Consider the following 144,179-nt stretch of genomic DNA (forward strand, 5'->3'; position numbering starts at 1 on the left):
AAGTTTAACATCAAGACATGACAGCAAGTGCTGCCACGTAAAGCGACAAACACCGCTTCCAAAGACAGATACTCTTCAGAGGAAAAAAGTTGTAACATTTTCATATGGACAAAAATCTAACTCCAAGACTGGAAGAAATATATTAGTGCCTGCCTTTTTTAAAAGTTTGTTTTTTTGTCTTTACATTAAATACATTTCTTTCTTTAAAAGCAAAGTACTTTCTAAATTCATGTTTATATACTGTATGTACACAAGAGCAGAACATTGTACAGTGTTTTGGATAAAGCAGCACTAACTAGCTACAAGCTGGTACGGTGTTGCTGAACCAAACGCAAGATGACAAGTTAAACACTCTAGGAGAAGTATCTCCATGGTTGGTATGAGTAAAGTAAAATATCATGTATGTACAAAGCCATTATTCTAACAAACCCCCCAAACTCAACGCCATTGGCTGTGGAACTGTACATGCTGCAGCTAAGCAATGGAAATCTGACTGCAGAAACTGATCCGACGGACCCTAAGTAACCCACTCCTTTTGGTAGCAAAGTGCACTGCTGATGCAGAGAGCACTCCCACAAGACATCATTGTAACACATCAGCACTTGGGCGCAAGGCTCCAAGGAGAGTGGATATTTATCACACTCTCAAACAGCCACCTGTATTTTTGGGCTACACAGAACAAGAAACGCCCTCACCAAGCCATTCAAACTGTATGAGACAGATGAAAGCTACATTGTTACGTGCCTGTATGTGATCCTGGCCTTCTGCAGACAGTTACAGACTAAAGCAGAAAGTCTGCACCAAAGCACGGCCAGCTCAGATTCCAATGGACTGGCAGTGATTTCCATAATCACTGCAACACTAATCTCTATGCTTCAAAGTGACTTACTGCTCTTCAGATGCACAACATGCTTATTCAGGTTTTGCAAAGAAAACAAACCAAAGAGTTGTGCAGATTTTTTTTTTTTTTTTGAAGTCTACTCCATGAAAAACCCAAACTTATAGTTTGTGCCCTATGTCAAAGCCAGTTGCCTCCAAAAATGTTCTCAGGTTAACAGCAGGGCAGAGATTAAGGTTCTACTTGTAAGTATACTTACAACTGTCCTGCAGTTTGTGCCTTCAGAAGAGGTTACCTGCTGTATTTTCAAGATGTTGATCACCCGTGCCTAAAGCTTACACTGGTTTAAAGAACTGAATGTTTCTTCTTTGATGAGGACAGACTCGAGACAACTTGTTTCTAAACTTGCATCAACTGAAATTTTAAGTTTTAATGGTGTAAAAATCTGACATTTGATTACAGTTAAGAGAAACTTGCTACACAGCAAACTGCATCCAAATCTACCGGTTACTGATGGGACCTTTAAGTTAACCGTTAACAAGTTATTGAAAGCATCCAGACCTGGAAACCTCAGATCACCCAGCCAGTGAACTAGTGATCCCCTCCCCCTTTTCACACAAGGCTTTAACAAATACAGCTGATGTGACCTTAAGCACTGGAGCCAATGATTGCCATTGGTTAACTCCATTACCCCAGTGGGCTAGGGAGATCCTGTGTTAAGCCCAATGCAATATGCATTAGTGTCATGGAGCAGGAAGATCCCAGTGTTTACTTGTTAAAGTTCACACAAACCATACAGATACAGACAGGATAAGACAGACTCAAAAGGATCCATTATGCTTGAAGAAATTCCAAATAAAACGACATCTTCTGCACAGCCCAGCCTCAAACACAGCCATACTTATCTAGTATAATAAACTCTGTAGTAAACTGTTTTTGACCTCCATAGAGAGTAGGAGTTGTCAAATTTCAGGAGGTAAACTCCTCTCCCTGGGTACTGGTGGCTGCCAGCATACACTTCTTCATGACAGTCTCGTCTGTACACAGGCACTATTTCATCTAGCTGAGGCTTGTTGGCATTCTTTTTGGCTTTTTCTTCACTGCCAGCATTTTCTGTAAGCAAAAAATAAAAGAAGCATCAGTTAACAAGGGTGACTAACTTTTAAAACCAAGGTCTGACTCTCCCTTGCATTTGTGTGTAGCAGACACAGTATTCTATTTTGTTAGCTGAAGGAGTTCATACCAAGCTTGCAGCTAAAGCACTGAAAGAGAAAAGCAAAAAGCATGGGTTTGTGTGGTGTGCTCCTTCACTGCAGAAGTATCAGTTTAAGATACTTCTTCACCCATTTAAGAAAGCAAATCAATTTACCACTGCAGAACTGCACTAGAGGAAAGGGAAGTTCGTCTTTGGTTCAGGCTAGACATTGCTTGCTTTAAAGACAAATTTTACACTTCAATATTAAAACATTCCATGTCCAATATAGCTGTAACAGTTTGCAAAGGTGCTAAACTATTTCTGATCAAGGCATTACCCACACTGCTATTAACTGATCAGCTAATAGAAATATGCAGAAGATCTTCCTACATCAGAGCAGTTCCATCTAGGCAAGTTGCACGACTGTTTCAGAACACTGCTTTTTTCTGATGGTACGCAGGGCTCCCCTATAGATATAGGCTGTAACTTGGGTCTTGGCCACTATAAAGAACTGTTCTTTAAAGTATTATAAATTGCAAACAGCATATTGGAAAAAAAGACTTTCCCATCCTCAACTATTACAACCAATCAATGAGTCAAGTGAGACATCTGAAGTTACGGTCAGAATTTTACTTCTTATTTGAAGATGAGATGCCAGCTAGATGGAAGCCATGAACTGCAGAGCTGTAAGAACTAGGAGATGACAAGACAGAGTGGTTTTCCTGCACAGCAATCCCTGCAAGACTAGGATTTCATAAAAATAAGCATGCTTACCTTCTTCTTCATCCTCATCATCACTGGATTCGCTGACATGCACACTCACTGCAGTATTAGGGGAGTCTGTCCATTCAAAATACACCCCAAAACCAATGTCATAATTGTCTGTAGCAAACTCCCAAAAGAGGTAAGACCCCTCTTCATGAGTTGGTACTCTAACTGTAACCACTTCCCCTCGGCCCACTGTGATCACAGAGTCTGCATCCTGCCGGATTTTCTCTTTGAAGTCTTTTATCTGGGGTCGTGTCCACATTGATGGAGCAGCTATCACTGGAACAGAATCTAGAGGGGGGGAATAAGCCAGTTAAGCTTTTGTTTCAGTTATTTATGTTGAACACTAAAGTGTGTTTGAGGTGCACTTGAGGACAATAAACATCACAGTGCTTCCACTCAGGGACTGTGGTCGTGAAGATTTCTTACTGGGATCCAATCAAGTCTTTTGAGGACTGCTGACTGTGGATGAATCTGGAGAACAACATCCAGAAACACCAGTGGGTGATGGGAGAGCTGCTGGGAGGCTACAATTCCTGCTCCACTTCTGCAGCTTCCTAGAAGCAGTCAGAGGAAGGTGGGAGAAGCAAGAGAACAGTAGTCTGGACTGTGCACAGGACAGGCTATGCCACAGGAAGGGCAGTAGACACAGAATAAGATTTGGCCTTCCTTTAATCCCCAAGACTAAATCAATGCTCAGTTTTGGTCAACATTTGAACGTATTTTTGCACAGAACAGCTTTCTGCAGGAACTGTTACGTTCCTTTCCAACACTGCTGCAATGAAGCTATTTCAGTCAAGAGTGAGAAGAGCTTCTGTATCCCATCCACACTGCTTGAAGTGCTTTCACTTCTCTCCCTGCTCTCAAAAACTGTTTTGCCAACATGACATGTTCTCCTTTAGAAGAAAAAACCCAGAAATCACACCTAGCTCTTTCTCAGATTAATGAAGCCAGGTATGATCAACAGTGGTTTTTAAGACACCTGGATCCTAGTAAAGGCTTCCTGGATCCTAGTAAAGGCTTCCGTGGTTCATCTTTATCTAGCTAATCCTACCTTTTGGTCCATTCTCCAATGCTTCTTCCAAAGCCTCTGGATCCAGCTCTTTTTCAGGGCTGTCTGTGTGCGCACTGGCTTGCCCATTAATAGATGGCATATCCCCTTGGGCAGGTACATTCATCTTGGATGCAGTAGTCAGAGATGTCCCTGCTGCTGCTACAACTGCCTCCTGCTGTTTCTGCAAGGCTGCCTAAAATGAAAGGAAGTAAATCAAGTAAAACAACAACAACAAAAACAAACCCTGAGCTGCCTCCCTTTTCCAGTAGAAGGTGTAAAGGCAGTTACAAAATCCCCTCTCCTCCCTACGAGGAGGCTCACCATGAAGGACCTGAAGCTGTACTCATTAACTAGTGAGAATTGCATGTACTTCACATCATGGGAAGTCTTTCCAGGCTGGTGGATACAATCAGAACAAGAAGATTCATCTCTCAAATAATTACGGCATGTACAATAAACTTAGGCCTAGCTACAAAAGTACTGCATTTCAGTAACCTCTATAACATATCATTAAAAAAAGAAAATAATTACTTAAAAAAAAAAAAAAAAAAAAAAGGAGTTCCAGCCTGAGCTAACTCAGCTTCTATAGAGATATGTGAACTATGTAAAGCTTATTAAACCCTTGTCAATTTGTGAGTTAACATGGCAAAAGAGTTCTCCAGCAAACGTGCAAGAAAGGGAGTTAGTTAATTTGTGAGAAATAAGAGCCAGAAGGACTGTGAGCGCTCTGGGAGAAGAGTTATCAAACCTCAGAGGTGCAGCTTTTAGAACATGACTTACATGTTCTACACTAAATTCTTTAGTTTAAATTTATTATGCTGTCTCCTGTGCAAAGAAGTAAATAAATATGAGATTATGAGAAGTAACCACCATCCTTTTGGATTCAGGCTGGATGTGTTATCCCTTTAGTTTCAAGGCTTATTCTGCCCCCCACCCTCCATGCCCCTTCCTTTCCCACCAGTTATCAGTCAGATTACATGCACTCTACTGTTGAGACAGGGAAAAGGTAGAATTCATAAAATCATCCTTTAAAGAATAACTTAATAAGCGTATGATTTTGATGAATTAATAGAATATAGGTATTTTAAAGGGCTAAGAAGACAACACAGTTAAATATTTGTTAGATTCCACACTTGTGCAATTACAGAGATGCTATCCAGATCCACCTTCTACTACTGAAGTCCCATTTCAGTGTGAAGCAGCAAGGAACTTCTCTACAAAACTTCTGTATACAACCTTTCCAAAATTAATGCCATCAGAATCATCTACAAACAGCCATGACACAGCAGGGTTTTTAAATTGCATTAACAGATTCCAAGTTGACTGAGTTATAGAAATCCAAAAGGCAAATACTCCCCAGAAGTGTTACTATGTAAGCTACCTGAATCCTCAGGAACAAGTAAGTATAACTAGACAATATTAGCTCTGTTACCACTTTTTTCATCCTTTCCTGTAAAAGAATTGTCCAAGTATTGATCTGAAAAAAACCTCATTGCCTGGCAGGTGTATTATTTCATAAGCTGCTGTAAAGGAAAGGATGTTGTTTCTGCCCAGGGTCTCAGAGGGCATTAGTCTTCCATATGCAGAAATCAGACAGCTATGATTGAGAGGAGGAGTGCTGAAAACACAGAAGAAAACTGGCAGCAGTGCCTCAGACACCTCAGCCTCCAGGGAGTGGTATCAATTACAGAAGGCACTGAAGACAAGACTGATAAGACTGCAGCTTTCACTTACTACTATGACACCAAAGCATTGGTACCAAGGCAGCATTAAACTTTAAGAGCAACTGCAGCAGGGCAGGAAGCCTCTGATTTCCCTGTACTATCTCAACTCTGCTCCTTTTTTGGACACCTCTTTGCTGAAGGCATTATCCTCTTCAAAACATGAATAACTCCACAGGAAATTAGTTAATAAATTTTAAGTCTTTAGCTCAAAAACAACAGACCTCAGGCTGACAGACACTGGCCACTTAAGATGTGGGTCCTGCCCATAGAGGTCAGACATGCCAGGATCTGAAGTCTGACTTACATCTGTTTAGGATGCTCACAAATGGACATCTCTGAACTTAAAAATAACTTCAGAGAATACAGCATATTTGACAGAGATGCAAGATTCCTCTGAAAACAGGAGTACCCTTTCAAGCCCACACACAAAATCCCTCCTATTACTCCCATCCTTTGCTACCAGAAATAAGAAGGTGTCTTTTCATCCAGAACACAAGCAGTCTATCACAGACAAGCAAACAACATGCTAGATACTGATGTCAGAGGAGATGCAAGAGGGGAAGAGAAGTCAGTACTGCTAGAAGCTGACAGAGCAGCAACCTCAAACCCAGTAGCAACACAAGGCCAGCTAAAGCCTGCTGCTCTTCAATCCTCACATATGATATGTGAAGAATCATTTGAACCCATCAGTTTGTTCATGCTCAGCTGCACTGATACATACTCCCATAGAACTGGGCGTGCAATAGACACTGCAGCACAGCACTTAACGTTCTGCTTTCAGGAATTGTATCCAAGTGATTAGTAAAAGTTGTTTAGAATTTTCTTAACTAAAGGCTGCTTCAGAAAGCTACTCAGAAAGATTAAATAAAAGAGCTTTGGTGTTTGAAAAAGCAGCAGCTTTAATTACTAGAACTCCTTTTTTCCCCTTCTTCTAGCAATTAGCTTTTCAAGGAGATAAAAGTAGGTAAGTTAGCATCTTCCAAAGAGCTCAGAAAAAAAAGACAAGTTTCTCAGCTGGTCCATCTTACCTGCTGCTGTGCTAGCTGGACTTGATACAACTGCTGCATGTACTGTTGATAGTGCTGCTCCTGGAGCTGCCGAATGAGGATCTGCTGCTGTTCATAGTTGCCGGGATACTGCTGAGCAGCATACTGCTGGAACTGCATGGCAGTCTGGGAGTTCAGTGCTGCCATGATCTGTTGCCTACATTAGTGGGAGAAGAGCACGAAGATTACCAGCAGCTGAGGTTACCAGGGAAATCCCTGTACTTAAGTGACAGTTAATTTAATTTCTGCAAAAATAACAAAAAAAACAAACCAAAACAAAAAACCACACCAAAAAAAGCCAACAAAAAAACTCAAGTCTACATAACAGAACAGAGCCTAAAGGTACATGCAAATGTGAATTTTGTCTACCTCATGTTTTGAAAACATCAGGTGTTAAAAAAAAGAATATCAAAAGCTCTGATATTTTTTTCAATCTATAATCCAGGAAAGAGGCAGTGGTATAATCACATCACAGCATTTCTCAAACAGACAAGGGAAAAAATTCCATGTTTGGGTCCTCCAGAAAACATGCAGAAACCATCCCAGCAGCCCTTCTGCAGCTGCAAATAGGAACAAGCTTGCTATGGTACCACATGCCAAAGGTTTTTGTTGTCTAAACCCACTGTGTTACTACCTTAACTTCCCAGGATAGCATGCAACCATAGGAAAAGCATGACTGATTGTGGCCTAATTCACAAACATAAACTGCAAAACAGGGCAACTGCATCTCCAACAAACAGAAACGCAGAAGCTTCAGGAGGAATGTACTGGTTCATCAAGCACAGGCTCCATTCTCCTTCCCTCTCCAACAGGCCAACAGAAACCATACAGTAAATCATCCCCACTGACCTAGGGCTCATTTTTTTTTAACTCATGTTACGTTCATTAGCGATGAGCTACTGATATTTCAGAGGATTCAAGAATCACGCAAAAGGAAGAGTAGTTCTTCCTCACCCTTCTTCCTTTCCCTCCTCTAACAAGCTTCAAGATTAAACTGCTTTTTATTTTAACGGGCAAGATTCACCACCTTTCAACAAACTGTGACCACTTTGGATATGCTTGGCATCTATAATACTCACCACACTGCTTTTCTGTCCAAACTCTTCATCTCTGTAACCTCCTACAACCCTTGATACACAATTATTATTTCCATAAAACCTTTTTCTTTTGCTTCTTCATCACCTCCTTAGCATCATCGCATCCTCTGCTCATTTACATCTGTGTATTTCATGCTCTCACCATATTCAACAGTCCAACTAAAACTTGTGAATTATTTGCTCCCTTTCCAAAACTACTACTTCAGAGATATACCAAATGAACAGGCATTACTGTTAAAGAAAATTATTGCTGAGAGATGTGATGCTATTCCTATACAATGTGTGCAATGCTGGATCCATGTTTTCAGCATCTGGATACAGAACAGTGAAATAGAACGTACAGCTCAAGTTCTATGTAAGCTACTGAATGGGGGTGCAAACAGGTTAGGCCCATTTGAACATGAATTCTGAGCTCCTCTGAGAAATGTGCTAAGATCCAGTGACTGCCAGCACAAAACTAAGATCTGCAAACATTTCACAACTTCTAGAAAAAGAATGCCTTCAAGGAGGTAGCTTTAGACTTCCAAATTAGAAAACCTCAACCATGCATTTGAAAAAAACCAACACAATGAAGTGCAGTTATCCTTTTTTAAGGCACTGTCCTCTATGAAAGGATAGAAACTTTCAATCAACAGTTTAAATAGTTCAGTTGAGTGCAGCAGAACCCATTTAAGAAGCAGAGCCACAAGTTTTGATGAGGTGCAGTGCTTGGAGTCACAATCCCCAAACAGAGATTCTCTTCAAATAAGACTTCTCTAGCAATTTTAGCTGTGAAGGCTGCACACAACAGCACGTTGGGATACTCATTCTCTGCAAACCGTCTCTCTTAACTAAGGACAGCAAATGTCACTGTCAGACCAGAGTGCTCTCATTTCAGATATTCAGTTCTAGCAGAACTATTTAAACAGCCAATACAATTGTCTCAAGTGCAAGACAGTTACTTCTTCCCAGTGTCAGTTCTTTCAGCTACTCACTTTTGCTGTTCCATCCGAAGCCGCTCCTCCTCTATTCTCCTCCTCTCCTCTTCTTCTCTTCTCAGCCTCTCTTCCTCCTCTCGCCTGCGTTTTTCTTCTTCTTTCTGTAAGCGCTCAAGCTCCTCTTCTTCACGGCGCCTTCGCTCTTCCTCCTCTCTTCTGCAACATCACTCAATAAGCTATTGCAGCATTTCTACAACCCTAGGATAAGTTATTTTCAACAAGCTGTAACCTGCCTTTTGCCTACCGAAGGAATCTTTTCATTTGGCATCACCTCTTCCCACTTCAACTCGGAGAAATATCTTATTATTATTACACACTAGAAGAAAACCCATCACCTGGTGTTACTGCACTTTGCAGTATGACAGATGCAAACTCTATTTTAATTCCACACTCATTCTAAACTACTATACTTGTAGCAGAGAATGGTGGGAAAAAGCATCAAGAAGCCTTAAATACATATTCCGTGCTTCAATATATGTTCAATAATCACAGACTACTGTTTAATAACCACATGATGAATAAAGGATGTGGGATAGCCTTTACCAGGTCACTAACCCTTACTAAAAGAGGAATTTCAAGTATCTGACAATTTTGTGTTTTATACAGCTTTAGTAAACTAAATGATGAGGGCAGATATCTTGTGAATTGCATCTCTTTTAAAAAGATGACAGTAAGAGCCACATTTTTAGAAGTCCCTGCATTCTAGGTATATGCACCTCAGAAATGATTTTCCATTACAAGTAAAGTGAAAAGCTTTAAAGAGAGCAAGTGGTACCACAGCTATCTGAACTTCAAGCCTCTCTCCTCCAAAGTAACTTTGTCAGCTTAAGCTATCCGTGACACTGTCCATAGATCAAGAATTACTTATTCAGTATACTGAGAAATCAAACATTACCTTTTCTTTTCTTGTTCTTCTTTTTCTATTTTGTGAGAAGTAACATATGTTGAGAACAAGTGGCAACACCTATTTAGGAGCTTAACAAACTCTGTCATAGCTTCTTGCTTTGACATGTTTCCAAGGGCAGCCCATTCCTTCCTAAGAGAGAGAGAAGACGACTTAACTCTCTGCAAGCCAGTAGGGAGCTCAGAAAACCCAGAAAAGGAGTAACACTGGGAGACAAGCAACCAAATGCCAGCATGCAGCACTTCAGAGAAAACCTGACCCATTCAAAGACAGAACTTAAACCCGTAGATTTCAGCGTTCTCTTCTACCAAATAACCATTTCATACAAGAGCACCAAGTGCTTATATGAAATTTTACACATACCACAAACCCTACTTAGAACTCTAAACTGTGTCCAAAAACTTCCCAGATACAAATCAGTTGGCAAATTAACTTGTATTATTACTTGTTTAATCATTCTTCCACTCCAGTTTGTGGGAAAAAAAAAGCATACATTCTCCCAGATGAACAAATGCAGTAACTAACCTGATCAAATCAAACACAACAGCTTGGTTCTTCCTAAACAATCCATTTGAGCAGAAACAGTGCACTGAGTACAGGTTTGAGAAGCAAAGAACAACACAGCACTGACCTTCATAACTAGAAATAGCAACAGTCAACAAGAGAACTGCAAGCAACAGAGATCATACTGATCTCATCAAAATCTACTCAGTGTCTGAATGCAACAGACAGAGGATTTCAGAGGTTCTCCTTAATCTACTAACAGGAAGGCTCTGCCAAGTGCTATTAGCACTGGCAAGGGACTTGGTCTGCTGCAACTCTGGTGTAAAATAAGGAGAAAGATGCTTAGGCCTGCATGTTAACCAAGTCTTTAAACTGCTATAAAAAAAACCTGGGCTGTTGGCAGAGCAGCTTCTCCTAAAGTAGTTTAAAAAAAAAAAAACACTCCATAATTGCCTCATGGCTCCTTTACTGAATTGTGACTCAGATTTCAGTGATGTTTTTGAAGAGGCTGCTCTCACTTTCTACTACCACACACACCCAAACTGAGGCAATCCACGCACTTTTCTTACTGTTGAAATTGGACGGCATTTACTTCAGACGGGAAAAACAGAGTTAAGATCAACAAAGGCCTTTACCTTCTATCATTCCCCAGCACATCAAAGAACCCAACTTCAGGGCAAGTATCAGGATTGTAAGGTCCCAGCAGAACCTGCTTGTGCAGTGCCACAAGTCGGAGTTTTTCTTCATATGTTGGATGAAAGGCTTTGCCATCTTTTTCTGTAGAGGAAAAGAACGTTTCACTGTTATGATTAACTGGTTAAACATAGGACAGCAAAGAGCATTTCATATCATCACAATCTCCTCTCTGAAAAAGAAGAGAGGACACCAAAAGTTAAGTCACAAACTAAGTCAGCTCTATTCAAATAAAACAGTTCGTCCAGAAGAAACACACCTAACTTCAGCTGAGCTGTCGAGAGGAAAACAGAATGAAAGGAAAATGTTCCCAGAGGCAACTGGATGGCTGCACACTGTCATGGCTGCTGGAATAAGTCCTCACAATGAGAAATCTTAGAGGTGACTCAATCAGCATTAGGGCCTACAGAGAATTCTGGCCTTAAGAACTCAATCAGAATTCCAGGAGTTCCATACCACCACCTTCTAAAGCAAACCTGGTTAGATGCCATCACACATTATCTATTGAGGAAAATGTGCCCTGATTTAAAGTATTTGAATTTCCCAGCTAGGACTTACCTCAACCCATTTACCAAACTGTCGAAACAGATCTAAAAAACAGGCATCACTACATGCAATCACGCTGCTTGTTAAAAAAAAATAAAAAAAAAATAAAAAGAAAACCATTTCCTCAAACAGAAAAACAAGCAAATAAGCATCACCTCTTTCTGAAAGGACTGAAATGAGGAAACTGCTACCAGAGGAACACAACAGACATTTCACACGGCTGTACCAACGGCTTTCCGTTCAGTTGTGAATCAGAGCAGAGCTGCCAGCAGCCCCCTGCTCTCCTTTATCATGAAGGTCACTCTGGAGCAAGCTGTTCAGAGCCCCAAACCGGACACTTCAATTCATACTCGGACTTTAGAGCTGACACAAATTGCAGAATTGCTCAGCTTGTGATTGTAAACAGAGTTATTACTGGGAAATCAGAACAGAAGGGGGGTGAAGGGGAGGGGGATCTCCCTTGAGTCCTGCTGAGAAGTTCTGAGCAAATATTTCTGAAAGCTGCAAACTGGAAACAACCCCACAGGAAAGTGTTTGCAGGGCACAGTGAGAAGTGATGTTTTTGACACAGTGAGTCTGGTACATCACTGGACTTTCTCAGGCAAAAACTAACAAGGAACAACTGCATGCATGCCATGAGTACGTAAGCTAGGATCACGTTAGGAAGGCAAACAATCAAACTCTTATTATTCACTCCTAGAAGCCCATTTCACTCTTCCAGAAACTCAAGTGCTTGCACTTTGCCCAGCATCACATGGCCTTACAGCAAATAGCTATTTCAGCTTCAAAAGACCAGAAGCCTTGACAAGTCCCAGAGGCTCCTTCCCACCCCTGCCATCCTTCAAAGATGCAGGCCATCACATCCTGCAACTTCACCTGAGGATATGACACTTTTGGCAACAAAGCCAGCACAGGTAAAAACTCTCTCCCTAGGTCTCAGATCTCGCTCTTCAGCTATCCCAAGGGTGCTTCAGCTTTTCCCTCACTTCTTCCTACTTCACAATTAACTCAGAACTTAACTAGCAAGTATTTTCTTTAACCTCAATAAATAGCAAGCACTCTGAAAGCACACTTCATGTGCTGGGGCAGCATGCTTAAAACCAAGCTGCTTCATAAAGGAACTCATCTGAAGTTTTGCTGGGCTTCTGTGGCCACCACAGCATCACTGACTTTGTGCAACCTGTGTGCACACAGATGTCTGTCTGCCAGGAAGCACTGTTACATGCTCTGCAGGGCTGCTGCCTCAGCCATCAAACATAAGGGTTTGGGCTCACTTTTGAACAGGGTTAAAGCCAAAGAAAAAGACCATTTCACTCTACAGCTAAAGGCAGCATGTCTATATTTTCACAGAAGTCAGACCTCAAGGCTTAACAAGGGAAACTCTGCATGTGCAGCAGTGGCCCAAGGGAAGACGAAAAGCAAGCTAAACAAGGGAGGACAAAAATAAGAGACAGATATCCAGTGACTTGGAGATAATGCAGATCAGAAGCAAGCTCTAAGCAAAGCATTTGGGGTCAGCCAAGGGAATCAAGTCACATCCTAGTCATTTTTCAGTTGAATTCTTCAGCAGAAACCACGCTGCACAATTACCCCAAAGACTTGGATGCGTTGAGAGTTAAAAATGAACCAGAGGAGCTGGAGCCATCTGCAGAGCTAAATACACCAAAAGAGAGCCTTAGTCAGCCCAGATAAGCAGAAGTGCCAAATCCATTCAAGCATCTGTGGAAGCACTAATCAAGTAGGTATCACTCTTGTACCCTATACAGCTGATAGGAAGCTGAAGAATATCAGACAGCTTCAAGTAACACACTGAGAAATCCATGTGTTTTGCAAAGGAATAATACAGCAACTGTACAACCTTCTGTATGCCATTGGTATTCCTCCTGCTACAAGGCCAGAGAAAGGCTCAGCTTTCCTACAGACAGTTCAGAGTCCTTACTGACAATATCTCAAAACGTCACTCACAGAAAAGGCAATGCTCATCACCTGAACGTCATACCAACAACAGCCACAAAGAGATTAGACAAGCCTAAGTAGTAATTAAGGTATGCTTTTATGAACAAGGCTTTCAGCATGCTGCAGTAATGGCCCATATATACTTGTGGCATGAAGCAGCTTACCCAAAACGCTGCAAGGACCAGCTCTCACCTACTGCAAGCTCAGGCCTCAGGGATGCGTGCCGTGAAGACACAGCACTGTGTTCCTGTATTGTCAGGCCTGACAGGAAGGTCCCTGCACACCTACCATCAGCTATTCAGGCCAGAGCCCTCCTGACAGTGACTCCGTCCAGATGCCCACCAGAGATTCCTCAGCAGGGACTCAGCATACAAAAAGATGAAGCCAGTCCAATAGTGAGTAATGAAAAGGAGATAATGGGAATGGATGTCACTGTGTGGCACTGCACTACTGGCATCACCACAAATTCAGGCTCCAGGGAGTTTAACAAATATGCTTCAATGTGGTTCGATGTGCTGTTATTCATCTGTAACAGGGAAGAAGTATATCTCAAGAAAGATACACTGCACAACTCACTGCAACTTCTGCTCCAGCTCATCTACTGCACTCCCTCTAAATGTCCAATTCCCACAGGATGGCATTCAGTCTCAGCTGTCTACAAGAAGCCAGAAAACAGTTTCAAACGTGATTTGTTGCCTCACAGCTTTTAAAAGCAGGTATCACGGATATTAATGCTGCTCATTCGCAGAGCTCTGATGAGTGAGATCAAGACTGAGAAACATGAGAGGTGAATCACTGCCTGCAGACCCTACTGAATGTTCTCACACTCAGTTCTTTCCTCCCAACGATGTTCTGCTGATCAATAGAAGGGTAATCAACTAGCCCTTTCTGTCAGATCTGATAGAAGCTTAACTTAGCAATAAATGCAGATACATTATAGAGTTTTTCCATGTTCTTTAAAGCAAGTGCCTTTGTAACTAATGTAACTATGTAACTAATGAATTACAATCGTGCCATCAAATTAAAACACAAAAAACAAGGTCAAACAATTCACTTTGGATGATATACTGCTGAGGTTGAAGTCGCATTCTTGTTAGGATGAGAGGAAATAACTTGGAGCAGTCAAACAATATTAGAATACTTAAGATAGCACGAGAGCTTTCAGATAACAGAATGATACAGTTCGTACACTGCCCCCCCAGACACAAGGCACCACAAACCACTGCAGGCAGCACATGAACACTCCAGGGGGTACGATGGTATTTCAAACACATGATATGGAAAACTGCACAGCTAGGCTGATACTGGAAGAGATTCGCTGGCACAGCCAGAGGGCTGCCCCCTCTGACTGCAGGACACAGCCTACACTTCACCAAGCCATCTTCACCAACAGAGCTTGTACCAGTTCCACGGGCAAAATTAGCTGTCAAAGGCACTTCTGTCAGCTGCCTCTGTCTTTCTCAGAGCTGGAATAAAGCAGCTTTGAAGGCTCTTTAATACTGCAGCTCAGCTTCCGTTGTGCTTTTCACATTGTGTTTACATGCACTCCCACCTCATCCTGTCTCTAAGCAGTTCTGCAAGATACCACCTCAGACAAGCATCAGCAGTCACCGTAATATGTCTGAAGTATTTTGTTCTAAATCAACTTTCCAGGAAGAGCATGCATTATGAATGCATTATGAGCAGAGCTCAGTTTACACACTGATACAGAAAAGCAGCTGCTGAACTGGTGATCACTGCTCACCCTTCAACATCCAGTGACTTCTTCAGCCTCCCTGCCCCAGATCCCTCCACACCAACAGCAGCACTTTGTGCAAATACAAAAAAATCTCCTCAAGTGCCATTCTTAACTAATAGCTTCTGTTTTTTCTGCTTGCTTCACGGAAGTGGCACAGGCAGTTAATATCATACATAAAAGCTCTGATATCAACCAGCATTAAGAAGATCAAGTCTGTCAAACATCATCCCACCTCTGGACCAGTACAGTCTTAAGAATAACAATCAGAAATGAGACCTCAGCACTAATCTGTGTCGACAAGAATCAACCTTCAGATCCTCAAGATGTTACTCCTTCAAGTAAAGTAGGAATCTGTGTTTTTCAGCATCCACATGGCTGCCCACCTCCACAGTTGTTTTCACAATGCATAAATCACAACAATTTGGAAACAAGACAACTTATTTTCAGTGCAGATGTATAACAAGCTAGATAAATCAGTAATCTGAATACTGCAAGCTCCTCACTGTCATATCTACAAATAGGAATCCTTGTCTTATAATGCTTTCATCAAGAAACTACATATGAAGATACATGCAACCCCTTCACATGACTTATAGTAGTCATAAGGATAAAAGAGCAAGGCTTTTGTTGGAAAGTCTGACATCGTCATGTAATGTGGAAAGTTCTCCTCTTATGATAAGAATTGTGCATTACAGCAAATGATGTACAGCTAAAGAGCAGCAGTGAACTGCAACTGAGCCTACAATAAAAAGGCAACAAGAAAGAGACACTTGAGACAAAACAGATACACCGCAGTATCTGTAACCTAGATACAAGTAACACCTCACTGACTTCTCACTCTTTAAAAGGAGATGAATATAAAGCATAATTATCACTACAGGATGAGAAGTAATAGAAGTACACTACACACACTATGACTGCGTTGCTTCATTTTTACACCACCAATGCTTGTTTCAGCACAACATTAAACCTAAGACGTAATGAGATGACACTTGGCTGAGATAAGGAATTTCCTACCGTGGAGATGTTTCTTTCTACATTGTGACTTACAAACAAATGCTCATTAGGAAACAAGCTCCCTCAAGCTTCTCACTCTACAGAGAGCGGCAAGTCGGGAGTTGCAGTGCCTCCAGCCCAACACATGGCTGCAGCAGCTTGTGGCACAGAAGATCCAGAGCGTTATTGTTCAGAGGAAAGTACAACTTAAAAATAAAAATTAAAAAAAAAAAAAAATCAAAAAAGCAAACATAGAAACTATGCCAGAATTGAACTTAAAGGAAAAAAAAAAGATGATTTGCAAAAGTGTATCAGTAGAGGGCCAGGGCACAACAACACTGCTTATACCTTCACACACTGCTAACAAGCAAGCCAAGCACAATGAGGAAAGCAGGCAGTGACCGTCCCTCGGGCGTGCTTCCCACCTGTGGTGCACTCAGCTCCGAAGGGACAGCTCACCCGGTGCCACCAAACAGCAAAGAACCACCAGCCTACCACAGCACAGCCTCATGTCCCTAACGCAGGCACGGTGCCGCTGTGCCCTTACTGAAGCTGCTGCAGATTCAGACGGTGCCGCACAAGTAAGGTTACAATAGACGTCCCTCCTCGCAGAACGCACCGCACAGCTGACGCGGTCCCGAAGGAGCGGAGCGCTGCGGCACCTCCCGCTTCCTGCGGCCGCACCTGGCGAAGGATCCCGGCGCAGACACACAGCTCTGCCCACGCAGCCGTGCCAGCGCTCCTTCCCCACAGCCACAACGGCACAAGGCGCAGCCCCAACGAGAGTTAAAGCAAAAGCTCTTCCCCCACATTTCCACGGTTTTTCCCTCGCACGCCAAAAGGAAGGATGATTTTTTTTTTTTTGTCCCGTTTTTTTCAGGCCGGGTGCTGCGCAGCCCCTCGCCCCCCGCGAGCCCCAAAGGAATTACCCTTGAAGAAGCGCAGCGCCAGGCCGTACAGCTCCTCCAGCGCGAAGCCCCAGCGCCGCTCCGGGCTCAGCGCCGCTGCCGCCTCCTCCCCGCCGGCCTCCGCCTGGCTCGGGCAGCCGGGGCCCGCTCGGTTCCGCCCCGCAGCCGAATCCCCGTGGCCGGGCCGCGCTTCGCAGGGCGGCGCCTCGGCGTTGGGACTGAGCGTCAGACCGTCCACCGACACCTCCAACCGCTCGGCGCTCAGAGCCGCCGCCATCCTCCGGCTCCGCTGCGGCGGCCACGTCCCGACTTCCCGTTCCCTCCGACCCGGAACTTCCGGTCCCGCCCCGCCAGGGCCTGCCTCAGGCCGCGCCCCCTCCTGGACGGCCGCTCTAAGCCCCGCCCACTCGCACCGGGAGCGTCGAGGAGCGCGGGCTTGGGAGTCTGCTGACGGGCGGCGGGAGGGCGGCTCCCGGCTTCTCCCTCTGTTCCCTCGGGAAACGCGGCTCAGAGCCGGCACGAGAAGTGTGCCGGGCCGTTGTTTCTCCGGAGCTGTAGCTGCAGTGAGCTGGTGACCGCCAGGCAGTGTTCGCAGTAACGCACTGAGGCGTCCGTCCCCAGCGCTGCCCAGGAGCTGCCCTTCCCTTCGGCGCGCCTCCACTCTGCTCGCTGATCTCGGCAGAGCTGGTTATTAAGTCACTGTTACAGCGTGCTTTGAAGCCTTCGGATGAAAGGCAGAAGAGATGTGAAAGCTGTATTTAAAGCATTTCCAGTCAGTATTTCTTGAAAGCGCCGATGTCACTCGCGGCCCTGTTCAGTACAAACGTGCCCGGATAGAGGCAAAGTCTCGCTCAGACGATAGTTAACCTAAGCTTCAAAAGACGTTTCACAGCCACTTATAAATCCTTTGTAGCTTCTTCACTCGCTTCTGCTTGTTTTGGTTTTGGCTGAGGATCACAAACATCACGCTACTCCTTCCTTTTCCCCAAGACTACAAAACAGGGGTGCATCGCCCCCTTTGGAGCGTTTTGCTTCCTAGGGCGTGCAGCTCTGTCTGTCTGGCACCATCTCATGCACGGAGCCGAGGGCAGCACAGATAACGCTATCTCCTCCTGCATGCACGCCTGCACCCTGCTTTGCAAGCACTATTTCAACATCAGATCTGGCTTTGCATCAAGATGTGTTAGTTCATCTACAAGATTACTTTCAATCTATTCTCAAAGTTTTCATCTGGCACGTTTCCTGCTTGGTTTGCAGAGGCCATCCTTCATAGATACATACATACATGCACATATATATTTTTGCATTAATTCTGTGGTTTAATACACAGTGAGCTTAATATTAAACTTTCCACTTTAAGAAATGTTGAAGTCTTTATCCTAAAATACATCCTTAAAGAAACCGACATTTTGATCCCCACAAGGTTTGCTAATTTTCTCTCAAATGGAAGGAAATATTTTCATTTTATATACCAGCAAACCCAGAGGCGTTTCTGCTTCGTGGCAGAAGCCGCCTGCAATCAGACAGCCCTTCGTTTCCCCATGTCTGGAGACCAAGCTAAATGCAAGATGCTCCGTGAGCATCCCACTTGACAAGCTGATTTGGAGAATGAAGACAGAAAATTGATTTGTCTCATAACAGGATCTCTTTTGCAGCAAATGTTTGACACTTCTAGTAAACGTGTGACTATTCATCTCTTCTTCTGCCAGCCCTGCTATGCCAGCCCTGCTATGCCCTACAACAGGCGTGCCAGCAGAGCGGGTTTCTCCACAACACACAGTATAGTCTGCTGGAGAGGTTGCAGCTGGAGGGCAAGACACCTGTCAGTGTAGCATCCAGCTGAGGCATGGCTATGGACAGCATGCTCTGCTGCAGCTCTGCAGCCTGGTGTGCGGCTGTTCAGAGCCAGCAGGCTCAGCAGATTTACCCTCAGCACCTCTCTGCACAGCTATCTGGTGAGCATGGAATTGCTCACTACACCCACTCTCCTCTGCTCCGTGCTGCTTTGGGGTCCTGTTTATAAAGACAGATATGGTGTCAGTACAAAATACTAGAAAAAAAAAAAGGCAGGTTCAGATTTTGAGTCTGGAAATCCTAGTCTGGAATAATGTAATAAAAAATGAAGAAATACATTTTCAGAAGAAAATTTTGAATTTGCACTGATGCAGTGATGGCTGTGTAGCTATCACTGTGCAGTGATAGCTGGCACGTGCTGTTTGCTAGAGCAAGGGCTGCTAAATATTTGGTTATCTCAAATGAGCATCTCAGAGCAGCTAGGTCTGCCACTGCGCTATGGGCTCACCTGCTGTGAAAATAGGGTTAGCAGCTTTGCAGGAATGGCTACGTTGAATAAAACAGGTATGAACACTGTTGCCAGGCATACTGTTGTCATACCAGCCCAGAGCTCCTGTAGCTCAGGACTGCACCTTTTGGCTTATACTGGCGAACGAGGAAAGTGGACTGCCTGGTTGGTAGGGAGAGCTATGTGCACCTTTCAGAAGGTGCTCAGATTAATGGAAGTGTTTCTGCCAGCGTTGCCCACTTCAGTGATCACTCAACCTCTTCCATCACCGAGCTGCTCTTCATAGGGGCTTCTAGCTTTTCCTGGAGAAGAGAAGCCCAGTGTAACCCTACTGCAAGTGCACAAACCAGTGAATCTTCTCAGGAACCCTTAAGATGTTCCAAACACATTTAACTCAAAGATTACACTTCAGGCATTCATACATGTGCAGTAAATTGGCTTTGGACATACTGCGATCAGCAGAGCTGGCACAATAACGTGTAATGGCACCACAGGACTAATTGAGTGAAAATCCTAGTGAGTCATTTCAATCTGTCCTTTCTCATTAGTTCTTGTTTGCCCAAATGTTGAATAAACTCTATGGAGAAAAATAAGCCCACTCAAGGTTTTATGCTTCTATTTTTCAGTTAAGCAAGAGAGCATTCTGTTTCTTCAAGACCTCCACCACAATCAACTTAATCAACACAGTCAACAAGACTTCAGTTTCAGTTTTTCTAAGAAATAATGAAATCAGCAGGAACGAAGAGAAAGAAAAAAATATATGGAAGTTTTTTACTAGAAAGCAGTGGATTGTTTTTGTTGATGCCTGAGAATAACCATAGCACTGTTCTATTTTTTCTTCCAGTAAAGCACAGTGTAATCTCGCCTTGCACGCAAGAACAAACACTGCTGTGTGTTTCACATCCTGTTGGACGACTGAATGACTGCAGTACAGCAGCAACCTTTAAAACACATTGGATCCCTTCTGGGACCTCTACACGGCAGGGTGAACAATATCCATCTTTACTTCAAAGGTAACACAGCTCACTGTGCTGCTTGCTGCCTTGTATTTATAGAGTAATTTATGGTGACGTTCACGCTGACTTCTTTAAATTATGACATGAGCTGCGGGATAACGGTTAATCAGATGTAGAGTCTGGCAATACCTTTTTCACAGTGTCAGCAAACACTGCTGAAAAACAGCTTTATTGACAGAGTGCTGGAGAGACTCATAAGGAAAAATACACGTGTGGAAGGCTATCTTCCCATTGTATTCTCATTCTGACAGAGAGCAAATGTTCCTTAGGATGGATGCAGTTATAACAGATACAGATGATCATAAAAGAACAATTCAGACTAATAAAATAATTATACCAGTTTAATATATCTTAGCTGATGCAATTGCATCCGCAACTGTACAGCTCTGTAACCAATCATGCTCTTTACAGGCACATGAGCTGAGAGCAGTACAGCACTGTTATCAATAAGTTCTTGCTAAGCAAGATATGGTTAGGAATTTAAGCACTTCCTGAATTTAACCAACTCCTCTAATAAACTGATTTTACAGAAGAGAGGACATGGAAATCAGTGCAATTAGTGATTGCATTGTTGGCTATCTGCCCAGAGAAAAACTGAATCAACCACAACAATGACTTACATTCACGTAAGGTCAGAGCACTTTTTGGTGCTCTTTTGAAACACCTCCAGAAGGGCACTGCCCTCTGGTTCAGGGTCTAAACCCCACTAGCACGTGTTCCCAAGGGGCCCTGCAGGGCCAGCATGACCCTGCCCTGAGTTCTGCTGGTATTTCAGAAAACATCAGCATCCTCCTCCATGCTTTGCTGTTACACAGCTTCTGCCCTCTTGTATTTTTTCCTTTTGCCTTGATTTTTAAATGAGCTATATCTGCCTTTGGGTCTTCCAGGCACCCAATAGCACAGGGACTAATAGGCAGAAAGGTGCTTACTTTTCAAAACCGTTTTCTGAGCCTCCTGCCTGTGATCTGGGGAGAGCAGAGCTATGCAGGCACTAAGTGGTGCTATTCACATCGCTCCCTTCCATCCAGCAACCAGACAGGTAACACACCTTTCAAAACTGTGCATTAAGCCTGTCCTTCTTCACCTAATGATGAGGTGAATGCTTTTCAACGGAGAGTTGTACAGTTGGTTCCCATTTGCTCAGCTGTGGCTCTCTTTTTTTCATGCTGTTTATTTTCCTTCTTTGGGTTGAATTGAAAATGAGCTGTTGTGAAATGGCTGCTGTCAGAAGGAGCCACCCTGGCCTCCTCCCAGTCACAGACACCACACAAGCTCATCAGCATCCTTGCGCCAGGACTTACACTCATCCCACCTCCATCCTTCACCTAATTAAGCAGGCAGAATACTCTGTTTCTCAGGTGCTGGGTTAGTTTGCTGCTGACTTAGAGGCCTAGTTCCCTGAGGTCAAGCAAGCACTGGAAGTGGCAGGAGCGTGCTGCTCGGAGCAGGGAAGGGAGGATAGAGGCAGGTCATCCTTGCAGTTAGAGCTGCAAGCTAATGCCAAATAGTGGTGATCTCACTCCATTACTGCTTCCAGCTGTGTTCTCCATCCTTCTCCCTTGAGCTGAATCCAGTGATGGAGTGACTTCTGGGTGAGTTGATTCAGCTGGCCCATCTGGCTGAAAACTATTCATTTTCATGGTTAGTTTTCTGCTGCTCTGATGAGCAGATTTTGCCCTGTGGCCACACAGCACTAGATGCAATTTAAGGAAAGCAGTGTAAATGGGAAACAAGGACAGCAACTAGCTTGTAGACAAACTCAGCCGTAATACCAGACTGCACCTAAGAAGCAGCTAGATCAATCCAGCTCCCCTGCTGTCACTGAAATAACCAGATCTCTAGGCAGCTTGCTTTCCTACCTGTGTTCTTCTGTTCTAACAGACATATTCTCAGTGCAGAAAGAGTATTTTTATCTCCCTTAATCTGTGCTCAGAGAATTGCATTAGAGCAGGCAATTTCAATTTCTTCTGATACGTGGACTGCTAGTGGACAGGCAGATCATGCACAGCAGAACTGAATCTATTCTCTTCCATCCCTTTATGGTTTTTGTGTTCACAGTGGCAACAAACACAGACTGAAGTCTAGTGCACAGCTCAGAACCCCTGAGAATCACGAAAGTCCCACCAAAATGGTGATAGTTATCAGGTATCATTTTCTTATTTTTTTGTTTTTCATCCAGGATAATAAGTAAGGGCAGATTATGGGGAGCAAAGTGCCTAAACAAAGATGGAAACAACCTGCTCACTCCTGTTTCTTATTGGGCATCAATGGACAAATTACTGAGACAGGACTTTCATTTTCTCTCAATTGTGTATGAGTAGGATATCCTCAAAGGAGATAAGCAATAATATAATTTCATAACATGAGAGCATTTGTTACAAAGTGGAGTAACAAGTCTAGGTTTGTTTCCAGGCTGCACTTGAAATTGTGCCTTTCCTTGGCCTGCAGAAGTCCCTCTTTGAGAGTCTGTGACACCTCTCCCCATCAATCACTCCAGAAGGCTGTTTTGGTGCAGTGGGGTTATAATGGCAGTGCTGGCTCTCAGGGAAATAGAGCCTCTCTCCCTCCTTTTTTTTCCGTCTCCACCATACTGTGTTGTTATTGTTGTTGTTGTTTTTAAGTGGCTTTATTCCCAGGTCTGGCACGTAGTCCAGTCACATAAAAAACTGAATCAGTACAACTGCCAGGGCAAAGGGCTGCAAAGAGATAAGTGTGAACGAGTTAAATGACAGACAGGATTTCCTTAACCTGCCAAATCCTCATTTTTCATCACATCTTGAGTTCAGGACTGGCACATCTGGCACATCTGTCACCTGAGCTAGCACCTTTGGCTTAAAGTGCCTGAAGTTTATTTACATACCTTCTCACCCCTATGTTGCTGATACTTGAGAGCTGCCGAACAGCTCGTGTATTTCTCCTCTTGAATACAGAGAGATATGAATCCTCTTCCTTTTGTATGCTTTCCTACAAGATAATGAAATCTTTGGGTATGGAAGGAAAGGACATAATAACAAATAATTGGATGTGGTCATGGAGTCATCAGCTGGGGACCTCACGTATCTCATACAAAACAGGGTCTGGTGTGGCTGGCATAACAGGCAGTTTTGGGAGGGAAACACAAAGCAAGAGGTAGAAAACAAGCTTATAAAGGAAAATCTTAACCGAGTTGATTACATCCCACTGGCTGGATTTCTGAGCCCAGGAAGGAGAGTCTGAATGCTTCGTTCAGTGGTGCTGTGCCCCTGCACAGCAGTCCTAGAACAGCAGAAGTTAATGCTCAAAATGCCAGCACTAGGCCCCCGAGATAATATGCTATCATAATGAAAGGAGCAATTCTCTTACTTCTGTCTCCAAAAACTGCCTGACACTTGAAGAGCCTTACTAGTGCAAGTATGTGAGTTAAGAGCTGCATCCTTTGCTGACACAGTCACACTGATAAGAGCCTTCATTTAGATGCAGCTCTACAGACACAGGCAGGAAGACCAGATCTTTAACCTCACGGAGACACTCACAGCAACAAAGTCTTTCTAGTAGAGACAGGCTCTTAGGCTCAAAAGGATGTGAATGTGAATCTCCTGTGTGTTGCTTTTGTTACAGGACTCCATGGAGTGCTTATCATTGTAATCGTTGTATAGTCTTTATATAACAGCAAAACACAGAGAACAAAACACACTCACATATATATAAGACATGTAATGAAATACTGTTACATTTTCCAGTTGAAGGACAGGCTCTGAAATTCCCAGCAGATACTGAAATGTCTTTCTAGATCAAACCTGGATGAGAAAATCCTTTGCCAGATGGATTGCTAAGCATCAGCAGCAATGTGTCCAGCACCTCCCAGCACCCTGCTACCAAGGACAGGCAGCCAGTTCTTGCTAAGTTTCTCTATTCAAAAAGAGGGCAGTAGCAATCTTAGCTGGTTGAACCTGTGGTGTGAAATGTCCAATCCAGGTCCTCAGGCATTCATTATGACCCCTCACGTCATTTTGCGTGTGAAATGTAATTATCTCACTGTTGATCACCTAAACAGAATAATCACAGAGTCACAGAATATCCCGAGTTGCAAGGAAACCATGAGAACCATCATTCCAGCCCCAGTCCCCAGACTGCTCTGATCATGAAAGTGAGGTTCTGGCCCTGATTAGGACTCCCAAGTTTCACAAAACCAAATAAGTGTTGAACATGACCGGTTTGACAAAAATAATACTCTCTATGTAAAGGCAAATAACTTAATGCACTACAAAAAATCCAATCATTTTGATCTTCTTAACAGTAACTTTATAGATGGGAGAAAAATATCCATCAGGGTGACTGGAATGTCCTAAAGGTCCAAAAGGAAAATCTCTCTAGCTGCAAGAAAACAGGTCAGTTTTAGCAACGCATTAATTGCAAAATTATCCAAGTTATTAATTTTTATTTTAAACATGTATACTTTTTCTTTTTGAAGGAGCTTTTTTTTCCTTGGAATTTGTAAAATGCACTATTAGGAGAACACCTGCTTTCAGATAACACTTATTTTTCCCAGTGGCCCTCTGCAAGATCTTGCCTTCTATCATGTTGGCAAGAGTTAGTTCAGCAATTGCCTTTGACACTGTGAAGCTCCAAGTCTCTGCAAAGAAGTAGTGAAAGGATTACTTGAACTAGTCACTGTGGAAAACCATAGCCATAGGACCAGGATAGCAGCAGCCTGTGGCTACTGCATGAGACAGGCAGCTTCATCCTGTCACCAGTGTGGGACTGCACAGCATTTTTCCTTTCAACAGATGAGCTCACTGCCAGCGACTTACTGATTTCAATTCTGGAGATGCGGGAGCCACTTACCTATTGCACAGCCTCAGAAAAAGGTAGACAAGAGCTTTACAGAAGGTCTCAGGCATCCCTATTCCGACTGGAGACTGCTCAGTTTCTAACAAAACGAATTGTCAGCTATCAATAGATATATGAAAGCCTTAACCTGTGGAGTGTTACAGGATAAATGAAGGCTGTGGTTGGGGAGTTACTGAATGCTTGAGGATTTCCAGTATCTTGATTTCTAGATGCCATTAAAAATCCACAACCTCAAATTTCACAGCAACTCAGCTCCCCCTGTGAGACCATTATGCATCCATGACTGGACACAAGGATGTGCCACTTCTTAACCTGACAGCATATTGCTACATGCTGCAGCATGTAAATTCAGCTCTGCTGACATGTCAGCCTCCTTCAGTGTAAGTTTATTCAAGCAACCGTGCAGTATATGTTTGCATGGGTATTTTCACATACAAGAAGCAAATTCTCTCTGCTCCTTATTCTGCTAATTTTGCACTCACAGCTGTTTCTTGAAGGAATTCATCTTCTGAACTGTGAGGTTGGGTGCTGAGCCCCACTGGGTTCACTGCTGCGCTTCGTGCTTTCAGTTCAGACCTAGAGGTCTCTAGGAACTTACCTCTGTTCTGATTCTTGCATGAGCTTGTAACATGAACTGTTGATTAAAAATATACAACCTTCTACCATCTCTGTACTTGTATGAGAAGCAGTTTCCACAGCAAAGTAATCAAGTGATTGCAGTGCCTCGCTGCGCTGCCTGCTGCTTGTGCCTCTGGAATCACGAAGTAGAAGCAAACCCTAAATGACAAGACCCTGCTCCCAGCAACCTCTGCTGAGCTCATTAATCCACGGGGTCATGATGTGGCACTGCTGCCGGAAAACAGCTGGGGTGGGTCTGTTTTTCTCCAGCCTGCACGTAAGTGAGACCAGAGCTGCCAGACACTGCTCACACCTGCAAACAGTGGGAAGTGAGTGAAAGCAGGGGAGCCTCCCCGAGGATTTTCAACAGAGCCAGGAAGCTGACATTGAGGCTGCTCCTTGGCTTGCTCACAAGCTTTCTGTGTGTCTTCAGGCCACTTGCTCTCATTTCTGGGTACCTCTGCAATGTCCCTGTATGAGTGCTGGGTGCCAGGGCTCAGTGAGCTCAGGCAGGACTCAGACACAGGCAGGCCTGTGCCATGGTGGGCTTGATTCCAGCCCAGAGGCTTTGTCTGATGCAAAATCACTCCTCACATTGCCTAACTGTCTTGTCACCTTTGGTAACAGCCGTGTTGGAAGCCGACCATTTCCTCTCAGACAAGTGAGCTCACTGCCACTTCAGACCTGTGTCAAAGGACTTTGCGTGTCACTTACAAACAGGCCATTCTCCATCCCCACTACAAAGGCCCTATCTGCACTACAAAACAAACACAACTGACCCACATACAACAGAGCAGCCTTTTTGCATTGGTTTGTCCCACCAAGGAAGGGACCTGGAGCTGAGGAGGTTTGGAACTTTGCTTTCCATCAGCCTGAAGGCGACACTTTGCTGTCTGTGCTAATGCACACCCAGCTGCCACAGCTGACCAAGCCACTTGGCAATGCTCCACTTCTCATATTGCTTCAGCACACGTCTTGAACATCATTTATCAGAACATCATTTACAAGTTGTCTCCAGGAGTGAAGCTTACTCCAGGAGACAACTTTTTTTTCCTATTCTCCAGGAGTAGGAAAATATATCTTGGTAGAGTCCTTATTCAGAGGCCCAGCCAAGACCCCATTTCCAGTACTGCCACAGTGTATTTTGCTAACACAATTCCACATTTATTACTTGCTGTCTGCTCACTCTGGATAAACAGAATTTATTTTCTGACTCTAGGGGAACCCTGAATGTGGTTTTGAACATGTGGTCACACCCAGCTAAGGACAAAGATGTGCTTCATATGCCAGGTAATATACTGCTGGACTCACTCCATGCAGTCCAGACGAGCTCAGTTTACAACTGTATGTGAGTAACATCTAGCCTGCCCAAAGCAAAGCTTTGCGGGTCTGCTGTCATTGTGTTGGAATTGCTAATGGCATGCAGTCAAGTGCTAAGGAAAAAGCATGCTACATTGCAAGCCCAGATAAAATAACTTTTTTGATAACAAACTGTGTAAAATTACCCAGATTGGCTTACCTCAAGTTCCTCCTTGCTTCTAGAGAGTTTATCCCACATTCCTTGAGCTATATAATGAGATGATTGCTACAATATTTTATGTTGGCTGTGTGGCACATGAAATAGGGCAGAGTGATAATACAGCAGAGAGGGTGTAGAGCAGCAGCTGTTACACTTTCAAAGAGCATTACTGATCTTTTTATAGTTTGCTGCAGTTGACATCACAGCTAAATAGAGTCTCACTCTAAAATATAATTCACCCAGCCTATGCAGCCTTAAAGCCATGCATCGCTGGGAGGAGAGAGGGTCACAGGAAGCGGTGCAATGCCAGAAAGGCAGTAAAAGCATGGGGATATGGCTGCTTCTTTTCCCTGCATGCATTACAAAAGGCTTCCCCAGGAAGGCCAACCACCTCTGGAAAACAGCAAGAGAGCATAACCTCTAAAATTACAGTTGCTGCTTTTATATTGGTGTCACTGTGATGCTGCTAGAAGTGGGTAAAAGCAACTGTGCAGTACAATTCATCGGTGAGAAGTATCCCACAGCAGACCTCCCTCATGAGCCTGAGTGCATGAGCTTTCAGAGCTTTCAGGAGCGTGCTTTCCACCAGCAGGCTACTCACTAATAAGAAAATAATGAAGCTGGGCTTAGGGGAGACCCAGACAGTACTCAAGGGCAATGGAAATAATGTCACAGTGGTGGCTGAAACTCAGCCAAATAGTTTTAGCACAGCAGATTCACCAGTGCCCATTGTGTGAGGTTTGGCCGTCAGAAGTCCTAAATCCATGCCATGCGTGCACGTGTCTGAAGTTTAATATACAGTTGTGGTGATTCCTTGACAGTTGGCACTTGACAATTGGGCTTGATGATTTTATAATCACTGAGGTTGGAAAAGATTTCTACCTTATTGTACATACTCCATATGAATGGGTTGGGTTTCTGAAGTAGCTTTCATGGTTTGACACATACTGCACCTCTCCTTGGGTTCTGTGACCAAAGAATGTTTGGTTTCCATCTGTTTTCTTCTGAGATTTCTCTCATGGGAAACATATCCCCCTGAACTGCCCTGTTTCATCCTGTAGGGATTTGCCATTGCAACAAGAAGTTACCTTCACCAGGAAAGGCTGCAAAACCGAGGAGACAGTGCATCATCACAGTCTGAAAACCTTTCCTTAGCACTGGTTATATGGCATGCCAAAAATGTCCTATGTAAATTATGAGTACAGCATCTTTCACAGTCCAGCACTGTTTACTGTCTGAGGGGTGTTACGGCACACTCTGACCTTAAGAGAAAGCTGCATGCACACAAGCCTTCTCTGTGCTAGGAAACTCATTGTCACCTTCACCAAGTGAACTAGCACATATTCAGCACATATTCACTGGCCAAGAATGATCAGCACTGCCTTCTTCCTTCCAAAAAAGGTCAAGTGAATTTCTGCCTAAAGCATATGACACTGCAACAAAAAAGTCCACTGCAGCCTCACACCAATGTCGTTGCCGCCCTGCTTATGCTGTGCTCCCACCTAGTGCTACAGGAGGGGATCTGGCCCAGTGTGTCACACCACCTCCTTGCCAAGGCATGCACTGCCTGCTCTCCTGGCCTGGCTTTATGTTATGCAGGGTAGCTGAGAGTGCTGCCCTACAGTGACCCCACGATGCCAGCAGCATTGCCCTCCAGGCATGCCTTCACCGTGCTTCACAGGAGGCATTCTCTTCCTTTACAAAACAAGGAGAAAGGACAGTTTAACTGAGTGAAACTTCTCTCTTTATTCTCTCCCCTTTCAATTTCCCAGCTTTTTCCATCCTGGCAAGATTTGTAAGGATGACAGCACTTTCAAAGTGCCAGAAAACCATTAATACTGCCATACTGTCACTGGCCAAGACACATATGACATTTCAGACATCCAGGTGATGCTGTGACTAATGTGATATTGTGTTCAGTTTTGCAGTTTCCAGTCACTGTCATAAGGACTTGGTGTTCACATTTCAGGAATGGATGGCCAGGCCAAAGGGTGGTGATAGTCATGGAGGAACTCCAAACAGAATCACAGACAGTGATGCTGCTGCACCCTTTGTTGATCAGTCAGCCCTGCAGAAAATTCTTATTACTCCCTTATGTCTTCTATTACCTCAAAGACGTAAGGGCAACTTCCCAGATGTGAAAAATATGACTGTAGAAGAAGACAAATGCTCTCTCCTAAGGATACAGGGCATGGATGCAGTTATCTCATTTTGAATAACAAATGCATTTGCTCTTTGGCCTGCGACCGATGGCATAGAGAAACTTCCAGGCAGTGGGGAAGAAAAGCTGTCAAAGAGAAAAGTCTTAAATCCCCTAATACTGATAAGACAAGCTTGGTTAAATGCAAAAGAGAGGGGAAAGAGTCTACAAGACTAGAAGATAACGGAGAAAGAGATAAAGCTACCAATAAAAAGAGGAAGACCTCTTGACAACAAAGGAGAGGGTCAGACTAAAGAAGTGACAACAGCATGCCTTTGACAAACAGGGCCAAAGTCAAATTTGCAAAAATGCCTGGGGCACTGGGCAGGACGAGGGCAGGAACAGGGCCTAGGAGGAGGCAATCTGTTTGCAGTGAGGAGCAAGGCAGTCTTTAGGGTTGTATTGGGCTGCTGACATGGGGCAGAAGAGCAGCTGGAGAGGATAAAAGAGATACTTTCCTATGCAAGCACATGGAGCTTCAGCATCAGATGCCAGAAAATCATGCCTATAATCATGCTTATAAAAATCAGGATAACCCACAGAAATAATGCCTACTGAATTTGTTACATAGAATTATCTTTCTTTTGCTTTTCTTCAGTGCAATTTTAAATAGCAAGGTAATATGAGTCAATTAATGCATGGAAGAGAATTACCTCATCAAATGACATAGTAACTGCTGCACACCTCAGCTTTGAACATCAGAAATTGCTGATTTAATTAATCATCAGCCACAAATCCTCAGCTCGGGTGGAACTTCCCTCACTCCACCTACATCTTAAAACCGAAAATCTTCCCAGCTGTACAGGGGCCTGAAATAAAACACCCCAGAAAGGAAAAAATGCCAAAGAAAAGCAAAACTACTTTTTTGCAAGTGCCAAAAAAAGAGACCAACAGTTACTTGTCTCTAAAACCAACCAGAAAAGAAGAACAGAAACATGTAGACTGAATGATAAGAACAAAACCTGAGCATCAACCTTGGCATGCAGCAAGTACACACACTCCAGCAGCAGAAGGGAAGAACAGGGCTGAAGAAATTTGCAGTTAATACCACTCAGAAAAGAAAGATTTGTGTGGTGTAACAGAACAGAGCAGCCAAGGGAAAGATGGTGGCTCTGTGTCAACCTTGTAATGGGCATCCAACCTTACCAGGAGAGTGCTGGTGCTTCCCATTGCTTTCTGATGTGAACGATTAGAAGAGAGTTTGCTTCGTATTTGGGTTCTTCTCTTCATAACCACAAGACATTAGCTTTAAAACAACAACAACAACAAGATAAAATCGAGATTCTCATAAAATCTATTGATTTTAGAAGCTGAAGGCACTAAGACAGATACCCAACACTGCAAGACAAAACCAGAAAATCTCGTGATTGCCATTTGTCAAGCTGGGATAGATAGAAGAAAGACTTCATCACATGTGGAATGAGGAGGGCTTAGGAGCCTGCCAAACAGTGGTAGAAAACAATGCCTTAACACTGCTTGCTAAGACCAGGAAGTCTAAAAGCAGTAGATAGTGGACTCTTCAGAGCCTGTTAATTATTCAATGCTGTTAAAGAAGATGTAGCCCCTGTGCTACATATCACCCTGCCATTTCCTGCCAGCCTTGCTGGGTTTGCACATTCTGACTGCACCCTGCAGAGTGGCTCCAGGTAAAGAGCTGAGTTGCAGCACAAGGAGAAAAACAGGGCTCTGTTTTTTTAACTTAACACTCCCCTTCTCATCTTCCTTTCTTCTTGTTATTCATCTGCAGAGACAGAGATTCTCCTTTGTTTGTGCTGTGAATTAACTAAAGGTCACTGGAAGTTCAGGCAACATCATAATTTTATATGTACAAATGCACACATCAACAAATGTTAAAAAAAATACCTGTAAGAACAGAGCATGACTGTTCTACAGACCTCATTCAGAGGATGTGAATGAGCAGGCAACAGGAAGAAGTCAGTTAAATAAATGCTATAAGTTCTCCCACAGCATCACACTATAAAACCAGAGAGGGCACAGAGAAAACAAGCGTCAACAGGACTTGCTTCAGCCTAAGGTTTGCTGCTAAAAAAAAAATCTCTCTCACTTCTGAAGCACCGTGACTGATTGCCAGGTGTGTGCATCTGGCCGTTCTCAGGACATCTCCAAACTCAAGGACAGGCTCAGGTTTCACAGTGTTTTAATTCACTCCTAAATACCCAGGTGCCTTCCAACCAGGCTGCGTGCCTCCAGGTGGCATGCTCCCTTCTGCCTTCTCCTTTTCACATTCCTGACACTATCTCTGCTGTTTGCTTTTATCTCCTTCCCTCTCCCAAATCCTCTACCTTCCTCACTCGTAAGGTAGGGAGCCAGCTGCCAGCAGTCAGACATACTCTGCTTTTGCCCCTTTGCTGTGTATGAGTTCACTCTGAAGCCGGACATCTCACCCCAAATCTGTTCCTGTTGGGATTTAACACACGCAGACCCTTGATCCTTTCATATGTATTTGCGAGGTCTTTGTGCCTTTCCTACCGCTTTCTTCCAGGCCTGCTGTATGTCTGCAGCTCTTATCGACTCCCCGGGATGGAATACACGAATGCACCATGAGGTCCTGAAGCCACGTCTCACACCTTATAGGAAATGGTTCACCCAACCAGGTCACACCTCCCTCCCAAAAACAGGGAGTGAGTCACAGGGTGCTACCGGTGCCTGGATGTTGAAAGCAGAAAGGCAGCATTCCAATTCTCAAAGAAAACCACATGTATACATAGATGTGATTAATAATAGCAAAGCATGATAGAATCATCCTTCAAAAAAGTCAGATCCCATTTATTTTAACCCCAAAAATGTGGTATGCAGCCACTGAGCAGGACTGGACCTTTACCTGGTGACCTGAAATCCTTATGGCAATGCACAGCTGTATGAACACGTCCTACACAGGTCTGGTATCAACGGGGTCTGACTGCTCTGGAACACATTTAGAGCAGAGGATGATGTGTGAGGATGATGTGTGGAGTCCCACAGTGACCAGAAGACCTCAGCTTTCAGAGCCACAGCTGAAGACCCATGACTGAGGTCTCAGTGGTCTCAGAAACACAGTTCTACACATCTGCGAACAGTCTCAGAGTGAGGACAAGGTGCAGCTCAATCCGTCAAGCTCTTCCTCTTTGCAGCCTGAGAGCTGGCAACACCAACACTGCCAAAGGACAGCTGTAAATGATCAACATGAGATCATGGTGAGATCAACTTAATGGCACAGATGTGTCTAAAAATACATAGATGTTGGTACATATGCATTAGGAAAACCTGAAAAACCTCTAAAAGCTTTTGGAGGTTGTAAGGAGCTTTGTCAGAGGAGTTACATGGTAACTAGGAGCAATTAGAGAGAAACTAAGTATTCATTCTAAAGATTTCCTCTTAGGCAGAAAGCAAAAGCCATCAAAACCCGAGCCTAGTTTACATTAGCGGCTGTTGGTATCGGGGTCTGATGGGGAAGCTGGAAATTACATGACATTGTCATGCCAGAAGAAACTCTGGAGCAAACACACTTACACACCCATAAAAATGTCTCTGGTCTACAACTAATTTCTTTTTTTTTTTTTTCCCCACAAACTAGTATCAGTTATACAGGCACTGCTGCTGCTTCTTCTTCAGAAGAATTTTAATTAAATTTTAGCTTTTACAGCAAAAATGTGTTTTCATCTTTTTCTTAACATTTCTCTAAGGAGATGAAACTGGGTGCACGACCATTGCTACTTCTTATGTCAGGCTTCTCTCATCATCTTCTGAACCTGCTGGCTACCTTCCATTAAAGATAACACATACATTGGGATCTCCAAGACATCAAGATTTGTAAAAACACTCAAGTAGATGAGAGACCTAAATTTGTGCTCTTAAAAAGTTCAACATTGTTTTTAGAAATGAGAACATTCCCATTAAGAACATCCCCCTCCCGTATTGTACACTTGGTAGAACAAAAAATGATCATACCAGAGTGCCCTGCCTGCAGAATCCTAGCACAAAGCAAATGAAGGAGTAAAAAGCAAGAGAGGTTCACACACAGGACGTGTATCCTCGTGACTGACAAACCACTGCATGGCAATGCCTCATCCCCTCCAGGCAGAGCAGCAACACTGCTACAAGCACTAGGTATCCCAAGGAGAGCATTTAAGATATGACCAAATGCCATGCTGCTGCTTGTATCTGCAGGCATTCCAGGACTCTACCCAAAACTCAGCTCCAACAATCAGTAAGGAGAGATGTCAGTGCACATGGTTAAAGTCGACTCTATGACCCACAGCAATTGGAGAGAGTCCAAGCAGCCTGGAAGTGGAGCAGGCCAGCAAATGCCTCTTTAAAGCTGCAGCGTTTCAGAGCCCTCCTTACCGTGCTAGGTGCCTGCTGATGGCAGCAGTGACATGGCAGCATGCTCTCCACCTGCTTTTGTTGCTGCGTTCCATATTTAGAAATGGCTATCTCAATTTCAGATGTATTAATTCAAAAAAGCCATTCACTTCTGGACTGATGGTAGATTCTGCTTTTCAAGGCGAGAGGTAGGATCCTTCTTTGTGCCCAGCCAGGATAGAAGTAATGACAGGGTGCAGAACTAGAGAGGGAAAGAGTCTCAATATCCTCCTCAGGACTTTGAATTCCTAGCCAGCACAGCACGGGGCAGATGCAAGCACCACGTGATGCTCACTGGGGTGAAGCTCTGTGGGAGCTGGTGGGAGGTTGCTGGCATTATGGGGAGAGATGGTGGGAGAAAGCCTACATTACTGAAAGTACCTGATCATCATGTGTGCGTGCAAAAGCACGAAGGTACAAACGCCTTATGAATAAAAGCTCTTTCAGAGCTGATGCTCAGCACGCCGTCCCTTCAGAGGGAGCAGCATCTAACACAGTTCGCTGAGGACAACCTGTACATCTCACGTTCCGATGGTGGCCGTGCTGCAGCCGGACATGGCTCCTCGCAGGCACAGGGGTAGGAAGGGTGGTGGCAAGACTCGGCTCTGCCCGCTGCAAGCTGAACTCTGGGGCTCTCCAGGTGCGTTCACCTGCAGCTTGCACAGCTGACAGCACGCACGTTTGCAGGATGCAAACCCCACAGCAGCGCCGCCCAGACTCGGTACCACACACGACCCAGCGGTGCGACACCAACCCCGTGGCACCGAGGGAGCTGCGGTCCCGGCTCCGCGCCGGACCCCCCGGGCCGGGGCCGCCTCCCTTCGGCACCCCCGCCCCCGCCGGTCTCCTCCCGGCTATAAAGCCCTGCGGGCGCCCGGACCCCTCCTGGCCCGCCGCCATGGCCGCGCTGCGCTTCGGGCCGCCCCCGGCGGAGCTGCCCACGGTGCCGCCCTCCTGCCCGCCGGGCCGGTGGCTGTGCGGGACGGTCGGGGGCAGCGGGGGAGGGCCCGGGGCGGCCCCGGCGCCCCTCGCGGCGCCGCCCCCGGCGGCGGAGGGAGCTCCATCGGCGCAACGTCGGAAACGGACGAGCTTCACGGCGGCGCAGCTGGAGACGCTGGAGCTGGTGTTCCAGGACACCATGTACCCCGACATCTACCTGCGGGAGCGGCTGGCCGACGCCACGCAGATCCCCGAGTCTCGCATCCAGGTGAGGGGCGGCGGGTGCCCGCCCTCCTCGCCGCCCGCCCTCGCCGCGCCCTCACGGCCGCCCTCTCTCCCCAGGTCTGGTTCCAGAACCGCCGCGCCAAGTCTCGCCGGCAGCGGGGGCCGCCCCGGCCGGGTCCCCCCGCCCCGCCGCCCCAGCGCCCGCCGTGCGGCGCGGCCCCAATGCTCCGCGCCCAAGAGGAGCGCCGAGAGTGGCCGCCCCGCGCCGCCGGCCCGCCCGGCCCAGTGCCGCGTCCGCACGGGGGGAGCGGAGGCGCCCCGGCAGGGTCCTACCCGCCCCGCCCCGCGTTCCCCCTCCCGGCCGGCGGCGGCTTCTCGGAGCCGGGAATGGAGTGGGAGGAGAACGCCCTCGGCGCCTTCCGAGCCCTCTGACGGCCGCCCGGCCCTGCCCTGCCCGCGCCTCTTGCACTTTATCCCGGAGGGACTGCGCCTATTTATGACCGGGAGATGGGGGCGGCTGCGCCGGTTGCCGGCACCGTGTTACATTGTTTACAGCTTCTATTTAACCTTTTTAAGCCATCAAGCCGACCGAATGCACTGTTCTAGGGAGGATGGGGGTGGGGAGGGGACTGCTGTTACTTTTTGAGAGAGAAAAATAAATAAAAGTTCCCATTTCTGCTCTGCGCTGCTATGGAGCCGAGAGTTGTTTTCGTGATGCAGACAGGGATGGGCTGCTGACCTCGGAGGGGCCATAGCCCCTGAGAGCCACGGGTGCAGCGAGGGGAACTAGAGAGCACTAAACCAGCAGCCTTTTCCCACATGGGACAGCGTGAAGTTAGCACATAAGAAATACTAAAAAAAAAAAGCCCCTCAAAGGGGGGCATTTTTTAACGACCATATTAGTGTATGCGTATCTTAAGGCAGCTCTTCCTGCTTATGAGCAGAGCAAGCTGTCAGACTCCAGATAATAGAATCAGAAGACCAGTAATATCATCCAGTCCAACTGTCAGCCTATCCTCACCGTGCCTGCTAAGCCATGTTCCTTAGTACCACATCAGCCCAGCTCTTGAACACTTCCAGGGACAGTGCATCCACCCGGACAACTTGTGCCAATGCATCACCACTCTTTCTGAGAACAAATGTTTCCTAATATCCAACTTCAACCTCCCCATGTGCAACTTAAGGCCGTGACCTCTTGTCCTATCACTGTTACCTGGGAGAAGAGGCCACTGGCCTTCTTGGCCACCTGGGCACACTCCTAGCTCATTTTCAGCCAGCTGCCAGCTGCCAGCCCCAGATCCTTTTCCTCCATGTCTTTCCTGCCACTCTGCCCCAAGCCTGTACCAATACATGGGGTTTTTGTAACTGAAGTACAGGACCCAACCCTCGGTCTTGTTGCAGCTCATACAATTGCTCTCAGCTCATTGATCCAACCTGCTCAGATCCCCCTGCAGGACCTTCCTGCCCTCAGGCAGATTGGCACTTCCTTGCAACTTGGTGTCATCTGCAAACTTAGCAAGGGTGCACGCAATCCCCTCATCCAGATCAGTAAATATACTATGTAGGGCTGCCCCAGTACTGACCTGATGAATACCAGTCAGGAGACAACTCCTGAACATCACAAGGCTCTTTTGGAGACAAAAACAGAAGCAAGGGGTGTGTGTACTGTCGGGGAAAATAACCTGTGTCAGAAATCACACCCTATAGGACAAGGTAACCAATACCCCAAATCTTTTGATGTAACCCATCACATACCTGTGCTTGCTGGATCTGAGACAGCCAAATTCCTGTACAGCTGCAAGCTTGCAATGCTGAGTGGTGCAGCAGGAACGCTGACTGAGGAACTCTCTCCACAAACAAAATAACAGAGCTGTCCTTGGCCAAACTGTAGAGCAAACAAATAAAAATGAAAATCTGACACCATCCATCCCAAGTGGACTTGGGTGCCCAAGGAGCTGTTGGGGATGGAGTACTCACAGTATTCACATGCGTGCTCAGCTTCCAGGTACACAACAGTGGCTTGCACACTGAGCCTGCAAGCTGCTGCTGGGAATGGCAGCCCCTGCTGCTCCTTTTCCATTGCACTCTGCAGTGACTGAATTCATTGAGCTACGTGAGGAGCAAACAAGGAGACAAAGATGAGCTGCTTCTCATCAGCACAGCTCCCTGCACTGTGCACCAGGTGTTCAGTGAGCACCCAGAAAGAAGGGGAGGGGTGGAAGTAAACTGCAAGAGGATTTTTTCCCTTCATGCCAGCAGTGGATCACATTAGTTATTGTCAGATCGAACCTTTGTGCCCTAAGTGAGGCTCTGGCATTTCTCTGTTTAAATGAAAACTGCGAGTGTGGGGAACCTTTCCATCTACTTTACCAAACAACACAAAATAAAGGCACTGGAAGGGCCACAGCCATGTTCTATTACATGATGAGCGGAGCAGCCCTGTAGCTAACTGGAGCAAAAGCAGTGTCTGGTGTTTTGTAACACTCCTTGTACATTTTCTAGATACTTCAAAACAGCCACTCACCTTGTTACCCAGCCATCACGTTTCGTTTTCACCAATTAACTTCTTTTAAAAAAATGACTTGAAACCACGTGCCAGAAGTTTGCATTTTTGTGAAATATATCAACTCTTATAGTTCAATTTATTCAGTTACAAATTTCACCGAGAATAAAAGATTTATGCATTTCTCTTAATTAACAGAACAAGTTTAGCTAAATATAAACTCTGCACTAAAGTTTTGCAGTGGCACAATACCAACACAGAATACAGAAGCATCTTTAAACTATACAAAATTTTAAAATTGAAAATAATCCTGTTTACATATTCTTTATACATTAACATATAAAAGACCTCATTTAATGAGGCATCTAAAGGAATCCAAAACAACTCTACAGCTATCTCTGAAAATCCATATCTGGAAATGATTCATTACACAGAAGCTTTACAAGACTATTTAAACAAACCAATACACACTTTTTACAAGGTTAACATTCCAAAAATGTACTCATAGGCAGGTTGTCACTTTTAATTTTTGCAGTTTACCTCACTGGTTATATTTTATTATAAAAACCTTTGTATTTATATATGTAGGGTATGTCAGATAACCAGGAATTTAATTTAAAAGTTGTGCAAAACAAACCAAAAGTTGGAAAAACAGTATGTTTTATCACTCATTTATATAAAATACCAACTAAAACACTTCTTTTTGCCCCACATAGAGGGAAAAAGCCGTAACGACTGTTTCTGGAAAGGTATCACTTCCATTTTTATATTCCTTCATTAGACTTCTTATATAAGTTACGATAAATTAAATGTTCCAACGAAACACTGGCTGATCTACAGACCTGCCCAACATCTTCTGCAACTTTAGTTCTCTGTCCACATCCCACCGCTGCTTCTTTAGACCTGGAACCCTCAGCCCATGCTATTACCATGCTAGCTGGTGGTATCTCAGGTACCTACGGAAGTGCAGCTTGAAGGAACAAAGACTGCCACATAGTTACTGATGTGAGCCATTTCCTCTTCATCACTTCATCTAACGTACCAGGAGAGCCAACAACAAGAGGTGGGCAGAATTAATCTGAACTTTTAAAAACTAAGTTCAAATTACATGAAAGTATGTTTTCAGGTGTATTATAATAAATGCAATTACTAAGAGATTACCAGTTAGCAAAACTACTGCATGTGAATAACAAATGGAGAAATTTAATGTAATGCTTGCCAGTAATGCTGGTTTCCTTAAGAAGCAAATATAATATATTTTAAAGGGTCCGAGAGGTTTTCTTTTCCCTTATCTTCTGGCAGTTAGGGCATTTGTTGAAGCATATATAAATGAAGAGGATTTTCCAGAACTACTTGCTATACACTTGAAAGAAAGTTTTCAGTCTCTGTTGGTGTTATTAGCTGCAAAGGCATGTAAATTTCCCATCTGGCTCAGACCACTCTGAATATGTGCAACATGGATCTCAACATTATTCTGAAAACAACTACAAGGGAGAGAGGAAAGAAAGAAAAGGATTAAACCTCTTACTTAAGGGTTGCATATGAATACTTCTACAAGGTCAAATAAATCATAGTAGTGCATTCATATCAGTTATCAGGTTGCATCAGCAAATAGCATTTACAAAAGCAGTTGCAAGAAGTCAAAATTACTGACTTGGGTTCTTTAAAGACCAACTGTAAAGAACCACTGTAAAGTGGTTGGAGCTAATGAAAGAAAAACATTGTGAAGAGATGCTAAAGTACCCAGACTGAGTACAGTGAAATGCAAAGATCATCACCTTCTTAGCAGTGTTTATCAGCCCTTAGTTGAATCCATTCCCACATTTACTTGCAACATTGATGACAGGAAGTTTCTTTTTCTTTTTCTTTTTTTTTTTTTTTTAAATCAAAATGGAAAAGTGCTACAAAAAAACCATTTATCAATCCTTCAAAAAATCAATAAAATCAAAAAGCTGCCTTACTATCTTGGCAAAAAAAAAAACAACACAAAAAACCCCAAAAAAACCCAAACATGCACATAGCAATACCAGTGTGGAGGGCATAAGAAAATGCTTAGCATTTCAGTATTCTTTTTTTAATTATGTAATTCAGTGACTATGCAAATCTTTAAAAAAGTCATGGTCACAAACTGTTAGAGTTCACAGTATACTCAGGAAGAATATCATCATGTTCTTGCTATTTTTATAATGCCTCCTCAGGCACCTGCTTGTGACAACTGTTGAAAAATGGACACTGGACTAGAGGAGCCTTTGATCTGGCACAATATGGCTGTTCTTTTGTGGTTGGTTTGTTTGTGGGGTTGTTTTGTTTTGGTTTTTTTCCCATTTAAAGTATTGTTAATAGAAGCCAGGCAGAAACTCTAATTGTCTCAGTTACTAATGTCTGATATTTACAGACAAGAGATTGAGTAACACTAAAAAAAAGAATACGGAAATTGTACAGAAAATACTCTGAAGTAACAGTTGTCAATGAATTTCTCGCTCCTCAGTCATTTTAGTTGTTGCTGTATCAATTTATCACTTTTTTAATTTTTTTTTTTTAAATCAGGTTACTGCACTGGTAGGTTCAAACAGAAAACTGCTAATTCTGTACTACTTTAAGAAGATCCCTTTAAATAGGACCACTTCCACAAACAGTTACCAGATTAAAATCCTTACTTATACTTACTTATATTCACCTCTAAAAGACATTAACAATTGCTTGCTGACACAAAACGTGTAATTAGGAATTAAATACTCAAAGTAGTGGTACCTGATATTTGAGGAGTCTATTGAATTCTTAATGTCATTTAATGAATCTGTTAGTGATTTAAATTCAAAGGAATTCAGGTCACCTCCTTCTGCTAGACACTGCAGGAGAAGAAAACAAAAAATGTTCTAACAGTTCAGCACAAAGAACCTGTCAGAGGCTTAATATTATGTACTTAATTGGGAGATACTATTTTTGCAATTATTTTACCTTAATCTGCAGTAATATTGCTGTAAGTCTAGAGATAAGGTCAGTTAAATTTTCACTTTCGACACAAAGCTGTCCTGTTGTGGAGGAATTTGCTTGCCTAACAATTTCCTGAGCCTCCTCTTCACACCTCCGCCTCAGATCTGTTGGCTGGTCTGCGGGCTGGAGGCCTTGGTCTGGAGCAAGCTGCACAGACAGAAAGAAAGATCAATGAAGATTAAATAGCTCCTTTGCATTTGGTGCATGTATGAACTGAGAAACGATTGCAAAAAAGTCCACAGGTATATAGCCTGCTTTGTTTTTTTCTTCATTTATATACATGCATGCCTATTCCAAAACTGGCCACTGGCATCATCAGAAGTGCCTGCATTCAGGTAAAAGAAACAGAGAGAAATAGAGACAACAAAACAGACACAGCTGCTAGCAATTTCAGTTCCACATGAGCCCTGCTTACGCACTATTCCCAGAAAATTCTGATTTATTTTTTAACTCAGGTTAAGCAGAAACAAATGCAGGTTCCAGCAAAATCTTACCTCATAACAATACTGCTGAACTTTATGCAACACTTTATTTAAGTCTTTGTTTAGTTGTTCTAGATCTAGAACAATAGTTGCATATCTCCTCTGAAACTCAATGCTTATTGGCATAGAATAGGATTTCTGTGGAAAAGACAAAGCATGTTAAAGTTAATGCAATATAAGTGGAACTCATCCAAAGGAATTTTCACTTTCAAATAATATTGGGGTATTTGAAATCCCAGTGCCTAATAGAAATGTTAACACGAAAAAACTTAAAGCCTAGTATCACTGCTTAGAACTCCAAGTGACAATTGGTGCAGTAACTACCATGCTTTTATTCTCTTCAGAAAGCGCTATGATAATCTGTGGCACTAAACACTACAGATGACAACTGCAGTCTGACCTGCTTATTTCACCCACAGGGGGGCACGACTTCTTTGTACAGTATGAACAGAAGATTATTCTGTCAGTAGAAGAACAGTACAGGACAACACGTCCAGCAGCTCCAGAACATAAGACTCCAGACACTGACAAACAGTTCAGCTCACAGACAAAAGATGGTTGGCTTTTAGTAGATGGAAACAGATAGCATCTCTGTCACAGGGCATCTATGCTTATCTTGAATGACCAGCATCACCTTTACCTCATCTCCGTTGCAGGTCAAGTGAAAAAAAAGAACCAGCTATCCTTCTTATTTGCATTTGTTTATGCAACAATGTTTAGTCATCAGAAAAGTGGATACTGTTCTGTGTACATGGCAACTAAAAAGAGTACGGTGATGTTAAGATGCTTCATTGTTAGGAAGCAGTCCTTTCCCTGCTTCGTGTGTATTTGAATTTATTACTATTGCCAGATAAAAATGGGTTATAACCAATATCTCTTCTGATTTTGGTCAGTTCTTTTTACTTCTATGCTGGATTATTTAAAAAAAAGAAAAAAAAAAGCAAATAACTTTATTTCAACAATTTTATCAATGATTATTAAAGTCTGACAAACTCTACCTGAATGAATGAAGTCAAAGGATTCTATTTTACTCATGTTTAAGTTTGATACTGGTATTTAAGTGGGCAATTGTTATGTTCAAAGAAAGAGTCATGTTCAAAGAAAATGCATTCTAAAGGAGAAGCAACACATACTAAGAGGCACAAATGTAAATGGGATTACCAAGGGGACAAAAGAGCATTACAGACAGGCTAAGAACATGACCCAATATATGTCTTCTATTTTTATCAGGACATAAATAGTGACACGAGTTGCTTTATGATTGCTGACTGAAAAAGCAAATAGCAGAAGAAGTGTTTAACAGCTATCTCCAAGTCCTTGTCTAGGCTACAACTGAGTTAAGATTTATTTTTCCTGGACCATCATCTTCTCTATTGTTTCTTTGCTCTCTCAGTGTTGTTATGTTCCTTGGTATTCTACAAAAAAGTTAAATCTATGACGCAGCAGACAACTGACATGCTAATATCTGGATTTTTGTTTAGAGGAAAGCTAGTGAAAAACTCAGCCCTTCCTATAGATTTCTTTACCCCTACAAAGGTAAAGACAACTCAGTTGGAACAGATAGCTTTATCGTTTCTAATAAGGAGAGCTGGTAATTTTTCTGCATCAGAATTACAGATTGCAGTAGCATGTCTTAATCTTGCCTCTTTTTGCATCTACTTTATTAGTTTTATTAAGCACAATTAAAAGACAAAGCATTTGACATACAGGAGAAATAATATAACAACTGAACTGATAACAAGGTTTTGAAGAGCAGCCTTTGGGCAATAGGTAGCACGATAACAACGTGCACATTGCCACCAAAGGGATAAAGAAGAAAACCACACCACAATAAAGTCTTCAACATTCAAATATTTTACACTAAAAAAAATAAAAATCAACATTTTTGGTTTAAAGAAATAAAAGGGATTCTTTTTCCTCTCCGGACTTCAACATTCTGTTTGTACACGGTAGGTAGAGACCACTGTCTGAATGGACATTAGCAGAAGGTTGAGACTGATAGCTTTCCACTTTCAAGATGATTGATAGCCATGGGTGGTAGAAGAGGCATTCTTGTAATTTTGACTCACAGACTGATGACTAGATAAAGCCTAGCAAGAAAACTGTCCTGCTCCTGATAATTATGCTGTAGCTGGTCATATATTGTAATTTTAAATGCAGGTCAAGGGCACTCAGAGATTCATGCAGAAAAAATCTGAACTGAGTTATCACTTTGTCCAAAAGCACACCTACCATCTTCAAAATAAGACAAATGCTTTACTGACTCCCCAAATCCTTAAAGTGCATAGCATATATCAACTGACAAAACAAGGAAACATCATCGTCAATTGACACGTAAAACAAGGAAATATTATACCAACACTAACGTTAACCTGTTCCCAAAGCACAATGCTTTTAAAGCAACTGACCTCTCTGACTTACCTTAAAAAACTAATTTAAAAACTCAAACATTATACAAAGCAATAAGGAGCTTTTTATCTAGACTTTGTTTTAATTGTATCAATTTGCACTAGCTATTAAAGGATATCCTTAAGATCTGAGAACAATCTTACCAGCTTTTCTGCTTCCGTATTCATCTCTCTTAACTGTTTGATGTGTTCCTTCTTGATCATAAGGATTTTCGATAACCTGGTCTAAAACAAAGGAGCTCTTTTTAGAATGAGCAGGTCCTTATGTAGTTCTGAAATTGCATACAGATTCAAGATAATAAAGTGGATGTATTTTTTACCATTTAAAAATACATTTCTCAGTTGTTTATAGCATCAAAATGTAGAAATAAAAATTGAGACTAAACGATGGATATTTCAGAGGCTTTTAAAAGCATTTTCAAATACCTTAGATTGGAGAAAGCTGAAATCCATCAGCTGGAATTCCCTCCAGGAAGACTAACACAGTTTATATTGTTAGAGGCAGAAGAATCAAGAACCTAATTTTTCTTCTAGCCTGAAGGAAAACTGTATCATCATGGTGATAACATGTACTGCAATTAACAGCACTTGTCCTTCCATAGCTTTTGCTCAGAATTCTAGCCTGTTCTCAGCTGTGCCCTGGACTGATCACTAGCTCTTTGGGTACATTCTTGCAGTAAAGCCTGGTATACAGATTGGATCTACTTCCTACAGTCCTGCTCTGGGCATTCCATTTTTCCTGTTTCTTTCAGAACACGTATATCCTGTTCTTCTGCCCTGAGGATCTAACAGGCTGAAGAGGAAATCACTGGGACTGCTCTCAGCACATACATCGCTTCTAAAACTGTTCATACTCTCTCAAGCCCATAGAGAGAAATTTTAGCTTCATTTCAATCAACAACGGTTTTGTTACTGTTATTAACAGAGCCAACATGTCAGGTTTTAAAAAATTTCAAAGGGTTTAACTGCATCCTAGAAGGGGAACAGAAGACTGGCAGAGATAGGAACTCCTGGTTCAACATACGCCATGTGATGCAACACAGCATAGGTACTTTTCCCATTCATTCTGCTTGCTTCTAGCCTTGTACCATCCCTCAACACTCACGGTGAACCAGCACAAGCAGTTTTGCAGCTACATGGAAAACCACATAAGGAAAATGAAAATGATAAACAATACATTCAGGAAAGACAGGAAAAATGTTTTTAAATCGTTACTTTTGAGATGGATTATTTCCTTGATCTAGTTCACTGCCACACAAATGCACATGATGGCATTACATTTTCTCATGGGAAAAAAAGCAGCTTTTAAAATTAATAGCACCTGAATATAGAGCAAGGAAATGAAAGCTGCAGAATTAAACCCTAAGGGCATCCCAGCAATAATACAGCTGATCCAGATGTACCTCTCTACCTGGATAGGAGGCATTGCCTGGATAATGATAATTTGATTGTTACTGACACGAGTACAGCAAAGTCCATCCTTGGCATGCTATGCAAATAAGGAAAAAGGATTCTTTCAGTTTAAGACTTCCATGGAAGCACAACTTAATATGCTCTGTTCAAAACAGAGAGAAAGTAGTTATATTCAAGTAGTTCTAGGAATATTTGGTATATATTCTTTTTACAGAAAAGGTAAGGAAAGGAAAGCATTGGGAAACTACAGTACTGTATTTTACAGCCCACAGAGGCCAATACAGCTGGACATTCAAGTTTTTGTGCTGATTAGGTATCTAACAAACATCAGCATTATCTTTAAATTAAATGGAACTGGCTTTTAGTTCTCAAAATTAATCTTATCATAACAGGGGCGCGATACTGTGAGTCAACAGGAAGATTAACATACAGTTTTTCTGCACTGCTTTCCAAGCAAATCTCTCAAAGCCTATACATAAACATTTAATAAGCCTCACGGTGCCCACGTGAAGTAAATAGATGTAATTAAACCAATGCAAACACCTATACTTAAACTCAGAGGTGTTGGCAAATGGCATCTGGGAGGAGGGAAAGTACTGAATACTCTCTGACAGTGCTGCCAAAAAGTTCTTTGCCAAGCTATGCTGTCATCACCACCCGGCAACTAATATATTTAAGCCCCTCTGATGAAGCTGGTGTGTTCCCAGCTTAGCGCAGGCTATTTTATCTTGCAAGTTTTGGGAACGATTACTTGGTGATAAGCTTCTATGATGATGTTCATATATATTCAAGGATGTGATCCAGTCCATGACCTTCGTTGTTACATTATATTCACCCTACTTCTAGAAGTACTCCAGTGGTCAAGGTAATTTAATTTTCCCTACAAGAAACTCTGATCTTCTGCTGTCTTAAGATGTTGACCAACTTTCTTCCAGTGCTACATTTTATTAAACAGAACGCACTTTTCATTTGCCAGTATCAGCAGTGAATACCTTAGTTCAGGTCAGTCTTCTCCTCCTTGAGGAACTCTAGCCTAGCAGCTTCATTTTCAGCATAACTCTTCCTGCTTACTGTTAAATAGTTCTTACTAAACTGGAAAAGATGTTTTAGTAGAATACTCCTCCCAGTGTGAAAATTAAAAGACATGAAGGCACAATCCTTACAGCATGCTTAGTATTTTGTATATTTTTTGAGTTAAAAAATAAACAACATGAATACAAGCATTTCAGTGTATGCAATAACTTGATGGGGAACATATTTCAAAAACTCTCTCACACACAAAACCAGACAAAAATCTAGCATTCATAGCTCTTTCTTCCTGTCTTCAAGATGAGAAGATACTTCTTTTTCCACAGTCATCAGACTGATACACTTCTCTGACTGTACTGCATTAACATTCTCCCTCTACTGGACACGCAGTTACACTGCAAACATTTTTTTGGTTTTGGATTGCTTCCCTCCCAGTCTAAATTTAATCTTTTCCCAAACCAAAACCCAAAGAAACAAACAAAGAGAAAAGCATATCTTTGTCCACAGTAAAGATCAGAAAGAAGCCCGAAGGCAAAGTATAAATATGCAGAAATTAAAATAATATTAATTAAAAAAAAAAAAAAAAATCAACAGTGCTGTTGAAAAGTGGTTGCTACAAGACTGAGTGTTTGCATACAACTCCAAGTTGTACTTAAGGACAATGTTCTCATTACTTAATCACTGCACATATTTCTGGCCACATTTCCTTTTGCTGTGAATTAGTTTTGGAACCCATAAAAGAGAACTAAAAGGCTTGGCTGAAACCTTTTTAAAGGTACACAATTATTTTTTTCTTTAAATCTTTTGTCCCCAATACAGCTTTTCCATGAAATTGTTAATTTTATGATATCATAAGCTATGTCCTAATCATAATTGCTCTGAAGTTTTCCTTCACAGAAAGATTTTCTGACCATTTAACTGCTGAGTCGTCATTAAATCAAATGAGGGCTTTGACATTTTTACTGCAGCAGAGCACAAAAAAAAAGACAGAACTGTTTAACAGTGGTCTTTAACATAAAACTACTTCTGCATTAGTGAATGCAGAGTGATCGAAATTCATTGATCACTGTATATTTTGCAACACTGGTTTCAGAATCATTCTTCACTTTTAACAAGTATGTCAATGCTCTAGGCTTAAAAATAATGTAAACTCCCACAATAAAATTTGTTTTAAGCCTCTTGACACCTGTATCAGAAACCTCAATCAAGTATAATCACAAACCAATGCAAAAAATCTACAGCTTCACTTCTTTCAAAAAACTTGACAATCTTCATGCAAAAAATATCTTAATACAGTACCTCTCGAGTGCCTTCACTTCAAAACCTCAGATTAAAAATTTCAGGTTTCCTGATAATGAGTAATGGTGTACCACTAAACATGACAGAAATTATACAGTTTCCAGATTTGAAATACAGAAACACTTTCACAAATGGAGCAGTTTAGTACCAAAGTCATAAAGCTTCACTGATGATATTCAGTGACTCAAGGAGGATGATAGCTGCAGATCCAGCTTAGTAGCATAAGCAAAGACTGTATCTTTTGTTTATTTCATTTCTTAACGTAACCAATCTTAGGATGACTGTATCTAATTCAAGTTTTTTTGGCTAAGCCAGATGCCAGAGCACTTTTTCCAAGACTGGCTTCACACAGTATTACTGCAAAAAACTGAATAAATCATTCTGTTAAGTAAAATTAATTATGCTGAAAGGTCAACATGTACTGTATCAGTGGGAACCACAGACAACTGGATTCTTTGAGCCAATTGTAAACTTTTATCAGATTTTCAATGTATACAAGAACACATCTCAATTCTAAATAATTTTAACACTGAGTATTCTGATTTCTTGTAGCACATTTCAAACTACTTTTCATCATTAAATAATTCAACCATAGATTATAAACCAAGCTCACACGATCAATTACGTTATCTCATCATCCTGAAGAATAAATTGCTTAGATTATATTTGATATTCAATAAATCTCATCTTCTTAACATCATTTGCCTATAATTTTCTGAACTGCTGTACAAAAATCACTGAAGAATTAATTCATGAAGATGAATCATAAAACAATTTGGATTTGGAGGTAAAAATTATATCTTTTTAGACACTGGTAGAACTAGGAAAGATAAGAGAGACTTCTGGAGACATAAGGCCTTTCTGAGGTCTGAGAAAAGAGCAACAAATTTTAAAGTTTATTAATAAATGAGAAAAAAACTTAAAAATGTACTACTAATTTCTTCTGATAATTTAATCATTTTGATATTACTGTCTTTCATATATCACCAGAATTTCATTTAACTGCAGAAGAATAGGCAGAATAAGCACAGAAAGGGCAATACACAACAAAATTAAGAGCAGAAGTTAACACTTACCACTTGAATGAGGAACTCTACTGGAAAGCCACCTAGCGTTTCACTGTCTGTGCCTGAAATTTTGTTTTTCCACGACGACTGTCCTAATAAAGGATCGCTGTCCTATACAAGAAAGAGTATTTCATTTATTAGCTTCTTTTTTTTTTAGAGGGATTTGCTAAAATTACCTTATTGAGGAACCTGAGAAAACTTACGTCAAAGGCCTTGAAGCTAACAGCTTCAACATTTGTCATAAAATATTTCTCTGAACAATATTATAAATTACAGGAAATAAACAACTTACTGTAATTGGAGACTGGAGTGAAGGTGTATAATGCAGCCGGGGAGGGGTCATAAAGAACCTAGAAGGCCGTTGTTTCTGCCCAAAGGCAGCGATTGGCATGGTTTCATGAGGTTCATTACTCTGCAATGACAAGAAAAATAAGGATATTCTTCAGGTGCCCGGCTAATTTAAAAGCTTAGCATACCTTCTCAAACACATATTTTATTTCTGGAATCTGGATTAGCCATGCCCACCCATGCTCCAGGCCCAAGCAACAAAAAGGAAAAGCATTTTGCTTTCGGGCTAGTGGCAGCTTCAAAACTATATTCCACTGTTGGAGTTTGAAAAGTGTTATAGCACTGCATTAAAACAAACAAAAAACCCCACCAACCCAAATCCTGCAAGAGAGTAGACCTCAGACAATTTTATCTTCCTTTAGTAGACCGAATGATATACAAGATACAAAAGAACATGCTGCCCTCTAAAAATCGTGCAGTCTAGGCCAGACTATTTAACAGAAACAATTCCCTGAAGTTCATAAATCAATACAAAAGCATGAGAGCTGGGAAATAATTCAATTTTTTCTGGCTGAAGTAGCATTTTCACAATTAGTTTCATTACCATAAATGTTTCAAAATTATTCAATCAACATATAATACTTGCTTCCAACTATCTCAAGCCTTTCCTGACTTTGGCAAATTACAAAGAGTCAGGTTTCCTTGAACAACTCTAGAAATTCTGCCTAGATCCCACAGCAGAATTTTCTTTGAAAACTTACATTACTCATTATACTTCTTCATACTCAGTCTAAAACAGTAACTCTATTTTGTTATTTCAGCTTAAGTTATTACATTTGTATTAGAAAAAGTGATTCTATATAACAATCATCAGCAGAAACTCATTCTCCCAGAAATTCCCATACATCCGTTATGCTTGTTTCTGGTTTATGACAACACTACCCTGGATGTAATCAGTCCTTTGAATTTTCTTCTTCTAGATTAAAGGATACAACTGTAGATTTAAAAAAAAAAAAAAAAAAAAAAAAAAGGATTTGCATTACAGCTGTTTTGAGAATGTATCATTACTACTTACAAGAACTTCATAATCTGGGATTGTCTGTGTTCCAAGACCTGCCCTGTCAAAAGTGACTCTGTACGTAGCGTTAAGGGTGTCTACTGCTTCTATCTGTCCTGTGAATAGCCCATCATGGACACCTCGTAATCGTGCTAAAAACAAACAAAAAAAAAACACAAATGAAAGAAAAAATATATCAATAACAAAAACCTCCACAAAATCGCAAATATTATAATGCTCTGATGTCACAGAGAAGAACAGACATAGCAAATCTTCTGCATGTAACCTCGGCACCATCCAGTACATATATAAAAACAAACAAACAAAACTGACTAGATTAGATGAAAAAATTGTAAGCCCAGGAAAAAAAAAAAACCTGTATCTGCTAGCAACACTACCCAATTTTTGTCAAATTTAGTTTTGCAAGTCAAACATTTCCCACATCCAATCTTCAGCACTACATTTACGTCTAGACAAAATACTATTTAACACCCAATACCTTCTGACAATTAGCAGGCAAAAATCAATTTTGGAATGATTTTGCATACTATTTCTCTATGACCACTTGCACTGATGATGGCATACTCAGAAGATTTAGAGCAAAATTCAAGGATGTAGCTCTAGGAGAGTGAGAAGATACAGGGTGCTTTGCATGCCTGCTTTTCAGCAAGAATTAAGGACAGTGATGCTGAAGAACTCAGAAAGCAATGAACAGAAGAGACTAGAGTGGGAGATATTTTGCTCAAGTGAAAAGTATCCTGCTTCACAGACAGGAAGGAGGAATTTAAGAGTTTTTACAAAATAAAGCAAAGCTGAATTTCCTTTACAAAGGAGCTTTTTTAACAAGATTCCTTCCTCGGGTATTAGTATTTTTTTCTATAAGACTATATTCTGTTTAGCATACGTATTTAACTACTCTGCAGTATGAATTGTAGGTTTGTTTTGAGACGTCATTTTATATTTATGGAAAATAAAGCTTAAGTTTTATATTAGCTCATATTTTAAACTTTCAGGCAGCACTATGCTCTTGGCATTGAAGCCTCTCTAGGATTTGTTGGATATGCTTTACTTCAAACAAAACAAACCCAAACAATACCAACAATAAAAATAAACAACTACAGTTTCAACACCAGACATAATAAACCACAAGATCATATCTCAAAACCACGTCACTGTTTTACAAATACTAGGTAATCATTATAAGCACTTTCTCAATGAGCCAGCAACAAAAGCAATGAATTTTTAATGTTTTAAGTTTATTTTATCTATGCACACTATATGCACTACGGTTTACCAAAATCTTTGCAAAAATCTTGGGTATTGTTTATTAGTTTTTTTTAAGAAATTACCTGTAACTTTTGTTCCTATTACAAGGGGCAATGGAATTTCATCTGGAAGATCTTTGAACTGTGAAATATCTGCAACTTTACGCTGCTGCAAAAGTCTTATTTTCTGCCGCTTCTGTTTTAATGCTGATCTTTCTTCCTCAAAGAACGCAGAGGAGCACCTACAATACCATAAGGTAAAAAAACTATACTTAGATTCGACACTGAAGACATACATATACAAAGACAAAGCAAACAAATAAGCACAGTTTACAACTCAGTGAGAGTAATTGAAAAAGCCTGGAGAGAAGTGCTCAAGAGAGAAAGATTTTGGTGAACAGATTTTAGACTGTCTGAGTCTCTGGAATTATTGCTTCTACAGTAACAGTTTACTTAAAACAAAATTACAACAACAGAAAAAACAGCAACAAATAAACCTAAACAAACACTGGACCATCCACAGAACAACCAGAAGGACTCAGATATGCCGTTTGCATTAATATTTCAAAAGAGTACAACTTTTGAGGACTTTTTCTGCTTACAGTGGTCCATCTGGCTTCACAACAAAGCTGAAGCAAGCCTCACATCCAGCCTATCCTCAACGCTTGTACTCGGGATTTACCGCGAGGTACCTGCCTGCCATCACCTACCGTACACAGTACAACTGTTTGAAGGTTAAACTTAGCATGAAAGGGCAGCAGACTCAACATAAAAGGGCATTTCCCTGTCTCTTCTACTTGCATTCATGCCGAGTACCTCTTAGACGCAAATCTCTATTACGTAGATTAATTGTTCTGACACTGATCACAGTACCAGTATAAATTTGTTTGAACAGGGGTTCTTGTGTAAAATCAGATCATCTCTAACATTCATCTCTCCCTTTGCTTTGGTCTTAGACTGTAATTTAAGAGACTGCAGACTCACAAGGTCCTTCTTTGGTTTTATTCATTTTCACTTTTAATCTCCTGAATAGGAATGATACATGAGAATAATACTGAAAGAATAAAGATATTGCTCCTATCTCTATTCCTTATTAATTAAGGAATCATTCCTGTGTGGACAACAGAAACCATTTAAAGGAGTACGGATGCTATCACAGGTCTGCATAATTGCAGAAGCAGTTATTTATGAAATAATTTACTACAACTTTCTTAATTTTACTGTAGTCAAATGCAATTTGAACATCCTCTGTAGAACTTATTAGTTAAATGTTGATCAGTGATCAGTAAGAAGTGCTATTTTACGAGGTTATTTTAGACAACACTGAAAGTTTCTCCACTGGTTCCCCATTCCATACCACCAACTATTTTCCTTTTAAAAACTCATAAAGATCTTGCTTAGTTATTTTTCCCTCATGTAGTATTGAGCAGCCAGCTCCTCTATTTCCAAGTCTCCTAATTGCTCTTATTATATGCTGAAATAAACATTCATGTTTTCTTCTGTATATCCCTCAAACTGTTTCACAAAGCCACTTTGCTAATCTCCAAAATTTCTCTTTCTTGCAATATGTATGATCACAGGAATTGAGCTGTCAATGTGCTGAGTCCTTTTGCACTGACTTGTGGTTTTACACTTGCTTGTCCATGTGCATGCATCATGGCCTTTTGTCTTAGACATGGTTTCAAAGTTACATGGGGAATGGAGTGTTTGTGTTGCTCAGCATGCCCACTGAGATCTTAGTCCTACAAAAGACATATAAAAATGCAGGAAGAGGAACAAATTGAATCAATGAAGTACTTCCCTCAGACCTGCACAGCAATGCACTGCAGAGAAAGTTCCTTTTCTAGGTTTTCAAATCACTATCACCACAGAAGTCATCACTCAGGGAAGTGGCAGAATCATGGTGCCTGGAGGTGTTTAAGGAAAAGGCAGACAAAGTACTTAGGGACATGGTTTAGTAGGCAATACAAGTGGTAAGTGGACAGTTAGACTAGATGATTTTGAAATCTTTTCTTACCTTAATGATTCTGTGATTCTATTCTTTGTGTAGTCTAGAAACTGTACTCTGTGTAGACTGAGCAACAGTGGGCATGTGTCCATTCACCAGTTTACTACTGAAGAGCAAAACGTATTTACCTGGAGTTGAGTATTACCTAATGATCCCATAAGAAATTCAAAATATCTGGAAAGGGATGTGGCAAAGATAGATGGTGGCTGAGGATTTATGCAAAGCTTACTTCAATATTCTTAAAGATATTATTTTCTTCATACTTATTTTTGGAGAGGAAAAAGTGTGAAATAATCCTTGCCATAGGCTATGAATATGAACTAGCAAAATATAGGTCAGAGCTTTCAGCTCCATTGAGGAGAACAAAATATCATAGCAAGACAAAAAATGAGAGAAACAAAAAGGCAAGAATGGAATTTAGTATTAGACCTTGTAATGCACAAGATCTTACTTCAGGAACAGCAGATACTGTCTGATGTTCTTTGACTCATGCCCTTAGAAATTCAAAGCCTGAAATACTAACCACCAATTCTTAAGGCCCTACAACAGAAGCATCGGGAATTTTTCACTGCTAGCTCAGATGCCTTTAAAAAGACTGTCCCAGATACTGTGGGTCATGGGAAGGGAAAAGTATTTCTACCTTCTGTTATGGGAAATCTCCTAAATGTTCTCTTCAAAATGTTCATTCATTTTTGTACCATTACTATGAAGAAAAGTTAAGGCAAAAACTATGTAGAGATCACACTGCAACTTCCTTATTTTTCCATCTAAGTGTTCAATCTCTTAAGAAGCCTCTCAGTTTCTACCTTGGACACCACCATTTGAATAAACACGGGGGGGATCATCATCATCATATAATGTCAGGACAAGCATACCTATACTTAATTTATGTTCATTCCTATTTCACAACCTCAGTGAAATTTATATAGAGTAGACAAGACTAACAACTTCCTCTTCTTTTTCTTGTAGCACATATTCTCACAGCCTTCTGGAATCTTACAAGCTTTGTGGGTTCCCAGGAACAATACTGCTGTGCTATCCAACCACATTGTTGCTGGTGTGATGGGATGTTTAACATAGCAGCAGACATAAGAAAATACTACAATATATTTAATTTATATTTAATAACATAAAATGGAAGAAGAAAGAAAAAAAAAAGACAATAACCTTGTGCACAGCTATCACACAGAGACACTGTTATTTTCTCCATCAACACTATGAATGTGAAATATTATTTCTTCTCCCTCCTGAGGAAATATCAGTATTACCATGGTATTTATCTTACTTGCACCTGACTGTGGACAGATATCAGAAATTTCCAACAGAGAAATAATAAAAAACTATACTCCAGAAGTAGATTAAAATTATTTCATAAAGCACTTGAATGATTTAGAATCATTCAAAATCTTTTAAAACTGAGACAAAAGAACTCTATTGAGATCTTGAAAAATATTGACAATATTTTCTTGTTTTAAATTATTAAAAAAAAAAAAAAAAAAAAGGCAGAAATGCCTAATTGACATAAGGCAGGATCACATAATCTTTTGGTTAACAAACAAAATCAGATTATATCCAGTCACATGGTTCTAACTTCAGAATTTATGTGAAAGAACTTTTTGCCCACTTAGAACTGTGGGTCCTCCTCCTCTTCAAAACAACCCTTTCTATGTGACAGCTTAAAAAAAAAAAGAAAAAAGATGTAACAATTAAATGGTCCAATGCATCGTAGAATGAAGCAAGTTGACCTTATATAGCGATACGTACCTTTGGCAGAAGTCGAATGAATGAAAGATTATAACCTTCAACTATACTAATTTCCTTTTCGAGAGAAGCATAGCGAAGAGAAACTAAAAGCTATATCACAGTTAAGCTTAAACTAGTTTAATTATTTTAATAATTAATTTTTATATTCTTTAGACTCCATTAATAAGCCAGTCTTTTCTTACCTCAACATCATTTACCATTTTTCTCCTGATCTTATAGAATTTACGGAATCACAAAATGGCTGAGGCTGGAAGGGACCTCTGAAGACATCTGGTCCAACTGCCCTGCTCAAACAGGGACACTGAGAGCAGGTTGCCCATGACCATGTCCAGATGGCCTTTGAGCATCTCCAAGGCAGGAACTTCTCCTGGCAACCTGCTCCAATCCTCAGTCACTCTCACAGTGAAAAAAAAATAAAACAATTCCTTATGTTCAGAAGGCACCCTCCTGTGTTTGAGTTTGTGCCCACCGCATTTTACCCTTTCTCTAGACACCACTGAAAAAAGTCTGTCTCTCTCTTTTTTATATCCTCCCTTCGCGTATTTGTACATATAGATCAGATCACCCCCTGAACCTTTTCTTCTCCAAGCTGTAATGGTTCTGACAGTGGGTTTAAAAGTTAAGAATTCTTAAATAGAGAAAAAACTATGCTCTTCATTCAATACTGGATTCTTGTCCACAATGTCTGATATTGTATGACTGAGTTTTCCCCTCTTTGTTTTGGCAGCCAGGCCAGGAGAAGCTGAAAATCTAGAAAATAGTTTAAAGAAATAATACAATAAATGAGATGAAAATGTGCACTTGTTTTCCCTATGAAGAGCTACTTATTTCTAGAAAATACATAGTGGAAAACTGCCCTGCTTTCCATTCCAGGAAGCACTGCAACGTAGAAGATGCAGTAATAATTTCAACATACTTTAGCTTATCACATATCTAGAGAGGGTAGAGAACATTTCAAGTACAAGCTTTTGAGAACGGAGGGGTGAGAAGTGATGTATATGCTCAGAGAACATTACTTTAAAAAAAAGTTATTCCACACACATTTGTTACTTACTATCCACATGCAAAATGATTCCAAATGATTCCAGAAAAAAAACAATTCAGGTAACATGAAACCACATGCAGTTATTAAATGAAAAGAAAAAAAAAGAATTACCTCCGTGGTTTTCCCATTAATCGTCTGATTTTTCCCCATTCAACTCTTGTCAATTTTCTGGTTTTCAAATTTGGAAAAGATTCCTTCAGGCATACACAGAAATCATTATCTCCTTCAAATAGGGGTCTGTTAAAATATAATTGGCTCTCTATTAACTACACTCAATAAACTTTTGTCAGAAGATTCTTAAAAAAGCCCATTCATAATAAGAAATACATTGAAAATGAGAAGTACAAATACATATAAATAAAAAGTCCCTAATTCTATTTCAAGGATAAATTTAATCTGAAATCAAGTCAGTTGAAAACAAAAGACAGAAAGCTTCCAGGACTATTGTTCTGCTTGAGCCTTACTATGAATGATGTTTAAAAGTGTTCATCTATCTTGCTACTATGGGGAAACATAGACAGTCATTCTGCTTTGTAATGTGTATAAGAGCATCAAAAGAAACTTCAGCAAAGCCAACAAAGTGTCACGGAGTCACTGCAGCCCACTGAAGGAAACCATTAAGATACAGCAAGGTATTAAGAATAAAGGAAGGGACAGTAGTAATGTGCAAGAGGATACTGAGGAATAGAAAAATGGTTCCTTTTTCATAAATTCATTCAATAATAAATCAGATTCTCAGAAGGTTCCCAAAATACAAGAAATTGAGCCAACCTGTCTCTGTAGCTCTCCAGATATACATCCTACCATGACTCCACGACAAAGCAGAGGATTACTACAATAGAAGTGAAAGTTCAGAGAACCTACCCACTTACAAACTTCTCTGAGGTGTTATGATCTGTCATAACACAAAGATACACCTTATGTTTTATGACTGTGTTTTACTTTGTACTACATTCTTCTTGGGCTGAGAAAACATGGGAGTTGCAATGGATATGCCTAGCTAATAGCAGGTTAATCATTACAGACCATGTGCAACCGGAATAGATCTCACCTGGTGAAAACAAAAGTAGTGCATCCTAGATAAAGCCACTTTCCTCCATTCTCTACAGGGCATTGGGATTTAAGAGGGGAAAGAAAAACTGCTACGGGTCATCAATCATGTTCAAAAAACAGATCAGGGAGTGCAGAAAAAGTTTTATTTTAATCAGATTTACTTTCAGTAACATAAGACGTCCATGTAAAGGAAAGCTTTTTAAAAGAAAGAGAAAGAAAGAGAAAGAATCTGTATTTGATTTTTACTGTCACTTAATTTTAAGCAGGCAAACTGTAAGCCCACAGCATTTACAAGTCTGGAAGCTCTGGGAAACGGTGTAAGCAAACTGGGGCCCTCTGATCCTTGTAAGATGCTCTCTAGAAGTTTCCAACCATAACAAAGTCAATGGGATTTTACAGAAAAATGGTTCTACGTACAGCACCGTAGATAGAACTCAACTAAAACAGTTTAAATCACCCAATAATCTCATAGATGACATTTGCCAAGATTAAAGTATTTTACAAACTTTCAGCAAGTAATTGGCCCTTAAATTGATGATGTCAATTTAGGATAAGATTTGGTTAAAATATTGTAAGATGTGTAGAGAGCGCCATATTTCATCAGTTGACAGCTCTATGCTTTAAACTTTACTGCGGTTCACCTTGCCTAGATCTTATCACCCACAACAACATAAAGTTCTTCTTCCATAGAAATGTAGTTTCTTAATAAATTAAACTATGATAATATCTTCACAGGATTGTAACTTAGTAGCATTACAAGCATACACTGATAATTATGAAAGAGATTTTTGGATTTACCTGCTAAAACAAATTTTTGTTTATTGATAGACCTAAAGCTTCACAGACATTTGGGAATAAAAAGTTCTTGGACTGTTGTATAATTAAAAAAAAAGAAAAAGAACAAAAAAGATTGTATATGTCACATACTAAAATTACTACTAAGAATAAGTAGACTTTCCACTCCCTCCCTCCTGGGGAAAAGAAAAAAAAAGAAGGAAAAAAAAAACATGTAAAAACTACTTCTTTCAAAAGATCTAACTCCCACAGAAGATGAATTTAGAACAAACTGAAATGAACATGTAATTTTTCTGGTTGTGGTGAACAGATTCAAAAATGTTTCTCTGCTGCTATGATTGCATGCTAAAGTTAACAAAAAGAGCTGCAGCAATTCTTATTAAATTTGGAAACAAAAACAGTAATTATGAATAAATTCTGGAAAAGAATGCTTGTTAACTCTGAAGCCACCCTTTAATTTATTAAACATTAGTGATTCACACAACAGTTAATCCGTAACAATTTTTGCATTTTATTCCTTGATTAGGACTAAGTTAAAATGGTTCTTGTAAACAATTTATACCACCTTACTAGGTGGTGTTAAGCAATAAAGGCTGAAGCATAGACTTTGGAAACAACTTGGGAGATTAGGAGATCTAAGAAGATGCTGACATCTAGGGAAGAGCTGAACAGTCACAACCCAGTAGTCTGTTTGCAATCACAATAAAAATAACAGGGACAATAGGGAAGAAATATAAGTAATAAAAGTTTACAACTTGTAGGGAATGGGTATCTTCTGAAGAGGCAGTCTCCTTTCCATCTTCATTGTACACCACTGACCCAAGGGTTCAAAAACCATAAGTGTTCTGCTAACCTCATGCTTAAGAAGCTAAAAACAAATGAACAAAATCTTGCAACTGCTAGAGGCAGAGGCCATAAAAAATTAATTATTTCCATGAGGAGACATTCCAAGAACTAAAAGACCTACCCAAGTAGGTTGCTCATTATAAAAAAGAAAGAGAAAATCATTTTCAAGAATAAACTCTGGAGTGTCTAAACAGTGTATAGAAATGTACGGTTCAATTTCAGAAAACAACTTGTTTCTATACTAATAGAATATTTATATGCTTATATGAAGGACACATACTTATCTATATTAGAATAGAACCATTCATATATGCACCACTTGTGAGCTTTGGGAAGTTTGAGCAGGTTACGAAGCCGTAAACCAATCTTCTGTGAAGCTTTCTTGTCTGGTGTTGACATCGTTGTATTAAACTTCTATATAGTAAAACAAAGGAAACGGTTAAACAGTCTGCTGTCCTTCAATACTCAAATCATTAAACTAGATTTTCTTGATACAAATTCATATATTAACTATTGCTACATTTTAATTCCACATATTATTACATGAAAATTTGTTGTTGTTGCTGCAAATCTGTAATAAACCTTACTGCACTTTATCAGCAATGCAATCAAACAAAACAGATGGCAAACTTTAGCAGGATCAGCACAACATATTATCTTCGCACAAAGCTCTTCCAAGGAAAGCTTTTTCCTACACTGAAACTACATTGCTGATAACAGTACACAAGTACTGAAGCACACACAGGCCTCAAATGTTCGAGGCACTACAGAATAGTTTCAAGTTGGCATACATGATGTGGTAGCTGAAATGCCAGCAGCATCAGTCACCTCATCTGCCCTACTGCTTCTACTCTTGATAACTCTTAAACTTCAGATGAAACTAGCACAATAACGTCAAAGCCCCGAGCAGAGCATCTACTTTTTGATAAACTGGAAGAGTATCTAGCATGGACATAAGCAATCAAGTTTAAACTAAGTTTGACAGCTATTTTATAAATTGCAGAAAGGCACTGTCTTAGATCACATGCATAATCTAAGAACTGTTTAAAGAAGACTAGAAAACTAGCTCTGTAATTTCCTTACAGGGATGGCAATCTTGACTAACAGAAAGAAAAGCTTACTGAAAACATAACAGTTTTCAAGAACATTAGTTTAACTGGGTCCCTATGCCATAATTAGTTGTTATCCATTCCCAAACGCTCACAAATGACCTTCAGCAGCAGTAACAGAATAAAGCACAAGGTAGGCACCTTGAAAGGAAAAAACTGGGAGGAGACAACCTGTTATGCTTAACCACTACTTGGTATATACAGCCCCCCTTTTTTCCACTGGAACTCCAGGAAACAAAGGCTAGCACAATGTTAAGATCCACGTGTTAAAGCAGCTGTAGGCTCTCATAAAGGTTTTTCTAGCAATTGTGGGACCTCCTAAGCCAACATTTAAGTACAGATGAACTAGGCATAGGACATTATCCAGGCCTTTTGACTGTTAAGAAATCATAGTAACAAAAGAGAGAAACATCTTTGACAAAACAAATCCAGCAAAACAGCAGTTACTAAGTCTTCCCCATTCTACACAGCACAGTATGGTTCATAAGGTGCATATTCAAGTACTACTTGTTCAGCGTGGCAAATCTAGACTCACAAGGTGATGGTACACAGAGAAGTGATTTGGATGACAAGGAGTGTCAGAGAGCCAATTCTTTGAAACAGATGATGCCTGGTTTAACACAGCAAATAAAGGGCAAGAAAAATAACTGCTACTCTTTTGTGCTATACCAAGAAGCAGACAGTCAAGCAATGGAGCAGATAAACAAGCTATCTGAACTGGAGGATGGCATCATTTCAGGACAACGGTAGAGATGGCTGTGAATATATTGAAGGTTATAACTCTACAGCAAGTTTCTAACTACTGAAATATATTAATTTATATAGAAGTCTTATAAATGATGTAGTCTGGGGAAGAACCCTCGCCAATTTTTAACTGAAGTGGAATAAATTTGTGCAGGAGTAAGATATGCTGTAACTCTGGACTGCTTTCTAGCTCTGTATTCTTATGTCCAGCATCAAAAAGAACAAGTGCTCTCATAAACAATCGTAGGAACACAGTTATGATGAAGAAAATACAAATCTGGTTTGAATTGAGGCTTACTCCTAGCAACATCTTTCCTCACAGGCATATTCATAGACAGATACTGCAACTTGAAAAGCAAATATATTCTATTCTTCAACTAAAACATATGGGCTTGTTCTTGTTTTTGGTAAAAATATCTGCATACATGTAGGTACCTGTGGAACCATCACAACCTTCTGATTTCTTTTGGGTGACCTTGTGTTTATTTGTCTGTCATCTTCTTCACAGAAGAGTCGACTCCGTTTTGAATTTCTGAAGGGCTGCACATATCAAAATTGAGAATGAATTACAAGAAAAAAATAAAAACAGATTTCTCTGTTCATGCACGGTATTCACAGTGAGAGAAATGGAATGCCTTTCTCTTGCCACCTACTAGTTTTAAGGCACAAGGAATTTAAGGATCAAGGTTTTCCAGTGCTAACCATTATCCATTACCCTGCTGATGGCCCAGTCCCAGGCAAGAATTTAGAACCTAACTCCCACTTGTATCCAGATGAGTTAGATGTCTGAACGCTTGTATATCTAAGCTTAATACATTACTTATGTTGGCTATAAACACCTCTCTTAAACAGTTTGTTCTAAATTTTTGGTAAAACAAATTGTCTAAACTGTGTTTCGGTATGCTCTCATCAAAAATATTAGCTGTATATATTTTTTTTGCACGGATTATACGAGTATATTATTTTACTATTATTACTTTTAATTTACTGGAAGTACCTACACTAGAGAATTCTAAGTTCACATCTGAAGAACGTAAAGCTTGTATAAGTTATCAAGCTATCAGATAAGAGAAGAAATTAGAATTTATGTTGACAAAAATTTACTCATGCTAAGAGGTTATAACCCAAAAAGAATGAGAAGGCTGACTAAAAAATGAGAAATTATATTGTAAATGTGTGCCAAGAAGCTTGTCCCTCCTTTCTAACACTTCTGTTTAGTTATTCCTCAACATTTTACTCTATAACAAAAATTTTGAGTTTTCAATGAGGTCAAAACAGTAATCTCTGACTGGCTGTCAACACTAAAAGCAAGAAGCTTTCCCTTCCATGAAAACTGCAGCAGAAGCCAATCATAATTGAAGTGTCTCTCCTTTGCAGAATTTCAGGGCTGCACCATTGTAATTCAAACTATTAACAAAGGTGATGAGTGAAGGTCAAACAAATGCAGAAATCATTTCTGCCAGTAGAAGTGGTGGAATGATGCAAATTGGTATTGATATGAAATCTGTAGCTTCCACAACATGAAGAATATTAACAGCAACAATAAGTCCCAAGTAGCAATCATAAAATAAATCAAGAAAGAAAAATAAAACTTCACTAACAAGCATTTATATATGAGAAATTTATTTAATAAGCTTGTAACTGATTAAAATATCTGAAAGGACACGTTTCTAATTGAATACATTAGTAGTAGCAAAAAATTGGCTTGTCCCATGCCATGAGAATAGCTGGTGCTTTCCCAGGGAAGTATGTTTTCCCCCTTGCAGTTGGATAATAGTTCTGTATATGTGCTGGACTAAGCACATGGAAGAAGGAAACTCCCATTTCTTACACACTTTATGAACCAGGAGAGAGACACACGCTGAACAGAGAAGCTATATATTAGCATGGTAACTGAATAATGCCCACATCATATTATCAGTGATTAGTTTACCATGTTAATTTTTCTGGATGTTGTACATGAAGACAGAGAAACACGTGTTGATTTTATTTCTTCAAATCTGACAACTTACTAAATCTTAAAAACAATATTAGATTTAAATTATAATGTCTTTATATTCTTTTATTCCATTTCTGTTGAACTTGACAAGCTATCAGCCTAAAAAAGGAAGGTCAGAACTACTCTAACATTTAAGCGTGGAAAGAAATCACAATCCTGCTTCAATAAAGACTCTTACTATGTTACTAAACTCTTTTTTTTTCTTTTTTCTTTCCTTTTCCCCCCTTAATCACATCATTCTGGCTACCAGACTTGGGGTCAAGTTCTCTTGGATATTTTCTATTACATTTCAGTATTGAAGTTTGAGATGCTGGTTGCAGAACATCTGTTTTTCACTCGCAAATGCCTGTACAGCAGTACTTGATGATGCTATACCAGATTAAAATCATGTGTGATATAGGAATAAAAATACTCCACCTAGAAAAACTTAAAAGTTCCTTCAACTTTCCACTAAGGCTGTGTTACTGCAATAGAACTGCTTTCCAATCCTCAATAAAAGCTATCAAATTCTATTCCAAGGAACCACCCAAAACAACAAAGTTTTACAGTCTGCATTATTGACGTCAAACACCAGAATAAAATAACAGCTGTCAAAAAGAAACAACATCCACCTCAGCTAAATAGGTCAGGCATTTTGGGAAAGACTTTTCAATCAATAGCACAACCTAAAGCTCCTAGTGTACTGGGATCTCAAAATAGTATATAAGACTACATAGCATCTATGCAGCATGGGCCATTACTAACATATTAATCTATCCTCTGACCCACGTCCCAGCTTTATATAAAATACTGAGTTAAATTCAAAGTTTCACTCCTTATTTTTGATATCTAGAGTACCTAGAGACAGACAAAGTTTTGATATTATAGTTTTTGATGTTAATGTTACAGCTACTGACTTCTGTTGTATAGAGCATATAATCTTCTATATTGCCAGTAAAGCTTGTTTCTGTGAGAAGATAACCATTCCTGGGACACAGCTGGAAACTGTCATGAACTCTGTCAGGAAGTCAGGGCCATAGCAAAGTTGCAGTCACTGCCTGGAGCTGCATTTTGTAGACTTTTGTAGTTCCCCAGCATAAGCACTCAGCAATGTGTGCACATACATCTCCATGAATCCTCCCAAAATAAACACTTTCTCTGAGTAAGATTTTCTCCACAGGGAGAAAAAAAAGTCACTGAACAAACTAGGTGACAGATGTTAGTCACACTGCTTTAATGCACTACTAGATACTGCTCAGGTATTTTGGTTGCATGCAGAGCTGGCAAATGCAATAGTTTCCAAACATAATTCTCCACTTCTAATAAACAAGCACTTCACAATAAATAAATTATGACTTGAATTAAAATTTAAAAAAAAAAAAAAAAAAAAAAAGTGAGAGCTGGAAAGTTGATTGTAATTACTTTAGTACTCTGGAAAAAGTTGGCATCAAAAAAGTGTAGGAGAAAGATCTGCATAGCGATTGAGAGAGTATTTCATACATTCTTCAGTCTGTAGTAAGAAGAGTACACTAACACACATGCAGACAAACTAGCTATCAGAGCTGCTGGCAAAACCAAACAAACATTAAAAAGCTAGGTAAGGTTGAGAACACCTGGACTAATCAAGAAAAGGTTGAACTTGATACAACGGGGAAAGAAGTGACAATGGAATACTTCAAACAGAGAGGGGGAAATGGTCAGCCTAACAGTGGCTACATGATTTTGGAAGATTCAGGCTCTTTGACTTTTACTTCCCTATACCAAGGACATTCTTTAACTCAAGGTCCTCTTATGAGTCCTCTCAGAATACTGCAGAACATTTCACTGACATCCCTTCATCTTTATTAAAATATCCCCCTCAGAAGGCACAAGGATGGAAGTGACATTCCCCCTTCCTTTTCCTTACGCGTCAGTTCCGAGCCTAAATCAGAAATAAGATATTTCATGAGATAAAATAAATGGTCAATGAGAGAAAATGTTTAGCAGCTATCTTGAACAAGGTCAGCAATTTAATTTGTTTGCTTATTCATTTATAAAAAATGCTTTCAATTCATATTGGAACTTCGTAGACTGCTTGTGAAGCAGACAGTTTAACATTCTGAGATTAAGAAACTATGAATTCTCAGCCAAATTTTTTTATCAACTTCATCGTATTTTGCCAATCCAAAAGTTGTCTTTTTATTGCTTCTTACCATTTCCACAGTAGAGCCAACATTCTTGCTTTTCCAAATAGGAGTTTTCTGCAGTGAATTATATTTTTCATTCCACGTATTGGACAAACTTCCCTCTGTTGTGAGAAATTCATGTCATTAATATATATACACTATATAAATGTATATATGCATATATACTTAGGAGTATTAACTACTATCTGAAACCTAATGTAACATCATCCACTACTACTATGCATTTATTTTACTTGCATTCCTTCTTTAGATTCAAATATAAGTGGATTTTAGATTGCAGCATTTTTATTAAATAACTCTGAACATCAATTAAAAAAGGAGAAACGTGAAAAGATCTTCATTATTTCTGAAACAAAGTTTAGATTTCATAAAACCTCCTTTGGTGAAATCAGTTACTTCCATTACTTCCCCTGTCAGGGTGACAAGCTAAAACTGAATCTTGGGGAAAATAAAGTGATTAAGCAGGTGCAAACCAACAAGTAAAACAAATTTAAGTGAAACAAGCTATGTTAATTAAAAGAGATTCAGCAAACCATGTCATTTTCCTCGTGGAGTACAAGCCTCGTAATATGTAATGAAACTTCTCTATTGTTAGGCAGATTTTAAGTATTCAAAAGTTGTATGTAACGCTCATTTCAAAGAAAAGAAATAGTTTTTTGAGTTAGCCTACAACTTGCTGACAGAAAACACAAAGAGATTATGAATTTCCTTCCTAAAGTAAAATTTGTCACATGTATAGATCTCACCAAGAATCCTTCTCCTGTCTCAGCCTCCAGAGAGGAAAAATTACCTCAATTTTCTCATCAAACCTGCCGCCTAAGCAATGCTTAAGAAGTAACACTTTTCAGGAATGCCATCCAGAAGAACAGTGTCTGAACACACCACAACGTACGCAGTTTCAACCACCAAGCATTATCAGCCTACAGAGCTAACTAATAAGAACAACAAAACTAATGATATTTTAAGAAAACACAACAAAACATCAAAACCAAATATTTTTCAGTGTTATATTCTTCATGTTTTAGAGCCAGAAACTAAGCATACATGAAAGTCAGAGTGGGTGTTTCATTTGCCCATGTAAATAACACGTTATCTTCTTACCTTTCAAGCTCACCAGTGCTTTCGCTGAAGAACCTGAAATATATCAGAAAATCCACATAAACAATTTTGAAGTGTACAACTTATTCATTCTTAATTCTTAGGAAGAAATGAGAATATTAAAACTTTCACAGTTGAATGAGGGAACTCAAGACACCTCCCACTGCACCAAGGACAGTATTAGATGATTATGACCCAATAAAACTCTTTTTGTTCTTCCTTTAGCTTCACACTTACAGAACTGTTTCAGATGCTGAGCACTTTCATTCACCACAGCAGCTTCTCAACAGGCTTAACATCCAAATAACACACAGGTGCAACTACATTACATGATTTACTAGGATACAGTAAATAACTTTCTTTTAATCATCCGACTAATTCAAAATTCTTCAGTGCCAGAAGTGTCCACACAAGAGGTAGTTTGTGTGTGTTCTAAGCTTGGATCAAAAGCAGGTGGTCAGATAGCCAGTTGCCCCCAGTAGTACCTCCTTGCAGCAGATTCAGGCATTAGAAATGTAGACACAATCCTTGCTTTGCTTTCAGTTTTCAAACTGTGCAGTGCATCCATCAGAACTTCACTGCTCCCCTTGAATGGCATCTGTAAGATCTGTATGGTTCTGGGTGAGAAAAGTAAAAGCTAGGCCTCACCACTGTCCTCATGCTCTACAGTCAGCAAATGGCTCTCTAAGAAGAAAACGTTGGAAGCGCTTACAATAAGAGAAGACAAAGGGAAATGTATTTCTGCTTGAAAGTGCTTCCAGAACTTCACGACTTCTTCTCAAATCAACCTTACCTTCCCACTTATGTCCCACTGTTGCAATCTTTCCTTCTAGCACTGCTTCCTCCTCTGCCTCCTCACTTTCCCCAGGTCCTTCCTTCAGCTTCTCACAAACTGCAGTTCCAGAGAGAATTTTTTGCTCCAAAGGTCTGGAAATCCCTTTGCTTGCGACTCTTCTGATCTGTGCCCTAAGCCCACTAACTTCGTAATGCCAGATCTTTGCTTCAAGGGGACACATTACAGGGAAGTCACAGAGCCAAGAATGAAATATTGCCCCTTTCCAAGAGAACAAGGTATTTTGGCTTGGGGTGGGCTGTTGGAAATGAACACAGGAGAAGTGAGGACAGAAGAAAAAAAAAAAAGAAACAACAAACAAGCACCTGCATTCCTTATTCTTTCAATGTTTGCTGACAACAACTGTTTGAGTTTGAGCAATGAAACAGAACAAGCTTTCACTCATTGGTGGTTCGGAAGGCCCCTCTCCCAGTTTCTTTCAAGCTGCTCAACTACAAGGTAACACACTTGGCCTACACCTTTGCCCTTCCTGCACATTTCTTTCACAGGTGAAATAAACTTTGACAGCTTGAATCACACACTGATGGAATCGCCAAGGCTGGAAAAGACCTCCAAGATCATATAGTCCAACCATCCACCTACCACCAATACTACTTCCCCACTAAACCAAATCCCTTAGGGCAACATCTGAACATTTCTTGAACACTTCAAGGGATGGTGACTCCACCACCTCCCTGGGCAGCCCATTCCAGCACCTAAGCGCTCTTTTGGAGAATAAATTTTTCCTAATATGCCAACCTGAACCTCTTACGGCACAACTTGAGACCATTCACTCTCATTCTATCACTGGTTATCCAGGAGAAGAGCTGAGCCTCACCTCGCCACAACCTCCTTTCAGGCAGTTGTAGAGAGCGATAAGGTCACCCTGAGCCTCCTCCAGACTGAACAATCTCAGCTCTCTGAGCTGCTCCTCATAAGACTTGTGCTTCAGACCCTTCACAGCCCTTTTCTGGACATGCTCCAGGGCCTCAGGGACATTCCTGTAGTGAGGGGCCCAGAACCAAACACAGTACTCAAGGTGCAGCCTCACCAGAGCTGAGTACAGGGGGACGATGCCCTCCCTGCTCCCGCTGGCTGCACTATTGCTGATACAAGTCAGGATGCCATTGGCCTTCTTGGTCATACTGCTGGCTCATGATCAGCCGAGTGTCAGCCAACACTCCCACATCCATTCTTCTACACAGGTCCTTCAGCCACTCCACCCCAAGCCCATAACATTGCCTGGGGTTGTTGTGACTTGGTTGTGTTGGACTCCATCCCATTGGCTTCAGCCCATCCATCCAGCCTGTCCAGACGCTCCAGATACTGTCCTTCCTACTCCCAGGCAGATCAACACTTCCCCCAACTTGGCATCGAATGCAAACTTCCTGAGGGTGCACTCAATCCCCTCATCAGTAAAGCTACTAAACAGGACAGGCCCCAGTACTGACCCCTGGGGAACATCTCTGGTGACTGATCACCTGCTGGATGTAACTCCATTCACCACCACTCTTTGGGCCCAGTTCTCCACCCAGCAAAGAGCCACAGGCTGCCAACTTCTCAATAACAATACTATGGAAGACAGTGTCAAAGGCTTTGCTGAACTATAGGTAGAGTACAGCAACCGCTTTCTTCTCATCTACCAAGCAGGTCACTCGCTCATAGAAGGATCAGGTTGGTCAGGCAGAACCTGCTTTGGTAACATAAAAGTTATGGAACTTGCTTCTGTGCTGACCTGGTTCCAAGTGGATTCACCTCTTGTAACTGAGGAGTAGCTTTATATCACAAAGATATTAATGGGTAAATTAAAGCTATTGTATATTTTCCAATCTAGGTGAATTTGAAGTAAAACTGAAATATTTTAATGTAACAAATTGCAGAAAATATCTAGTTTAAAGTATTAGAATAAATGTAGAATATCAAAATGACAGCAGAGATGTGTAACTAAGCTTAATTTTACCTTATAGACAGTAACTTGATGCATAGATTTTCTTGTCAAGTTTTCTTGTCTTATCAAACTTCAAGGAAAACAGCCCAATCCCTTCTATTTTCCATTTAGTTTGGCAGTATTTCATGTTCAACCAGGGACACAAAAACTGAAACCAGGATGACCTTCTGAGTAGTAACAGATTTCAACAAAACACACCCAACGTTTAATACAGACAAAAACATTTCAGAAATCATAAAGATCACTATTGTTCAGAATAGACTAAGTTTTCTGAAACAATTCTAATTTTCGGTTGCAATAATTATTGGATTCATACCATCACAACCCCACATTAAATAGGGGCTAATTTTGTACACTACTTCTGTTCTGAATACAATTACATAATCGCTGGCAGTCTTTTTAATCAGCGCTTTAATTACAGAGATAAAAGCAGAACACACACATACACTTGAATGTAAATACCTATTATGACGAGCAGGCAGATTTCATTTGTGCGAACATTAAACGCTTCACAAGAAATGGGTGGAAGCAAAGAAGGCCTACGCATCACATGGAATGTTGCGGCCAAAATCTATTTCCAGGTCCTCCGGGTTCACTGCATCACGGAGGTGACTGAGACTGGAAATAAGACAACTTTGGGATGAAGCACAGCAAAATGCACAACTGCTGCCAGGGAGGTGGTGGAGTCAGTGTCCCTGGGGGTGTTTCAAGAAACGTGTAGATGTGGTACAAAGGAACAAGGTTTAGTGGGCAATGCTGGTGTTAGGCGGACAGTTGGACTAGATAATTTTAGAGGTCTTTTCCAACCTTAATGATTCTATGATCGTTAAGGTCTCTTCCAACCTAAGCCATTCTGTGATTCTAGGAATATCACTGCGATTCAGTATGAGGAGCTGTGAACGCCCTGCTGGAGATTTTCAATATTAACATATAAGCAAAACAACTTCTCAACAATTATCCTTTTATTTTAAGTAGGAACACAGACAAAAGCATTAAATTTGTGAAAGACTCTTCAGTCACTCTTTCAAATAGTGAATTTGTAACAGCTGATTATGTTTTTGAAAACAAAAGTTACAAATGACCCAAGCAATGTTCCAAAGTTACTGATTTTAGTGGTACATGAGTACAAAGAGGAGTTCCAAGAGCATATCTAAATCAATATAGGCAATTATATTGTTTAGATAAGTGATAATATAATAAGAAAACTTTTCTCATCAGATTGTTAAAACATTTTCTACATTTGGCACAGGTGAGCATTCATTTTATTGCTGCTTGCAGGAAAATCTCTAAAGCCCACATCATCAAGCTACACTACTGGCTCTAAAAATGGTGTGGCTAAGGAAACTTGTGGAGAAGGGAAAAACACAAGCCTTTATTACAGGTTGAGTCATGAACCCTCCCAGACATCATTCACCTACACAAGCTCAGTGTGACTTGTTTAATCAAAGGAAACACTTCAATGATTGCCCGCTAAAACAGCAGCTCATTCAGGAAAGCTTAGAAAATTAAAAGCACACACCACACAAAAGCCTGAGTTTCAAAGCTTAAATGCTCCCCGAAACCTCAGGTAACAACAGACCACTAACTTTTAGCTTGCAGTATGGATGGATCAGCATTCTCCTCATGTTATGAGCCTACTAATCAAATTGACATTTGCATATTTCCAAATCCTAGTTTAACACTGGGTAGAAGGCAATTTTTTCAGTCTTGTGAATCCTTTTTACAGGACTTGTGCAGAGAATAACCACAATGCCAAAACATCTGTTTTAAAAACACTGCATTCTCATGTTGGGCAACATGTTGATACCATGGTAATAGACAATTCTGAAGGCAAGCTGTTCAAAATGATTGCTGTGGGTACTGTTTAGCAGCCACAAAACATGTCCTGTGCCCTTTCCCAAGTGCTGTAATCTCAAGGCTCTGCTGAGTTTTTGCCTCAAATGCCCACAATGGAGCCAGGCTCATGGCTGCTTTGCCCTAGGGATGGAAAACTAAAGTGGTGAGAGGTAAGCCCCATCCCTCCTTCGGCTGCTGAGGGAAGTGTCAGAGCAGAACAACTTGCTATGCAGGGAAAGGTGCTTGGAACCATGGCTGGAAAATGTGCTGAGAGCAAAGATGATGATTTCTGCCTTAAATGCTACCCTGTGCTGCACTTTCCATCCGTGGGATAAAAGATGCTCGTTCCCTTCCCTTCTGTCTATGCTAAAACACAAGACCCTACAAACTATTAGTAACATCTACCAATACAGATTTGGCAACACACTACCATTGTCAGTATTTGCATTGCATGAACTTACACTGTGCTACCTCCTGCTATCACATTCTGGCTCTGATTCACCTGTAGCTTGCAATTGTTTTTCTGTGTGCATCACAACCACAGCACTCAGCAACAGCTCAGTAGCTCACTCGCTCATCAGCCTCATGCTGATGACCCCATAACAAGCTTGGCATACCTGTATTTCTGCAGAGATGGCATCTCACTCCCATGGAACCCATTCTGAGGGCTTACTAGTGCACAGGAATGCAAAAATACATAGCTGTGTGCCAGGACTAATCCTGTCTGCTAACCACATTTGCACACTATGTGCTAGATCATTGCCTCACCTCAGCTTTACTCCATGTACTTTAAAACCAAGCAATTCACAAATAAGGTTGTATTCCTAGAAGCAAGAGAAAAGGCAGCATTATTTACACTTTAATACGATCAACTGCTTTTTCCTCCTGCGAGCAAGAGAAACAGCCATCTGGCTTGCACAGTACAACTGCCCACTGCTTACCTCTGCTGCAGAATCACCAGGAGACAAAGGGAGGAAAAAGGAACTGACTAAAATTAGTCACCCATTGGGCATCAACCCAACCGTCTGAAGAAACAATTCTGTCTTCAAAATATAAATCCAATGATCAGTATTTAAGGTAATTCTGCATATTTTAATACTCTGGAATTTTTCAGTGACAGGTTTTGCTATAGAAATTCTCTTTCTTCACAGGACTTTCTGCACACGGTGTTACTGTTTCACTCTCCCCCTTGCAACACCAGTGAGAAAAGGCTTCAACTCCATCAAATGCATGTTAATTCATACACTGCCACCTTTTTGGTTGTTGAGGTTGTTGGTGTTAACTCCCTCCTGGGTTAAGAAGTACCCACTGCCCAGTCATGTTACACAACTTGCCAGGGCAGCAGGTGCTACCAGAACACTGGCACAAGCTCCACTGAATCAGATTTCCAATTTGAAAGTGAAGCTGCATAGTCTTACCATGTTACAAAATTTCATTTCTCTTATCACTGTGTCTAATTAGAATTACATGTGAAAACCCAGTTACAATTTACTATTGACTACAATCTACGCTGGAGAAGTCACAAGGATCACATGTAAGCTAGTCATGAGCTGCCCTAGCATTTCAGACACTTATCTTTATACTACTACGAAAGATTCCAAACACAATTTTGTGATGTTCATGCTTATTAACCCTTACAAACTAGATTGTATACAGAAAGCCATATGAAGATAGTGTGAAATCAACCTAGAATGAAAATACAAGCTTGGCCTAAGAATCGAATAGGAAACAAAAGATCCAGATATAGCGACAGTTACAGCGTAACTGGAAAACATCCGGTTCACCAAAAGTAGAAAGAATAGGAATGGAAGCACAAGACATACTTTTGAAAACTTCCGCATTTCTATTAGTTCACCAGCACTTCATAAAACATGAAGGTCCCTCTCTGTCCAATGAAAACAACTAAAACCCCCTACTTGCACCAAGCAGAGGCTTCTGCTGCAGTGACCTTGTTCCTAAGGTCTGTATTTACCCCTGACCTTCACAAATACAGGCACTGTGTGTCTGCTCCACGTGCCAGGCAGACTCAGTGACAGCCACACCACGGTAAGGGCTTATACTACAGCACAACTCTACGTGACGCTAACACAGTGCATTGGGGTATCTGTTCCAGGTGAAACAGCACACTTAGCAAACCTCACTGGTGCTCTGTAGGCAACATAAAGGTGCCAAAGGGAAAACTATATTGACTTAACCTCTTGAAATGCACAGTGCTTTCTCTGGAGTGTGGGTATGATCAAAGTAGGAACAGTAACCTAAACACTGTTCCAGTGATAATGGAAAATAGATCTAATAAGCAATAAAATGCTACTCTCTATTAATTATGGCTCTCTTAGTTGATCCGTGACTTGCATTTATCATATTCTAACAAGGTACAGTATAGACAACTGAGCTGTACCAAAGGAAGAGTAAAGCTTCCATCCTTAGTTTTCGATGATCCTTCATAAATCTCCTTGGTTAAAACAATGATACTGGCCACATCACGCTGTTAACCCTTTTCTCCCTGCAGTTGTCAGAGCTGTAAGATCCACGCCAGGCAGTCAGAAGCAGGATCTCAACCCCAAGCTACCTCCTGTTACAGAAGTATTTGGCACGTTCACAAACCACGGCAATGCACAAAACAGCATCACTGAAAATTCAGAACTACTCTGTTGTACATACGTTCACCAAAATTACCAGCTGCCCTAGTTTTAGCCTAGCGTGTATTTGCAGTTCTGCAATGCTTTATGTAAGCACAGTTCTGCTAGAGCTGACATTCAGAACAACAATAGACACTAAGTGGCAGGTCTGAAAGAGATTTTAAACCTCTTGGGTATCCCAAGAGTGATTTTTATTTCTTTTTTTTCGGAAAAGCGGCAGAGTAACTTTAAAAAGAAATGGTTATTGGTCTGCGTACCTTCCTAAACTGCTGAATTATTTAGTGAATAATCAGAGTCACTTTCTACAAAGATGTAAAACTATTAAACTGAAATCCATTATCAAAATGCCTGTTGTCATGACTATGCACTGACAATAGTCATGATGTGATCTACAAGACTTTGGGCCAAGCCATTGAGGAGAGGCCCCCTTTTACTTGTAAACTCCTTTTTGCTTTATAACTCATAGAACAGCAATGGGCTCCACACAAAGATCATTGCAACAAAGCCTTTGTGCATTAACAATCTAGTTGTTTCTCTCCTTAGAACAAATCTCATTAAGAACAAAATAGCAAAAATACAGCATATTGTAAAACATGCTCTACCATGCAGTGACTAATTATTAAACAGGTGACTTTTCCTGTATAAACTAACGTGAATATCTCATGTAAGCCTACAACATCTGTGTCTCATGAGCAAGCCTTGAAGTCAGTATTGTAAGAGGCACATACTTCGGAGCTAAGGAAGGTGCTGCACAAAGACCTGTAACAGTAACACCACTGATCTTGTAAAAATACAAGTGTATACTTCAGACCAGTACTTCTATGTAAACAGTTGCACAAAAGTAACACCCACAAGTTTCTGTAGCTATGACTGATGCCTGCCTACAGGAATGCACCTACCCTTTGCAAGCAGCGAATTCACTCACTCCTTTCCACCTCACCCATGAGTACCATCGTGCACCACCCCTGTAAGAAACACAGGCTCAACCTTCCAACTTGCTTCTCACAAAGGCCATCTTTTCCTCTGTCAGTCTCTGAACCTTCTTTACTCAGATGCCATCTTCAGCTGTAAGTATCAGTTCTTAAAGTACAGCAATGATTACAAAAGCACACGATAAAACACAACGATTGATCTCAGTGTCAAGTGGTTTCAGACTGAGGAGCATGCCAGAGCAGAGGGGCGGGCACAGCAGTGACCAATAACAGAAACCAAGGTAACAGCATGAAGCTGTGTCAGTGGAAGATCAGGTGGGGCTTAGGAAAAGGTTCATCACCAGAGGGCAGTGGGCACAGCCCCAGCACAGGAGTTAAGGACTGTTTGGAGAACGCTCTCAAAGGGTTTGGATTTTGGGTGGTGCTGACTGGAGCTATGAGTTGGGTTCACTGATCCCTGTCCATTCCAACCTAGGATATTCTATGAGCCATAGACTCTGACTCCTGCTCATCATGTCACTATAAACAAAAGGGTTCCAAAATATCTCTAATAGGGTAAGGGGAAGACTGCAATACAAAGAGTACTAAAACTACTCTCTCTCTCTACATATATACATACATACACACACACATACTATACATACATACATATATATATATATATATATACACACTTAACAAGCTTCAATTCATAGAATCATAAAACCATTTGATTTGGAAGGGACCCCTAAAAGTCATCTAAGTCCAGCTCTCCTGCAATGAACAGGAACACCCGTCACTCAATCAGGTGCTCAGAGCCCCTCCAGCCTGACCCTGAACGTCACCAGGAATGAGGTATCTACCACCTATCAGAAACCTGTGCCACTGCCTCACCACCCTGATTGCAAATAACTTCTCCCTTACGTCCAATCTAAATCGCCCCTTCTTTAGCTTGAAACCATTTCCACTTGTCCTGTCACAGCAAACCCTGCTAGAGAATCTGATCCCTTCCTTCCTACAGCCCCCCTTTAGATACCAAGAGGCCGCTCTCAGGTCTCCCCAGAGCTTTCTCTTCTCCAGAATGAACAACTGCAGCTCTCTCAGCCTGTCTTTGCTGAGTCTGTCCTTGCAGGCTGAGAACTCTGTTCAGCCCCTACTGAGTATCAAGGAACCCTTGGGTTATTTTTTCCAGCAGGCAGTTTAGGGTTTTTATGGCACATGCTAACAGTTCATCTACAAACCATAGCACACATATGCTGTCCCACTAACTACTTCTAATGTCACTGAAGAGCACAAAGAAAAACGAAACAAAACCCAAAGTAAGTCACAATCTTTCCTCCTTTATTCACCCCTTTTTCCCTTCATGTTTTCTCCTCCTGGCATACTAGTAGCTTCAGTTACTCACTTGAAAAACATCATCTTAGGAAGACTGCCATATAATTTAGGAGGACAACATGTCAGCAGGAACGTTTTACACTGAAAATGCCCTCTCTTATAGCACTCAAGCACACGGTGCTCGAATCCACACACAAAGAAAGGTACGCCCTTCTCATCCGTACTCCAGTTTCCACCCGGTCCTCGCGCTCTCTGAATGCCACGCTCACACAAACCCCACACCGTCACACAGGTCTGGACGTGGGTACACCCGTCCGCCCGTGTCCCCATCCCACAGGACCGGCCTTCCCCCCCCCCCAGACACGACGCGGGGTCCCGGAAGCCTCCTCCGGCCCCCCGCAGCGCCCGCAGCCCCCGGCGGCGCCCGCCCCGCCCGCACTACGCGCCCCCACACCCGGCAACGCGCACCCCTCCCGGTTACGTTCGTCCACCGCGCCCGGGCAGATCGGCGGCCCGCAGCGCGCAGCTCCGCGGGCGGCGGGGTCGCGCTCCCGAACGGGAGCCCCCCGCCCGCCGCCCTCCTCGCGCCGCCGCCCGGGCCGGGGCCTCGCCGGGGACGGGTGACGGCGGCGGCGGGGGGGTAGCCCACTCGCTGGGGAGGAGGCTCGGGCCGCCGCTTTGCGGCGAGACGGCGGCGAGACGGAGGCGGACCGGTGGCGGGTGGCCCGGTAGAGAGGCGAAGGGGTGGCGGCGGCACGGGTCGCTACTCACTCTCGTCAGGCAGCTGATCGAGCTCCGCCATCTTGAACGAGCCGCGCCGCTTTTTCAAAGGCTGCCTGGCGCGGTGCATTGTGGGGGAGGAGACGGAGCCTTGCGCGAGGCGGCGCTGGCGGGCGAGGCGCGCGACGGGGCGCGTGCGCGGAGCCGTAACGGCATCTCGCTTCAGCGCGGGCTGAGCTGCCTCAGCGCTCCGTCCGCAGCCCGAGAGGCGGCGTAGAAACACAGAACAGCCGGAGTTAGAAGGGACCCATAAAGATCAGCGAGTCCGATTCGTGGCTCCGCGAAGCACCACCCAAGAAGTCTGAGAGCGGTGCCCCAGCCCTCCTTGAGCTCCGGCACAGAGCCGAGCCCGCCGCCCTGGGCTGCCTGGTCTGTGCCCACCGCCCTCAGGGCACAGTCTTTCCACAGCCTCCTGCCCTCCCTTGGAAGCAATTGATCCAATGGTGCATGTACAGTAAACTGTTCTATTTTCCTTAAGCACACCCATCAAAACAATCAAAAGGCAAATTTAAATTCAAAATCAATTGACAATATCATCTTAGTGAAACCTGAAGTGAGCGTTGCATTTCACAAAGAAACACATTGCCAATAGCACCTGCTGCGATGCAGGACAGAGTGGCAGGTGTATTTGCATCTCTATAAGCATCTAGCTGAGATCAGGGAGCCCACAGAAGACAGGAATGTGGACAGGAAAGCAGCAGTTACCTAGCACCTCCTCCGTGGTACAGTATTCACCAAGGCAAGGCAATTTCAGGGGAGGGTGAAGGAATAAAACTTTTATTTATTTATTTAACAACAGTCACATTTTGCACCACTCTTCAGGGCTTCAATTTCTGGGGGTGGGAAAATGAAGATGAACTTAGAAAAATAAACAAACCAACCAACTCAAAGATAATACCTTTAACAGATTCTCTTTACCTCAAGATTTCAATGCCCCAGACATCTCCTACTGGTCATCTTAGAAAGGAAAACTCAGCTCCAAACAGCATTACACCAGATATTTCTGCATTTGGAAAATATTTAGCAGGAGCTATTACCATTCATTATGTTGAAAAGGCAGCAATCTGTGCAAAAAGGATTCCTGTTATAAACTATTTTGGTCTGTAGTACTATTTTATGCTGCAGTATGTCTGCATTCTGTGTTTTTTACATCTTTTGTGCATGGTGTTTCCAAGCCACATCAACATGACTGACAAAGCTGCACCAGAGCCTTCTGCCAGTCTGTGGACTGTCAAACACCCAATGCTTCCAGTGCATCTTCATATCATTTGGGCAAATTTGCAGTTCATGCTTGTGCAATATGGAAATGACACAATTGTACTGATAGACACACACCATGAGAGAGAACTTCTGTACACTGCTAACAACCTGTAATTAGGTATTGCTGACTCTCTTGCCTTGCACAGGTGGAGGAAGATCCTTAAATTGGCTTCACTCATGCTATTAGTTTTCCCAGAGGGTCATGTTAAGCAACTACCCTTAATGGTGTGTGCTGAAATGCTGCAAAAACCAGTTCCATTTTTCCTCAATTACTGCAGATGGTGTTAAAACACAGGTTACACCACCACCTAATCAGCGGGTCCACAACCTTGTTAGCACAGCACAGATAGCATTACATCACAGGGACAGAAAGCAGCAGGGTGCCACCATAGCACAAACTCTAGGCAGGCCTGGTAGTAGGAAGAAAGGCAGAGATAACTGGCAGAAGCCACAAGTGTTCTCTTCAGAAAATCAAGGACATTCTTGTGAAGGGAGTCCCACCTTATGCAATGAGAATTCATAATGAAGGGGGAAGCAATGGTTTCTCCTCTCAGTAGTTGCAAAGCTGTATCTACTGCTTGCCTTCAGGCTGTACTTGCATCTCACTTTCTGTGAAAACAGCCCACAGTTGCCCATTGGTTCGTGTGCTGCCTCTGCACTGGAGCAAATGAATGATAATACAAAGCTGGGCAACTCACGCTGTATTTCTCAGCCACTTCTTTCTTTCATGAAAATGGACAAATCACTATTTACAAGTTAGCAGTTAGTGAACCTAGGCTGGGTTCCTTCAGTTTACCCACCTGATATAAATGTACAGACTACCTTAAACCTTTGCAAGCCATTGGACAACAAAATTTTCAGACATTTTAAATGTCTTTATTTAATAAAGACAAATGATTAAATATTTATACATTGCTGCTCATAGTTCAACATTTAGATCATTAGTCATTCCTCAACACACCTCTAGAAAAGAAGTCACGGGACCCAATGTTTCAACAGCTCACTGCTGTCAAGCAGTTCTGACAGAAGTGGGCCTACCCATCCATCCAGCTCTGCTCTGGGTGCATCCTCCAGACGCCTTTATCTGCAGTCACCGTGCAGCTTTCCTCAGCCAGGCCCTAGGGGGAAGCTGCCCGTGCAAGGTTAGAGACTGTGAGATACACTTGCTCATGCTGCAATTAAAGCAGTGCTACATGCACATCATAAAGTGCTCCTTTGCACTGTTACAGTAGCCTGATGTTTATAGTCATCTCAGAGCAGGACATTCTCAGAGCAGGAAGGGACTTTGAGCTACCTCTGGCATAGATGATAGAGGACACATCAAAAGCATCTATCTTTACTTCCTGGTCCAAACTGATCTGCAAGCTGGTGTTCTGAGGAAAAAAAAATGTACCTTAACTAAATGGAGTGAGTTCTCATATTTTCTTGCAGAGAGTGGAAAGATTGCATTTAAGTCACAGACAAAAATTCTTTTGTAAGCGAAACAATTAGTCATCAACAAAGCTACTGAAAAATCTTAAGAAAACAGCCACTCTTTCCACTTCTTTTAAAACCCACGGACAGCACCCTCATTTGATTTTCTCAATTCAGCTGTCCTCCAGTCACACAACTTACCTGCTCAATCCCCATGTTTTTCTCTCCTTGGTTTTCCATCTACTATTTTTCACCCTCCTCTCCTTCAAGAATCCTGGAAACAACTACATTGTAAGGAACCACTCTGGCTGGGAGCTCCTCTTTCAGAAGGCACCAGAACATCACCACATCTCAGGAAATAGATCTGACATTTCCACACAAATAGTCAGCATAAGCTTGAATGGTCTTTTCTTGGGAAGGGAACTTTGATTGCAGAACATACCAACTGCAGTGTCCATGCAGAACTGCACCAGGAAATTAGACAATCTGTCCTTCACAACTAGAGGAAAAGGTGGATGTACGGCTCAGGGAAATTAGTACTTTTAGAACAGAAGTTATGCTGATGATGCTCTGTGGTCAAGTTATTTCTGTGTTGCTCAATGACTTACTGAAATTGAGTTGGTTTCAATAATAACCATCACTAAACAATGAAATTGCTATAGTTTCTATTGATAGTTCAAGAGAAGAAATTCAAGTGTACCCACAGAGTGGCAATATACCTCACTCCAGGCCATGATAAGTGAAGCTTACCCTCTTACACCCAAACTCAACTTGGAGTTCATAAGGCTTGAGTCTACAACAACCAATTTACATCATGTTGAAAGCATATGTTTAAATGAGGTTTATTGGGGCCAACACTAGATTCAAACAGCTACAAGCTCATTTTTCATGTTTACCACATCAGCTGTTGACAGATGAAGTCTCAGTGGAAAGTCCAAATTTTCATTTCACCATGACTTCCTGAGGTAAGACTGCTGCAGATTTTAATGTTTGGCATTTGACCTTCAGAGAGATTTATCTTCTAGAAAACGCCAGCAGATACGTTTAAATGATTACTCAAAGCAGAACAATTTGGAAATTTTGAAACGTAAAGCTGTTAGTATGAAATTATCTTTTATTTTTTTTTAAACCTCAAAATAAATGCACATTTATCATTTATTCAAAATGAAAACTGAAAAAAAAGGGTATCTTAAACAAGTGGGAACCCTAACAGAGCAAACATGACAAACACCCTCAAGTTCCTTCTCTGCTATTGCCCACCTCTGGCTAAAAAACAGTTCTGTTGCTGTTGCTGTCATCCATTTTGTTCGGCCAATCGAAAGAAACACTTGATAGCCCCCACAAATAGAAGTGGTATAACACAAAACCAACTACGCATTCTCAACAGAATTCAGGTCCTTGTGTTGCCACATTATATAAAAACTTTCACTAACTGTTGTACTAAATAGGATTTAGTAACCGCTCTTGCAGTTTAGCTCTCGGTATCTTGATAAGTGAAGTCAATGCTTAAGCATGTCAGAAGTCAACACTATAGTGCAACTACAGTATAACTAACAGGACTCCTAATTACTGTTCACCAGAGTGATGTCTTATAGTTGAATTTCAGTTTCAGCAGGTACTTCAGATTTACCTGAGCAACATCATACACAATATATCTAGGAAGAATGTTAAGGAACAATTACAGCTGTTGATATTAAAAACACATAAAAACTCTAAACTCTAAATATAGTCAAACTTCATCCTTGAGCTTAAAGTTATCAGTTACTTGTGTGATTACGCAGTTCTAACATTTCAAGCTGGGAATCTTTAAATTTGATTTATCTTTGAATCTGAAAATATCCTATATGAGTTAGAAACTGTCAACTAAATTACACAGGGAGAAAAAATGATGGTGTAGCAAGAATCCAGAGTGGCAGGCAAGTGAACTGTCTTAGATACGGAGCTGTACCTCCTGAATGTTACTTTTGTCAGGTAGAAAATACACCATGTCTTTCCTTCTACCTAAATAGTGGAACAACATAACTTAAATGAGATCTGAAATTACAGACCTGGCATCACAGAATCGTAGAGATTGGCAGGGACCTCAAGAGATCATCAATTGTAACCCCCTTGTTAAAGCAGGTTCCCTAGAATAGGCTGCACAGGTAGATGTCCAGATGGGTCCTGAATGTCTTGAATATTTCCATAGAAGATGGACAACAGTACCACCAGTTGTCCACCATCACCCTTACTATAAAGAAGTTCTTCAATATGTACGGAACTTCCTATGGCCAAATTTTAGGCCACTGCTCCTTGTTCTATCACTACACATTGGTGAGAAGAGCCTGGCCTTAATCACTTGCTTCTCACCTTCCTTTAGATATTGGTAAACATTGATCAGATCACCCCTCAGTTTTCTTTTCCCTAGGCTGAACAGATGCAGTTTGCTCAGCCTTCCCTTATAAGGGAGATGCTCCAGGCCCTTTATCATCTTAGTGGCCCTCTGCTGGATGCTCTCTAGGAGATCCCTGCTTCTTTTTTTTGACCTGAGTAGCCCAGAACTGGACACAGTACTCCAGATGTTGCCTCATCAGGCAGAACAGAGGGGAAGGATCACCTCCCTTGACCTGCTGGCTACTCTTCAATGCACCTCAGGATTCCACTAGCATTCTCGGCCACAAGCTATGTGTAAGTTCTACTGCTGCCTCTCAACAAAAACTCACTAATCTTTACTTCCTTCAAACAAACGAACAAAAACAACAAATCTGGAAGAGTTCTACAGTTACTGGCAGCTCTGGAATGTTTAAGTGGCTGCACTGTATTTTTTCAGAATACAGTTCTTGTCAATTATTCTTAATGATTTAGGCCACAAATTTACCTCAAATCTCAACGTAAGTCTGCTTCTAACAGGAAAACAACTTACCAAGAAGCCAGTTTCTACATAGTCCGGAGATTGTATTAATTATCTATATGTTTCATTGATAGCAAGCAAGCACTCGACAATCTTTACAGTGAGACTATAGACATCATATTCTCACAACATTCTCAGAGCAGTGCTGATTTGGGGGCACTTCTGCCTGGAAAGAGGCTTAAAGGCTACACGCTCTGAGAGACTTTCTGATGTTTACCTTCATATTTGAAAAGGATGTGGAGGACCTGAGAGAAGCTGTGTGATGAGACTCCAAGTAGCCTGCTCCTCCATCTCCTCCCAGCCAAGCTGACCAGCCACAGCATTCAGAGAAAGAAACCACGTTTGAGTGATGCAAAACCACAGGCTGCATTCCCCTTCCCTTGTTCTGGCACATATCAGCAGAGCAAGGTACTTGGCAACATCCATCCAGGCCACTTCAATACCTTAAGCCATTGAGTCTTGCTGGAGCAACAGCTAATTTGGTATGTGTACTGTTTCCTTTTTGACAAGATGATAACTTAAGCATGACAACTGTAAAATCATCTCCTTTTGAAAATAGAGTCTAACACATGTACTCAAAAACAGATCTAAAAATCAAAACACTGGCAAAACTCCTGACCAGTATTAGCAAGAACCTGCTAAAGTCAACAACACCAAGTGCACAACCAATGTCACAGCAAAGGATACTCATTGTACAGAAGACAGGTATCATTAATTCCTGTTGAGATCCCATTCCCTAAGGGAACTTCTACACCATCAAGGGTTGTAGTGGCTGTGGGATCAGGTGCAGTTTTGCCCAAGCCTAGAGAAGGAAAAAAACATTACTTAACAAATCTTGAAGGCAGACATCAGACTTTGCACATAAAGAAGAAGACTCAGCCAGTCATGTATTACATTCCATATGTTGTCGTACATTGACTGGGAGGAAAAATATCTTCAAGAGAACATAGAAGACATTGTCAGTTTGTTCAGCTCAGCACCGCTGCATTTATAGTAGTTGTACTCTGCTATGTTAAAAGAATAGTTTCTCTTTTTGCTGCTAGCTTTGTCATACCGATTAGACAACCAGACAGATCAGACTACCCTTACTGCTCTCGTATCTTAGCACATACACGTGAACATCGTAAAATTTTCAGGAAGTTTTAATAAATCAATTCTCATTCTCTAGATTCTTCAATACAAATCTAATTTGACGTTTGTAACAGTTGGAATGCACTGAAAAAGTGTTAGATTGTGTTTTAATAAATTTTAGAAAACTCATTTATTAAACCTCTCAAAACTGAGCATTCAAGAAAAGTCATTCACTACCAAATGCTATCGACCTTTCCTATCTCTGTAAAGACAGTCATGATTACTATTACTTGTGCTTGAATTAGAGAATGAAGTCTTTTCTCATTTTTCTTTTACCCCTACCTTTTGCTGATAGAAATGTAATGAGAACAGCTGTTGTATCTGAACTTTCACCCTTAGCCTTTCCCTTTGCTACTAGCTTCCAATGTGCTTTGAAAGCTAAACAATTATTCCTCTGATCTATTAAACTCTCATCCTTCTTCTAAAACGTATTGTATTGTTGTTGAAAGAGAGTATGAAAGTGGAGAATCCACCTTACTTTGTTCTTCTTGTACTAGGAAATGGAAGTCTCATCCTGAACTTTAGGCAGCCCATTAACTTCAGTTTTACATTTTCAAGTGTACTAACTCATCTCAAAACACTCTATATACATGCATTCAGATGCAATCATAATGCTACATATTATGCAAATGCTTAAGGAAGCACAGCTATGAGAAGACTGTAGGTCTATTCACAAAGAACAGAGACATAAAACGAGTTTGCAATCAAAAATGCATTACCAAAGAGAACTTACCTTTCACACTATGTTTTCCTTTGGGCAATTTTGTTATGTGAGAAGCATTCTTTAGCTCATACCTGGATAGCACAAAGAACATACAACAGTGTTGGATGTTCATCTTAAAATTTCTTGGTAAAAATAAATAAATAAATAAATAAATACATACATACATACATACATGTATGTATGTATGTATGTATGTATGTTTTTTCAGGCTTCAGATTACGGTGACTTAATTTAAATTCCATTTTTCTGAAGGTCAGCTGCCTTTATACTTCATCTCAGTGACTAATTTTATTGATACTGGCATTTACAACATGATTCTGGACTTCCAGCATGTTTTTACACCGCCCAACAGTTCTCATTTGACAAAAAAGGCCAATGTTGTTTTTAAAGAAATACAAAGTGCTCTTTTTTCACACTGAAGAAGCAGCTTTCAATTTTAATATAAGCTTCTATTATAATACCCTTAAGCATGTTTAGAAAATGCTCCTAATGAGCTACTTACATATTTCCAAGGGCAACTTCTCCCAGTAGTATTAACCCAATTGGATCAGCTTGAGATGTGTGACAGTAGTTGGCACTCTTGGACACCATGTCTGCAAAGTAGATGCCCTTTCCAAACATGTAGCCAGTCTGCAGCAAAGGGGAAGGAGTGAAATGGAAAAAGAGATTGAAAAATTCATATAATAACATCAGTAATATAAAGGCAGTACTGAATCCATCTGGCTGAGCTCTCAGGAAAGCAAGCTGGAACTCACACTCTCATAGACACCATACAGCAACCCACTCTGGACTTTGAATGCTGTCTTTGTGCTCAGAGACAATGCTGGGTCCTCCCCCCCAAAAAATCCTACTGTTTAGATTCTCTCCGACCGTGATCACTTCTGGGCACAAGGATGGAGGCGACCAGAGAATCTGTCTGTTGAACATACCACAGGAGCTTCAGGGGGAGCTATCCGGAGACCCTGCGAGAGGATACCAGCGAAGTTGGTGGTGCGGGAACCGTGCCACAGCAGCTGGCGATTATGGAGCTGCTTAAATGGCTTGTAACGCTGACTCTCTCCTTCACGTTCAATCCTGAAGATCTTCAATTCAAAATGGGACAGGAGAAAAAGAACTATTAAGTAAATTAGCCATTACTTTCACGCAACCAATCTGGCAAACAGGCCGATCTACTATGAGAATTGATCTAAATGTTCTTCAGTGCTCACAGCTTGCTATGTCATGCTCACAAAAGAGGTAGCCTTGATCACAGAGAACCGTATTACTCCTTTACCCTCTCTTCTGTATTCTCACGAGACCATTGCTTTCTGAAAAAAATCATTAAGGGAATTGAAGCTTGATTTCAGATGACTACTCTTTTATGCAGCAAATTAAGGCAAAATAAAAAAAGCTTAGTCTCATCCCTGTCTAGACTTCTCTATTTAATAAAATACTAATTGGCCTATCAAAATCTGCCTTCAACACAGGAAATGAGACAGTACTCAAAAATAAACTGAAGCCATAAGCAACTAAATAGACTGAAAGTTAACCTGCATGAACTTAAATCCCAGTATTCTCATACTTACTTCCACAACTTTGAGGTCATATGCATTGTGAGTAGCAGCATGAGTATTTTTCACATATTGTTTAATAATCTTGGCTTCTTCTGAATCTTTGTCAACCACCTGCATAGAAGCAAATGAGATGTTTCTTTAGAATACAAATTAGCAAACTTGTTATAAAATGAAGACATTCATTTTATGCTGCCCAGTTTAAGCTGCCTCTCTATTTGATCATTTAGGTGGAAATCCATCCTCAACCAGTGAATTGGTAAAGTCTACAGAAAGCACTCAACCAGAGAACTGCTGCTGGTGGCAACAGGAAGGCACCTCTGGAAACTTGCACGTCTTTCAATCACCCTGTTCAAAGCAGGATTAGCTGTAGCAGATCGCTATAGTCTGAGTCCAGTCATACTTTGCAAAGATAGAACCAGCACAGCCTCTCTAGGCAACTCTCACAGTTAGGGGAAAAAAAAAAAAAAAAGATTCAATCATTTCAATCTGTTCCATTGCCTTTCATTCTGCCAGTGTATACCACCACAATAAAACAAGTCTGTTATGATGTTCTCTATTTCTTCACCCCACCTGGAATTTATACACACCAGTAGGATACACCCAAACCCCTCTTTCCTCCACATTAAAAAGCCCAAGGTCTCTCAGCATCACCTTGTGCAACATGTGCTCCAGCACCATAGCCATCTTGGTGGCCCTTCTTTGAACTCATGCCAGTACACCTGTCCACTTTGAGCTTAGGTGATCTGTTAACACTCCAAAAAGACATCAGCATGCATTCCTGGTCAGTCACTTTTTTTTTTTTTTACCTTAATATCAGTTCGAAGCTTTTCATAATTGATATCAATTGGGTCTTTATCTCCATCTTCATTTCCACCTCTGAGAAGACTGTAAGCAACCTCAATATCAAGCAAGTTGTCCAACATCTGCACTTTAGCCTGAATAATTTAAATAAGTTATTTTACTTGCATCTTTGATGTTCAGAGTAACTCTAGAACACTTCCAAATTATAAAGATTTACGTGAAGCATAGGCACTGGCATTTAACAAGACTGCCTTTTAAATAAATGCCTGTATATAATACAGGTGTTCACACATCTATTCACATGTTATAACTATTTTTATGTATCTTCTAAAACCTTATATATAATCTCCATATGTAAGCACATAAATAAACAACAACAAAAAAAAAAAAATCAGATATTCTGAAAAAGCCCACAAGCTTAACCTCATAAAAGCTGGGGGTTGAAAAAATACTTCACGCTTCATGAATTTGGTCTAGTATTAGGTTTGTTGCCTGCAAACAGCATACTATTTCTAGTAATTACCTGAATGTATTCTAAGTTACTGAGAAGAGGTGGTTTCTTCATCCCAAAGTCATGAGGGATCAGAGTATAGAAACGATTTGAGAGGTCCAAGATCTGGGATTCAGAACCACCATCAGAAACTGCCTATATAAGACAAGAAGCAGCAAAAGAAAATTACTGAATAGGCCAGAATATGGCTCCACAGCAACAGGTGTACACAGGATACTTGAGAACAAATAAACAGAAGCAGCAATAGAAATCATCTAATTCCTGTAAGTACCAAAGGAGTAAAAGGGGCAGCTTTATTCTTTTGCACATAGTAAGTGCCAAGGCTTGCTCAGAAAAAATCTAACGGGATTATGCTTTCCAGAAGGGAAAATAAAGGTACGTGTGTGGATGTGTTCTAAGAAAGGTGAAATCAAAACTTCGTTTAAACAATGCTTTCCCAAGGTGCCCAGGACTAAAAAAAACAACCAACAAAACAAAACAAAACAAACAGCAGCATATGCTCATGTACTTTTGCAAGCTCTTTCAGGCAGTACTATGCAGTAATCCTTGGAACGGTCCATGTCATGATGTGTAAATACAGTAGTCATCAAGCCAGATTGCTTCCTTGAGTCGACTACTTCTACCCTCATGTTCGAACAGATTCTCTGGGGTGGCAACACCAGCTTCGCCAGCTGAAGTTTTGATACAAGAGCTTGAAGTAGGTAAAAGCACTACATAAACTTGGAAAGATACAAACACTGCTTAAACTTTTACAACAACAGAGAACTAACTAGTTCATCGTGGAAACCACATACTCTTCTACACCTAAGAGCAAGCTCAGATCTTCACACAAATCAGTAATCATTTACATTTCAACAAAACGGTTTCCACCAGTCCTTTTAAGATAGAAGTACACACCCTCTTCCCATTGTCTCTCATATTATGCAAGAACAAAAGAAACCTCCAGCAACACACACAGCTCACCATTCACCCCACTTGCTCAAACATCTGCCACACTCACCTGCTGAACTTCATTAAGGATGGAGTATGCACTTTGGATCTGTCGCTTGCTCAGTTTCCCCAGTGGCATCTTCTGCAGGTCAATCTGAAAGTTGGAAACAATTAAAACAGGATTTCACTACACTGAAACTTTTGCAGCACCATCTCTCTGGTTTCCAGGGAACAAATCTGTTCATGTTTCAGACTTGGTATTAATCAAGGAATGGTATCAGAAGGACAGTGTTTGCTACTGAAAAGATGTCCTATAAACAAAGCAATACAGCAACAGGAGACTAAGCGTGGCAGAGTAACACAAAATGCATCCTAAGTGTCTGACTGGGATTTTAGTATTAACCTACCATCAAAGGTGCTTCTGAATCCTTCTGGTAAGTATACATTTCAGGCTAACAATGAAGCAATATGAAAGAATGAATTCTTGCCCATAAGATCTTCTGTATACACATGTAAAACCTAGACACTCTCTTCCAGCCCCCAGCTTTAATACTACAATAATCAATGGACAAATGTAAAGAGGTTACAAGATACTTGAGATATTTCACATCCATGACTGAAAAAAATGAAAAGCAACTAAGTCAGAATTGATGCCTTGACTGCCTACATTTATCTATTAATTGATTTCATTTGTCACTGTTCCTTTTGTATTCGTGGATCCTGAATGAGTTTGATTTGCATTAAATCTTTGCACAATTATGGGCTGCCTGAATACAAAAGCACATAGCAAAAGTAAACAGCAATGGAGTCATTTATCACACATGTACTCTCTGGACTATTTACAATACTCATCATACACCCTGCAGGTGAAACTAGCATTTACTTTACTTGGTGGGTTTATGAGTCAGCTCAAGGACAAAAGATTCTATGAAACCATGTACATGGTATACTATCTGGATAAGCTATATGTTATTCATTCACTACAGAACAAGGAACCCTGGCTGTGTGCAAGTCTTCTCTGCAAGCTGAACTCAGAAGATGGTTCTGAGCTACAGAGACTGGTTCAAAAGCTCCGAAGTGATTTTTTTTAAACAGAGATTTCCACCTTGTATTGGGCTAAGGAGAGCTCTTACTTTTTGCTGCTACGCATACATACAGTCAGTTACTAAGAGAAGCCATGATGGATGCAAAAGAGAAGACAGACTTCAAAACTGATCATGTGTTGAGGACAAATTTGAAGAATAATACTGTGAGGAACACTGAGGGGAACATGAAGAATTAGCTGCAGAGCTGCATGTGCCAGGATGTCATGAGGAGCGAGGGAGATATTTACCCATGCAAGAGGGCAAAACACTGGAACAGACTGCCCTGTAGCCATCAGCCTCATGCAAGGCAATGACATGGATAACTGTAATAACACTCTGTTCACTTGGTGAGGGGAAACTCTCAAAAATTAAGTTAGAAGCAGGAAGAAAAGTGCTTCAGAACTCACAATTTAGGCATAGAAAGACTGCCTAGATAGAAGGAAAAGCTCAACAGCAGGCTCGTTAAATGCATCATACAGCCATTTTCAGAGGATGCGGAGAAACATGAGACTAGGAGAAAAAACTCCTCCTCTAAAGAAAAACAGCTGTCCAGCAGCAGCATGAGACAAATCTAGTAGGAAGTGAGTCCTATGATTCTCATGTCTCCTACAAACGTGCAGCTGTAGGAATTAACGGAGTTTGAGTTTTACAAAGCCAGATGACATCCCAATAGATGATCTAGAGCCTTTTGCCAGTTCCAAGTACAAGCTATTATTATTGTTTCAGAAAAACAATCAAAAAAGACATTGAATATACACAAGAACATAACTAACCTACAGCAATACAAGATGTCGGGCAATACATCTGAAAACATTCAGATAAGCTGCTTAAATATGAAGTCTTAGAAGAAGACAACTAAGCTGGCTGAAGAAAACTGACATCTGTTATCTAGAATCTGTCTGACTTGTATTAACACAACCTGCAGGATCTCTGCTCTTTCAATGCAAGCAGAGATACTACCAGACTGATCTCTAAAAGTTGAAAGAAAGAAGAAAGGATGAAAACAGGGTATCATTAGAACAAATGAGAAATAAAACAACAACAAAATCTATAGTTTGATGCAGTTCAGAAGGAGATTGATACAAACATTCCCCACTGTAGAACAAAGAACACGCTCATGTGCATCATAAGTAAGTTACTACTTCCACAGCCTGTCAAACCTTGGTCAGACTCTTGACCTTATTCAGTGCTGATCTAAAACTAGCAGTGACTTCTGCAAAGTATGATACACGCTGGATTGCAAAGAACTTACTTCAGGCTGTGCAAGTATGATATAGAGAGAAATGGAAGTTATAATTGAGACACATGCATGCGTGTAGTCACCTCAAATTCCACCATAGCTTTCTTCATGCTCTCCACATCAAAAATCATCTTAATAAGGTCTTGGATTGGCTTAGCAAGCTTTGATTTAGTCCCAGCACCCACTGTCAGTTTCTTGACAGCTTCTTCATCCTGAGAAGAAAACGTAGTACCAGAATTAGTAAAATCACAAAGGAAAAGGTAACAGACTGGCAGCCATGGTATCCAGTCAAAACCAATTTAGTGGACATATAATATTACTAGCCTGAAGTTCATAGGAAGCATTGGATGCTGGTCTGACTTTTTGGAGCTAAGTGGTGTCAAAAATCCACCTATTCAGTAACTGGGCAGAAGCGTTTCAAGAGGCAGCATTGTAAAATAAAGGCAGAATTAAAGGAATTGAACTGCGGCATCTCTGCTTTACCTCAAACAGCAGTATTCACTTGTTCTGCAAGATTCTGTTGCAGACACCACGGTATGGAAAAAAAAAAAAAAAAAAAAAAAAAAGAATGCTTATTTCACTGTTTTATAACAAAGTAGAGATACAATACTTAGTTCCAGAACATTTTTATAATAAAAATGGCCATCAGTAAGTACAGGCATCATCAGTTAGAAGCAATACTTCCTAGGAATTTTCCTGGGTAGAGTGTTTCATCATAAAGCATCTGCCAGACACTTCAGTGCCACAGCACACTGCAGCACAACAGTTTCCTGCTGCAATATTCAAATTTCCAGAAAGAAAGCTAAGCATTGGCTACTTCACGCTGAAACACAACATCCAGTAATGTGGCTATAGAAAAATACAATGTCTTGAAAACATCTTCTCTGATGTCTTTATAGCTACTAGCAGCATTCAGCTATGTCACCTGAAAAAAGGTTAAGTTATGGGTGTCTTTATCTACGTACATACACTCCCAATGGGCAGAAGGAATAGAATTCCTATTTAGCACAGATGTCTAAACAGCCAAATCCTACTGGTAACAAATATTTTCTCCTCCTCAGCTTGCCCAACATGCACACTAAGCATTGGGCTGCATAAGATTTTCACCATTTGGGAGGATTTTGAATGCAGAAAACAGATGAAGTGTGTCTATTTTAAATAAAATAAAACAGGGAGTTTGTGAAATGACTGCTTACTTCATCTCAAATTCTGTAAGATTACACAGAGTAAACAAGAATAATTGTCCTCCCAGCAGTTTCCTTGCTATGCTTACATTAATTATTTGTGCAGCAAAACCCCAGCACTTCATCCCTCAAGTTAAAGTGTCAATGAGTGCAGAAAGAAGAGTTACAGGAAAGCAGCTGAGCAATGCTCCACCTGGCACAGGGACATTTAACAGTTACCTGTCCATAGTCTATTTCCAGTGGGTAGAATTTTTTGGGATATTTAGTGAAGTTCTTTGAATGCCAAGAATTGCCAGTTTTCTCCTCATACAAATTTAGGAAGTGTTCAACAGCATCTTCTTTTGATGGCATCTGCTCCAGCTTGTTACTCCCAATGACAGTGCCCACACGACCCCAGGATCTGAACACCCAATACCTAGAGAAGCGAAACGCGAGAAAAGAGCAGATGTGAAGGCTCTGGCTCTAGATCTTAGTCCAAATGAAACTGATTCTGCAACTGTGAATCAGCCATTTGCATGTCGTTAATTTAAGGAGAGACATTCTGCAAGAAAGCAACAGAAGAGCCACCACAGAGTCTATGTCCAACAACAGGTGTAAAGAACACCTGCTGTAAACACACCAGATGTACAGCTCTGAAGATAAATGCATGCACAGCGAGAGAGAGAAGGGGAAAGAAATAAAGTAGCAATTACCACTTGAGTCAATATTTTTACAAATACACATCTTCAGTCTTTTGAGTTCATGTATTTAGGGGAAAAAAACACCACACATACTTAAGCCTGTGATTCGAAGTCATAGAGTTCAGATTCTTAGGGACAACAGAAATAACTGAAGTATTTGTTTGTTTTACTAACATTAACTTGGACAGCTTCAGCAATCAATTTTTCCAACCTGTCAGGCAGAAAGCACAGGTGTTGGGAACCCTCCATCTGAATCCAGATCCAAACTCTGGATCACAGATCCAGACACAAACTCCAAATACAGGAACCAGCCACATCCCTCTCAATTTCTGTATCTGTTATCAGAAGCACAACCACTGGACAGATCCACATTTGATAACAATCACCTCCTGACCTTTCACTGTATTTTGCTAAGCCTCAGTACCCCTCTGGGTCAGAACTACACTGTGATGTTAAGAGACAGAATCTGATTTTGTTTCCCAAGGTCACAGCTCTGCAATTAGAAGACAAAATTAAGTTGGACAATATGGGGAAGATTCCCAACATTACATACTTCATGATTGGGCTCCTGAATGTTAAAACAGAAAAACCTGTATTTTCATGGGCGGCTGTCAGTCACAGAGCACTGTGACTTTCCTGCTATCTTCTTTGGACTGGGTTAACTGGATATCTTCGTATGTGCCTCACTCATTCCAGGATACACAAATGAATGCTACCAGACAATTCAACAGCTCCTCCTCAGCCCCTCCCACCTCTTTTAAACAAACACATTTATCCATAACTCCTTACAAGAACACTGTACTCCTTTCTTGCTTTTGTAGAAACCAAAAATCCAGTACTTACTAGAAAAAAGTGAACAAAGACATTTCTAGGGAAAATTGAACTCACCTGCTCTCTCTGTCATCCTCTAGCAGCTGCAGTTTGTAATAGGAATTTGTTCCTTTCACAATATCCACTAGGCCAAGAGTTGCACTGAAAATCTTTCCACCTTTTTCAAAGACGTGAGCAGAATCCTCCAAGCCTACAAAGAAGGAACAGAATTACAACACAGAGGTTACTATTTTAGCTTTCTTTCCTACATTCACGTTCACCCAGGTGTTTCAAAATTGTGAGAAAATTAACAAAATATCAGAAAGAACAGTGGTACCATGCTCATTAAAAACTATTTGAAGCTTACTTTTCAACACATTGTAGGTACATGCTTTTAGGTACACTGGAATGAACCTCAACCCTAACTTGAAAAAAAATTGTACATTTGAGAAAGGACAACCTAGAATCCAGCCCTGAACACTGCATGACTGGCTAGAAGAATTCTCAAGAGAGATATAGCTTTACAGTTGTCACATTAAAAAATGAACTGAAAAAGTGAAGGCTGGTCTTAGTTGCAGTATGAATTCTAAGGACAACATCTGTACATAATCAATTTGGAGAGTAGCATCATTTGCCCCTGCTCAAAGAGTCTTTGAAGCAAATGCTTATGCCACAGCCACTGTCACTGCTGCCTGAGCCTTTATCCACTCCTCTAACATGTTTCTGAAGCAGAAAAATGTGTATACCTTAGTTTAAATGGACCTCCTGAAAGATGCATTAGAATACTCTAGAATGTCCAAGCTTTAAGGCAAGGAATTCTTGCCTTCCTCTGATAGCAAGAAAAGCTGTCTTAAAAACACCACTTTCTTTTACAGCATCCTTAACTTTTACATTAATGACTGAAAAACCTTTTCCTTCCACAAGATAAAAAAATATATATATATATATATATATATATATAAAAATAAGAATGCTGCAAACAATCATGAATCCTGAAGACTTTGGTGAAGGCTCAGCTATTGTTCTCACTCACCAGAATCAGGATCTACTGCTGCTCCACCTTTAACTGTTAGCTTCATTTTCTTTTCAGACTTGCTAGGTCCTGCAAGGATAAGAAGATAATTTTTTCCTACATAGGCAATACAGTTTGACTTGAATCAAGATATAAATTCTCAATTTGCATAATTACTACGTTAATGAGGCTTCAAATCAGATTTCCAGAATAAAACCACCACACTTCAATGGCTTTTCACCTGCCTTTAGCAGCTAATTCACAGCAGCCACCCCCCAGAAGAAAATGAAAACCAAGATCTCCCCAGATAACATCTACCTTCCTTCCTCCCGACCCCAATATTGTTTTTCCAACTACACAATAGATAGAAGTCACATTTGTGGTTGTATTTAAGTGGGACTTTAAAACTTCATAGGGCATGTGGGACAGACATTCAGTACTCCTGAAGATCCTGCTGCTGTTATTGCCAATAACACGAATCCGGATGACAAGCTAAAAGCTTGGGGGCTATGGAAAAGAAGCTGAGCATATCTAATGCTTTTGTTCACTTTCCAGCATGAATAATGCAAGCTTGACGTGGCAGTTGTGAAGACTACTGCACAGTGGTGATGGGCTGACAGTTGAACTATGTGATCTTAGTGGTCTTTTCCAACCTTAATGATTCTATGATTTTAAGAGTGCCGCTGAGACAGAAGCTGTCAAGAGATAGCTTCAAACTCACTTAAACCTGGTCTTACCTAAAGCTTGATTATTTAAAATTTACTATGAGGGAAAAAACAATCAGAGAACTCTAGGAAAGGATGAGGCTAGACTATACCCAGATTTTCTTTGTGCACACAGAGCATTAAACAGGGCCCTGAAGAAACAATCACTTCATTCTTCACCTTGTTCTTCTTTGACCTTCCCAGCACTCTTCATATTTTGGGGCTTGCTGCACTTCCCATCCACTGCCACCTCCTGGTGCTCTGTTTTCACCTCTGCACCCCAAGGTGAAATTGCATGGAGAGAGAGAAGCTCCTGAAAGCTCTTGCTGGAAGATTTCACATCCTTAAGAAACTCCTCTGAGACCACACGAACTTTGGCATCCTTCACTTCTTCCATTTTCTTGCTCATTTTCTCCACCTCTTCTGCAGAGGCAGAAAAGAGAGGAAAACAAACAAACAAACAAACAACAGTGAGGTTTCAAGGCTTCAGCCTCTACTTCTGACAATGATTCAGAACTCTGCAAAACTTTGAGGAGATGCATTTCCACAACATTCAAAGCTGCAGACTGGACTACAGCAGAAACACATTTTACTCGATTGGTTCAGCCTTTACGGCACAACCCACATTTTTGCTAGGTAAGTAGAACTCAACCAACTCACATTTCCTTTTACTTTTCCAAGGCCACATGCAAGTGGAAACACACTCCCTAATCCAAACACTAACCCACATAGAGCTCTAATCAAGTACATGCATCCAGTGCTACCAGTGACCACCCCAAGGCTGCTCACTCTGTGTGCTGATGCACAGGGTGGCCTTGTTAGCTGTTGTTGTCATCTTTCCTCCCAACTCCTCCACAATATTCTTCACTTCCTCCTTGTTCTTGGACAGCTTTCCAAGAGTCAGGATCTTCATGTTGGTCAGGGGTTTGTCTAGGGGTTCAGAAACAAAACAACACATTAGTGACGGGCACAGAGTTCCCCACACAAATAATAAGCAGAAAGAGACAGCATCCCACACGCTCAGAACAATCAGCACTGCGTGCAGGGAGATGAGTCCAAGTGGGTCTGACTAATGAGTGGGAGAAAGCTTCCATTCTCTAAGGGAGATGACAAATCACATACAACAAACAGAACGAATGGAAGGCTGAAAAGATGTGTATGTGGGCACATTATTTGCCTGCATTTAGCTGTTTTTTTTTTTTTTTTTTTTTTTTTTTTTTTGTCTGCTTCAGAACTGTCTACTAGTGACTTTGCTCAGCTTCCCTCTTCATCTGATGACTGGACAGCATGAAAAGTCCTGCCTCTTCAAAAGGAAATGTGCTTTTGAGGAGCTGGAGAAAGTTTACCTCTCAAACAACAGCATTCTCACACGTTACAGTACATTTGAGTCTTGATTTTACAGACAGTTCAAAGTTGGAAGCTGGCTGAATCATGCAAACCCTGCAACAAGCACACTGGTAAGCAGTTGATGCTTCACTATTTTATAGTGTCAATACTGATGCAATGAGCTTTGCAGTGCAGGTGGATCCAGGGCACAGTGAATGTCTGAAAGCTTTTTCTGCATTTCTAAAGATGAATGCTAAACTGAAAGGTTTTTGTTCCTCCCATCCACCATCACAGACATAAATGAGTTAGGCTGCTAGCAAACGAAGTAATCTGGGCTTAATTCTAGTCAGCAGTTTGTATTTACTTTCAGAACACACTGGAATGGGAATCAAGTTGCCAGTTAAAACAATGTGATCTGGCCAACATTAGCTACACAGAATTACTTTCACCCTTTTCACCAAGTAATAACATCTCCCTGCTCTCCAAACTACAGCCAAGGCTAAATAAACTAAATAAGAAGTTACAGTTCTGAGTGGACAAGGCACATTACTAAAGGGTGTAATTTGTGCCAGTGGCCTATATGGAATTAGCGGAGTTGAACCATTTGCCAGTTTGCAGGTTGGAGACAGCACACCTGTTCTTGCACAATGCTAGTCAGCAGTTGTTGAGACTAAGTACACAAAGAGGATTTCAAACAACTTCCTGACCTTAAAAACCTAACACTGGGTGTAGAATACGGAAGCTGATATTACTGAAGAACCTGGATGCTCCCCAAAAAACCAAGTCAGAAAGTATTTCACAGCAGATCTCACTTGGGACACGGGCCTTTAACTCTTTGATTCATTGTGAACACATCATCAAGAAATACCCAAAATGATTTGTCAGAAAAACAGTAACCACACAGACATGAAAAAACAATAAGATCCCAAGCATGTGTGCCCAATGAGCCAGAAAAAGGTCTTGCTTTGCTAGGAAGAGGTAGCACATGACAATCTGCAATTCTATTTCTTACCAGAAGAGTTCAGACTGCTCAGGGGTAAAAGAACCACAAACAGCAGGCCTGTTTAAGGGGCACATTTGGATGGAAACGGCATCAAACACCACCTTGAACTCCACTGACCTTGGGGTGTAGAGAGAGTCTCTGTCAAAGGAGCAGATGCAGATGGAGGTGGTGCGGAGTTCACAGTTGCTGCCTCAGGAGGGAATATCCTGTCCTGCTTCTTACACTTAAACTTTTTGAGATAAGGAATTTCACGAAATTCCTGTATGGTAGAAGCATACAGATTTTAAAAACAACAAATACTACTACAAAATTTAAAAGCCAAGTTAAGCACTTGCCAGATTGTGTCATTTACCACAGGTCTCAAAGGATCTCCAAGATACTCATATTAAGATAGGCAAATATCCACTTCATTGATTCAGAAACCAAAGCTAGAGGAGAGTAAATGACTGGTTTTAAATCAAATCAGCAATATCTCTTTTAATTTAGTGTTACTGGGAAAAGGGATGACTTTGTTCTACATTTACTGCCCCCAGAGAGATGCAGCCGTGACAGGATTCCCCGCTGTCACAGCTGCTGAGCACTGCAGCACACTGTGCTCTCCAGCATGCAACATCCCAAACTCCTCACAAGAGGAAGCATCAATTAAGCAGCATGCTTCAGATCATTCACATTTACAGTCAACACCCACCTTTGGGATTACCCAGTCTTTCCTGCTGGGAGTCTGTGTTTTAGCCACACACTTAGTCCAGGCAGTAATGTCCCCTGAACAGTAGTATGCATCGCTCTTGAACACAAACTGCCCCTTACACTCCTCGCAGGGAAGCAAAGCTCCAAACGCCATCCCATCTGCCACTCGGTCCAAGATCTAAAACAACAAAGAGTACAAAACTGGCATTCAGGAGAGCATAACCCCCACACAGAGCCTGACCAGACAGCACTGCTGGAGAGGGAAAAAAGTAGATGAGCTACTGCATCTGAGCACAAGTATGTAGGTGGGAACGTAGGCTCAGACAAGCCCCAGTTTTCCTGCCTAGAGATTTTCTTGGCCATTTTGAGTCTAGACACTTCCCACATCTCATCCCACACTCCCTACAGCCTTAATAAACAAAAACACTTCATGTGACATGTGCCTCTGAAAGAGAGAAACCTTTTGCCAATTACACAGTCTGAAACGTGACTTTTTTAGAAAGCATGCCAGAAAATAACTAGAAAATAACGCAGTTTTTGCCTCCTCTAGCCTAAAGTAACAGTCAGGAGGCAATGTGAAGCACCACAGCCAATGCGCTTTTGCAGAGCTAGTGGCAAAAATACCAATCAGTTGGGACACTGAAGACCCAGCACACATGCAAAATGACCACAGACCAACTTACTGCATTCTCTCCTGAAGGCACCTCCTGCTTGTTGGCGATCAGCAGCTCTTTCAGGTCATTCGTGGAGCAGACCTTCCTCAGCTCATCCTTGATGCCCCAGATCAGCTCTGTCTGCTCCTGTGGACAAAACCCGTCAGCTTAGCTACTGGCAGACAGTCACTACTGAACACCCCCTAATGCAGCATGGTGAAGAACGCCAAGAGCCAGCAGCTTCACCACAGGGAGAACCACATGTTTTATCCAAACAACTAGATCAGGTCTTTAAAGCCACATGCTTCAGATTTCAGTATGGATATATATGCACATGATAGCTTTCAAAAGTACTCTCACAAGAAGATCGCAAGGGAAACCTTGGCTTTATGGGATTCTGTATAAACCAATGCTTCTGCATTGTATATGCGAGAAGACAGACTGTGGAACAACTCATAGAGCACTACCCCATACAAAAAGATACAAGCTTTTATAGCAAAACAATTGGCTTTTAGGTGGAATGGAACCTGTGTTTCTACCACACTTCTACTCTCAGTGTGTTCTCAACAGCCTCTGCAAACATCATCAATCCAGTTCACACTGCCAACAGCAGGGATATCACTGCATAAAAGTGTACTGTATTAAAATAAAAATCACAAATGCTGGAACACATTGTCCTTACTTTAAGACACTTAAGTGAAATAAGTACTTTTAGATCAGAAACATGAAATGGCCCAGACAGGCCTGCACATTCTTTCAGGCCTTTCTACAAAAGGTGAAAGGGTTAGACAGAAAAGAAACATCCTAAGAAATCAGATCATATCATTTTCTTTACAGCTCCATTAAGTGTTAGCTTTAGCAAAGCTGCTTGTTATTTTTTTTTTCTTGGAAAGTACCTACGCCAAACTTTTAATGAATATAAAATTCTTACAGCTCCATTAGGAATTCTTCCCACAGTATTCCAAAATTAAAAGGTAGAAAGCTGCAATCTATCACACTTTGTACTCAACAACTGCTTCTCATAGGGTGAGAGAGATATGATCTCTTAGTAATCTAATTCCACACTTTGCCATTGCTTCATTTTTACAGTGAGCTCTTTATTGGTTGCCAAACTCTTCTGAAACAGTGCTTGTTATCAGAGCTTCAGCAACCACAGTCAGATGAAACAGGAAGGTTCATGAAACCAACTTCTCTGAGAGGAAGAAGGCATTTAGCCTAATCTATTTAAATCTAATAATCCTAAGTCCTACAGAAGTTCCTTCCTCTATTTCAGGAGACAACAGCAGGGAGAATCGCCTTCAGCAATGGCTTTGCAACAGGCCACCTCCCGTGCCAAGACATAAGGACCAGCTGTACTGCAACTCTGCTTCATCTAGGCAGCAGGTACAGTTCCTCTCCAGTTACCACAGCTCTTCAATTAGTATCTGATACTGCATTCTTCTAGCTAGGCAGCTTTTAGGATCTAATCAGCTAAAACTCACCTTCAGCTGTTTTTCCTGCTTTGATTCTTTTTCTTTTTCTTTTTTTGATTTCTTTTTTGCAATCACATTTCCATCTACCTCTTCTCCTTTTCTCTTTCTAAGAGAGAAAAAATAAATAACATACATAGTGAAAATAAGTTATTTAAATGCCTGTCCAGTCATTAAAATGGCTCAGGTTACTGACTGCTGATATCTGCAGAGACTTGAATAAGTGGCAAGACCACTTTTCAGAATTCCTCAGTGCTACATCACAGACACGTACTTGGCTCTGCAACAACTGCCTCAATTAGATCAGGCACACTTTGGGGCTTTTCACAGGATAATCATGATCTGACAGAACAGCACATAAAATGCTACAATACTGGGAACTGCAGGCATATTCAGCCACATCCATATTAGTTACTCCAAAGGCATACACAAGACCCACAAGAATACACCTCTCCACATATGAGGAGGGGTAGCAATGAAAGATATTACTACCATGGAATCATCAGAGAATGCCTTGTGTTGGAAGGGAACTTAAAGGCAATCCAGTTCCAATCCCCAGCCATGAGCAGGGCTGCCACCAGCTCAGGCTGCCCAGGGCCCCATGCAACCTGGCCTTGAGCACCACCAGGGATGGGGCACCACACCTTTTCTGGTCAACCTGTTTCAGCACCTCAGTGCCTTTTGGGTAAAGAATTCTCTACTTAACATCCAACCTAAATCTCCCCTCTTTTAGTTTAAAGCCACCTCCCCCCAGTCCTATCACTATCAGACCATGTAGAAAGTTGGTCTCTCTCCTGCTTATCAACTCCCTTGAAGTACTGGAAAGCCACAGCGAGATATCCCCACAGCCTTCTCCTCTCCGGGCTGAACAATAACAGCTCCCTCAGACTTTCATCATAGGAGGGGTGCTCCAGTCCTCTGAGCATCTCTGTCCTCTGCTGGACACACTGCATTCTTTGTGTACTGGAGACCCCACGCCTGGGCACAGCCTGGGCACAGTACTTCACGCAGGGCCTCACAAAGGCAGAGCTTGGAGGAACAACCCCCTCCCTCCCCCTGCTGCCAACTCTCTGGATACAAGAAAGGCTTTTCCAATAAGGGTGGTGAGGCACTGGCACAGGTTTGCCCACAGAGGTGAAGGACACACCGTCCTTGGAAGGATTCAAGGTCAAGCTGGACAGGGCTCTGAGCACCCGATCAAGCTTTAGGTGACCCTTTTTAGTGCAGGGAGGTTGGATTAAATGGCCTTTAAGGGTTTCTTCCAATTCAACGATTCTACAATTCTGGGACAGCAAATGTACTCATTTTAATAAGGTACCGCAGGGAAAACAGACACTTCCCAGCTAGTTCCCCTTCAGACTGAATTGAGTCAGATTTTTGAAACCAGATGGGAAGAAGTTCCTGCCTGCAAAGTATTCCCAGGCTGAATATGGTTTCATGATGTACTATTGTGCAGCTTTGTGTGAGGAAATTTACTGTTATTAGCTGAACCATTACAGATGTGCATGGAGAAGGTACAGGAAACTTCGCACAGGAAAGACTAGAAAAAAGAGAAAGCCAAACAAAAGCCAGGGATTTTTGCAGGATTCTGAATGATGAGACCTCATAAGAACATTCAGGTTTCCAGAGCCATGCCAACCCCTTGGTCTGCCTGTATCAGTATCAATAAATCACTCAGTGCATGTTCTCATCACGAGGAAATAAAATGAAATTTTACCCCATTTGGGGTTGGATGGGCCTGGAAATTGAGGTAGAGCATGAGCACAGCTTGGATGTCCCACTGCACTGTCAGACTCTGTCAAAGAGTTACAATCATTTAAAAACATCAGGCAGACTTAAAAGTATGCATAATCTGTGGCCGTTGGGTAGAACAAAGTTAACATTTGTTAACATTTCTCAATTGCTCTTCCATTCACAATACTGTTTCCTAAATGGCACAGACAAGAAACAGCAAGGCAGGACTGGATGCAGTCCAAGCACAGCCATGCTTCCAAAGGTCCCCAAGCCACACAAGAGTGCTCTTCTGCCTTTGGCTGCAGGCTCCACAAGGTACAAGCCTAGAGCATCCATTGATCACTGCAGCACCAAACACAAAGTGCTCACCATGCAAATCACAGCTCCTGGAAGCTTAACCAAATCACAGACACACAGAACAATCAGGGAAAAACACACCAGCATGAACACAATGCACACATTGCTGTACCTTCCCAAGCCAGAGGGCTTCATCATGCAAGTATTTAGGATGGATGCCCAAACATTGTGCATCTGCAGTGTCTCTCCTTGGCAGGCTGAGAGCCAGGGTGCCTCCAACAAGCCAAGGCTGATGGCTGTGTACCAACTTGCCTCCAAAAGGAGGAAAGCCAAAGCACTGGAAGGCAGTCACCCTGCTGGGAAGCCCCTGGACCAAGGGAAACCATCCAAGTCCCAGAAGGGATTTGTATCTCTGGCAGTTTCTCAGAGGGGGGGATAGTAGGCTGCTTTGCGTGTACCCAACAGCTGTCATACCTGCTCCAGCCAAACTGCAGTGTGAGGGGATCATATGGATTGCAGAGAGGTATATAGCTGGAAGTTTCTTGCCTTCTCTTCTGTCCCTGTCTATGCCCAATACTTAAAGCAAACACCAATTGTTGTTTTATACAGCTTCAAGAAGGGATGGACAAAAGTGAATTAATCTTCTATCTGTCTAAAGTCACAAACTTTACAAAAAACTAACAAAGCAGACACTCGTTGACACACACTCTTTTTACCTGCCATCACTGGGACCAGTCACTGTGCTGCTGCATACAGTCTTTCTCCTGCTGGGGAAGGGAAAGTCTACGCACTAAACAGGTACAGTCCAACAGTTTGCTTAGAAGACTGGCACTGACCAGACAAAACAGAACACTTCTCACCTCCCTGGAAGATACAGAACTACAAGATCCACTCCAACTTTAAAAAAGATTATGAGGAAGGTGAACTGGCCCACTCCCAACTGGCCCTTCTTTCCCATCTATTCCGTTTTTCATGTTCTCATAAGAATGAAAACAAAGACATAAGGACAGCAACCTTGGATAAAGCAAGCACCTGATATAGGAAGGAAATGGAACCCCCTTCCTCGCTCCGTAAAGGACTTGCAGATTGTTGCTGACACGACTACTTACCCTCTGCTTCAGATAATCTGTAGCTAATTGGGTGCTGCCTGACAACACCTCCAGAATGAGGCTTTGCTACCGTACTAAGCAGCAGTTCCATGCAGGGGAGGACTGCATGTCTCATCCAGCAATGACCAATGAAAGAAGCTAGGATCCTTGCAGGAAATCTTCCCATTTTTGTCCTTCAGAGGGAAGAGATTTTTCCATCCTATTCTTGGTAGCATTGCTCAATGCCTCAGTTTCACTCACCTGCAACACGTATGTGACATCATTGCCCTTATGCAAAGGGCTGACAGCAGCTCCAGTCAGAGTGTCTCTGCTGAGCACAGGCCAGACATGCAGAAGCAGCAGATGAATTTGGGTATGTCATATCCAAACTGCAAACAGCTGACTGGATGTAATTTGGATGCAGCACAAGTAGAGATAACTGAAGATCACTTTCAGAATCTCACCTACAGCAGATGCTCTGATATTGTTTCTGCAAGAAGCTGCAATTTCTGTCAATAATACCAGTTATCTGATGGAATGCACAAGCTAAACAATGGGAGACAGCTGCACCTCATTCAAGCTTCTGGATTTCCCCCCCACCTTTTTCTTGGCTTCTTCAGAACTCTGTACTTTCTTGGCAGACAATCCCCAGGTAGGAAGCACGGCCACTCCACTCATCCCACTTATTTACACTCCCACTCACTCAGTTAGCTCTGAGACAGATGGTCTCTTCGCCAATTCATCCTTAATACTCTCAGGTCAAACACACAGCCCAAATGGCAGAAGAAAGGTGATGGCTCACAAGAGCCAGTCAGCACTCTCACAGGCAAGAGGCTTGTTCATGCAGTGCTTTGTGGAAGCAGGAAAGGTGGCATTTCCTACTGTTTTTCTGGCATAAGGTCCTGGTTCACATTACCCTACATCACCATGCTAAGCTTTTTTTCCAATGCAATTCTAGACTTTTATTTACACAGTGACTTGGCAAACTGTCCTGTGGCCTATCTTTGCAAAGCTTTCATATTTTGAATATCATCACAGAGAGTAGCCCAGAAAAGCAGAGTCAGGGCAGACAAAACAAAACAAAAACACAACAAAAAACAAACAAACAAACAAACACCAGTCAAATCTCCAGAGCTTTGCTGAAGACATGGGAGAAAGTTACTAATAACCTTATTAAACTCATTCACTGCCCCAGGGTGAAGTGGAATGCAATAAGCTGCAAATACGTAAAAACTTAATACTCCTATCTATATCCTGCAATGCACGCAGAAAGAAGGTGCCTACTATATGAAAGGAAAGCAGTCCCAGATAGCACAGCACAGTCTGAAGGGTCCCAGCCTCCAGCAGCACAGGGGACAGGGCTGAACATTAGCATATGGACCCATGGAAAAGTATCTGCATGACACTGCAGAACCTTCCCCACAGCATCTGCACTGCTGCTGAACACTTCTGGAACAACTGCTTGCCAACCAAGAATCAAGCACATAAGCTGAGTGGCAGCCTCTTAATATGCAGATCAATTTATACAAGCTCTACTCCATTATCTATAATCAAAAACAACGCTGATACTCAGAAGCTCTGAACCACGCCAATCAGCCCCACACTTACATAGGAACAAAACTGACAAAGACTGCACAGATTTGACTGCATCTTTTCAGAACCCGATGTCAGTCTCACTAGGCAGATTCACAGTGACTCCCTGCAGAAGTATTGCTGAATTCAGTTCAGGAAGTACACAGAGAAGCCCAACACCTTACAAGACAACACTATTCCTGTTTGTAGAACCCAGGGATACTTTATGCTTCCTCCTTCAAGGGAAAAATGCAACATTGGCTTGTGTTAACAAATGTGATGATAGGCAAAGTTACTTCAAACACAAAAGCCTTCATTAACTGAGAAAGATCAACCAAAACTAGCAAGCCACATGGAAGGGCTCTCTATCAGTTCAACTTCTGTTAAGAGCCTCCATTCAAAATTTCAACACAAAGCAATAAAATTTCAACTGAATATCATAAAAGGTTCAGCAAACAAAAGCATCCAAGTGTAAGCACCACACAGGCAATAAGCACTGTTATCAGACTCTGCATATCACAGATCAGCATTGTGTAGATGTCAACTCAATTCTGTAACAAGTGGTTAGGTCAGAGAAACCAAGGCTGATAACAGCATCGCACAATGAGTGCAGAGCCCATATCCATTTCTATCACATGCATAATATTTATGGCTGAAAACCCCACATCAGTCCCTTAAGTCACAGCTGCCAGACTCAGCCTTTCCTCAGTGCAGTCACATGGATAAGCAGACTGCAGCCTCCCAGGGATGGGGAATCAGCCTGCTGTCACCTGCCCTAATGCCACTGGATGACCACATCCTCTTACAGGCACTATTCTTTTAAGACTGATAACAATGCCACAACACGTTCATCACAAACGTATACGAAGGCAAGTAACTGTTCCTTGAAATCACACAATTTGCTGCACCCTCCACATACCCTTCTGTCTTGGTGGCTGGTAGTTGCTTCTTCAGAGTTTCTTTATCTTCAGCTTTCAAGATGCTGAAACCCAGGAGCTGGGTGGCCCCATACGCCGGGAGGAAGCCCAGCTCTGCCCGGCGGCTCACAAAGCAGTCCGGGTGGTACCAGTTATCGATCATCCCCAGCTGCGGTTTTTCAGGATGCACCATCTTCTTGGAAATCCGAATCTGGCCCTGGGGCAGGATAAAAAGACACAACAGCAATTGTTAGGCCTTACTGGGAGGAGCAGGATGTTAGTAAGCTCATTACCAACATGATGCTTCCTGCATACCTGCTAAATGCCAATTGTTCCTCCACCAAAGCCTGCAACTATTGTCCAAACCCTTTCCTTACAGCTCTGCTCCTTTCACTAATACCTTGTCCTAGGTTGGAAAAACAGCCTATTAAGTAACTTTCTGCTGAAAAAAGAACACTTGAAACAGATAATTCTGCAGTCTTTACACCTTCAACTCCCTGCCAGTTAACCGGAATAAGCAAAGACCACATCACCAAGCCACATGGAGGGGACTCTGAAAGCTGACTTTATGTCCTTATCAGTCAATCTTTACTACAGTCGCATCCTCTGCAAATTACTTTTCAGATGCCCAAATAATTACTTGGCTTAAGTGCTTTTAGACTGCAATGCCTCATGCTCCAATAAGGGATTGTCTACACCCCAGCCAGCAATATTTCTGCAGACACAAGTATACCAGCACTGTCACATGGTCCTCACCAACTGCACAGAACTGGCAGCTCTATTCTCACCTACCAGAGGCTCACAGCTTCACTTTGCAGATTGTCTCTAAAAGTAGAGCAACAAGACAAGCTGAAATATGGGGCATTATCATTAATTAGGTGTACTGCTGTTTTTATCTGATTCATACACTGCATAGAAACAAAGAAGGAGAAAGAGGCTGACATCTCTGCAGTGTCTGAACGAGCAGACGACACAGCGGTGGCTCTTCCACATTTCTATTCTAACCAAGCACGCTGGCAAGCAACATTTCAGTCTGCTGTAACGTCCAAGAAGAAGGAAGCATCAGCAGATCTGAAGTCCAGGCTCCAGTGCCTGAGGGACATCTTTATGTCAGTCTTCCGACACGGCTGCTTCTCAGACCAAGAAAAGAAACTCTACAACTGCCTTCCAAGTGCAGGACATCAGGATGCAGTTAGGGAAGCTTCTGTTTGAACTGAGACTGGTGGGAGAACAGATGGATGAGATGGAGAACTAAAGAGAAGCTTTTTACCTTTTCTATTTTCTGCTCACAGCCTTTGCACGTACTCCTATTAGACTTGGCATACTCTGCAGCAAAGTCAGTTAGGCTCTTCTCAGCTTTGCCACCTCCTTCCTGGTCCGCTCCTTTTCCTGGAGAGCAAAAGTAAATACAGAACTTTAAAAGGTAACCTCCCTCCTTTTTTGTTTTTTCCCCATCTGTTTCGGATTGTCAGCAGTCTAGATTAATAAACCTGTGTTCTGCTTCAAAACAGAGCCCCTCTCAAAATAAAAATCCTCTTCCTCTTTCAAAGTGATAACTTCCTTTTTTCTTTTTTTTTTTTTCTTTCTTTTTTTTAATTATTAATACACTTCATCAGGCAGTCATCATTCTGAAACTGCACAAGCATCTGGTTTACGCAGTCATTCATTGGGTTTGGTCTGCTCTGTACTTAGATCACCCCATTATTTCCTGGCTCAGTTCATCACCTAACGGCTCTATAGAGCTACCACAAACACGTTCTGCAGTGGCAACATAGTAAGTACTGCATGCCAAAAGAGTATTAATACCAAAGAACTGAAAACAAGATACAGTATTTATAACAAAAAATATTTGGCAAAATGTCTGCAGACTGCCTTGGCCTTCTTCCACTTCCCCCCCTTCCCCTTCTGCTTTAAAACTGGTCTGAATCACAGTGCTTGCATCCTGGCTCTGGAGACTGGACAAACCACAGCAACTCTTCTGACACCGTTTGCCACAGGGACACGGCCATTAAGTAACTCTAACAACAGCCTGAGAAGACAGAGCACGGTTGCAGCTCTGGACACCAGGACGGCTTTGCTTACCTCCTCCAGGGCCTCCGGTTTCAATGGCCTTCTTGATTTTCTCCTGGTCCTCCCAGCGGAGCTCAGGGAAGCCATCGATGTCCGTGTGGGACACGATGCGCGCCCGCTTCCAGAAGCAGCTGTAGTGGTGCCAGTGAGGGACTTTGCCATCAAACATGGGCGACTAGGAAAAACACACGAGGCTGAGGTGCAGCAGTTGAGATCGAAGTGAGTGGGGTGAGGGGAAAATGAAGAGTATTTGGGTAAACGCCAGCCACTGGCCTTGCTCCATAAAGACCACAAACGTGACACAGAGCCCCCACGACGCCAGGGGAACACCACAGCCTCCAGCAGGGCAGCACCACAGCCCAAACCCTGCAGCTCTGCAGCACCCCGCCCCGCCGACGGAGCTGTGCTGGGCCGACTTCGAGCCGCCGGGTCACAACCCGGCAGCGCTTCGACACCCAGCGGAGAGAACGGAAAGGCGGTTCGGCATCAAACACCGCGCACAAACAACGGCGGCGTTAATGACATCCGGCGCTCGGCCACCGGTGCTTCCAGCGTGGCTCTCTTGGCGAGCACACGCCTACCCCGCGGCACCGCAGCGAGCTGCTCCGTGCGCCCGAGGCCATACGGAGAAGTTGCGGGCAGCCCATACCTGGAGGACCGCCGGACGCGGCCCCGGGCAGCCCGAGCAGACGGGGGGCAGCCCCGCCCACTGTCGGTCAGCATCCCTCCCGACCCAAACCGTCCCGTGGTTCTGCGCGTACCTGGCACCACGATACAAGCGCAGAGCGTGGCCCGGCCGAGCCCGGCAGCGCGGCGCCGCATCCCGCAGACAAAAGGCAGAGGAAGCGGGGCCACGTGCGTCGCCGCTCCGCTCCATCGGGCGCCCCGCGCGGGGTGGGCGCCACGCTCCCTGCCTCCCCCCGGGCTAGATTGCGGGAGCCCCGCGGCGCCGTGAGGCCGAAGCTCCGCGGGACGACGACAACGGGGGCCCCCGGCAATACAGCCGAGCCCCGGGGGCAGCGCCGTACCTGCACCATGAGGGCCAGGCGCAGCGAGTCCTTGGCGATGCTCTCGCCGCACTTCTTGCACGACGCCCGCCCGCTCTTAGCGTATTCCGCGCGGTACGGTTTGTCCCCCGTCTCCGCCATCGCCGCCGAGCGCCGAGCCCCTCACCCCGAGCCCAGGCGCGCCGAGCCGCGCGCCCGCCGCAGGCGGCGCTAGCCGAGCGCCGAGCACCCTGCCCGCCCCAGCACCCGGCCGCCATCCGACGCTCGGGCAGCGACTCGCCATGTCTGGCGGCGCCTGGAACCTTCCGGTGCGGAGCGGGGTATCAATGGAGGGGGCGGGGAGCGGCGGTCACGTGGCAGGTGCTGGGGGCGGGGCCTTCTGCGTCCATCTCACCTCGGAGGTGATAGCCTGTAGCGGCAGCAGGGGGCGCTGGCAGTACAGCCTCGCTGGGGAACGGCGCTGCGGGGCGCTGAAGTTCCTGCAGCCCGTCGCCGAGTGTTTTTCTGTTCCTTTGATGGCGACTCCGAGATTTGTGGCTCGGGGACTTCCTGCATACCATTACCCTTGGGGGAATTCTTCTTCCACGAATGTGTCCAGCGCCTCTGAAAATACTTTTTGTTTATACGGTATTTATTTATAGGGTTCCTGCAAAGGAGCAGCGTCTCCCTGGTGGTTGTTCCCTTCCACTGGGGCCACTAAATTAACGGCGTTCGAGGTAGGCTTGAGTGGATTTTCTTTTTAAAAGAGGATAGGAGGTTCTTCTGCAGGAATAAACTCAAACCCGGTGCTTGAAAGGATCAGACTTGAAGTAAGGCTGTCTGCACAAAGCATTACACTGCTATGATTCTAACTGCGTAGCAATGTAATTTCTTACAGTGTCTCCTTGATTTGTGGTATAGTAGTGCCCACGTCACGTTAATTCCCATCATAAATCTGTTGCTTCTGAAGCCTCATCTCACTCTGCATCTCTGTGTCTGAAGCCTGACGTGTGGATCATAACACATCCGTTTCCCTCCTACAAGGCAGCGAGGGACCAGTGGGCGAGGACTCGTCCAGGGCCCTCAGTGATGCTGACAGCACTGTGGATGCTGTGCTTTGTTACAAACCAGTGGATGCTCTGGCGGCATTGAGAAGTGGTGCCTGCAAGGCCATTTTCCCAGGGGATCATACGTTGAAGTAAATTCAGTATTTCAGAAGTCTCAGTGTTTGGCTGCTGAGTTTTACAACAGGTTGCAGCAGCAGTTAGAGAGGGTAAGATTTTTATGGTTCCACGCAGGCTCTCCACATCCCTTTCTAACAGCAGACCAGTGTCAGTGGGCTGCTGACTTTCGGGATCCTGCTGGATGACAAGTGACACAAAAGCACACGAGACCTGTGGTTTGTTTCCCCTCTCTGTAACCACAGCAGGCTAGAGCCTCCAGATCCTCAGAGCTAAGTTTTATTTATGTCCAGTACTGACTGCTGATGCATACAATGTGGTACTTGCCAGGAAAAGTATGAAATAGAAGAAGTATGAAGAAAAAATATGTATCACATATGGGCTCCCTGCATTGTGCACAGCAGTGTAGGTGAGGAACGGCATCCAGTTGTTAGGGCTGATCTGCAGGCTTCATCGTAAATATCATAGTACTTCCATAGTACTTCCCTTAAAGCCTCCCTATCTGGAGTCATGTGATTATATAGGAATTCCACCCACACTTTATGGCATCCCCAGCAGAATTACATTTTGACTTCAGGGCCATTTTTCACTAGATTCCTCTGAAAACCAGAACAGAACTGAATCAAACTTGCTACCTGCATTCTGCAAGTGCAGGTCCCAGGAAGCCATAACACAGCTCCCTGTTGAAACAGAACCAAGTGCTTCCCCTTGCATTGTGCTGACAGTGCCTTGAGCACTAAATCCTCCATACTGTGCTGCACTGATCTCCATTTCTTAGATATGCAAAGATGCCTTCTGACAAGTTTTTCACCCTGTGAAGCATCTCATACAGAGTGAGAAAATGTTGGAACAGTACTGTATATATCCTGTAGGGGAGCCAGAACTGTTCTTATTCAGGTCTGGATTTGTTGCCGGGGGAGACAATTTAGCACTAATTGAGAAATTTGTACAAAAAACCCTTTCAGAGCTATGTTATCCTGTCCATATGAATGATTTGTTTCTTCCATGGTGCTGCACACAGTTGCTGTAGCTGGTATGATCCTGTTTGCATTTAGGCAGCTGACTAGGTGCAACAAGTGACTATGACTCAGATGTGCCTTCTCTCTTTGTGCAAGTGATCAACCCCCACACCACTCCAATGGGAATGGGATGCAAAACTATGCACCCACATCTGAGTGTCATATTGTCTTGCCACAGAAGAAATGAAAGGGATTATCCTACTGTCTGGGAGAGAATGTATCTCCTACTGTGGATCCTGTGCAAGGGTGGGGTTTTGATGCCTAGAGCTGACTGGCACTGAGAGACTTGGTTAGTGGTGACACATTAATGGTTGGATATGATGCTCCTAGTGCTCTTTTCCAACCTTAATGGATCTATGATTTCTCCTCAGCAGTCCTGAACAATTTTGTATTACAGTCCAGCACAGAACTCTCTGGGAAGCAGCTCTGATGGTTTCCCCCCTTTTTAGAAAGCTTCTTTAAATAAGCTTCTGTTTTTTTAGCATTCCAGATGCATGGGAAAATGGATGTGGGAAGAGGCGAGGAAGGAGTGGTTGGTGGAGGAGAAGCAATATTTCAAACCAACTGAGAACTTCAGTGAGAAGCCTCATCTCAGTAATTCAGTGGCAACGTAACAGGGGTGTGACTTGCACATCTGGGGAAGATCACAGTCTAAGGTCTATATCAGAGAGCTCAGCACAGCCACAGTACTTGCCATAGTTAGCATCTGAATGCTTGCCAGGAACCGAGGTTATTTGCACTGACATTACCCCCGGGTAGAAATACTGTGCTACCATCCTTGTTTTACAGTCCCCATGTGGCAACTGAGACACAAATGACTATTTGATGAAATTAGAGAGTGGGAAATTAAAAAAGGGTAAGAGGAAATTTGTTCTTATGGCAGGTTAATTAAACCACGGAGTCTACAGCCAGAGGCAGGCATTGCGGCAAAGCAATGCTGAAAAATTATTTAGAGTTCTCCTAATTGCAAACATTAAAAGGGATGTAACACATTGGACTTTGAAGGTTAAATTCATATCTAATTAATGATGATCATGAAGAGACATAATAGAGAGAAGACATGATTGTAAGTCTTGCTGGGGAGCCTTCCTTTGAGATGCTCAGCGTGGTAAGCTGGAGGTGGATGAGCACTGGCCAAGTAGGCACCTGTGGCCCTTCCTTGATTTCTGCTGCCTGTTGACACGAGCAGGAAAACCATCTCCGGGCAAAAAGCAGAATGCAGGTCTCCTAACCTGGGTCATCCTGTATCCATTTGGTCAGCCCTGGGCAAAACTACGGAATACTCTTTCCTGGGCCATCTGCTTTTTTATTTGGATGCTCTTCAGAAGCTTGTGTCCCCACTTGAGTTCCCAAGCACCTTTTTTCACCAGGCGGCGATGGTTGCATACAATGATCCTGGTGGTCTTCTCCAACTTTAATGATTCTATGACTTTATTCCACCACCTCTTTTTATCAGGCGAAGGCTGGACTTACATTTGTCCAGATACTCCGCAGTTCTGCCCAGGTGAGCAGCAGAATTTGATTTCTGTCCTTTGAGCATCCATTACATGGCAAATTCCACTAATTCATAAGTGCAACTAATGAGCAGTGGAAGTGGAAGATACCCCATAATTCACCACACTTGGCCCTTGGTGAGGAGGTGACTCTTGTTATGCTGGCAGCCACATCCTCATTGCCTCCCTTATAGGCTCTGCCTCATTCCCAGTTGCCTTCAGACACAAACCTTTCTGGGCATCTGATGTATTCACAAATCTACCAAAACAAATTAAGCCACTTAATTCAGATGTTTCACATTTTTTCAGGGATCTGGTTAAGATCCCATTTACACAGTGTGTAATTGGTAATGATCAGACAGAGAGGGAGGGCTGGAAGCAGACCCCAAGAGCCCTGACCTCTGCTTTCCTAATCTCAAAACATTGTCTGCACTGAGCGCAAACCCTCCAGTGCTGCTCTAATGAGTGCAAACCAACTATTATCAGGTTGCATTCATCTGCTCTGTGCTTGTAGACAAACTGCACAAAGCACACCAGAGAGTTAAAGTGTGCCGTGCAGCAATGACATAAATTAGAGAAAGAAACAAGAGTAACGACTCATTGATAAATACATTAGCCAAAAGCAACACATTTCACAGCAATATGTCGATTCTAAGTAAATCTGCAGCTCTCCCTCCAGCTACGAGGTGAACTTTACAGTGGATTAGCAACCCTGGAAACTGAAGTCACCTTATGCCAAGAAAAATGGCATGAGGGCAGTCAAGGGCAAGTTTTGCCACCCATGTCTTATTCCACGGCATGCTGACCTCCTGTTGGGTGAGAGGGAAGCATATCATCTCTGTGCTGAGGATGCATGCAGCCAGAGCTGGCCATTCTGGTTGGTGCTGCAAAGGGAACACATCCTCTCTGCAAATGGGCTGAGACCAGGCACTTCTTCCATAAGGCTTTGCACATGTTAAGGCTGACAGGAGCTACTTACAGATAAAACCAACTTTAAGTGACCTGTGGTGAGATCATGTGGCCCTGACTTCCTGCAACACTGCTGACCATGGTTTGGCACTGTAGGGGTGATGCAGAGGACAAGCAGCTCTTGCCTGCCCAGATGCACTGGAAGCAGCAGCTGCTGCAGGGATACCATTACAGCATTTATCAAAGTGGATGGCTCCACATTTGCACACTGGTGCTTGTTTACAGGTAGTTTGCCTTGTCCTGCTTTTGCTCTGTCTGAATAAGAGAGTTATCCCTGCATGCCCGAGAGATGAGATGAGGCTCAGTTTTGGCAGAGGCCCCAGTGCTATTCTCAGCCTCCTCAGGTCATAGCCAAGCTGCTGCATCAATGCAATCCTGTGGTCTACAGTTACATTTCAGAAACTGCTTTTGGAAAGCACAGCCCTTCTTTACAGCACCTCTTTAAAGAATGAGCCAATTGCAGGGATCACTCCTGACTAAGGTGATAATCCTCCTTTTTCATTAAGGGACCAAGAAATCGAAGACCACCAGGAGAGATTCTGGGGTCCTGTGGTAATTTTCTTTCAGGGTTGCATCCATAGCCATATGGATATATATAAGCTAATTTGTTGTCATGCGTAGATTTATCTTAGTGACTGCTCATTAAGTGAGACCCATTATCATTACTGCTGATGGGAGGAAATGCTCAGACTCCACATTGAACAGAAAGTCTGTAGGAGAGCATGGGATATGATAGTTTTCATTATCTCTAACATCAAGAATTCAGCGACCAAAGTCAGCAGGGATGTAGCAAGCAACTTGCATTTCCTAGCCAAGGGAAAGCATATGGAAATCACTTATCTAAGGCATGAAATGCTCATGGTTCTTCCAAAGAAAAATGCTGCTTAATTTAATCATCCTGCAACTAGTCTTAATTAGTTACCCTGCGTCATAATTCTATTCACATCCTCAGGAACCAAAATAGACCAAAAGATGACAGTGTATGCTTCTTGGGACAAAGTAAAAAAATACATATAGCAGCACTTTGGTTTATAACAGCTCTCATATAGTGCATCTTTCACACTGCTGCTCCATCTTGGCTACTTGACACGTTGGAGCTCACAGCACCCTGGCCAGGAGGACGTTGGTGCAAAGCAGCCCCAGCAGATACTCCACAACCCTTGTGAGCACGCAGCTGCTCAGAGGGAGTGCGGATATGGCTGTGCTGGTCTGCAATGCTTGGTGTGTGGGGGCAGAGACTGCAAGGGCAGGTGTCAGTGATGGCCTGGGGGGAAAACAAAGTCATTTTTATTTACTAGCAGTTATCCCAGCCACATGGAAGAGCAACGAGGCAGGTGAAGGGACTAGAAAATAAGCGTTATGAGGAGTGACTGAGATAATTGGGTTGTTTTTTTTTTAGTCTGGAGAAGAGGATGCTGAGGGGGGACCTCGTTGATCTCTACAACTGCCTGCTGCCTCTGCAGAGAAGTCAAGGTGGTACAAGCAACTGAAAGCGTGAGCTTCAGCAAGAGAAGAGCCTTGCTACAGTTCTACAGATATTTAAGAATACAGCTCCCAAGAGACATCTTGCTTTCAGTTCTTTAAGTCTCTTGTTTCACAGATGTCACTCTCATGACTCCGCATTTCTGTCAGTGCCATCAGGTGACCAACATAATGAGCCAAATTCAGAGCTGACCTTGAAGCCATAAAGCTTTGACAGGATTATAGCCCATTACTCTATCTTTCGTTTTCACACATTATAGCAACCAGTTTTATGGGAATCTGTACTAACGGAATCCGTTCTTAATAGCACACATGAAATCCAACCAGAAAAACAAATGACCACCTCAGATATGACTATCACAAAACGTTGGAGTGCCCAGGGAAGTTGTGAGATCTATATCCTTGGAGATATTCAAAACTAGCTGTACAAGGCCCTGAGCAAACTGTTGCTGGACTCAATTTGAGTAGAGGTCTGCAGTGGTCCCTTTTCATCTGCACCAATCTCTGACACTTTTATGAAGCCCATTAGATTCATAAGCCCATTAACAGGAAAGAAAAAAAAAAAAAGAATCATTTCCACACTTGCTTGAAGGAGTGGTAATTCTCATGTTCCTGGTGAAGAACAAATGGAGCAATATGGCATTTTAATATGCTAGCTAAGGAGAAATAATCATAAACTACTTACATGGGCATAAAGCAAAGGGGACAAATCCTGCTGGTAGCGAGCACATGTACTGACCTTCACAGGAACCGAGCCTGTTCATCATTTTGTGAGTTCACATTGTAAGAAAAGGAATGAGTGTGAGATCAATTTATGTGGAACTATGTTGAAAAATCCCTTTCAATTTGAGTGAATACAAGCATGTATGTCTGTGTTTCCAAGCACAGAATACAGTGTGGTGGAGGCTGATAAAGATCTGTGAAAGGTTCCTCACCCCATCCTTTTTTTTTTTTTTTTTTCCTCCAAGCTGAAAACAGACAGCATGCCCAGAAAGGTTATGCAGTGCCTGCTCTGAAGGGAGGCCAAAATTGCAACCATTTCCCTTCCCCTTCCCCCTGGCCTCAGCAGTTCTGTACAACTTTCTGACTCCCAGCAACTTTCTCTGCAAAACCTGTTCTCTCGTTGAGTTGTCTCCTCTACAGAGGAAAGACACAAATACCAGCTTGTCTCTTTTCAATCAAGGAACATGCAGTGCCAGAGGATGAAGCATCAGATTCTTTACTTTTGATTGAGGCTAATTAGTGTTTTCTCTAAAGAACATTAGAAAAAAATACTCACTGGGTAGTGAGATTACTGGAACTCACAGCCAGAGCACTGCTGCATGAAGCAATGGGGCTGCATGGTACAACTCCAGAGGTTCTCATTGAGGGGTGAGGAGGGAAGCCCAATGAAGGCAATTTCTTCCATTTGTTTTGCAAGCAGCTCTGCTTTTAGGAATCTACCAAAAAAAAAAAAAAAATACAAAGCCATAATGAATGGGTGCAGTGGTCAATGCTTTATCTGTCCGCACTTAACAAGCATAATCAGAGCATCACTACTGGCAATGAGACAAGAGGTTCTACTTCTCCAGATGGTCAGACTTCTCCAGGAAAACTCAGTTCCAGCCCAGCATCTGAGATGCAACGTAGCATTTTCCACACATCTTTTAGACAAACATGAGTACAAGGGTCCAGTGCCTTCTCAAGCTGTGCATTAGTTGGCAGGCAGCTCAGCACCACACACCAGTTCACTCCCTCTCTGGGCAAAAAGATGGGAGAAAGAATCAGAAAAAAAAGAAAAGAAACTCAGGTGTTGAGATAACAATCAGTTAATAAGAAATAAAAGGAAACAAAAACCACAAAAACAAGTGATACACAGTGCCATTGCTCACCAGCCAACTGATGCCCAGCCAGTCCCTGAGCAAAGCTAGCTACCCCCTAACAACCGTCTCAGTATCATTGCTGAGCGTGGTGTCATATGGTACGGGACATCCTTTTGGACAGTCTGGGTCAGCTATCCTGGTGCTGTTCCCATCTCCTCACTGGCTGGGCAGATCCTTGCCCAAGTCTTTGACTCTGTGCAAGCACTGCTCAGCAACAGCTAATCATCGCTGCACTATCTCCATTATTCTCATAGTAAGTCTAAAATACAGCACTACATCAGCTACAGTGATGAAAGTTAACTACCCTAGCTGAAGCCAAGACCCTCTCAGTTCTACTTTTATGACTGGTGACTAGTTTTACACTTGGCCAAGACAAGCTTCACATTTCATTTTAGTTCAGCTATGGGGGAATGTGCCCATAAGTCCAGGCAGAAAGACTGTGGCCTTGATATAACACTCCTCACATATTGCAAGAGATTTCTTTTGTAGGATGAAGTGAAATCTCAGTGCTTAATGGTAAGGATCACATGGATCTGTGCTGAACAGATGGAAGAGATATTGCATAAGGCCTAGTTCATGCATTCTTTGATTACTGCCTGTTAGCCTTTATCTCAGACTCTTGGAAACACCAGCTTTCTATCAAAAGGAAATGTCACCACTTTAGCTAATAGACTTTTTTTCTTCCCCTTGCAAGAGACGCTAATTGACTTTTTTTCCAGTTGAATGCAGCTTTGAAAATGAATATTTAATGTCAGGCATTAAAGTTCCTACATTGGCTTGCAGAGGAAATCTTGACTCACACAGATGCTTGTCAAGAGACAGAAAAGGCAGACCATGCTTCCCTCCCCTCCAAGACACAAAAAAAGATTTGTCTTGGTGCAGCTCTGCAAGTATAGGTGATTTTATGCCTGAAGAGAGATTTTCCCATTCAGCCCTTCCTGCAAGGCTCTGGGCTATGGGGCAGCCACATCCAGCAGCCATTGCCTCCAACAGCCTCACACCTCATTCAGAGAAGTGCTGCAGCTGGCAGGCTTGAGGCTTGCTCCTGTGCAGAAATCAAGGAGAGGTGCCAATTGCCAGCAATTAATATTTTGCACTTTTTTCCCAGCTGCATAATTCCCCAGCTTTGCAGATCAAGCAGGAGACATACTCAAATTGCTTTGCATACTAAATGCTGGGAAGCAAATGGAGGACTTATAACAAATCTGTTGAACAATTTGTTTAATTTTGAGCGTCTGCTCAAGCCCCGACTGCAGGCTTAAAGTGAAAGCATGTGCCTCGTGCAGTAGCAACTCAAATATGAGCAGAATCAGGGCCATTTTGAGGCAGTGATCATACTACACTGCCACTTATATCAGAGCTTCCTGCCACTCCATGGTAGCCTAATAGCTAGTGTCAGACTTCCTTGAGGGAGAAGTGTTAGTTCTGTGAAGTGCCATGGATAACACAGCCCCTCCTGAAACCAGCAAGTCAGTCTGTACTGCAAAGTGTGGAGGTTTCCATCTGCCTTGAAGACAGAGAGCATTGCTTTTGTCCAGAGGATTAGCTGACCCTTCCTGCTAATCGATTAAACCATTTGCTGTCCATGCAAATCACACCAAGAACATTTGAATGCAGCTAATCGCTAAAAATACTCCAACTCTCATCTGACAGTTCAGGAAGAGATGACAGTTCTTCCAAGTCATGTTAAAAATATTGCTTTAGTATGGCTTCAGTGGGAGCTGCATCCTGTGAACACTAAGAGCAGAGTGGGACTGCCTCATCCCTGGGTGGGATTCCTCTAACACATGATATGCCTTGTGGTTCCCACAGCTCAGCAGAAGAGAAGCTACAAGCTCTGAAAACGTGTCTTCGTACATTAGAGGGTAGACTGATAGAAGTTATCCCTGAAGGTGTTCAAGACCATGTTGGATGAGGCTCTGAGCAATCTGATCTAGTGCCTGGTTCAGTGGTTGGCAATCCTGTCCACAAAAGATCATTACAATTGAATGATCTTTGTGGTTCCTTGCAACCCCAGCCATTTTATGATTCTACAGTATGTTTCTAAACAGATTCAGATTTTTTTTTTCCTCTATTCCTAGTCTAGAAGTCAAAAGATGACTACATTTTTTTTGGTATAAGCATCTGAAATGTAATTATCACCTAATGTTAGGAGGAAGCTCCTGAGAACAGCTGGAATCTGCTACTCTGGATATAGGAACTCATGCAAAAGGTGTCAGTGCTGTGCCTTAAAAATCCAAATTCACAGTGCATCTTTGCTTCACTGTTGAGTCTTGCTCCTGAATTTACTCTTAAATCATACATTATATGTTAGCCTAGATGTACTTTGAATTTGTATTTACAAATTTGTATCTGTAAAGTATGACTAGCTCACAGAATATTAAGGACAGTACAACTTGAACAGGACTGGAGGTGAAAGAAATCCAAGTGTGCCCACACAGGATATTCAGTGGTGTTGCACTAAACTGAACAGCAGGCAAGAATTAATTCTCCCTTCCAGCCCCGACCTGTTGTACAGTGACTGCATACTTCCTTTCTTCGTCCTCACCACCCCTTGCATGCTCCCACTCAGTACACCCACCCTGTCAGATCCCAGCCCTGGGGCACTGTTGTGGTTTAATAGTCCCACTGCTGCTACATAAATATAAGGCTTTTGCTGGATGTATTTGGGCTGATCAGCCCCTCAGCTGCCTTGAGGCAACATCAGAGGAACATCTACAGTGTTTGCAGGCTGCCTCTGTCTGTACTCCTAGAAATGCTGCCCCGGGTCAGGGCTTTTAGCTTCCTTGCTTAACAGCATATTATGCCCTTGCACAGGATTTTTCTTTGTTAATTGGAAACAGTTTGATCATTAGATAAGATTCCATTAATAAATTAATATGGTCTGTCAATGAATCTTCAACTCAGTAGGTAAGGCAAAAAAAAAACAAAAAAAAAAAAACAAAAAAACAAACCCAGTAGGATCTCTCAGTGCAAAGAGGCCACAAGCCCACCATGCAGCAGCCACAGAGGTCAAGACAGCCCAGCTTAGCCTCCTGCTCCAAGTTCTAATGGAGTTTCCTGCTGGTGACAGATCAATGGCATATGTGCCACATAAGATGACAATATTATATAAGTACAAAGTGGTAGGATTATGGGCGTGGGGGAGAAAGATCTCCTGGGGAGAGGGGACATTTTGCATCAATCACTCCCTCCCCCAGAGCCACCCACCAACTGCGGGGATTTTTCTGAGCACTCAAGATGATACGGTTTGGTACATTTCAATCAGTTTCTTATCCCATCAAAGTATGGTGGAAACAGTGCTAAAGGAAAAGCAGATACAGAACAAGTAGGGGCTGTGTAGCCAGCAACAGAGCAGCAGTTATGACAGCATATGCACTGCAGCTACCATGCAAGAGACTGCAGCTGCCACCTTGTGCCTCATTTCACCCCACTGAACAGGCACTGCATCAAGTACTAGGTCTGCAATTAAAAAAGTGGCTGAAATCTGAATGCTAAATAAAGTAGAGGAGACCAGGAAAAGGCTATGGCAATGGGAGATGCACATTTCACCAGCAGATGTGAGGATAACTAGATTATGCTTAAGAAGGAAGAAAGTTAATTAGAAGTGGGCTAGAGCAGGGACCTTGGATCTTCTGACATTATGCTGGCCATGCCCAAGGCATGCATATCTCTGCTTATGTTGGGGCTGTGCACAAAAGCCTCATCCCTCAAGGGAGAACATGGATAGCACTAAAGAAGGCAAACGCAGAAATGAGAGCGGGAAGTCTGTGGTCTGTGCTTATGCTGTAATAATCCCTTCTGGGCTATAAATCTATCATCTCTAAATTTAACAAACCATCTGAATCTGACAGCCATAAAATACATCATCTACTTTAGATATTTATCCACAAGAAGTGTATTTGATTTATTTTGGCCACCAGATAACCATAGAAACACAAAAAATATCCTGCTGGGCATGCAGACCCTCCACCTGTTTCAGCACACCTGTGCCAAGCAAGTTTCTGCAGCCCACTCCCTGCTTAGTCCCTCAGAATATACAATTGTTGGGTTAGGTAATAAACCTGCAGAAGCTCACTCTTACTGCACACAGATACACCTTGTATATCTAAGAAATCCATTCCCTACAAGCTTCATTCAGCATCGCTTAGCTCTAGCACAAAGGGATTTAGGGAGTAACAGCTGTGCATTCATAGGGATGCACTGTGGCAAGGACCACGGGGAAAGTGTGCTTTGGAGAAGCTTAGGGAAAGGCTCTCTGTGAAAATTCCTCCCATATAACTTCGACGTTCAACTGAAGTATTTACAGTGAAGACTAATGTCACTAGGCTCCTTGTTTTGTCAGTGCAGAGGCTCAGCTTACCCTTGAGAGCAGTAATTACACCCTTTAATACTGCTCATACCTGAGCTGTCAGGGTGTGCTTGGTTCATGCCCACCTTCTGTGCACAGGGGGCAAGTGGGAAAGGAGAGCTCTCTCACTATTGATTTTTCTGCTGGTCTTACACCCAGATGGCTGAGAAGGAAGCTATGGAGGGCTCAGATCTCAGCTACACTGATGAATCCTGTTGGTTTATTCCTGCTTCATTGTTACTGTGAGTCAATTAAGGCTGAAAGTTACACTCACATGAACTAATCTTGGGTACTAGTTAACTATTCAGAAGTACTAATGAATAAGTTTTTCTACTTTCTGAATTGTATTTCCACCTCTCCCTTTCCCCCACAAAGGAAGTGTTTGTTCCTGGAAAAAAATCACTGTCATACCTGTTTTGTGCAGCAATAGCACCTGCAGCTGTAAGGAAGCAAGCACAACATTAGGGGATGCCCTTTCACAGGCCGCATGGGAAAAAGAAAGCATGGGACGAAGATGAATTTAGTATAATTCCTCCAGTGAGGCTGACCAGGACACCCTAGTGTCTCCTGACACAGCTGCTGCAGAACCAGTAAGCACTAACCCACTCCTGCCTGCTCCTCTCCCCTCTTTCAGTCACCACACTACAGAGGTCAGCACGCCTTTCAGCTGCCCAGTGCTTTTGTGCTCACCTCCCCTGCTGATGGTGTTGAGAGTCTGTTCAGAAAATCTGCTGGCCTAAACGTTGCCTTCCTTGCCTCTGAATAACTCCAGAAAGCCTTGTGAGAAGCCTGCAGCTGTTGGAATAAAGATCTTTTAGAAGATACAGCATTTCGAGGAACTGCTTGCTTATAGCAAGTGGAAGAGCAATTTGCAGAAGCCTACTCGGCACACCCTTCCTTGATTGGTTTAAATTGCACAGAAAGGCAGTTTGATAATGTAGTCAATATCAAGCCTGAAAGATCTTCCACCTCTGTACAGCTGCCAGCAAACAGGTAAAGACAGAGCATGTTGGAAGCAAAACATTGGAAGAAACAACCTGGCAAACTTCATTGCAAGTTGCAAGCCCTTTTGTGTTTGGGCCGGTGGAAAAAAATGACCAAAAAAGTGAGTAGCTTGGAAAAGGATGCTTAAGAATCAAACAAAACCAGAGTGATCAGGAGCAGCCTAAAAAGAAATTCTGCACCTTAAATGAAATTCTGATTGGAAGTGGCTGAAAGTTGATGCAGAACCTAATGTGCGATGGCTCTTAGATGGTCATGGCCCATCAGCACAGCTCTGATAATCAATCATTTCTTGACAGGAGGCCAAGGATATGCCATGGATTGCCACCTCTTCTGTTCCAAACAGTCCACTGGATCAGGAGTGAGCCCTGGAGTACTTTCAATTGCATTGCTGCCATCTGTGCTTGTTTCCAGCAGAAGGTATGACTTTCCTGCCTTGTCTGCGCTTGGCTTTTTTCTTTGCTGTGCCAGGCTACAAACCTACAGGGCTACAGAGTTGTTAATACAACACTGTTTTGCTCCTTGCAAAACCTATCACTACAGAAAGCAGCTGTTAGATGCTCTACTGGTAGGATGGTTCTAGTTTAACCCAGCGGCAGCTCAGCACCACACTTTCCCCCTCATAAGTAGAATGAGGGAGAGAATTGGGTGGAAAAATAAGGTAGAATTTGAGAGCTGAGATAAAAGCTATTTTTTAAAATACAGAAAAAGAAGAGGGAAAAAGAAAAATAACATCAAAGATATATATGTATATATATGTACACATACGTATACATACACACACATACACATATATATATATATATATATTCCCTCCCCCCCACGCACTTCCACAATACAAAGTCTCATCACCTGCCACCACTGCTGACTGAGCAGAGAACCACTCCCAACAACAGCTCACCACCCACCCACTAACACCCAGCCAGCCCCTAAGTACTAGCTGGCCCTAAACAACTCCTCAGTTTTCTGGTCTTTCACCAGAAAGGCCATAGCTCTTCCTCACTAAGTCACCTAGTCCTACTGTGCTCCCATCACTCAGCAACAACCAAACCATCAGCATACTATTAACACACTTTTTCTAGCAAGGCCAAAATACACCATCACATCAGACACCAAGAGGAAAAATGAGCTCAGTTTCAACTGAAACCAGGGCAAAATTACATCAAGCTACATCCTCTGCAAAAGAGGGAGAAGTTTCTTCTGTGAACACCCTAGATTTTTACTTGAAGTCCTCCTGGCAGGCTCCAACAGGGACAAATACTTAAGGGAAGGAAACAGTAAACAGTATCTCTCCAACTCACTGTCCTAAGGGCAAGTTCTTGTAATATAAGGTGCTGTTCTGAGGTAGACAGTAGGAAAAGATGAAACAACACATCAGGAAGCTCTCTACCTTGTAGGTCTGCCTCTCAGCAAAGCTTTGCCAAGGTTTCCCTTTGCTAGCTAACAAGGATAGTAAAAGCACCATAAAGCTCTAAACTTCACTAGAGCGGGAATGAAAAGGGCTGGACCCGTGAGTCCTTTTTTCTCCCTGGTCAGCAGGAATAAGCATAGATAGCAGCAGACATAGTTGCTTTCAACCCAAGAAAGCAGTAGCCTCAATCCAGTGACAGAAAAGGAATCACTTACCCCCTTTCCAAGGATCAGAGCATACTGAAAAAGGAGGGGATCTCCAAATAGAGATGTATGCCTTGTGGCTGCCAGCCCTTAAATGAGGTTATGTTTTTCTGGTGGCACAAGTGAATTGCTCACACCTGTGCTCCCAGGGCTGCCCCATCACCAGGTGCTCAATCACTGGTTCAGGCTGTGACCTAACAGTTTCTCTAAAGTAGATCAGCAGAAAGCAACAAATCTTCCTTTCCCATAGGGTGCTCCTGCACCCTACCTGGCCTTTTTTTCTTAGGAGTGCTGCTGCTGTGTTTCATTACCCTAGGTTAATGTGAGAAAGAGTCTCACGCAAACAGGACCAATGGAACCCCATCCCTAGAGGCATCCAAGGTCAGGCTGGACAGGGCTCTGAGCACCTGACTGACCTGTGCTTGTCCTTGTTCACTGCAGGGGAATTGGACTAGGTGACCTTTAAAGGTCCCTTCCAGCTTAAGCTTCTCTTTTTCAGCAGCTATGAACTGCTATGCTGGCTCATCCCATCTGTGAAAACACAGCCTGGAAATGTTTCACAGGTGAGAAGGGAACATACCACATTGAATAAGAACACCTCTTTTCAAACATATGTGAAATTCTGGTTGTTTAAATTCAGAAAGGCTGAACCCAAATTGGAATAGATACAAAATGGTAAAGACACACAAGCTGATGTTAAAAGAGGAGAATGAAAGAGGTTGACTTGTTTAGCTTGATGAAATGAAGACCGAAGGAGACATTAGTGTTCCCAGTACTACTTACCTGTATTACATTATAAAAACAAGATAACAATTTGTAGAAATAATACTTGACATTTCTGTCATGAAAAACTTTCATTTGAAAATGGAAAGATTAGTGAATAACAGGGGTGAAAGATTTTAGAATTCTGACCTATATGACAACAATTATTTTAGCTTTCTAGAAATGAAACTGGCCCTATGTCCCTGCTTGAGCAGGGTGGTTGGACCCGGTGACCTTCAGAATTGCCTTCCAACATTCACCAGTCTGTGCTCTGATACATTACAAATAAATTAAAATAAAGAATTGCCAGAGCCAGAGCAGCCATAGGGATGGTGGCTCCGTGGCTCCTGCCTTTGCCTCTTTGCTCCCATTCACCTCTATGGAGAGATCTTCTCTCCTTGGCAGTGACATCATGTTTAACCTGAGCTCCAGGGGATGAGGTGAGCAAGAGAGAAAAATCATGGCCAGAACCATCAGTATAGAGCTTGAGACTCAAAAATGATGTGACTGGAAGAGATTGAGAGCTGTTTCGCTAAGGGCTTCTGGACATAAGGATTTGATATGTCATTTAAAAAATGTTGTAATCAAGGTTGGCACACTCAAATCTACAATAACGGAAAAGAAAAGCCCTTTCCAAGGGTTCGGTTTCTCTCCACCCTCATGTTCCCCAGGAGAATCAATGTTTGTGGTTTGTCCTGGCTTCTCATGACAGCTTTCTTGGCAGTGAGCTTGGAAAGAATTCCTGGCTCTGCTCGTGTGGAGATGGCCTCTGCACAGAGCAAAAAGATACCTCCTCTATCTGATGGATCTCCCAGAGACAGCAGTAACAGCACTCTGCTTGTGCTTAAAGCTGCTGTCTCAACACTGCTTGGCTTTCCCAGGCAGAAGGCAGCCAAGCAGCTCTGCTCCCTGTACCCTCTGCACATGAGTGAGCACAGAGAACAGTTTGGTGCAGTGAGTCCCTAAGGATGGACAGCGCAGCGGGAGAGAGTGGAAAGTGATCAACTTCTAATTGGTTTCCACTCTTGAGCAAGAGAGAATGGGAAATGCCAGTCTGCCCCACATGGTTAATTCTGCAACCCAATTAGCAAGTGCTTCCAATTAAATGGAACCAAGTTTTCTTTAATTAACATTAATTTCCATTAGGATGACACCACAGAGAGCGCATTCCAGATCTCTTGTCTCTGTGCAGAGGACTGGGCACCACATTTGTGCTGTTCTGTGGGACTAAAGAGCCCTTGCACTTTGCATAGGGCTCACACACCCCCCCTTGAGAAGGCTGGCACAAGGGTTAAGGGCTGCACCAATCATTTCTGCATTGAACTTTAGGTGCCCAGCTGTTCCAAGTCTTTCTGACAACTTGGCAGCACCCTCTAAAACCTTTCCAAGCTGCCAGGTCCTTCTCTTGGATCCGGTTCGGTGCTTTGAGTGCCCTTGCACACTGTCTGTGCAGATGTGGAGGAATACAGCTGTGTCAGGTGAAATTTAGCAGACTAAAACAGCATTTGGACACTCAATGGAAATATTTCCTTTTGAATTATCGTGAAGCAAGAGCAAGAAGAAATATCACAAGATGAAAGAAGAGTGAAGATGAAATCTCCAACTTGAAAAAATCTTCCACGAAGTGGCTTGAATATTTCCAAGGCAAATGCAAACCTCTGGGTCACCTTACAGCCCAGAGGATGAAGCAGAAAGGATTGCGCTGCAAGTATAAATTCCCCTAACTGAAATGCACGGAAAACTGCCGCATCTTCATTTGCAGGGGTCTGTTGTTTGCCTGCTTGTAAGGAGGTAATTGCTCTCACTCTGATTTTCCTAACATGCCCGCTGGAGGTTTAGGTGCCTCATCATCCAGAAGGCTGCGGAGGCAGAAGTGGCACTCATCTTTGCTTTAGGGTTCTGTCAGTATTATGGCTCACGAGGATGAGTACCTTCAGGGCAGTAAATTAACTTGAGACCTCTCTGGCCTTCTGTTTAGCTGAAGCATGCTCAGTAAACTAGTACCTGAGTGGAAAGGAATTGAATTCAATACAGAAAGAAATGAGTATGAGTAAGAGTGAGAAAGCCTTTGTATTTTTTGTGAAATAATGAAAATCCTGGTGTAATAAATAAGTATAATCAAATTTTCCTCCAGCGTTCTGTTGCTATGATTGCTTTTCTGTCAATAAACACTACAGACTATGTTCCAGAGTAACACAGAGAAAAATGAAGGTATTTTGAATGCTTTGTGTAAATAGGGGATATGAGAGGACGGGAAGCTATGTCTATATCAGGCAATTATTTGTCACCGATTACCATAGTCTCAAATTCCCTGACCCTTTCACCGTAGCTGCAAGGACAGGCAATGCTGCAATCCCCATTCCATGGGGGAGAAGCACAGCAGGGAGACGGGGGTTTGCAGTGCAGCACGTGAGCAGTGTGCTCCATCCCTTCGGCAGCAATGCTCTGCGGGACAGGCCAAAGACCTGGTGAGAGGTGCCTGATAAGACCTGTCTTTGCATTTTGCTATCTGATCCCCACAGCAGGTTAAAGTGATGTCAGAAAAGTACAGAAAAATAGAAGAACAAAAACAATCTGCTCAATGATAAATAAAACGTCGAGATCCATTCTGCTATTCTGCTTTTTTGCCATAGCTCAGTGCTCAGTGCTGTACTTCAAGTCAATGGAAGTCAGTGAATTCCCACTGGCTTGCTTAACCAGGCTAGACCCAGAGTCAGAGAATTTCAGCCCCTCTTCAGTCTATTGAACTCACTGACCCATTTCAGTGCTTCAGATTGAGTTCAGAGCTCTTGGTGCTGGTAGGAAAGGCAATAGCTTAGAAACATTTCCTCTTGTTCTGTAACAGCTGCAGCAGCTGTTGGAAGCAGCACAATTTCAACTCTATTTTATTTCAATATGCTTAATACCTGTCCTTGTTGGTTATTCAGAGTATATACATAGTGCTATGGCAGCTTTGCAAACTGTGAGGAGAATCTGAATATCAGTCCCTCAGTATACGTCAAATTCAGTGTTAAGGCATTTGCTCAAATATATTACCTGAGTATTTGCTTGAATGAAGATATGAATTAGTCTGGCTTCATACACTTTCCATTCTCTTATTAATGTTCTAGAAAATGAAAATCCTGATATGTGTTTGCATTGGCACAACTTTTAAATTAATTCATCCAAACAAATACAGCCCCCAGCTAAATACCTAAGTTCAACGATCAACCCAAACAGATCACAAGTCCCCGAGGATCATCACGTCCCATCAGCTCCCCCACAGAGTTCATAGAATCATAGAATCATAGAATCACTAAGGTTGGAAAAGACCTAAAAGATCACCCAGTCCAACCGTTCAACTATTCCCAATAGCTCCTACTAAACCATGTCCCTCAACACAACATCCAGTCTTTCCTTGAACACCCCCAGGGTCGGTGACTCCACCACCTCCCTCGGCAGTCCATTCCAGTGCCTGACCACCCTTTCTGAAAAGTAATACTTCCTCATGTCCAGCCTGAATCTCCCCTGCCGTAGCTTGAAACCATTCCCCCTGGTCCTATCACTAATGACACGAGAGAAGAGGCCGACCCCCAGCTCACTACAACCTCCCTTCAGGAAGTTATAGAGAGCAATGAGGTCTCCCCTGAGCCTCCTCTTCTCCAGGCTGAACATTCCCAGCTCCTTCAGCCTCTCCTCATATGGCCTGTGTTCCAGACCCCTCACCAGCTTTGTTGCCCTCCTTTGAACACGTTCCAGGGCCTCAATATCTTTCTTGCAGTGAGGGGCCCAGTTCAAGCAGAAAGCAAGGAAAATACCTGGAGACAAAGAATCGCTCTAGAGGGATAGACATAAAAAACATTTACACCATGCAGTAATGTCCCTGGAGGCGCTCAAGAAAAGGGTAGGATGTTGCATTGAGTGACATGGTTTAGTGGTAAGGTGGTTGGACCAGGGGCTTTCCAACCCTAATGACTATCATTTTCCATACCATACATAAAGAAATTTGTAGGTTTATATAGAGGGCAAGTGTTGCCTAATTAAGAGACCAACTGCATAACAACACTGAAGTAGATACATAGATCTTTGCTGACTTGTACAGTTTTCACATATTCTTTCCAGAAAAGTATGTTACAATTATATCTAAGTGCATTTTGCATTTATTTTAATGGCATATCCAATTAGGAGAAAAAACATAACTGAATGCCTCGAAATTAGGCCGTGGAGCACCTATGAGATGAATGAATATTTCCATCCAAGGAGCACCTACGGGTTGAAGCGAGCAATTCTATACTTCAAGCTCTCATTTTCCTTTCCCCAGCTTATTCGAAGGCTAATCTAAGGGGCTCAAAATCACTTGGCTAAAGCCTCCCTCATTGACCTCAGAAGATAAAGAGCTGCAGCAGCCCTGGCTGGCAATCTGTAAGCAAGATACTCAAGTATCATTCCAAGTCTCACGTGATCATTAATTAAGCTTCCCCCACTTTCCTGCAAATTAGGTTAATTCAGAAAAGGCCATTTTGTTTATAGTAATCACACACAAATAGTCTTAGTTTCCATGCACTCTTCCTTTCTTCTCCACACACACACACACGCAAAACTAAAAAGGAAGAAAAAAAGAGGAAGAAAGAAAAGAAAAAGAGTAGGAAATAAAACAAGAAGTGGTTGTGGCTGTTGGGTCACTTTGCTCTATAGCCCACACTGACTACTTGTGTTATAAATAATTGTTTAGAGATGTCACTGATTGTATGGGAACTGCTGAGTCACGGCCTGAACCTCTGATTAATCACCTGAGGTGAGCCTTAAGTCAGCCAGAGGAGCACAGGTGAAGGCAATTCACCTGTGCTACCGGAAGGGGTGGAGCCAGGCTCCACCCCTCCTGGACCTATTTAAGAGCTGGCTACCAGAGAGGAAGGATCTCTTCTGGAGATCCTCCTCTTTTGGTATCTTCTAGTGAGCTCACCCCAAGGGTAAGCTCTTCTACTTATTCTCTTTTGTGATCCTTGTTTGCTTTTGCCTTACTCTTTTGATTATATTGCAATTATAATATCTTGGTTATACACTGATCTACACTCAATGCAGAGCTTACTGCAGAGTTGAAATATTCTTTGAGAACCACCTTGTTATTATTGCAATTAAGTTGCTCCTACCCTACTGACACAATGGCAGTTGAAGACTTTCTGCTAACGTTTCCACAGGTAATCACAGCATAACAAAAGTATGTTTCATTAAGAGCCATAGGCTTCCATCAGAATTTCATCTCCTGAAAATGAATTTCCACATCATTCTCTCTAACCAGAGAGTTGGTAGGGAAAGTAAAGAACCTTCGCAGGTAAAGCTATAGTTATTCACAGGACCGGACATCTTCTTCTGTTATAGTCAAACATTTGGAAATTGAAATCATAAAACATTTTTTATTGGAGAAAGAAATTAAGAGGAAAAACTTAAATGCAGAATAAATTTAAAAAGAAGTCCAAAGAAGCTTGCATCGTGCTTTCAGGACACTGCTTTGTTATTTCTCTGCTGTCTGGTGCTCAGAGCTATACCTGCTCCATCTCTTCCCAGCCCTGCTTCACACTTACCGATCGGCACTGTGAGCCAGATCCCAATGCTGAGCTGGCCAAATCCCGTTCCTCCTTTTCTGTGAAGCTGGGGTTCTCTGCCAGCTGGTTACCTGTACTTCATTTCTTTGGGGATGGATACTTACCAGAGCTAGCCTTAGGGAAGCCACAGGACCACATGTTAGGAAAAATCCCCTCCCAAAAAGAGTGGTGAGGCAGTGGCACAGGCTGCCCAGGGATGTGGTGCAGTCACTGTCCCTGGTGGTGTTCAAGAAATGTGTGGATATCACAACAAGGGACATGGTTAGTGGGCATGGTGGGGATGGACTAAATGACTTTAGAGCTCTTTTCCAGCTTAATGATTCTGTGATTCTATGTGGGTTAGAGGAAGGAATAACATCTCCTTCCCTAGCTGGCAGCTGTTTAATCAGTGTCTGATGAGAAGCTACACAAGCAGCACCTCTCAGCCAGGGCACAGCTCAAATACTTTGGTAAGGAATTAGGCTCAGCTGCCTCCAAGCACCTTCCTGGCTGGAAAAGCCAGATGCCTGGACACATCTTTAAGGACACTCTCTTACATCCATCTCCCTAAATGTCTTATTTGCACAGCCCTACTCACAAAACTATCACAAAATCCCCTGTACGCAGTGGTAACTTTTTGTTTTAATTTTTATAAGGTTGAGAGGCTATGTGTTCATGGACATTCACTAGTAAGATGATGGCCAGATTCTAGTGCCTGAAGGAAATAACACAGTGGCTCCACAGCCAGCTCTTTGGCAAGAGCAGCCCAGTTACCTGCCAGATTCTGCCCAGCCAAGAGAAACTGGAGATATGTCACTTTAAGGATGTATTTGCAGGCAGGAAAGAGCTGCAGTCCACCAGTGAGTTACACTGCAGTGTGACACTGGGATAAGTACACCACTGGAGTCTACAGCGATTTGGAAATAGCAGCCCAGATGTGCATGGCTCCTCCCTTCCTGGGAAGGGGAGTTTCCTAGCAATGTCTATGCTACTGACACAGTGGTGTTGATGGGATGTGTCAGAGCCACACCTCAGACGCTTGCTGAAAAGCTGCTTCACCAGGGACTTCCCTTCTACCTTGTGAGTTAGGAGTAACAGTCCAGCCCTGGCCTTTTCCAGGTGCCTGAATGTCACCAGGACAGACTCAGCCTCTCCTCTGCTGCTTTCTAAACGTGTGATCTCTCCCTTGGATGTCTGATGCAGCTCTGCAAAACAGAGAAATAGAGACTACAGGTCTTCATCAGAGGAGTGGTTGTTCTTGAAGTTTAGTTACTTTTCATGAGAGCACTTGAGTCTAGGTGTGCATATGTGTAAGCCTGCTTGTTTCAATAAACTTTCACATAGTACTAATGCACTTATTTACTAACAGGAATGCTTTCAGTTGCATTTTCAATATATACCCTGGATTTATTCTCTATTTGCATATTTAAAGTGTACTTGCTGAGGAAGTTGAGGGACGCATAAGACACATCAATATTACTAGTATATTACAGCTAAGGTGTCAGATTTAACATCCATGAATTAAAGCAGTACTTTGTATTGTGGTCTGCTGGTGAAAACTGTAATCTTGTAATATCTCATATACTCAAGAAGGGTGAGCCTTAGATGGCAACCTCGGAAGAACACCCATGGGCTGTGTGAAATATTTCACCTGCGTCATCCCTGTTCTCCTGAGTCATATCTACAGCAGGAGCTCTACTGGGTACTTTGTTGTTAGTTATTAAGGTTACTATAGTTATCAGCTATTCAAAATACATTCAAAGGGAGCTGTTACCACCTGCAATCAATAAGGAGCACAGAATTCTTCTCCCAGAAGAACAGAACTATGTACACAGGTATTTTGCAGGCTGTACTTCATCTTAGGAAATCCTGCCAGCAATTACATTTGGATCCAGCCTTTTGGGTCTTTCACTGGTCTGGAAGAGCAACAGACTGCTATAGGTTTTATTTCTCCTGGACACTTGTGAATAATTGCTCTTAAGAGAGAACCAGATTCTGGCCATCTGGCCTCCTGCAGTTTCCAGAGAACACAGTGGAGCTGCAAGTGTTCAACACACCTCTGAATCTGGGCTCAGAGGACTTTGAATTTTGGTCCCAGCTGAGCACCCCTGCCACAATGCTCTAGAGGAGCACCCTCTCCTCCTCATGACTGCATCAAGATCAGAAGATCTCAGAGATAGTCCTTTGCACACCCAGATGGCTGCTATGCAGGCAGTGTTTGGGCATTTTGTGTATGCTCCTGGCATTTGCTGGGATCAAAGTCCCAGTGTAATAGCAAATACTCAGGGTTCTTGTATCCTCTGTTGTTATCACTGAGATGGAATTGAAATTGCCAAATTTCAACCACTGTAATTTCACCACTGGAGCCCAAGCCTCTCCATGCAAAAGTCATTTGTACTTGGAACAGGATGAGGGATCATTTACATTTTTCCTTTTTATTAGAATAAAGAGTCTTTGTTGGCTTTCTTGCTTTGCAAAGAGTAAAGCATAATTTGGCCACAAATATTGTTTGCTATTGCTTTAACAAGACAAATGGCAGCTTTCTCTTCTTAAACGTCTCTACAAGCCAAAGGAGACATGCTCTCCTCAGTACATTCAATACTTTGGTAGGAAGAATTGCATTCTTCCCGTACAGAACCATTTATTATTTATTTTGAATTTGTATGCGTGGCAAAGTTTTGCCTGGGGAGCCTGAGACTGCAGCTCTTATAATTTAATATTTCAGGAAGATTAGGATAAAAAATGGTTTGGAAAAACTCTATGACATTTTTGTTATTTAGTTCTTTTAACCACAAAAGCTAGCCTGGGCTACTTGCTTTTCACACAGGTGGCTTTTCCTTCCCTTTCTTTTGGACTGTATCAGAGGTCTTCTCTCAGTGACTTGTATTTATACAGCTATTTGACCTATTTCAGATGTGACAATTTATCAGCACAGTTATAAAATTTAATGTATTTCTGGGTGAAAAAATGGTGATAAAGTGGAAAGCCTGAGAAAGCTGTTTTCAAAAACTTCTGAGACTGGGAAATCATAATTACTTCATTATATAAGTATGGTTTGTTGTAGCTTCTGTAGCAGAGACAATGCTTGTGGTTTTTGCTTCTTGGCTCAGATTTGACTCTATAAATTGTTCACCAGGATTTTTTTATGGCCTTTGCATTCTGACGTGTTGTCATTAGATGAATGCTTGATATTACACTAAAACAGCTTAAAATGTTATCATGCCTGAACCAGACGTACCAACAGCCCCATAACAAACACATTAATCAACTGTATGCCCTCACACTACTTCAGCACGACATAAGATGTGTATGGATGAATCGCTTTCAGCAGGTCATGGCACGAATTAGGAGTGTGTGATGAACAGTTACTGCTAGAATAAACTGGGATCAAGGATCATTACATTCCAGCCACCTGCCTTCATGCAAATGATGCTTCTTTCAGCAAAAAGGGACCAGCACAAAGCAGTTCAATCTCTTTTATATACAACTCACAGGTTAATATTTACTTCAACTGTCTGGGACAAGGGATTCTTACTAGGAATAGTAAGACACAAGGAACCAGGTTCAAGGAATTCAACTTTAGAGGATCTCTGAGGATTAATAATAATATTGTGGCTTCTCAAGATCTGCTGGTCTCAAGCTGAGAAAAAGAAATCACCATCTCACAGCCCCTCTCCATGAGGCTGGAGTATGAAATAGTAATAATGGTGGCCCACCATCTGCTCAATAACTGATATGAAAAGGCTGGAAGATTTCAGTCCACTTAGCTTAGTTCTTAGCCTACCCATAGCACCCATATCCATCATAGATGTACTCCCTTGTGTGTACAGTCAGCTGTGATAAGATGGCAAGCTTCCACAAAGGGAATGACCACATGTTGCTTTTACATGTGTATATCTGTAAGTTCCTCTTTACAGCAGCAGTCTTATTTGCCTATAAGCCCACATTCTGCTGAAAGATGAAGAGTGTGATACCAGATTGGATCAAACATAAGACACATATCAGCTTGTTCTAGAGGCCCCACTAACGTATTACACCCCTTTAATAACACCCATGGCAAGGCACTAATAGGGAAAGCATGGTGATAAATTAGGTCCACACTAACCATCTATCAACACCACAGCTGAGATTCTTTCTGCTGGCTGCATTCTCCCACTGCAGGTACATCGCTCTTCCACTCCATCTGCAAGGTGCACCAACTTTTCAGTTTCACAATTTGTAAGTCACACAATATCACACCTGCAAGTTTTGGGTAGCTGAACAGCCTGGATCCAGAGCATCACCAGTCTGCCGGCTGTGCAGCTACCTGTTGTGATGCTGCTTTAGTGTTTCTATGGAAACAGTAACATGGTGTTAATTTTAAAACACAAAAGGATATGCCTTCCAGATGGGTTACTTCATATTTTCTCACCTGCACTACAGGTTTCAATAACCTCTAATCTTGGGGGATAATTACTATAATGAACTGAATCAAGCTGGCTCAGGCCTCCTATGTACACCCAGCGTAGTCAAGAGCTTTCCAGGAAAGCTGTGCTGGGAGGTCTACCTATAAACGTGGAGACAAATCCCTGGATAATTTTCACAGGTAGCTCTGCTTCTCCAGCCCTAAGGAGATCAGCAGGCCTGGCAGAGGCTCCTGTGGGACCTGCTCCTGTTTTTGCTAAAGATACCATGAGGACAGCAAGCCTTGAGCTTTCTTCTCACTTGCTACAGCCAGCCTGGGGTGTATGCAGCAAAGAATTGATCCAACTGTGACTGAGAAAAGGATAAGAATGGGGAGAGGCAAGAGGTGGCAAGAGAAGGAATAGGGAAAATTGCCAGGGAAGCCAGTATTTTAACAGGAAGATGCTTGTCACATGTGGGAAGTGACAAGGTGGAGAACAGCTGAGAACTGCTGGTGTCCTTGCGTTAAACAGGCTTGGTGAGGTACCAAAACAATATCACTAAGAGACACTCATCAGCATCTACAAAGCCAAATGCCCTTTTCTTCTCCCAGAATATCAAATAGGGCTCAGACTAAGAAAATGCACTAAGACAGTGAGCCTGGAAATTATCCAGTCACTGGCAACCAAGGCTGGAGTTGTATTCTGAGGAAGAATCACTGTTGATTTTCCTTGTTCTTACACTCACCCCTGGGCATCTTTGGCCACCACCCAGAGACAGGATGCTGCTCTGGGATGCCAGATGGGCATTTACTCTGAGCAAGTATGGCTTTTATGACTTTCCTCTGTAAAGTATGACAAGCTGGCAGCTGCAAAAAGCAGAACATTTTAATTTATTGCTGACAAAAATGTCAGTCCAATCTCCATTGTACCAATCCTTGACCTGTCTGATAAACACATTTGTTTTCTAATGAAAACAGCAATGCTAGTTAAATGCAAACATACTCCGCACCATGCCTATTTACCTGCTCCTTGATTAGCTAGTTGCTTGTAATTTTTCTAGTTTTTTTCTACTTCTCACTGCATAAGCCTCAAACGATCTCTACCAACCTCTGCAAACAAGTCAGTGAGCAGCCTGGAACTGCTGCTCTCCTCGGACTGCACAGGCTGGTCAGGAACACAGCTTGTCTTCCTCTGAGAGCCCTGTGAGGGTGTCAAACCACAGATATGGTGTTTACTATTGCAATTAGGCACACAACCAGGTAAGGAAATAGCCTCATAGTATTCCTTCTAAACTGTCAAAACTGGTGTTCCTTTAGTAAATAGGAGGTCTGCAGATAAATCTTGTGTGGCTTCAAGCAAACTCATGATTTCTTTACTTTCTATCTAAAGTCATTATGTAGTATTGCTAAGCTCAACTAAAAAGATGTCCAGGGTGCGACTGATCTCTCTGTGCTACTTACTGATGTCATCTGGGTGCTTTTGGATTGAATTAATATTCCTAGAGTGTATTTTAACTGTTGAGTTAAAAGCCTTATAGCACCCAAATGGAAGTGTTTTCTATGTTAACCTGACAGCAAAGTGATATGGGAATACAGATTTTAAAGAATAAGAAAGAGTAAATTACCTCAAGGAGCAGGCCAAGCAGGGAAATGATATAATGAAGCACAAAAAGGCAGCAGTGTGGCTTATGAATGATGAACTTGACATTAGTGAGTAGGTCAACAGGATTCTGTTGTCATTAACTAGGAAATAAAGGCCAATTTTTGTATGCTAACAGTTTCAGCTGGGGCTGCAATCTATTGAATGTTAACAGTACAGCATTATTTTCCTAGAACAGGCCTGTATCATCAAAAGCTGCCAGCTGCAGATCGTTAGTTCTAGTCCCTATGGCCTCTTTTTCCAAAAGCTTCATGGATTTTTAAGCTACTTTTTCTTTTTTTTTAGCGATGTCAAAAAATTGTATCCTCACTTTTCATCTAAAAGAAAATACCTAACTGCAGGTACCTGATGTGGTACAGCTACTCAGCTACTCAAGTTCAGAAAGAATAGCCTGTTTGGAAGAGTGATGTTTCATAGCACACAGCAATGAAAGGTAAGTAGCAGGATGCCACATTAAGGGATAGTGAAGTTTTGCACTCCCGTCTTGAAGTACATTACTTTCATGTACAGGTCAGAAAATGTTATTATAAACTGAGGACTAAGAATTAAGAACAAATGCATATGTGTGAACACAAAGGCTGCTGAAGAATCACCAAACCCAAAATGATGACTGTGTCAGCAGGGCTGTACTGAGCTCACTGTGAAGACATGGAGGAAAAGTGAGGCTTGGAAGTTACAGGAGTGACTGAGGGTCAAAATCACGGAGCTGGAGCCTAGCTCTATTTCAAGAACCACTACTTCTGTCCTTTCAGCCAGAAGCTCACCTTGAATCACAGTTCCTGCAGTAAATAGTTCTATAGCTGCCTTGGCCTGAGATCAACTGGCAGAGAAACCCACACGTGAGCACAGAGAATAAACTTTTGCAGCTGTGTGCTGGGATTTACCTGCTTTGAGGAATAAATGCCACTTTGTAGCTGTTTGTGGATATGGATGCTTTAGGCAGGACTGGTTGTAATTAAGGTGTCTCCTTATTTTTGACATCTTATAGCTTTGACACCCTTCATTGATATGGACTGATTCTTATGTTGGCTGAGTTTGAATTAATGTCGGACATTCCCCTAAACTGGAAAGAGAATAGAGAAAAGGCACATTATTTCGTCCAAATTAACAGGCTTTTCTTTTGATTCTAAAAAGCAGTTGCACATCCCTGTCACAGTGCTGTCATTTCATATGAAGAATGTAGCTGAAATACTTGATTCGCTACAGTCAAAGCAAAATCATCATTAGCTTCAAAGATAACAGCATGTCATTCTACGAGAAAAATGTACTGTCTTGTGGTACTGAAGTTTAGCTTCCATTAACAAATAGGTGGACACTAAATTACTTAAGATCAGCTCTGCTATTTTCACCTGAACACAGAGACTCCTCTAGCCTCAGTATTACTTAGCAGAGTTCATTGCTTTTTAAGTAAAAATAAAAACCTGAAGCTTTAGTGATTTTGTTGGTGCTTTGTTGTAGTTGTTGCCTTTGTAAAGATACTTTTGATAAAAACTTGTTTTCTGCTCCAAAATCAAAGATAGCAATGACCATTAAAAAATAAAAATCCATTTAATCATGCTAAAAATGGTATTTTTCACAAATACATTCAAGGTAATTTTAGGTAAATAAGAAAATGTCACAAAACAGTTTAAATCTTGAAGCTGCTCTTTGCTTTAAAACCTGACCATCTTTTAAATTTGTCATATACATAAGAATCCCACACACAAACCTGTATCAATTTCCAGATCTACTTGGGATGACGTTTTGACTAGAGCTTCCCTGTTGTTAGAGGGGTAAACCAACATAATCTTTTTTACATTGCTACTAACTAACCTAAAGCAATTCTGAAAACATGTTATCCTAGTGAGGCAGTCCCATTAGGAACAGTTTTGGTTCACTCCAGTTACTGCTAGAGAGATGAAGAAAAAATAATTTTATCTTCTACAAGAGAATCACAAACCACTACATTTATTATTATTGTTACTCTTGGTTTTGGGGACTGAGCCAAATAACGTTTAAAAAGCAGATGGGTTTCAGCTTGGTCCTTCAAATGCAAGTTGGATGTACTATGTTGAGCAAACGCCTAATAACTCTGTGGGTGTTTGCTTAGAAATGGCATTTAGATTAAACAGTGCTTCAGTATCTGTACTTTAAAGGGTCCAGTGCTGTTGCTGGATTTGAAAGTGAACAAAATGTAAATGCTTGCGTTGGCCATTTAGAACAGGCAAAACTTAAATCTCCTTCTAGAGAACAGAAAGCTACAGCAACAAATAAAACTCAGGAGTGTGGCAACAACAGTATATCTTGTGCACTGATGTGCCCAAGGAGACAATGCCCAACCTGCACAGGGCTGCTCACACTCCTGACCCGTGTTACATGAGATCTGTTAGTTCCTGAGATATTTCCAGGCTGGATGTACCATCAAGGTAAGGAGCGTTCAGTCCACTGTTGAAAAAACAAAACCAAACCAAACACCAGTACCCTTGAACTGTTACACAGTGAAGTTGACTTTGTGACACTAGATCAAACTAGAGATGGTCCCTAGATGGAAAGTTCATATTTAGATTCATCTTCTAGGCACACGTGGTCAGAGCCTGAGCTCTGCTTCCATCTCTGACCTAATTTAGCATGACACTGGGCAAAAGCATTGAATTGTTTCAGAGCATTCAAATGCGAGAACCAAAACTCTGGCAATGATGCAGCCCTGCTGAGAGTCAGAAGTGGGTCAATACATGGAAATCTGCAGTAATTAGATCTTTGATTTTCTTACAGTGAACCTCCTTCTCACTGCCTAGGTATTTCTGGCCAAGCATGGATTCCTGGACGGGACATTATACACGCTGAATATGAACAAAAGGTCATTTTCCATCTTGATACTAATATCAGCTGCTAGTAAGTTTCCATACTCTCTTAAAACTGCCCTGCTGTACAATTCAGTTATGTTGCTGTAATTCCTTTTTACTCACGACAATGCTGTAGAAAACATTGTCCTTACCTTCTCAGTGCTGCCTGAGAAGTACAATAACCATGGGATGTTTTGACAGAATCTCCTTTGCAGTCTTTGGAAACAGAGTTTGCTGGGAATACCTTAAATAGCAAATCAGAAATCTGAGTTTATAAAAGGGATTCTTTCTCAGTTTATCTGTTCTATGTGTTTTGTAAATCTTATCTCTACTAATGAAACAGCAAGCAGGAAGGAAAGAGCTGGATTCTGTCCTGTCTCTGGCACCACCAGCAGAACTGTCAGCTCAGCGCTATTTGTAGATTTTCTCCTGCCTGGGTGATGTGAGAGACAGAACATGTTGCTCAGGAAGGGGATGAGTCTGTGGGTCAGATTCTCTGCTGTGATACAGACTCAGTGATTTCAAAGTGAGCATTATGGGACAGTTGTGCTCCAAAAGTCATCACGAGCTTCCATAATCCTTCTACTCAGTGTTTTTCAGGCTTAAAGACAAGCATCAGGAATATGATGCCAAATGTTTTGCTAATGTAGCTAGAAGTAGCATCGAATCTATATAAAATTACTGGACATGAATCTCATCTTAAGGGACTTGCTGATTTTTTTCCTATCTTATCTTTTCTTCTTAGGCTTCTTGCAGAGTAATTTGTAGCTAGCATTTGAAGCAATGTTCCTACTTTCTGGAGGAAAGCTACCTGGTGTGGGGCTCAGCATCAGTCCCAGCAGCTTTCGGCTGGGGGATCAAACTGCCTGTTTTTTGAAAGTAGTTACTGGTTTTAATAGGTGATCCCATATATTCCTATTAAGTCTACCTATACGCCTTCAGACTATTTGGACAAATGGAGTTGGGTTTTACTGCCTTCCCAGTCCTTTTGACACCTCAGCTTCTTTCTACAGACCATCTCTACTAACACATTACATGATACCTCAAAGTCTTTTTTTCTGAAGTTTCATAGAATCACTAATGTTGGAAAAGACCTCAAAGATCATCCAGTCCAACTGTCCACCTATCATCAGTATTTCCCACTAACCCATGTCCCTCAGTACAACATCTAAACATTTCTTGAGCGCTCCCAGCGTTGGTGACTCCACCACCTCCCTGGGCAGCTTGTTTCAGCACCTGACCACTTTCTTGGAGCGCAGCTCACATATATACATTCTTTCCCTCCTTTTCAGTACATTCATTTTTCTTAATTTCTCGTTTTACTACTTGATGGGCCAATCACTTCAGCTCTGTGCTTTCTGGCTCTTTCTGATTTAGAGCACAGTAAGATGAGAGCAACTGAGCACAGGACAATTTAAAACTAGTATTGGAGCAGATATTGCAGTGTTTTATACTGTAAGGAAAATTATGGGAGCCATTACCCTTAGCTATTATGCAAACCAACATAATGTAGGAAAACATTACAGAGTCAATGGTTCATTTGCAAGGAACAGTCTAAGTAAGAGGAGCTAATAACCAGTTCTCTTCCCATTTCAGCTTATCCTCAGTTACACCTAGAGTAAATGGCAGGTGCAGACGTGCAGTGCCTATGGAGCACTCTCCACTGAGATAAATCAGATATGGGAGACAGTTGGACAGATCAATTCCTGTCACCTTTGCTGTACGTGGTGAAGAATTTTCTCTTATAATACCAAACATCTGAGAAGTGTCTCTTCCATGCATATTTTTGAATGAGAGAGGAGGGCTGATAAACTGCAGTTCTAAGTAAATGTCAACATACTGAATAGGAAATTTGTAGCATGAGTTTTGTCAAAGTGATCAGAACTAGATCTGGTTTAAATCTGGAAGAGAATTCAGAGTCTGTGTTTGCAGAGAAGCCGAGGCCCAGTCATACCAGCTGGTCTCACGCTACAGCTCTGACTTCAAGATCTAATTCTGATTTTCAAAACACTTTGCACATCATTATTCCCAATGGAATTACCAGCTGCCAAGACAAGGTGTTAAATAAAAATTAGAACCTTTCTTTCTCTTCTTTTTTTATGTGCTAGCGTGGCATTAGAAGAAAAGGAAACTCATGCAAGTAAGGAAGAAATAATACTTCAATTCTGAATTCACTTTAATTCAGTATTGACCTGGCAGCTATGAAAAAGAGGCACTTCAGAAGCTACAGTTACACTGCTTTCACACCATCACCACCTCTAATGCTTTGTAATGGCTTTAGCACAATGCCTCTCCAGGTATAAAGAAGTTAATGGCAGATTTCCAGGGAAAAGTGCACACTGATATTTTTCTAGTAGGAGGTATGAGTTAAAAATATTCTGCTTAAACTCATTTTCTTCCTTTCCTCCCCTCTTCTTTCTTCTCTCCTTTCCTACTACATTTGAGATGTATGTATTTTATATACAAAGATGCTATTTTACATAAAGGAGAAGCACAGCCTCTGCTAGACAACGAACTTAAGCCACATTTTAGTCTTCAAGGAAAGCAATAATATGGACAGTTACTGAACGTGTGATTCAGTCTGTATTCATCCATCTTAGCATCACCAAGGTCACTGCTACAGCACATGTAGTTAACACACAGAAACACACACTTGGGTGCAAGTGTAGATTATAGGTAGGCACCATATTGGCTACTAAACTCACTTGACCCAAGAAATACACTGTGATCTTCCGATCCTTAGAATCCAAATAAGCAAGAGGTTTAAATGCAAAGGAAAGACTTGAGACCCAGGCATCAGAGTGGCTGGTACACCCCAGCTCAGCATCTGCCTCTGTTTCTGCTGGAATAGTCTTCCACTGCATTGCAATATAGCAATAGGATAGTGCAAAGGGGAAATCTCAGGGCTTACACTACCATCCTGCAAAGCACCAGTGAGTCAAGCAATGTTTTGGGGATTACATAAGGACACCAGGTGAGCTGTCTAGCTCTCAGATAATAGTGAAGAATATCAACCTGTGTTGAAAATGAGAAGGATACAAATAATTTCCAAGGCTGCAAACATTTATTTTCATCTGAAACCCCGCATCACTTTTTTTCTTAATGGCATTACATTAGCACTAGAATAACCTATTTGTTAATGATGGTTTTCTTGATACAATATGATATGGCTTGTGCCCTCACCAACTCTTCCTCCTCTCATTTCCCCTCTTTTCTGTGCTTAATCTTCTCTCTTTGCCTGACAAAGGGGACTGCACACACCCAGCAAGCAGTGCTGTACCCATTGGGCCTGCTGTTGCTAAGAGACTAAATGAAAAGAAGGAGGGACCCTGCCCACACAACTTTCCCTCCTGCTCCCTGTATTCCTCCCATTGTTGCTGTCAGTTCTTGCAGTTGATGCAATCTTGGTATTATCACATCCATATGGTTTTTATGGCATGTTTCTTCCCACTGACCAGCACTAATGAGAAAGCTCTGAAACACGAAAGTCCTACCTAAGTGGCATGTGGTTAATCAGTTACCAATGCTAACAGACACAAACTAGTCTTTTTTTGAGAAACCACTGGTGCCAGAACAGGTACTATCTTGGCACAGATTATGCTGACCAAAACTAAAATTCATAACGTCCTTGGGAAACAAAACCAAAAATGTGCTATTAGAGGTCCTAACAACTGGAAAAGTGCTGGATTTGGTACATTTCTGTTCTACTGCAGAAAGTCCTTCAAAACCTGACCAATTATGATTTTATTTCAGAGTTTAGATCACATATTCTTTTTCAGAAAGCAGGGGAGTTCACTTTGACAGTACTCATGACTACAGAAAGGATAGCAAGCTCCAAATGATAACAATCCTACTGACATATGACAGTTTTGGGGAGATTTTAGAAATATCATCGTGTTGCTTGACAGACTTCTGTAGGATCAAAGCAGTTGGGACTGCGAAGCATGTTTGCTGCCTCCCTCTTTCAGGCACATAGCCTACCATTTGCTAGGTATCTTGCTCTCCATTAATATGTGGTCAGTGCTGAATACATGTGGTCAGAGTTCAAGCATTCAGTATGTGAGCAGGTAATGTCACGATACCTTTGTATACACCCAGAAATACCCAGGTTGGGAAGCTTTCCTGCTAGCTTCATGAGCCATCTTGTTATGCCTTGGCAAAGAAGACCAAAAAGTCTTCCATGTAGTCAGATCGCATCTCTGCATAAATACACACATAAAGAGATCAAACCTTCTGTTGACCTTCTCTTTGATTAGCTGGATAAATGAAGGCCTGTTTTCTACCCTCAAATCATTTGAAAGAAATTTCAGGGACTTTTAGGATTAGATCCATCTGTCTTGGGAGGATTAAGGACTAAATCTATGGTAATATTACATGGCATCTTTAATCTGTAGCTACTGCAAAGACTGTCACCACACAAGTATTCCCCTCTCACATGATAGAAGAAAATTCAGGATTAAAGTTCTGAGCAGGCTACCTGAGGTCAGAAAACATTTGTAACATGATGCAAATAAATCAGAGATGCATGGGAAGGAGGCAAGCAAAGCAGCAAGCGGAGACTGACGGAACTATTGCACAAATGTTTTCTCTGATGAAGAACTGGAGGTAGCTGGAGAACTCGGCAGGTTTGAGGAAACAGCTCCTCAGAAGGGTAAATCATAGAGAGAAGAAGCAGAAGCTGATAAAAAAAAGTTTTCTGCTCAGTGTTTATAAGTAACAGGGAATGCGGAGAAGATGCCAAGCACAGCCATACATTTTCTAGGGAAGAAAGCAGAAATACTGTCAGAAGTTAAGATCACACCAAAAATAGTTATAAAGTTATTTAGAATGTCACAAGGCTGACAAAACATCAGGACCAGATGGGATCTGTCTCAGAAAAACCAAGCAATTAACTACAAAAATATAGCAGTATGTGAATCGAAGGAGCTGGGTCCATCCTGCTTCACCATGCCAGTTTCACATGGGCAATGGAATGATATAAGCCCTGTCTGGCCTCAGAAAAATGCCATGCAGAATGTGATAAAACTCAGGAAGATCCTGATTCTTGTGGGAAAAGCTTCACACTGTTGCAGCCATTTTAATGTTGTGTGTGAGGCAGTGCATACTTTTTGGGAACGTTACAGTTCACTTTCTATCGGCAGTTGAGTATGAGGGATGTTAACACCGCCTCTGGGACAAGAGCATTAAAAGACAGAGATACCACAGAAGAGGCTCTGGTGGGCTAGAGAGGTGTTAGTACATATGGAAGTTTGTGAGGGATCCAAGAGCCAGGAAGACCCGCAGCTTGATTTCCACAGTGAGGGGGAGGATGAGGAACAGAGGCACTAATTAAGGATACACAAGAACCGCTCAGGAAGTTATGACTTCACTAATGATAATGACTAGATGGAGAATCATACTTAACAAATCTGTTGAGCGTGGATTTTCCAGTTTAATTGGATGTTAGAAATGCTCTTTTAAAAGCAGTAAAATCTGATATGGAAGTCTGCTCAACTAGAAAGCACACAGGGGCAAAGGTTCTCAAACAACGAGAGTAAGGGTTTCATGTTAGAGAAGAAGAGCTTAGAATGTGTATTTTTCTTACAGATAAAGCACTGAGATGCTTAGGGTGAGATCATGAGATTGAATGTCAATCTCCAGTGACGTGCTGGGGCAGTTCTCTACAATTGCACAATAAACATTCCAGCTGGCCCAGCCAACATTCCTATAGAGCCCTGGAGAATTGTATACTGGAATTAAATTTTTGCCAGCTATTTGTGACACAGATCCCAGTGCATGTTTCCCAGTTTCTTTACAGCAGAAAATCATTTTGGGACAGAAAGAGATACAAACATCTACAATCTTAAAAAATCTGTTTAGAAGAAATCAAACAGTTTTATTCAAGAGTGGGAAATCAAGCTGCTGTCCCTCCTCAAGCCTCCACTATGCTGTATTCTTTCCCAGAGCTCACCACAGTTGTATATCTTGAATCTATGTAGCCTGGGGAATCCATGTAGCCTCCAGTGTAAACACCCTTCCAGGGCTTAGGAAGTGTTTCCTGTCTAGTCAACATTGCACTTGATTCAATGGAGATCAGCAAATGCAATACTGATCACATTCTAGATTAAAAGGAACTTAAGTAGGCGTTTTTCTATTCCAAGAAATAATTTAAAATAATCTTTCAACTCCAGCAAAAAGGATAAGAAAGAAGTGGATAGATCTCAGGAATTAAAGTGTATCTTAGGGAGCTGTGACTCAGGCTGATAGTACAAAAACTCTTTTTCAGTCCCTGGCATCCCTCCCCACATTCTTTCCTGAGACCTTTTAGAACACAGCATTCACTCCTTCTGCATACTACCAATATCAGCTCTCACTGTCTGAGAAACAGCTTCTGTCATTATTGCTTTCTTGGTTATGCTAATCTTCACTTTTACATTTTCAGTTTGTGCCAGCATTAGTTGGGTGCATCATACTTCAAGTGAAGCTTTGCAATTTCCTCTTTTGCTGAACAAGCTTAAAAATATCGTTTTTCTCCTATTTTAATTCCTAATAGCCATGCAACAGTGCTATGATTTATGGCTCTCTGAAGCATGTCAATGTGGTATTTACAAAAGGGGCAAGTACAGTCCCAGAAAATTAAG

The 144,179-nt window shown here is 42.1% G+C and overlaps 4 protein-coding genes and 2 long non-coding RNA genes across 8 annotated transcripts in view; 1 reads left to right on the forward strand and 5 right to left on the reverse strand.

Annotated features, from left to right (window-relative positions):
* Window positions 1-17,258, reverse strand: part of ACBD3 (acyl-CoA binding domain containing 3) — a 17,367-nt gene extending 109 nt beyond the window's left edge. Inside the window, exons 1-8 of the mRNA XM_042875008.1 lie at window positions 16,966-17,258; window positions 10,743-10,884; window positions 9,595-9,735; window positions 8,697-8,855; window positions 6,608-6,782; window positions 3,856-4,048; window positions 2,808-3,092; window positions 1-1,951 (exon numbers count right to left, since the gene is read on the reverse strand). The exon at window positions 1-1,951 is cut by the window's left edge and continues 109 nt beyond it. Coding sequence (XP_042730942.1) covers window positions 1,740-1,951; window positions 2,808-3,092; window positions 3,856-4,048; window positions 6,608-6,782; window positions 8,697-8,855; window positions 9,595-9,735; window positions 10,743-10,884; window positions 16,966-17,221 — 1,563 coding nt within the window. The 5' untranslated portion in view covers window positions 17,222-17,258 and the 3' untranslated portion in view covers window positions 1-1,739. The remainder of the gene's footprint in view (window positions 1,952-2,807; window positions 3,093-3,855; window positions 4,049-6,607; window positions 6,783-8,696; window positions 8,856-9,594; window positions 9,736-10,742; window positions 10,885-16,965) is intronic.
* A 3,194-nt stretch (window positions 17,259-20,452) lies between these two features.
* Window positions 20,453-24,366, reverse strand: LOC122190472. Its single transcript, XR_006182139.1, has 3 exons — window positions 24,192-24,366; window positions 23,123-23,226; window positions 20,453-22,958 (listed from the first exon to the last, which is right to left on the reverse strand). It is a non-coding gene; the product is annotated as an uncharacterized LOC122190472 (long non-coding RNA).
* Window positions 24,367-34,689: 10,323 nt separating this feature from the next.
* Window positions 34,690-35,628, forward strand: MIXL1 (Mix paired-like homeobox). Its single transcript, XM_042894547.1, has 2 exons — window positions 34,690-34,998; window positions 35,073-35,628. Exons 1-2 carry the CDS (start codon window positions 34,690-34,692, stop codon window positions 35,385-35,387), a joined length of 624 nt encoding a protein of 207 aa, XP_042750481.1. The 3' UTR covers window positions 35,388-35,628.
* A 1,929-nt stretch (window positions 35,629-37,557) lies between these two features.
* LIN9 (lin-9 DREAM MuvB core complex component) lies at window positions 37,558-75,737 on the reverse strand. Of its 3 annotated transcripts, none has more exons than XM_042895155.1 (15): window positions 75,659-75,737; window positions 65,390-65,422; window positions 64,295-64,389; window positions 60,560-60,664; window positions 58,552-58,685; window positions 55,689-55,814; window positions 50,845-51,002; window positions 49,514-49,647; window positions 48,443-48,562; window positions 48,160-48,261; window positions 43,487-43,567; window positions 40,947-41,072; window positions 40,417-40,599; window positions 40,210-40,307; window positions 37,558-38,942 (listed from the first exon to the last, which is right to left on the reverse strand). In XM_042895155.1, exons 1-15 carry the CDS (start codon window positions 75,735-75,737, stop codon window positions 38,837-38,839), a joined length of 1,680 nt encoding a protein of 559 aa, XP_042751089.1. In that variant the 3' UTR covers window positions 37,558-38,836. The 3 variants fall into 3 exon arrangements, with proteins under 3 accessions (XP_042751089.1, XP_042751092.1, XP_042751090.1); XM_042895158.1 differs by lacking the exon at window positions 75,659-75,737 and adding an exon at window positions 70,771-70,840; XM_042895156.1 differs by lacking the exon at window positions 43,487-43,567.
* A 3,429-nt stretch (window positions 75,738-79,166) lies between these two features.
* PARP1 (poly(ADP-ribose) polymerase 1) lies at window positions 79,167-107,591 on the reverse strand. The gene is made up of 23 exons (XM_042888310.1): window positions 107,440-107,591; window positions 106,424-106,586; window positions 105,612-105,730; window positions 104,344-104,558; window positions 98,746-98,842; window positions 97,295-97,411; window positions 96,613-96,789; window positions 96,042-96,183; window positions 94,385-94,525; window positions 93,776-94,018; window positions 92,913-92,981; window positions 91,958-92,090; window positions 90,609-90,804; window positions 89,289-89,417; window positions 86,951-87,034; window positions 85,963-86,085; window positions 85,445-85,573; window positions 84,651-84,749; window positions 84,015-84,167; window positions 83,588-83,715; window positions 83,095-83,156; window positions 81,918-82,032; window positions 79,167-79,995 (listed from the first exon to the last, which is right to left on the reverse strand). The coding sequence occupies exons 1-23, from the start codon at window positions 107,557-107,559 to the stop codon at window positions 79,914-79,916; spliced, it is 3,036 nt and encodes a 1,011-aa protein (XP_042744244.1). The 5' UTR covers window positions 107,560-107,591; the 3' UTR covers window positions 79,167-79,913.
* A 7,219-nt stretch (window positions 107,592-114,810) lies between these two features.
* LOC122191924 lies at window positions 114,811-120,538 on the reverse strand. Its single transcript, XR_006182490.1, has 3 exons — window positions 120,445-120,538; window positions 120,166-120,193; window positions 114,811-115,279 (listed from the first exon to the last, which is right to left on the reverse strand). It is a non-coding gene; the product is annotated as an uncharacterized LOC122191924 (long non-coding RNA).
* Window positions 120,539-144,179: the final 23,641 nt, after the last annotated feature.

This window comes from Lagopus leucura, unplaced genomic scaffold, assembly GCF_019238085.1.
Source record: "Lagopus leucura isolate 7727_CA_CO unplaced genomic scaffold, USGS_WTPT01 Super-Scaffold_73, whole genome shotgun sequence".
Classification (NCBI taxonomy): domain Eukaryota; kingdom Metazoa; phylum Chordata; class Aves; order Galliformes; family Phasianidae; genus Lagopus; species Lagopus leucura.

Excerpts from the sequence above, each read along its gene's own strand:
- MIXL1 (XM_042894547.1), top strand. The coding sequence starts at position 34,690 with ATGGCCGCGCTGCGCTTCGGGCCGCCCCCGGCGGAGCTGCCCACGGTG. Across the intron at positions 34,999-35,072 it reads TCCCCGAGTCTCGCATCCAG|GTCTGGTTCCAGAACCGCCG; the intron begins GTGAGGGGCGGC and ends CTCTCTCCCCAG.
- LIN9 (XM_042895155.1), bottom strand. The coding sequence starts at position 75,737 with ATGCACCGCGCCAGGCAGCCTTTGAAAAAGCGGCGCGGCTCGTTCAAG. Across the intron at positions 64,390-65,389 it reads AGCACTGGTGAGCTTGAAAG|AGGGAAGTTTGTCCAATACG; the intron begins GTAAGAAGATAA and ends TTCTCACAACAG. Across the intron at positions 40,308-40,416 it reads CAATATTACTGCAGATTAAG|TGTCTAGCAGAAGGAGGTGA; the intron begins GTAAAATAATTG and ends CTTCTCCTGCAG.
- PARP1 (XM_042888310.1), bottom strand. The coding sequence starts at position 107,559 with ATGGCGGAGACGGGGGACAAACCGTACCGCGCGGAATACGCTAAGAGC. Across the intron at positions 96,790-97,294 it reads TGCCTTCAGGAGAGAATGCA|ATCTTGGACCGAGTGGCAGA; the intron begins GTAAGTTGGTCT and ends TTGTTGTTTTAG. Across the intron at positions 84,168-84,650 it reads ATGACCTCAAAGTTGTGGAA|ATCTTCAGGATTGAACGTGA; the intron begins GTAAGTATGAGA and ends TTTGAATTGAAG.